The following is a 144,179-nucleotide window of genomic DNA, read 5'->3' as shown; positions in this document are numbered from 1 at the left end:
TGTAAACCAGCGGAGGCTACCTGGGCTGTCTAAAGAAATGACACTAAATCACTGCATACCGCAGTATAACATCCCATGTTTAATTCTTTTCCCTGAATGTCTCTTCATGATAGCAGACTGGATAGGATATAGAGGTAAAGGTCATGCTGCCCTAAAGAGAGCATGTGGCTCTGACCCCTCTGTCTCTCAAGCATGACTTTCATTATGTCTATGTACCGTGTATTAATGTCTCCACATCTGTTCGGTTTCAGGTTTCCTGTTTTATACAGTGTAAATGTAGGCATACAGAGACACACACACAACCATCAGTCAGTCCATGCACATATACACGTTCACATTACCCAAATCCCCATTGTTGTACATCTCACTGTCTCTTAATGTAATATTTAGCAGCTGCTAAGCTCCTTTAGTTTAGCATTTCCCTCTGTAATTTCCATATGATGGAGCACTTCTGTACACTGTCTGATCAGCTCAGCATGCTGTTTCTTCACATGGACACTGCTAGATGTGATAATTTAACAGTATTTTTCAAAATAACTTTCTTTTAACTTTAGAAGCTGCTCAGAGACTTCATAAATATTTTATTATTTTATTTCATTCAAACCATTTTGCCTAGTTGGTGTTTCGCTGAATTTATTAATCTATTCTCCAGAAAAAAATACAAATAAAATCATTTTCTAAAACAGATATTTTGTCCAGCTGTTTCATGTGAAATTACAGCTGTCCCTGAGTCCTGTTCGATGTCTTTAAAATGTCAAGTGCCAAACGTTTGACTGACTAAGACACATTCACCGTGTTTTCCCCTGTATGTTTAAACAGTTCTTTATGGTGAGTTCTTCACCCCCTTGACACATCCTTGGCTGCTGGTTGGTCGGTGTGTATAACTGATGAATTTGTCCCGGTAGATAGCTGTCCAGGGCTGTGCAACAACAACGGCAGGTGCATTCTGGACCAGAACGGATGGCATTGCCTCTGCCAGTCGGGATGGAGAGGGGTGGGGTGTGATGTCGCTATGGAAACCCTTTGCTCTGATGGCAAGGACAATGAGGGAGGTGAGAAAATGTTGCGAAGTTGAGTGCTAAATAATTGTTTTACTATGATGGTGCTCCCACTTACACACATCTGTACTTGAAATGTCTAAATAACTTTTAAAGCATCTGAATATTTCGTCTGAAGTCCCTTGTTGTTATTTTAGATGGCTTGGTGGACTGCATGGACCCAGACTGCTGCATTCACAGCACCTGTCAGGGTCAGACATACTGCCGCGGTGCTCCAGATCCCAGCACAATGCAACACCACAGCTCACCTACTCCAGACGCTCAGGGCTTCTATCAGCGCGTCAGCTTTCTGGTAGCTCCAGGGGGCACCCATACCATAACAGGGGAAAACACGTTCAACCACAGGTTAGGAGCTCTTGAACTGCTGAAGAACGCTCAGCAAGGTTTGGTGAACTAAACTGATAAATATGTGGCTTGAAGGGATACTTCACCCAAAAATGGATATTACCACAAAGAGGTTTTTTTATTCGCACCCCGATGTTGGTGCAAATAATCGTAGGGATTAAATACTTGAAACATATTTTCAAAATATCTTCTTTTGTTTTCCAAAAGAGATTTGGAATGACGTGAGGGTGAGTTAATGTTGACAGAATTATCATTTGTGGCTGAACTATCTCTTTAATATTTCTATACTAGGCTGGTAAGCTGCATTTTATAGTTGTTGTTTTTTTGGGATAAGCTACTTTTTAATAATGTTATAACATATTTTATGATGTCACAAAATGGCTAGTTTAGATGATTTAGAAAATGAACGTTATTTAAAAATGACTTTGACCATCAAATTGTTTTATATATAATTTATAATACAAAGCTTTTCACTGTGACACATGGCTTGTTATCCCGGAATTTTTTATTCCGATAATTAATTTATCAGTGCTATAACATATTAAAATGTATATGCATAGAAAGTCCTTCTGGCTGTGCAAGTAATTGTGATGCCGTTTGATGTGTTTCACAATATTTCCCACAATCTTAAAGTGTTTTTTGTAACGTTTTGGGGTTGTAGATCTAACAGCATGAGGAAATAGAGCAAGACTCTCACACTCATATGGAATAAACAATAGGCTTTTTCTTTTTGATAGGAATTCAGAACTTCAGTTTCCCTTTTGAAGACTCCATGTTGTCCTATCTAATTTCTGCTGCTTTTATATTGCAGATAGAAAAGCCATCAACCGTTGGTATGATTTGTATGAAAAGCTAACACACCGTGTACTTTAAGAAATGATTACTTTTTCCAGTGAAAAAATTGAGCGCCTCACCTTTGCACCTCTTCAATTTGGACTCTTGAGCGAATATGTTCAATGCCTTTTGGTGTTTTCGGGCAAAGTTAACAATATGAACATTGCTGCTTGTCTTTGTTGCCTTAGAGTAGGACCAGTTAACCCTCTGGGGTCTGAGGTATTTTCTGGGCCCTGGAGGTGTTCTGACATGCTCTGACATTTGTGCTTATTTCTGTTATTTGTGACATTTTAATGGCTAAAATCTGATTACACTGTATTCAGCACAAACTCTGCTACAATAATATGTCAGCAGCATGTAAAAGTTTGTAGTTTTGAGATAATGACGTTTATGTGTGGTTTGTGAAAAAAAATAATAATAATTGTCACTGAAATAAGGTCATGAAACCCATGCTGATTATTTCTTCACAAGACTTTTGAAAATTGTATCACGTAGCCTAGAATATTTGCTCGAAAACTATGTGAAAATCATCCTGACAACTCATTCAGATAAAACAACATATCGATTTTAAATTTGTAAGACATGTTTTGTGTAAGAAAGCTTTATGTGAGGAGGCGTGAACACATCATGAATAATAATGTCTTTCACACCTGAGAAAGACAAAGACCCTCCCCTAATGGCCCTATCAGATGCTATCAGCCCTATCATTCTGAGCAACCTTGCACAAAGAATGAGGAGATTTAAAAAAGAATGGCTTTTTGATTGTTTGGATTTATTTACAACATAACATAATCCAAAGATACACAGCAAAGGACAAAAAAGCACATTATTTAACACACTGATCTAAAGACAGAGACTTGAACAGTCACACACCTTTGTGCCATTCATGAAACAGTACATACCTGTCATTTCCAAGGTGTTTGATTTTTCATTTACCATGTTCATGTACTCATGTGAATGTTGAAGTCAGCAGGACTCATCAGTGGGGCATCTGGTCCCTGTATAAAAAATAAAAATAAACACCTGTGAACATGCTGATATCAAGAGAAACTATAGGGCTGCACGATTTTGGGAATACATTTTAGATTTTTCTGGTTAAAATTGCGATTTAAAATGTACAAAATACACACACACACACACATATATATATATAATGAACACCAGGTTTGTTGTGCCTTGTAGGCATATACGTGTAGTGCTGCATAAAATAATATTAACAATAGCCTATAGCAGGCGGCCTATACATCGTTAAAAAGGAACATATCAGTAACACTACACTAGAGAAAAATATATTGATTATTATATGTTACTTCAAATGTTTCCATTCGTTATGACGTTATGAAATGAGATTGGAGTAAAAACATGAAGCCTAATGCACAGCGCGACTGATTCAAACTTAAAAGCGCGTGCAGAGAACATTTATTGAAGCGATCAAGCCGCTCCAAACTATGAAACATTATTGTTACCATCTACGTTTGAGCAGATATCCACAAACAAAGTATTTAACAGTAAACACGGGTCTAAACATTATAATAATCACCATATTAGAGTAAACACTCATACTAGCCTACTTTTATCATGCTGTGTTTTATTATCGAAAAACATCCTCGTGTCGTACATTTAGCATTGAAAGGTTGCCTATAGTTCACATTTCAACATGTTTCTGTCTATATATACATATACATGTACGACATAGGCTTCATGTTTTTACTCAAATCTCATTTCATAACGTACATTTTAGTCTGGCACCAGTTTAACTAGTAACGTTAGCTACAATGTAAAGTTTATACAACAATAACATGCTTACTATTAGGAGTGGAAATGTCTTACCTTAAAAATCTTCTCATCTTCAAATCGCATTCTTCTAATTCTTCTGAGGTAAATCCAAGGTAAACAGCACAGCACAAACACAGTCTAGACGAAAAGCAGAGAAGTGCATTACTGTAGTCTCAAAAATGGAGACTTCAAGCTTTGTAAAGACACATGTTTCATGCCACAGTGACAAGCATTCGCTGAGTTACAGATAATTTTCAGAATGATCTTCACATTGAGAGAGATGGGAGAACGCGCATCATGTTTATTTTCTTTACTTTACGAGAAACACAACATTTTGTTTTTATTATTAGTGTACACAAATAAAAGAAGACATTTAACAGTTTTGAATGATGTATAACACTTGCCTGTATGACAAAAAAAAGCTAGGGGGTTAAGAAAAACTTGTTAGAATCTCTTAAGAATATTTGGCTGATGAAGCTTTTGATTATGCCTTGATGAGGAAACTTCTCATCCCGCCCATCTGCCCTGAAGTTCCTTTTGTTCACACACTGAGAAATTATCGCACAATTAGTCTAAAGATGCGAGATTGCAGGTCAGACACTAAATGGTGCTTGGTAAAATAATTTGTGCTGTAATTACATATATTAAGATTATCAAAACAGACTGGCAGAGGACGGTCAGGTGCAGTGGATAGAGACATTTTATAGTTGATCTGGACATTTAAGATATAAAATCTAAAAATGTTATATATAAAATATAAAAAAATGTAATGCTGCTTTTTTTTAAATAAGCAGTCTGCTGACCTTGAAAATCAATGCGATGGTTAAACTACCTTTGCTTTCTTTTAGAACCACATTTATGTCTTTTTGGGCGTGTGTTTGTGTTTATTTAACAGCCTGGTGTCCGTAGTGCGTGGACAGGTGGTGACCAGTGACGGCACTCCACTGATTGGGGTGAATGTGTCCCTTCTTCATTACCCCCAGCAGGGTTATACCATCACCAGACAGGATGGCATGTACGTACAAATATGTTGTACTCAGACACAGACAAGCACATACGTATACACACATAATTATGCTAATACCTATCCTTAAGATAGTCAGTGAGAAACCAGTTTGCATAGTCTTATGCAAATTCCTATTTACATTTCACTGCTTCCCACACAAGTCAAATTAGGTCAAATCATCACAAACAGACAATGTCACTTACAGGCAACACATTACAACTTGATCTAATGTCATGTTATGACCCAGCAAGGTTTAATTTACAGATCACATTATCATATATTTTTTGTAAACACAAAATAGAATATAATACACATCTCCACAAATGTTATATATATACATTCTACTAAGTACTAAAGATGCTTGCCATGAAGGGGTTGAATAATTTTTAGTATGCAGAAGTCATTAAAAGTTGCACTTTCAGTTGAATTTGGGGACACCACTTGAAACATTTGTTGTGTTGAGCTATTTCAATTACTTTTGCTTAACTTGTTCATTGCAAACAGCTGAAAGTCTGTAAATTTTGCCATTAAACCTGCTTTGCAATGGGGGTTGAATAATTTTGATTACAACTCTATGTATATATGTATATACAGTGCAATGCATAAGTTAATACACTCATGCTAAAGTTGACTAAAAAGAGGAATAAAAAATCATATTTTGGAAATTGAACTTAATGCCTTAATTTAAAAAATTAGGAAAAATCCAACCTTTTAGGACACCAATTTTCTTTGTGAATGAATAATGTATCGTAAATAAATAAATGTTCTTCCTTAAAATACATGGTGCATAAGTGTGTACACCCCTATGTTAAATTCCCATAGAGGCAGGCAGATTTTTATTTTTAAGTATTTTTTATTTATTAATTTTTAGGATACTATGCATCCTGATAAAGTTCCCTTGGCCTTTGGAATTAAAATAGCCCCACATCATCACATAGCATTCACCATACCTAGAGATTGGCATGGGGTACTTTCCATAAGATCATCTCTCAATGCAAATCAAACTAGCTTTTAGGCTAACTGAAATAAAACCATGCCAATCTCTAGGTATGGTGAAGGCTATGTGATGATGTGGGGCTATTTTAATTCCAAAGGCCAAGGGAACTTTATCAGGATGCATAGTATCCTAAAAATTAATTTAAAAAAAATACTTAAAAATAAAAATCTGCCTGCCTCTATGGGAATTTAACATAGGGGTGTACACACTTATGCACCATGTATTTTAAGGAAGAACATTTATTTATTTACGATACATTATTCATTCACAAAGAAAATTGGTGTCCTAAAAGGTTGGATTTTTCCTAATTTTTTAAATTAAGGCATTAAGTTCAATTTCCAAAATATGATTTTTTATTCCTCTTTTTAGTCAACTTTAGCATGGGTGTATTAACTTATGCATTGCACTGTATATATATGTATAATATGCTATGTGTAATATTTGTACATCCATATATTATATATAGCCTAATTCAGATTACACTTTATTTTGATGGTCCACCTTAGACATTCTACTAACTATAATTATTTAATTTTGCAACTATATGTCAACTAACTCTCATTAGAGTATTAGTAGTCAGTATTAGACTGTTAGGACTAGGTGTTAGGGTTCAGGGGCCCTATGTATAAAGCCACTCAGAGTAACATTTTAGTCTTAAGTGTGTAAAAATTCTAAGAATGACAATTTTACTCTTTTTTTCCTAGATTTAAGAATAAGTGTGATTCATAAAGGTTCCTTAGTGTCAAGACTAGGTCTCAGCTCCTAAATTATTTAAGAGTGCTGGAGAGGTATCCTAACCTAGTTAGTTAAAAATGTATTAATTTAAATATATATTAATGTATTATGTATATGTATATTATGTTATGTATATTATAATATGATGACAGGGAGTTAAATAAACGATACAGGCTTGATCGTAAAGGTATTCTTTAAGTAACTGAATATGTAAGAAATGTAATAACCTCTTCCACTCTACAAATCAATGCTCTGACTGCAGTAATGAAAGTAATAATGACATTTTTTGGCGACTGGAAAAATGCAGCAGTGCACTGGTGATGACTTTGGCCCTTCAGTCCACAGCAAGCAGGGTCTTAAATAGCACTATTGTGGCACTGACCACACCAAACATTAGTGGCCAAAAGTGATGTGTGAATTTTGTTTTGTTCTTTTATGAAGAGCCAAACAAGCCAAAATTAATTCTTCTACTCTCACACACATACATTCTCCTTTCACATGCATACATTTTACTCTTATGCAAATGTATTCAAAGTATACATTTAATATTATAAATAATAAATGTATGTAAGAAGAAAATGTATGTGTGTCTGATAAAATATGTGTATGTAAGAGAATAATGTATATGTGTGAGAGAGAGTATAGTGGAAACGGAAGGCGTATAATGGAACGGAAGGCAGGTCTGGCGCGATCGGGGTCACCGGGCTGCGGTCAAGCCAGCCGCGGTTTGAAAATACACGGTCAAGCCAGCCACCCAAAAAATGGGTGTGCGCCTATTACTATGATTACGGTTAATTCAGAAACAGCAGCGAGAGAACTTTTTATCTTAGGTGAATGTCCGCGGCCGCACTGTCGGATGTCGTGTGGGAGATCGCGACTTGACAATGTTTAAAAGAGATTAATTTTCAGTGCACTCAATGTTTTTGTAAAGAGAGTTTACAGTTATAAAGTTAAACAGCATCGTCAACTTGACAGCCGACAGTGGCACAGAAAACACTTGTTTATTAATAAACAATTAAAATGTCTCCTTGCTATATTTGACATATTCATAATCATTACTTTTGCCGGTTCTTTGTGACAGCTTGTAGGTGCTTTATTGGCAGCGCCACCCTTACATGTTACATGAACGTGTCACCACCGCATCAGCACCAAAAACATGGAGATTTTTTAAGACAATAATCACACAACCTATTCGATATTCTATAATTAAATACTCAGTGATTCATCCCAACCAAATATTGAAATCTGCGATACCAGTCTGGTAAGATTGCACAATTAACCAACTTTATTATAGGCTACTAAATCGCTCTATTTCAAATGGTTATAAGGCTATTTCTATGTTGACAAGCGTGTGCGTTGTTCAAGACTCAATATAGAGACCATGGTTTTCCTACTAACAGAACTGCTTGCTAAAATACATATTAAATATTAATGTTTATCATATAGGAGTCACAAATCGCAGGTTTCCTCCACAGTCAGGTGAACTGATTGACACTATTGTCCGTGAGTCGCTCGCAATCATGAGCTTTATGTTTTGTGTCTAAATGATCGCACGGTCGTGAGTCACATTTTATTTCATTTCACATTTTCACATTTCAGATCACATTTCATGTCAAAATGATTGCATTATTATTATTATTATTATTTTGTCAGCTTGATCGTGGGATTATGATGAATATTCATGTTTTAACCAAGAGGGAAAATGTTGTTCTTTTTATCGCTACAGCCCTAATAATAAGCCAAGCTCAGTCTGTTGTTAATGAAATCGAAAGAAATTAATGTTCGTCAAACAGGTCTATTGCCACTTATGACCGGATTTGATTGAAACTGTCGGGCAGTGTTGTTGATCTGTATTGTTGAAAACTTAATGCGTAATGGAGATTCCAAAGCGCTCTTCTATGGTCAGAACCAAGGAGAGCGATCGCGGATAGGTCTATCCTATGCACCGAAACTTTTTACAATGCAACTAAATATTTAAAGAGCATCAAGCTATTAAAATCTCTATTATGTAAGCACAGATAATATAACAGTATATTAGTCAGTCATTTTTATTAGGTTAAACAGTGATTTGATAACGTTTTTAATTTAAGGCCCACCCACAATTGGTTTGGCCCATCCAAAACTGGAATCCTGGTCAGATAAATGTGTAATGTGAGTTTATTGAAAGAGCGTTTCACTTTTTGACATGAAGAAGTCACACTGCCAGCTATTTCAACACTGTGAAACAAAAAAACTAATTTATTATTGTCTTTGTTGAATTTGCAGATTGTACAGTGTGTGACAGAAATAAAAATGATATGTGCCACCAGAAAAACAGCCTCTTCTGTGTGTGCAACAGGACATAACTGTTCACAGACCTGATTCTTTGTGTGGATTCATAAGCAGTCCCCACTACATTTAGACAACCATATAAGCATACCAAAAAAAAAATATATATATATGTGAAAGGAGAATGTATGTGTGCGTGAGAGTAGAAATGTATGTATGTGAAAGGAGAATGTATGTGTGTGTGCGTATAGAAATGTATGTATGTGAAAGGAGAATGTAGGTGTATGTGAGAGTAGAAATGTATGTATGTGATGTGTATATATTGGTTGAATTCTAATGTAGAATGCGGTCTGTTATTTCTTGATAACAGACCGCTGCTAAGTATAACACACCGTTGCCATGCATAGCAGAGCGTTGACATGGACACGCAGGATTCTAACCGTAGAGACTGAACAGACTATTTTCTTTAGCGGAAGCAATACAATCGTTTTTAAATCAATAAACTCCTTTTTAAATCAATATTTTGTGTCAAATTATTGATTTATTTAGGTAGGTAGCCATATAATAAGCGGGATAATGTAGAGCGAGGCGGTTGTTATAGCAAATACAACCCCTTCAGGCTGATTCAAGATCACTCCGCTTCGCGTCGGGGTCCTGATCAGCCTGTCGGGGTTGTATTCGCTATAACAACCGCCTCGCTCTACATTATCCCTTACATATATATATATATTAAACTTAGTGAAGGTTATCTGAAACTATTATATATCAAACTATTTGGCAAAAAAGGCAAAATACAGCTACAGGTTTAGAAAAATAAAAAAGCTCACAGGAAAAAAAAACACATACATACAAATACACTGTACACCATTGTGGCAATAGCGATAGCTAGCCTTGGGTGCTGAACCTTTTCTTCATAAATGCAATACATTGTTTGATTTATAGATTTTAAACTACGATAAAATGCCGAAAATAAATCTTTAATAAATAAATAATGTCCGATTACCTGTGGCAGTTGTTTTCATGAGTTCACACTTACAAATGATCGAATAGAGTAAAATAATATAATAAGCGTATTTGGCGTGCTGTCCAAGGGGATAGAAGGCTCTGAGCTTGTAATTTAGCCCCGAGTTATACCCCGTATCCCCAGCTGAGAGTGAGGAACGGGGTGGCGGATGGATGCAGAAAACTGTCGAGGTACTAGGCGAGTCAGCTCTCGGCTATGTATATATACCTCCTTTCAAGCTGATTAGATAGACTGTTTGAACGTCTGCCCCCCGAACTTTGTTTATAAAACATTATTCGTCACTTGAATTCTGCTTGAATCTTGAATCTTGAATCTCTCGAGATGCAGACATGTAAGAGGCTGACAATTAGCTTAACATATACTAGTTTAATAGTGACATTTAGCCTACATTTTAAAACCTTTATTTGAATTCTAAAATATTTATATGATTAAATCACTGACAGAGACCCCTCCCCTATCAACCAATCACTGTGGGCATAGTTAATAAGCATGCTGACATCATCCATAGCAACGAGGTCAACCCCGTCCTTACTCTTAGTTTAAGACTTTTCTCTATTCCTAAGTAAAAGCTGGTCTCAGCAGCTTTGTGAATATGTTTTAAGAGAAAACTCTTAACTAAGAACTTTTATTGCCAGTAACTCTTAGAGACAGATTTACTAAACAGGGCAAATTAGCGTGAGAGCGCAATTCCTAAACAGCGCAGATGGGAGTGTAAAGTTCTATAAGTGATCTACTGACGACGCGCAAATTAAAGAACACAGACGCAGTCAGATCATTTCCATAATGACCAACGCAATCTACCAGTTAGCATCTGGTTTAAGATGTGCTTTTTTTGGGCGGAAAATAATGGTGCATAGACCATTACCTTGACAAGCGCAAACCTTAGGAAATGACCTTGTTTGATTTATTTAAATACTCTCCTCCCATAAATTTTGTGCCTGAAAGGGAAACTCCTACAAATGCATATGCAATAAGGTCAGCCGTAGAAAAAACTGTGTCCACACCTTTTCAGCGCTAATTTTTCACTGCGTGTCTTAAATCCTGACAGTCGTTTTTTAACGCCAAAAGAGGGTTTGTGCTGGCGCAAGCTGTCAGTAAATCTTGCCCTTAGTGGTAAGATACAGCACTAGGTTAGTAGAATAAGTTGACATGTAATTGCAAAGTTACTTATAGTCAGTAGAATGTCTATCAAAATAAAGTGTTAACAAATATTAAGCAGACAGTCTACTGATACTCTTTTGAGAGTTAGTTGGCATGTACTTGCAAAGTTACTTATAATCAACAGAATGTCTAAAGTGGACCACCAAAATAATGTGTTACCATAATTTAAATGATTATGCAATTTAAGTAATAATTGTTTTTAAAATGAACACTTATTACAAACAAAAAAACGAATTACACATTAAACAATCTGGCAGTGATGATACTGTTTTAATCATGAAACAGTGATCAGTGGAGGATTTAAGACTGATTTAAAGACTGAGTGCAAAAATTTGATCTGCACACACATACATTAAAAATATGAAAAATTTCACATTCAAACCCCATTTTAACTCTAGTTATACAACATTAATGCAGTCAGCAGAGTTTAACTTTAAGTTCTGTGCTGATCTGACCTTCTTGTACCTTTATAATAATCCCTTTAGTCATTATCCATCATTATCAAGAATCACACAGATCAGCAGTTAATGCGAGTCTTCTACTCAGGGGTCACATGTTTGGGAGTGTGCATGTGTATGTGTGGCGACCGTATGCCTTTAACTGAGGCATGACCATAATGCATTAAAAACGTAATTTTCGTTTCAATAGAGTTTAATGAAAGAATGAAAAATACTCAAGGGATGGGTCTACATCTCTAAAGAAGGAAGGCCGATGTTGGGGATTATCTGATATATATCCAGATCCCTCCTAAAAACCTGCACACAGGGGAATGGGCTTCAGATAATCATGCTTGTTCAGTGCTGGTGTCTGCTCTTGGTTAGCAAGCGTGTCCAAGGGGAAACAGAGGGAAAGAAACAGCTTTAAAGGCTGATGGTCTGGAACAGTGGCCCAGCCATGCCCAGACTGAAAAAAGGGACAGGAGCAGTTAGTGAGAATTTCAAGGCAGTGGCACTTCAAGAATGTGTATGTTTGTGTGTATGTGCGTAAAGTCACCGCACCGTTCATCTCTCCCCTTCCGGGCAGAGAAGACAGCAGCTCATATAGAGCATGACTTCAAAGAGACGCCCCTTCATTTCCAAATCTGCGCCTACCTCCTCGTTACACCATGCTAATTAAAAAAGGGCCTGCGCTAACTGCTACCTCCAGATCTCTCATCCAAATCCCTGAAACGTAAAAAGTTACATCACGTCTTCCCTTATCAACTAATAGAACATCTTAAATGTGCTAGTGAACTACTGATAAAAGACAGTGAAGTACATGTCGTTTAGCTGTTATTTTCATTGGATGTTTGAATCAGATTCTAGCAGAGGATATGGAATGTGGAAGACATCACTAACTAAGCACTGTGATGGAGCTAACAAACCATGAAATTTGGAGAAAACACGTGCGCTTGTCAATGTGATAACAGGAAATTATGAATCTCACTTAGCCTTCATATGCCCTCTGCTCCCACACAAACAATGTGAGTTTATGGCACGATATGAATCTGAATGACAAGAATCTTGGTCAAAGATTTTTTCCGGGAATCTTTGATAAATAAAAAGTTTAAAAGAACAGCATTCATTTGATATGAAAAGCTTTTGTAACAACATAAATGTATTTACTGTCACTTTTGAACAATTTAAAAGTCTGTGCTGAATAAGTATGCATTCTTTCAAAAACATTTTTACTCACACCCAGCTTTTGAATAGTAGTGTGACATAACTTAAGTTGCTTTTGATACATTTCTCATACTGTACATACAACATAGAAGTACCATGTATTAAATTGCAATGATTATCATGGTACCATGATAATAATGACATGTACCATTGGAATAGTATATTTTTGGACTGTAGCAATACCATCACTGATACCATGATACCACTGTAGCAATGTTTTGAAAGAGTAATGTAATTGTCTATCATACATGAGCTGTTGTGAAAATTGTATTTTTACCCAACTGCAGGTTTGATTTATTGGTGAACGGAGGGACAGCAATGACGTTATGTTTCCAGCGTGCTCCGTACTCCTTTGTGTATCGCACGGTGTGGTTGTCATGGAGAGTTTTCCATGTGATGGACACGCTGGTGATGAGAAAAGAGGAAAGAGACACGCCAACCTGTGAATTTAGTGGCCTTGACAGACCCTCGCCCCGAATCACCACTTCACCACTCTCCACCTTCTACCGCTCCAGTCCCGAGGCCAGCCCCATCATTCCTGAGACACAGGTGACTCATACTGCATCACATCTTGGAGTAAAATGAGTCCATTTTACCAATTTTTTTCCAGAAAATCTAAATAAATTTGACTATGCCCATCTGATCTGTATGATTTAATGACATTTTATGTACAGAACATACTGTATGGTCAGGAAAACAAGACATTCTTATGCATGTATTGCTTCTGAATTAATTATGACAGTGGTGTACTATATTATGTTCCTGTGACATAAATAATTTACATTACATGCTTGTAACATAAGTCACTTTTAAGGCCAGAAGTGGAAGTCAGCAGGGATCAGACGTAATTAAAACACGTAATTGTGTGTAAATTCACGGTAAATTACTATTTTATATAACTCATTCTGAAGATGTTCATATGATGCTGCTTGAAAATGGCATTGGTCATCTTTTTAACCAGTTATAAAGACTCTTTTTAACTATTGACTTCTGGGTTGCCATACACTAATGTTCAAAGGTTTGGGAAATGTATATTTTAAAATATAATTTATTCCTGTGATTGCAAAGCTAAATTGTCAGCAGGCATTACTTGATTCTTTAGTTAAATATGATATAGTGATTTGGTGCTCAATTAACATTGTGCTTCTTAATATTTATGAGGATTCTTTAATGAATAGAAATAACAGCATTTATTTTAAATAAAAACACTTTTGTAACATTATAAATGTATTTACTGTTACTTTGGAACAATTTAATGCATCATTGGAAAATTAAAGTATATATATTTTTTTCCAATAAATAAATAAATAAAATGAATGAATAAATAAATCTTACTGACCCCAAACTTTTGAACGGTAGTGTATATCCACCCCCGAGTGAAGAATGAATTCATAGTGTTTAATACATTTGCAAAGCAGTGCATTTTGTTACAAATAATTGTAATACAAATTAAAATAATCCACAAGGAAATTTACAGAACAAGCAATTAACTTCCTCCCTCATGCACGTTTTTAATCACAGGTTCTTCATGAGCAGACGGCCATTCCTGGTAGTGATTTAGACTTGATTTACTTGAGTTCACGTGCTTCAGCCTACAAACCTGTTCTGAAGGTCATCTTGACCCAGTCCAGCGTGCCCTTCGGCTTGGCTCGGATCCACCTCATGGTGGCTGTGGAGGGCAGAATGTTTCAGAAGCAGTTCCCAGCTTCACCCCGGCTCTCTTACAGCTTTATCTGGGACAAGACTGATGCGTACAGCCAGAGAGTCTACGGACTCGCAGAGGCTGTAGGTAGGTAGCAGAACAATGGGAGGAAACAGATCTATATAAAGCCCTCTGTGTATGAATATATTATTAACTTGGACTGATTTAAACCAAGATACAATTAATCTTTTTTTCACCCAGATAATTCTTTGGAAAGATGAGTAAAAACTCTCTAAAAACTGGTAGTACAAGCCAAACTGATTAGGTGAAGGTGACTTATTATGATACAGACCAAAAGGTTGAACTTAATATTCTCTGAACCTTAAACTAAAGGGATTTAGAACAGAGAATCAGGACAATAATATGGTTTCATTTTAATACAGCACAAAATGTGATTTAAACCTTGCTGAAAATACACATAGTTCAAAAGCCAATCTCATTTTGTTAAATTGGTTGCATGTGCTTAATCTTTATCTGAACCATCTTTTTGCTAAACTGACTCTAGGTTGTGTTCTAACAATAAATCAAATCTACAAGCAGCTGCATTTTTCTAGTCCATCTTTATATTGCTGACTCCTCTTTGCATGTATAATTAGTCTGCAAAGGAAGCACACTGAGAAACACCAGCTTTTAGAAGGTCACAGGTCCATTTGGAAAATGTTGCTATGACTGGACTCATTGTAATCATGCCATTTGCTGAAATATTTCTTCCTTAACAATGTTGTAACTGCTCTGAAATAGTAACTGCAACAGTTTCTAATTATGCATGAACAGTAAATTGTCAATACCGCATATACTGTGCCAGTATTACATACTTGAATGTGAGCACCCTATAGAATTAAAAATGCATTAAAATATATAAATATGCTTAAAATATTTGGTTGTAAAATTGTTTAAAATATTATTTTTAAATGATTAAATTAGGTGTAGAAAAACATTTAGAGATAATGGATGCCTTTTGCCCTGTTTTTTCCCCCCTATACTGTAGTATCTGTGGGCTTCGAGTATGAATCATGTCTGAATGTGATCCTGTGGGAAAAGCGGACAGCCACACTGCAAGGATATGAGCTGGAGGCCGCCAACATGGGTGGCTGGACCCTGGATAAGCATCACATCTTGGATGTGCCAAACGGTAGGAATCGCTTATTAACCCCCATTGGAACCACCTCATGGGAAATGTCCCCTCACCAACTCAGGGGTCAGTGCCTCTACCTGGACTCATTGTAATAAATATTCATCTTAACATGAAATATGGTTCATTGCCTAATTTGCACATAATAAAGCAGAGTTTGAAAGGGCTAATCGCTCACGGTGATGACAGATTAAATCGGAATCATTAACACAGCGTGCCAAGTCAGAGCTGTGCTCTCCAACATTATGGGGGACATGATTTGGCTGAATGAACTTTATCCAGTTTTCAGGCGCAGAATGCATACTTATAGCTTAATTCAATAAAAGTGCCATTAAAACACAAGCGTGAATATGGAAATGTGGCATTATTCCACCAGACATTCCCTGTTCCTTTGTCTCCATAATGAAACAGTGTGACAGGGAAACCCATTCTGTCAGCTTAAATCTCCACATTCTCACAGATAATGGCATCTTTTTATTCTTGGTAAATGACGGTGTGTGCACAGTTTGAACCGGATCCAGCAGTCGAATTTAATGGTGCATTTTGAGAAAGAAGTCAGCTCTGCAGTGCATCCTGATGCCTTAAACGAAAACACAAGATTAGACTGACACTTTTCAGGTGCGGTTATTTCTCTAGAGTTAGTTAGTGTGACACCATCTGATTGTACCTTGCCTGAACCAAAGAATTTAAGCCTCTTTTTGATTGCTGGCTAAATGCCCAGTTGGGCTTGGGATTTCCACACCCTTTAATCTGATGACCTGCCAAACAAATGGTCATGGCCGTCTGCTCAACCCGTATTTGTGCACCTCTAGACAGTTTATCTAGTTTAAGCACTATTCCTACCAATAAGGCTTCAATTCTCATTTTACACCTCGAGCGCCAGAGTAGATTAAACCAATTGCAGATTTTTTTAGGATATAGAGGTGGCTTATATCATTATCTTATTTTAGATTAGACCATTATTATGGAAATGCTTTGGTGTTGCCATTTTATCATGTCTTAGTTAATACTGATTATCATCAGTTAATAGTGCATTTAATTTATTAGCCAAATCCAGCAGGATGCATCACATCACTTTATTCTTATTGTTTGTTTTTTTATTTAATGCATGTAGATGAAATCATGACATTTTTACATGTTTTTATGTTAAATATTTGGGGATTTTTATACTGCTTAGATTGCTTGCTGGTGAAGTTCATAGACTTTGAATTGAAGATTAACTGCATTGTTTTTGCTGTTTTTGTGAACTAAATCTGTCAAAAAACCTCACAGACACAGTTGAAAGCGATGGAACAAAAAGCCCAGGAACTGCATATTCTGATAGAAAGCACTGAGGCAGAGAGCCTCTGTCCTAGAGCCCTCAGCTCTGTTAAATATAAATCCATAACGTGATCTTCTGTTCTTCTTTGTCTCATAACTAAATAATGGCAGGTTTGCGGTTAGGTGAGTTTCACACTGGGTTACTAAATATGTATCTACTTGCTCATAATCTTCTTAGTCATTGAATTACAGATTTAGAATGGCTCTTAAAAGGGCTTAAGACAAAAATCTGGCTCACCCTGGTTAATCTGAGTTCTATAAATTAAATGAAAGCTTTGCGCATTAGGACATGTCACCTTTACCATCTTTTACGATTAGTGCTTTTCTGTATATCAGAAGCGATCCATGAGAAGTGATGGAGATGGGAAAATTTTTGTCCTGAATAACATGTCACAAATGTAATCAATTTGCCAAAGGGAGATCTTCTCTTTGACAGTCCCATTTGTCTCACTGATTGATAATGCAGAGCCTCTCATATCTATGGCTTACAGGTCTGATCAGCAGTCAACGGCCTTGCAAACTGTGTGCCTGATCTTATACTATGTGTTTGAGCATGAGCTACATCCCATTGCTGAACTTTTCCTCATAACACAACCAAACTCTGAGATTTTAAATATGAATCATAGTGGTTCAAAAGTCTGAGACTTTTGCATTTGTATTTGCATTGCTTCTATTTTGTATTTTTCTACTTTAATGCCAACAAAATATTATAAATTGTATTATCAGCATAAATTTTGAACTGAAACATTTAGTTTAATTTCAGAATAGTATCTGGTTTGTCATTTCGCTTTAATGGCAGCAGCTCTCAAGCAGCATGAACTCCACATGTTTGTGTAAAATCTGATGATTATGTTCTCCAGCATGATTTGAGAATGATGAAAGCAAGAACATCTGACCAACCATCTGTGCAAAGGAGTTCACATGATCAATGCTACTAAGTTGCTTATGTGCTTAGTAACTTGTGATGTAACAAAATGATGGCGGATATTCAGTGATTCTTCTTTTACTGACGATAAGTTCAGTGTTGTCTTTTTTGGACCCCACTGTTAGACATTTTACTAACTTTACTAAATTTTACTAAGTAACTTTGCATGTCATTAGAGCATTAGTAGACTGTTGTCAATCGTTAACCTTTTTGGTGAATTTTTCCGATAGAAAAGCCTGAAGCGTTTTTACAAATGCGGCAGAACACCTAGATGATTTGATATTCAGCTTGTTTGCTTGACATTTACCAAATAGTTTTATTTATCCCATTGCTATTTGATCAGCATATTTGCTCAGTGAATAATCAATAAACATAAGAATTGCATTACTGTGGATGACATTGCATTACTTCATAGACACTGACATGTAGCTGAGACTGGCCACATTTTTTTTTTTACTGTTTTTTAACTAAAGGTCTAGCCATAAAGTCACAAGTTAATTAGGCCACAATTTACAACATCTATGCTGCATGGTAATGAGTAACACTACTGAAAATCATGCACTTTAAATGTAATTATTTTTTGACGCTGCTTGTAATTAGTGGTTCTTGCAACTCTTGCAGCACAGTTTGTGTTATGGATATCTTAAATTGTGTGGCTTGCTGAATACATTTGTGCAATTACTTTTCTAAGCAATTGGTTTTATTGTTCCTGGATAATGATGAAAAGAAAAACAAAAAAAACCTTTGCTGAATGATGAAGCCAAGCCAATGGAATGAGTATTGGACTTTGTCCATAGAAACCACCCAGAACACCTTAACAATTGCATAACAATGTCCTGAAAACCACTCACAATGCATTCATAGTGATGTTGATTATCCAAAGCAATTTTCATGTTGTTCTTGTTGCATAGGTTTTAGTCAAATATTTGTAGATATAGTTCATTATTTTCTTTCGTGTATTTGAACAGTGAGATTAATGAGTTAATGAGATTAGGGCAATGCAATGCCACAGTCGTAGAGTTTGAATAAGTGAAAAGTGTCATTGGTTTGTCTTGCTGTCAAGGTCAGCGTCTTTGTTGAGTCACACTTAAAAGCAGATACCCAGACCAATTCATCTTACTTAATGGTACATTGTAGACCTCTGAATGAGAACAGCAGCTTCTATTGGGCCGGACATTTTCGAGATCCCCTCTGACTATGTTTTCATTCCAGTCCTCCTCTCAATCAATTAATCAATGGCATGGCCTAATCAAGCAGGAACAAATTGCTATGCACCCTGCTTAGCTGCACATGGGAAGACATTAGCCATGATTTGCATGCAGTTCAGATTCGCAGAGGGTTTTGGGTCATTTAAGCACTCTGTGAAACAGCTGATATCAGCCAATGACAGTTTACCACGTTTGCAGCTGAAGTGGCAGTCATCACACTACAGAGGAATGCCCGATGAGACTTGGCACAGGATGCACTTGATTTGTCTCCTCAGTGACAGGTGACTAGGGGTGTGCAAATCCACATATTTTAAAAATCATTTTGTTGGTCTGTATAATTGGGCTGTTTTCAGGTTCACATGAACCCGATCAGACACATTTCTTGGGCAATGTACATAGGACACTTTCTTTTGTTCAAAAACAATTTTACAGAGTACAACTGAATGGAACAGAATTATGTGGTTTTGATATGTTTTTTAGCTTGACGTGCCATTTTAAAAACACAGTGCTTGTGTCAGGATGCTCAAAAACAGATGCGATGCAATAGCAAAATATGTCTGTCTGAATGTTTGTTTTTTAATGGCTGATGCTTTAAAATGGGATGTAGCTGAAGATGGAACTTTTTCCAGAAGGTTTTACTAACAAGCTTTTGTTTGTTTGTTAAAAAAATCGAAATATCATTACTAAAATATCAACATATTATCTTCTACTTCCATTTCGCAGAAATACATTAGATCACTCAGTCGTGTACCTGAGACGCTCTGGCACTGATATATCTGTTACACAATATAAATAGAATATAACAAGATCTAAAGTCGGAGGAACATTTATACTTTGTTATATAGATCCCCATATCGTCCAACCCTAAAACTGCTAAAAGGCATTATAGACATAACAGTATGACTGCTTTGAAACAGTGTGTATTGTAAAAAGTGTTACACATAAACATTTTTAAAAGCACATCGTTCTGAAAGTATGCTAGATAAATCACACCTGCTAAAAATAACAAAACTACCTAGAAAATAAAATCATAATAAACAAGTCAACTGATCAGTTGTTGGACCAACTAATCGACCACCATGTTATCCATTATCTGTGCTTCCATGATCAGACAGACATTCAGAAAAGCATCTCTGGTCAGCTTCTGACGCTTAGGTTTGTCTTGTTCACACTCACACTAAAAACCACATTAAAACAAGGTTGGAGAGCTGTAGTCTTGACAAAATGTTTATACAGTTCAGATTCCTATCATTTGGATGAAACACTGCATCTGAACCAATTACAAAGCAGCGGCGATGGTGTGCAGCCACTGAGGTAGCTAGTTACTGAGCTTGAAATGCGATGGCCAGCCAATTGGAGCATAGTTCATTGCAGTGTTATTGATGTGATTAATAGGCCAAAGTAAGTGTTGGAAGTCTAACATGTTGCTCACTATGAATAATTTATGGCCCTGGGCATGGCACTTCTCTTTGAAGTTCCTCTTTGAAGCCAACCCCAAAAAGAAACAAGTTAAATTTTCACAGGACTAAAATATTTATCTGTAATGACCCAAGCTCCTCGCTCAGTCTTGGACTGAAAGTGGTGTTAAAGTGATTGAAACGATCAAAGGTTTTAGAAGCTGAGATCTGTAGAGACTGGAAAATAAAGCACACATCTGTGTAGATAATCACCTCTCAGGTGATCGAAATGTCTCTGGTTCGTACATTTAATGCCTGAGGATTGAGGACTATGCTTTATTTGGACATTGCAAATTTGAGACAGATTATCTTCGATAGCAAAAAAACAGCACAAAATTCTTGTAAAAAAAAAAGGGAGGAATACTGTGAGACAAATACATTTATATTGCTTAAATAGTGAAGACAATATGACTATTTTAAGTAGATTATTTTATTTGAAAATGTAGAAAATTTCTTATGTAGAATGTATAAATATTCTTTTAAAATATTTTCAATAACAGTGAACTGACACAAATTATAGCACAGCTCATGTAATATTTCATGCAAATACAATATGTTTATCCTTCGGCTCATTTTTGGACAATGATTTAAAGCTGAATGTATTGTGTTCTAAATATCGTTGAAGGAAAAATAATACAAAACCAAAATAACAAAGACTGACATCAAATAAAAATGGCATTCTGCTTAAAACTAGACTCTTCAGGAAGTGCTCAATTTATTTCCAAATTTGAAGTCTAATCATCCATATTAATGAAACTGTTCATTATGGTAGCTCTGATGCCTTTAGCAGCTTAATTCTTTTTGGAGCTTCCTCATCAAAGTGCTACTTCAATGTCCACATTAATGGAGTTCCTAACGGAAGTTCGGGAAGATCACAGTGCTAAGTGCCCCCTTTTCATAGTGATGTCCAGGGTAGGAACTTTCATCTTTAGTTGAGTTATATGCTCAGGCCTTTCCATTAGAGCCAGAAAAAAACTGCTTACCCTTTTTCATTCCCTCTTATAGATTATATGAGCATGTGAGGCTGTGAAGTCAGATATGAATAGCATTTCTCTGCTTGTTGCTCTCTGCAATTGCCTTTTTTTTTTATATTATAATAATTTTTTATGAAGTTCAGATATATGTGATTGTGAAAATCAATAGAAATATTTTTGTTAAAAGACTGATGTGATATGAAAGTAATAAGCAAACCGTTTTATTTTCTAATGAAATATTTAAAACAAATATTTTTATAATAAAAAGAATATTGATTTTTGTTTTTCTTCCACTTTCTCTGGTGTCTCAGGGATTCTGTACAAGGGAAGTGGTGAGAATATCTTCCTCTCCCAGCTTCCTCCTGTTATCAGCACCATAATGGGGAATGGCAGGCGCAGAAGCATCTCCTGTCCGAGCTGTAATGGGCAGGCGGAGGGAAACAAACTGCTGGCTCCTGTTGCTCTTGCATGGGGCATCGATGGTAGCCTGTATGTTGGCGACTTCAATTACATCAGACGGATCTATCCGTCAGGCAATGTCACCAGTGTCATGGAGCTCAGGTGAGTGAGCACAACTGAATGTGTGATTTAGTAGCACGGCAGCATGGAAAGCTTGCAGAGTACTTGAGACATTTTGTGACAAATCACAGAATCCTGAGAGGCAGCGTCTAGAGATTATCTCTCAACAAAGCATTTAATAGCATAACTATTTTTAGTTTAAAAACATAGTCCTCATAAAATGGAGAGTTTGCTTAATAGCGGCAGTAATTCTCACAGCAGGTGATTTGAAGCCCGACAGTAATTGTCATGAAAGTTATTGGTGAATGCTGTGGATTTGTAAGCAGTGCTTTGATAGCTGTAGCAGCACTGGTTGAAAGGGGTTGAATTTAGAGATGTTTAGATTTTAGACTGCTGTGCATTACACTGTTTAGAAAGGTAAACTCTGATCAACTCCTGTTCACCACACATTCTCAGTTTGAGGGTGATTTGTCTTACCCAGGATCTGAATCCTTTTTTTATTTAATTTCAGATCTACATATTTTTTGAAATACTCAGTATTTTTAGAATAGACAAGTAGAATTTTAGATTAGTGGAAGGATCTAAGGATTAGAATTGTTATTGTTAACTAAAGCTTAAACTAAAATTATTAAAATAGTTTTAATTAACTGAAGCAAAGCTGAAATCTAAATGTTTTAAAAACGTAAAAAAATAGAAATGTTGCCTTGGCAGCTACCTGAAATAATTAAATAAAGTTAAAATACAAAAATGACTAGAACAAAAACTGAAATAAAAATAAATTAATGCTAAAAAGGATAAAACTTTTTTTTACCTTGTCCAAGGAAGAAAGACACCACCAGCCCTGCATACCCTAGTTAAAACTTGTAACTAGATGTAGTACATACATATAAATACATACCTAAATATCACTAAAAACATAATTTAAGGATACTTCCAACCCTGGAAACATGAATAAATGATTAAAACAATAATTTAACAAATTTAAATGTGTGTACAGCTCTGTTTTTTTAAAACCAGCACTTAACCATCATTGTAAAATATGTTATATCATGTACTCCTTTGATTTCAATTGGCAACATGTTCCAGAGTTGGAAGCCCTTTACAGAAAAGCTCTTTGCCCTTGTGTAGTTCTACAAAAATCAATTCTACAATTTCCACCTACTGTACTCCTAGTGGTTCTACTATTACCATCCTATTACCTTGGTTACCAGTGGTGCCTTATGATGCAAACATTTAAAAATCTGTTTTATATATGACAATTTTATAAAATTAAGCATATTTTGTTTTTTAAATATGACAGTGATGCTATCAATTTTTAGAGACTGATTATACTACACCTTAATTTTTTTTTATTACAGAGTCATTTGTTTGAGTCTAGACTGTAATACAGTAAGACATACGAGACAAAAAAAGTTACAAAACAAAAAAGTTACCATAAAATAACAAAAGCACATTACAGAATTACTACATTTGAAACTTAAATGAAAATGAAAATTGACCATATCTAAAAAAAAAAAATAGAAAAATAATAAGCTCAAAATATTATAATATTTTGAATAGTTAAAAATAATGCACAATATTAATTAAATAAATAATAATAAATCTAAATAAATACTATAATTATATTTAAATAATATTAAAATATTTAAGAATTGTTAAGGGTTCAATTTAAAGGTATCCTCAATTGGATTGTGAAGAATAAATACAGTGGTCACCAGTGGGTTCCTGAATTAGATGGACAAGGGGGTGATGTGAACTAAATAGAATAAGTGTATACTATTTTACCTAAACTTGTCTCACTATATTTTCTTACTTTATCTTTCCCTTCTTTTTTCAAACTAACCAAAGAAATAAGGATTTCAGGCACAGGTAAGTTACATTACAATTCATGGTCACAGTTGTTGTTGATGTGAATAGAGGGCCGATCCTCAAAGCACATGGCCGGCCACAGGTGTCGCACGTAAACTGGCTAGATGTTGTTATTTTTAAAGGACATTTATGTGTTACAAAATTTTAGATGGGATAGAACCCTTTGGGACACATTGTTATTGAAATATCTTCAAATGGATTTATAAGTCCAAAGGGTGTATATAGAAAACTAACCTAGTTTAGTTACCAATCCCAGAAGATGTCAAGGCATATTTTATGAGAGATGCACATCACCTTTTTCTGACTGTCAAAAAGATTTACTCGAGCCATGCAAGAGGACTTGAATTATGATGCAGTGGCCAACACTCTAGGCCTTTAGCTGAAAGAAGATTTTCACATTTGGATTTTACACAGGCCAGTGCCTGTGAGTGTGAATTGGTTTCCAAACAGTCCAAGACATTGATCGAATAGAGCGCACTCAGTGTGCAAGAGAAGCATTGAAAAGCTTTTGATAAAACGTGAAAAAATGTGTTTGATCCCAGAGGAAAATGTCACTGAGCTCCACACCATCATCTACAAAGTCCCGACTTGACTGGTCATTTAACCACTAATGGCATGTCTGGAGGGGCCACACTACCTCATTCAGTGAGGTGCAGACTGATTGGGAGGCAGAATTAATGAATGCAAATAAGCATAGCTTTCTGAAAAGCCATCAGTTGTTGACAGTCATTAAGATATGCATATCATCACCGTATTGCAGAGAACCTTTCCCCGCAAGGGAACGAGAATGATTGAAATGATCTGGCAGTCCTGAAGTCGTCATCACAGCCTCCACAAATATGTTCCAGTCACATCACATTTACTTCCCTTTCACACATTCTTTTTTCTTCTTCCCATCTGTCAGGAGCTCACACCCTTTTGATAGATGCGGAAAAACATGCTGCGATTCTTTCAATGTCTGTAATGATATTAATATTCTAATCAGTCTCTCATTTCATCTGCCATCTCCAATTGCAATGTCAGACCAATAATTTATTGTCGCACTGCCTCAGCTTGACAGCAGATTAATGTTTTAACTAATAATGCTACTGTTTATATCTTTCTCCCCAAGTAACAATCCCGCTCACCGCTACTACCTGACCACGGATCCGGTGACGGGCCGGCTGTATGTGTCCGACACCAACTCCAGGCGCATCTACAGCCCGCAGACACTCCTGGCCAGCTCAGAACTCCAGCAGAACGTGGAGGTGGTGGCGGGAACAGGAGACCACTGTCTGCCTTTTGACGAAGCTCAGTGTGGAGATGGAGGTCCAGCCACCGAAGCTCTCCTCACGGGACCCAAAGGTATTGTTAGAGGATCATTAAAACTGATCATCAAAAGGGTCATGCATTTATTTCACAAAAGGAGTCAAATAAGAAGGGTTCTTCAAACTGCTCAAATGCTTGAGATGAATCTTCTGAGGCATACAACACACTTTGATTGACATGAAAGATCATCCCAAAGCTCTGTGAGCTTTTAACAGTGTATTATGCACTGAGGTTTTTGATTGGCGCCTCAGCGAGGGAAATGGGAACTGACAGCCTCAGGATAGGTACTAAATTATTTGACTGAGCCAGACACAACAGATTGATGAAGCTGTTTTGAACGTTTTGTGACTTCACCGACATAAATTTAAAGGGTCACACTTGCCTGGAGAATATAGACAACCTATTTCATATAATCTCATCAGGCAGAAAAAGAGATGTTTTCATTGTTTTGCAATAAAATGTCATTCACACATGAATGCACATATGGCATGATGGATACATTAGGTATCATATTTCCTGTGTAGACGGGGAACGTAATGCGTTGAATTGATGGGATGTGTGCAGAGATCTACATTCTGGATGTTATAACTAAGCATTAATGCATGCATGCCTTTTCCTCGGTTGGGACTGAGATTTTTGCCATAATGTCAGTTCACTTCACTGTGTTTTTGCCAGACACACACACTCTTTGTGCTATCACTCAGCTAAGCACGAATTTACCAAGCAGCAGTTACTATAGCAACCCACACTTTTATAATTTGGGCTTAAAAGTGGGTTTGATGCTTTCCCACTCCATGCTTTTGTCAAATACCTTGAGTTGACTTACAGACCGACTGAGACGGAGTGAGGGAGAGCGAGCAGAAATGCTGGAGGGAGGGAGGGAGAGAGAGATGTTCTAATACATCCTATTCCACTTTCTCCTTAAGAAATAATTCAGCAGTGGGAGGCAAGATGTGAATAATTGAGGGCGATGCTTTCTGCAGTGACCTGAATAATGGGAAGCCAAACACGACACATGTACCCGCTGCCTGGATCAGGCAAGCAAAGAGCACAGCTGTGTGACCTGCACATTTCGTTCCTTCCTCTCATCTCTCCAGGGATTGCCGTTGACAAGAACGGACTGATCTACTTTGTGGATGGGACCGTCATCCGGAAGGTGGATCCAAACGGCATCATCTCCACCCTGCTGGGGTCCAATGACCTTGCCTCTGCTCGACCTCTGAGCTGTGACTCAGTTATGGACATCCACCAGGTGAAAAGTTACAATTCTTAAATCAAGATGCTAAAGCCATTTATCAGACCGTCAGTGACCTAAATGAGTTTTGGTCTTGGTTAATGTCGTTTGTTTATTTTTCATACAGTGTGATTTAGGAAACAATGAAGTGATCGGCTGTTATGTTTTTGTTTTGTTTTAATACTCAAATACACATAATACTAGGGCAAAGATATACACAAAATTGGTTAAAATTAAATATTTCTTATTTTTTACTCAAATTTAAAAAGAAAACATTAACATGTAACAATTATTACATTTATTATTATAGGTTAATATTAATTTAGAAATATAATATTGTGATATTATATTCATGTTTATTAACATTAAAAATGAATTCATTAAAAAATATTTAATTTATTATTCTTGGTTGATATTCATTTCTAAAGTATATTATTGTTCATGTTTGTTTAAAATTAAATAAAATAAAAAAAGTTATTATTCAAGATTAATATTAATTTATAAATACACTATTGTTTATAGTTCATTCATGTTAAAATGTAACAGAATAATAAATTAAATCATTTTAATTATTTAATGTTAATATTATTTCATAAATATACTAGTTCATGTTTGTTCATAATACATTAACTAATGTTTATAAAACTTGAAATGTTAATGTATTAAAATATCATTATGTAGAAAATGCAATTAATCTATATTCATAAATGCCGTAAAAAATAGTGTTCACTGTTGTTTCTCATAATCTATTTCATTAATGTTAACATATGCATCCTTATTGAAAATATCTATCGATAGTTCTGGGAAAATACCATATTTGTTAATAAGTCTAGCAAGTAGTATTAAATATCACATTTTTACTAATATCTGTCTATCATAAAAAGGAAGGAATACATTTAAGTGAAGTTATATAAAGTATAATATCTACATATCATCTTGAACAGTGCATTTTTTTTCTCATTCATCTGCCTTTTAGGTGTCTTTAGAATGGCCGACAGATCTGACTGTTAGTCCGATGGATAACTCATTGTTTGTGCTGGATGGCAGTGTGGTTTTGCGGATCACTGAGGAAGGGCAGGTCAGCGTGGCAGCAGGCAGACCCCTCCACTGCCCCATGCCTTCTACAGACATCTTGGTGACAGAAACACAGCGAGCCACGCACACCCATCTGGAATCCCCAAGCGCCATTGCCGTCTCCTTCAATGGAGTGCTGCACATCGCTGAGACAGACGAGAGGAAGATGAGCCGCATACGCAGCGTGGCAGCAGATGGCGAGATCACTCACCGGGTGGGGGCGCCTTCAGACTGCGACTGCAAGACCGACGTCAACTGTGATTGTTACCTAACAGGAGACGGCTTCGCTAAAGATGCTCGGCTAAATGGGCCGTCTTCCCTCGTGGCAGCTCCGGATGGAACCCTGTTCGTGGCCGACCTGGGTAACATTCGAATTCGCGTGATTGGAAAAAACAAGCCTGCACTTAACAGCATGGGCCTGTATGAAGTGGCATCATCTGCGAAGCAGGAAGTGTACATGTTTGACATTAATGGCACACACCAGCATACGGCCAACCTGATCACTGGAGACTTCAAATATAACTTCAGCTACAGCAATGAGGGAGATCTGACCTCAGTGGCCGACAGTCATGGGAACACGCTACGGATTCGCAGAGATGCCAGCCGCCTTCCTGTCCGCATCGTTGCACCTGACAACCAGGTTATTTGGCTAACTGTAGGCTCGAGTGGTGGGCTGAAGACCCTTGGCACACAGGGGCGTGAACAGGTGCTGCTAACTTACCATGGCAACAGTGGTCTCCTGGCAACCAAGAGCACTGCCAATGGATGGACAACATTCTATGAGTAAGAATGTTTGAGCATTTCTACTTGTTGCTCGTGCTTGCCAGGACAAATATCTCTATACATATTGCTCAACATCAGCCTGTAACTTACTTAACCAGTTGAAATAACTTCTATAATTAATCAGACTTTTGCCTGGTGAGTAATGAAATAGGAAAAAACAGAGACTTACATTTGAAATAGTACCTAAACAAGGGGTCGGCAACTCCAGTCCTGGAGGGCCACTGTCCTGCAGAGTTTAGCTCCTCCAACCCAAATCAAACACACCTGAACAAGCTAATCAAGGTCTTCAGGATTACAAGAAGGCTACAAGCAGTTGAGTTTTTATCAAGCTTGGAGCTAAACTCTGCAGGACAATGGCCATCCAGGACCGAAGTTGCCCATCTCTGACCTAAACCATTTCTAGGGACCACTATCCACCTTATTCCACAGCTATTTCCCATGAATCTGCAAGATTTCTGATTTAATAGCTGCTATAGGTAAACATATACAAGAATAACAAAGTGCAGTAAACCGTAAAACGAATTGTGCTACAATGTTTATGAAAATGAATTAAAATAATATGATAACAAATACCGTTTTGCAACATTAGACAGCATGATGGACTGATTTTGTATAAAGTAACTGAATAATTCAAATGCCTTTGTGCTTATTCATAAGGGTTACATTAAATTCAGCACCTTAATATCACTCTCTTTCAGCTATGACACAGAGGGACGACTGACCAATGTAACCTTTCCTACTGGAGTGGTGACCAGTCTGGCCTATGACATGGATACTGTTTCTACAGTAGAAAGAGAAAGTTTTGAACGAGATGAAGCTGCAACCATAACGACAAACCAGTCAGCAATTCAGACCGTCCTCACATTACACCAAGGTAACCCTTGTGTAAACAGACAAATCAAATAGATGCACTTGCATTCTCATAGGATTTTTAAAATGTTCTAGCTTTTCTGCTAATTTATGTTGCCTTTTTGCAGATCAGCTGAAGAACAACTATGTGATTGGTTATGACCACTCCTTGTGGATTCTGTATGCTAATGGAATGAACACTCACTACCAGACCGAACCACATATTCTGGCTGGCGCATCCTCCCCTACACTGGCACGGAGAAATATGACCCTACCTGATGACAGCGGGCAAAACTTGGTGGAGTGGCGTTTTCGTAAAGAGCAGACGAGGACTAAGGTCACAGTGTTTGGACGCAAGTTACGAGTATGTACTGAAGTCCAATTACAGACGAGAAAGAACAAGTCAAATTCTTGTTGAAAATAACCACAAGACCATTTCATTCTTAAATCTATTAGCCTTTCTTTAACACAAAGCACTTGACATCTGTCTTCTGACCTCATTCATAATAGGCAATTTAAAAATCACGCAAGATTTCTTGCTATGTTTTTTTATTAAATGTGAATTTTTGCAAATTAAATCAATTAAATAAATGTGGCATGAAGATTGCACCCAGCTGATCTAAGAGTACAAAAATTACATTTTACAAATGACATCAAAGAGTACATTGTTACAGTGGTTAAATAAACCTGTTCTAAAATTTATGTTGACTACATTGGAAGATGATTTAATAGTTTGAAAGTGAAATCGAATCACTTAGTTTTATTAAGTTAAACTATTAATCATGAGACTCATGTTCACACAAAGAATCAAGTCAAAATTTCTGTTGGACACCAAGGCAACTGACAGATAAAAAAAAAAATCAGCCAATTTTCTAGTCAATTTTCTGCCATTTTACTGTTGCCCATACCAATTTTGTGTCTCTTCTCCGCTTGCACTTCAAGGTAAATGGACGGAACATTTTGTCTGTTGATTATGACCGAGCGCTGAGGATTGAAAAGATCTATGATGATCACCGTAAATTCCTTCTGAAGATTGGTTATGACACTGCAGGTCAGCCCACTCTCTGGATGCCAAGTAGCAAGCTGCTTCCTGTCAACCTCACTCGCAATAGCAACGGGCAGTTGAGTGCCATACACTGGGGCTCTGTCTCAGAGAGGGTAGAGTATGATGGACAAGGCCGTCTGCTTTCTAGGACATTTCCTGATGGGAAGACCTGGAGCTACACTTATCTGGAGAAGGTAAAGGCCAGCGGAAATTGCTTTTAGTGATGTATGTGATATACAGTAGACATCAAGAGTTTTTTTGTCAGTTGACTCTGTCACGTGTACACTGCTTATCAATATATACACACACATGTAGGGTGCATTTATTTGATTAAAAATACAATAAAAACAGTACAATTATCACATCAAAGCAGCATACAATAACAACAAACTTTTGGAAACCGAAACATGATACCACATTATCCACATTTCCGACCCGTATCCACATTTTCAAAGATGGAGCATCCATACTCTTCCAATGCTATGGATTCTCCTGGATTGAAGAAGTTCAAAGTCCAGAAGTGTAGTCTTCTAGTATCGATGTTTGTATAAAGTCCATTAAATAAATTGTTATAAAGAACACAGAGTTTAACATTCAAAGGGACTTTAGAGTTAAACATATATCTAACAGACATTTTATAACCTCCTTCCAGTTTTGGTTTTGGACAAGTTTGGGGTTTTTGGACATTACAAAAAGAAAGTGATATACTGTACCTTTCTTGTTTAAATATTTAGTACACACATCTGGAATATTAGCAGACATATGATGAAGTTTGACAGTTATGTACGTTGACATATGTTCTCATTAGCAACTTACATTGAAGTTATTTAAACCTTGTGTTTATTGTGTTTATTGTGTTGGTGCTTTTAGACAAGTATCATTCAACTCTTTCTCGTGGATGTCTTCTTGTATATCGTCGCTGTCTGGCGGAATCCTCATATCTCCAAAACCATTATTTTTCAGGAAATTAAAAAAACTGCATATTTTTTTAATTATTAAACATTGTATCGTTAAAGTTGGTATTATAACTTATATTGCTATCATATACTGTTGTATACCAACATTAACACAACATTTCCCCAAAATCATGTTTAATCGGAGATACGAGATTTATGACTTGGGAGCAGGGAGATACGAGGTTACGCTGTCATTGATTAGAATGGTACGGACACAGACGTCGCTGCTGCCAGCAGTGTTCATCAAAGTCTGCGGTCACGAAGAGCCTTTTGACAAGAGATAAGGCTTTAAGAGCTATTCATATCTAATGATTGTGGTTACATACATCTTCCTAAACTCTATTTTAAAGGTTTAAGAGCTATACGTGAAGCAGAACAAAAAACGATGAGGTAACTAGGCTGTCTAATAGGCGGAAATTTGCCTAATCTGCACGCAAATTTACCGTGGCTCACAGGCTTCCTTCTGCACCAAAGCATTACAGCAATCGATTTTTAAAAAAATCTGAAAAAAACTGACAGAGTTATGCAATGATAGGCTTACTGGCGCCAGTAACGTTAGACAGACCCTTTTTCTCCCATAAATAAAACCTGCTACTTGGGGTATTTTACATGCACAGTGCCAACTTCGAGTCAGTAAAATAATAATAAAAACAATAATTTAATGCTGGTATCCAAAACATTTATTTCAATTCAAGTATTATATTAGATACATTTTAACCCTCTGAGGTCTGAGCTGTTTTCTGGGCCCTGGAGGTGTTCTGACATGCTCTGACATTTCTGGTTATATCTGTTACTTGTGACATTTTCATGGCTAAAGTCTAATTACACTGTATTCAGCACAAACTCTGCTACAATAATATATCAACAGCATGTATGTAAAAGTTTGTAGTTTTGAGATAATGACATTTATGCGTGGTTTTTGAAAATACAAAAAAAAATTCTCACTGAAATAAGGCCATGAAACCCATACTGATTATTTCTTCACAAGACTTTTGAAAATTGTATGACGTAGCCTAGAATATTTGCTGCAAAACTATGTGAAAATCACCCTGACTGCTCATTCAGATAAGACAATATATTGATTTAAAATTTTTACGACGTGTTTTGCGTGAAAAAGCCTTATGCGAGAGCTCATTAATATGTAAGCTTTTCTCACCTGAGAAAGACAAAGAACCTCCCCTAACGGCCCTATTAGGAGCTATCAGGCACCTATCATTCTGAGCAACCTTGCACAATACTGTAAATGAGGAGATTTAAAAAAGAATGGCTTTTAAATTGTTTGGATTTATTTACAACACAACATAATCCAAAGATACACAACAAATGCCAAAAAAGCACTTCAAAGACAGAGACCTTTGTGCCATTCCTAAAAACACTGTACATACCTTTCATTTCCAAGATTTTCACTTTACCATGTTCACGTACTGAGACTCATGTGAATGTTGAAGTCCTCAGTGGCATCTGGGACCTGAAAAAAAAAGTGAACATACTGATATCAAGAGAAAGGCCTGCACGATTTTGGATTTTGGAATATTAGATTTTTCTGGTTAAAATTGCTTTTTAAAATTCCTTTTTAAAATTCACAGAATACACACACACACACACACACGTTTCCAACGATATATAATAAAATGAACACCAGGTTTGTTGTGCCTTGTAGGCATAAGGTATATGCGCAGTGCGGATAAAATAATAATAACAATAAATAACCTATAGCAGCCTATAAATCTTTTTTCAGTATTTCAGTAACAACTAAGCTAGAGAAAAATATATTGATTATCATGTTACTTCAAATGTTTCCATCCGTTATGATGATATGAAATGAGATAATAATAAAAACATGAAGCCGTTTGGTGCGTTTTGCTTTCATCCAAAATATGATACATTCAAACGCGATCGCTTGCAAAATATGATACATTCAAACGCGATCACGCTCAAATATAAAACATTATGGTTACCATAAACATATCTATGTTTGAGCAGATATCCACAAACACAGTAAACACGGGTCTAAATATTATAATATTCCCCATATATCTAGCAACAGTTCAACTGCAACGTGACATTTATGCAACAATAACAAACTAGGCTATGTAAGAATTTCTTACCTTATCTTTCTTGTCTTCAGATCGCGTTCTTCTTCTTCTGAGGTAGCCTAAATCCAATGTAAGCTCAGGCACGTCTTTCAAACTCGACGAAATGTGAAGTGAAGTGTTTTGTTGTTGAGGTAACGAGCGCGTTCGCGTTCCATGTGGAGATTTGCATGTGAATATCTTTTGCGCGAGTAGGCGTGGCCAAATTAACTGTAATGAGCAAGCGTTTGAGAAGCTGGACATCTTGTTGGTTTTATACAAATTACGTAAACAGAGAATATTTGTTTTCGTTTTGAATCCGATTATTTAAAAGTACACACTTAAATGTTTATAAAGGTATATGGCTCATAAATGTGTGACAAGTATTCGCTGAGTTTTGTTTCAGTTTATAGACGTGCTCAAGAAAAAAAAGTTCACCGCGACAGAGAGGCAGAACGCACACCCTGTTTATTTTCTTTATTTTACAAAAGCACAATGTTTTGATTTGATTGTAAGTGGACACATACAAAAGGAGAAATATCACAGATTCTTTTTTTATATTTCTTTTTTCTGTATGACCATAAATGATGGAGTAATTTAAGTTTATAGTGCTACAATGTGGAGAAAATCCGGCAAAACGCGCCCGCGCGTTTGCCGACCTCAGAGGGTTAAAACAATGCACACGTATAATAAGCCTAGTAATAATAAGCCTATAATACGTAGACATTTAAAATACATCAATAACTGATATCATAGTTTAACACAGATAAAATCAGAGTTAAGGCTTGCTTTACGTGTTGCTCGACGAGGATTTCTTATCGTTGCGACGTTCAATCCTGAGGAGACAAAATGCCGGATTATGCCGCGTAAACTCCCGCCGCAGAGTGAAGAAGAGGTGGAGTTACGAGGATTCTCAGACAGTTGAAGTGTCCAATGGAGTTACGAGATTTGCTCTCAAGCTATTTTCAACACTTTAGATTGGTTAAAAATTTGTAAAAATAACAGAACCACGTGGGGACTGACCAATAGCATCGATTTGTGAAAAAATATGAAATTGACCAAATTTGAACATACGAGGTTTCCGCCCGACAGCGACGATATCCATTTTCCAAGCATTTAATTTATCTATTGTTGATTCAGTTCTATATTAAACCATTATGTTATAACATAGAGCTCTTTTCAATTTTTTTATTTCAACATGGAATTATTTCTGTGTTAGCAAAGCTGAATTTTCAGCAGCCATTACTCCATTCTTTAGTGTCACATGATCCTTCAGAAATTCTGGTAGGCTGATTTGGTGCTCAGAAACATTTATTTTTAATATCAGTTTTCGAAACAGTTTTTTTGTGGAAATATATTTATATGAAATATTATTTTTCAGAGAATTGGAGATATGTCCAAGATTCTTTTTTCCTTATAATAAAAATAGACCTTCAAGATATATTATATGATGAGCACAAGACATGCTTGAACCTCTTTGTCTCTTTTTTTTTGTGGAAGTTGATATTTAGCTAAATGTAATTTTGTTTTCCACAAAAAGGAAAGAAAAAACATATGGGTATAAAGTGATATGAAGGCCAGTAAATGATTTTAATTTTGGATCCCAGTAAGATCAAACTAATGTGAAGATTAACCTAAGAATTAGTTGTTTTTAATTCATCTTGATTTATGCAAGGTATGTTTTCTTCTCGTTCTAGTCCACGGTCCTGATACTGGCGAGTCAGCGGCAGTACGTCTTTGAATTTGACCCACAGGGAGGCCTTTCTGCAGTCACTATGCCCAGTGTGGCACGCTACGCTATGGAGACCATACGCTCTGTGTCTTACTACCGCAACCTTTACCATATGCCTGAGAGTAATGCTTCTGTCGCCGTGGACTACAGTGAGGATGGGAGGCTCCTGAGAGTGGTGCAGCTGGGCACAGGGCGGAGAGTCCTTTACCGGTATCGCTGGCACAACAAACTCTCAGAAGTTCTGTACGACAGCACTCGTGTCAGCTTCACCTACGATGAGACGGCAGGTGTGCTGAAGACGGTCAATCTGCAGCGTGAGGGCTTTATATGCACCATTAGATACAGGCAGCTCGGCCCCCTGGTAGACCGCCAGATCTACCGCTTCAGCGAGGACGGGATGGTAAACGCTCGCTTCGACTACGCTTACGACAGTAGTCTGCGTGTGACGAGTGTTCAGGGGGTTATCAATGAGACCCCGCTGCCCATTGACCTCTATCAGTATGATGACATCTCAGGGAAGGTGGAGCAGTTCGGCAAGTTTGGTGTCATCTATTACGACATCAACCAGATCATCTCCACCTCTGTCATGACTTACACCAAACACTTTGATGGGCACGGTCGGGTCCGAGAAATTCAGTATGAACTCTTCCGTTCTCTGCTCTTCTGGATCACAGTCCAGTATGACGATATGAGCCGAGTCACCAAGCGGGAGATTAAGATTGGCCCGTCCTCCAATGCCACCAAGTATAGCTATGAATATGACGTGGACGGGCAGCTGCAGACCGTCTACCTCAATGAGAAAATGACATGGCGCTACAGCTATGACTTAAATGGGAACATACACCTACTGAGTCCAGCAAACAGCGCACGAATCATGCCTCTACGATATGACCTACGAGACCGTATAACTCGTCTTGGGGACCTGCAGTACGAGTTGGACGAAGATGGGTTTCTCTGCCAGAGAGGTCCTGAGATCTTCCAATACAACTCCAATGGCCACCTAGAACGTGTCTACAGTAAATCCACCGGGTGGTCTGTCCAGTATCGTTACGATGGTTTGGGAAGAAGAGTCTCCACAAAGTCCAGCATGGGACAGCATCTACAGTTCTTCTATGCTGATCTGAGCTACCCTAGCAGGATAACACATGTCTACAACCATTCAAGCTCACAGATTACCTCTTTATACTATGACCTGCAAGGACACTTGTTTGCAATGGAGATCAGCAATGGAGCAGAGTTCTACATCGCCTGTGATAACATAGGATCACCGCTGGCTGTCTTTGGCAGTGATGGCATCCTCCTCAAGCAGGTTCATTATACGGCCTACGGCGAGGTCTACTCAGACTCCAATCCTGACATGCAGCTGGTGATCGGGTTTCATGGAGGACTTTATGACCCTCTAACAAAACTGCTTCATTTCGGAGTGAGGGATTATGACATCATGTCGGGTCGCTGGACTTCGCCTGACTTCATGCTGTGGGAGAAAATCAGCAAGAACCCAGGACCTTTCAATCTCTACATGTTCCGAAACAACAACCCAATAAGTAAAGTGCAGAAAGTTAGAGACTACTTAACAGGTATGGCATGGATTCACTGCATCTACTGTATCCGCACCTTAAAATAACTTCTGCAAGTAATATATCTGCTATATATTGCACATTCCCCTCCCCCCAAATTTTAACTAGATTTTAAATTTATTCATTGATATTTTTCTACAGATGTAAACAGCTGGCTGGTCACATTTGGGTTCCATCTCCACAACAGTATTCCTGGTTTCCCCATTCCCATTTCTGAGATGACACAAGCCTCATACGAACTGGCCAAAAGTCAAGTGTGGGATGACCTGACAGTAAGTTTGTTTTAGATGGATATCTTCACATACGTTATATTATATTATATTATATTATATTATATTATATTATATTATATTATATTATATTATATTTAGTTTTTGTACCATTATTATATTGAAATAATGGTGGAATTTGATAAATTAATAATAATTTATGAATATTTTATAATAATAAAAACAAACAAAAAACATTTTTGGAATGGAACTAGAGCTACACGTTTCTCTAAAATGTTTATCATCTTCTTTTGTAGGCCAGCTTTGCAGTCCAACAGCATGTCATCCGACAAGCTGAAGCATTTTTAACATTTGGGGATCTGCCACAGGTTGAATTCAGCCATAGCCAAAGGGCTGATAAACCCTGGCTGTGGTTTGCCTCAAGCGATTCATTGATAGGTCGTGGGATCATGTTGGCCCTTTACAAGGGCATTGTGATAACTCGTGCACTAAGCCTGGCTAATGAGGATTGCGTCAAGGTTGCCAACATCCTCAATGGCGCCCTTTACTTGAAAGACTTGCACTTTATTGTGGATGGCAGAGACATGCACTTCTTTGTTAAAATGAATTCTCCTGAAGCAGACCTGGCAGCGCTGCGGCTGACTAGCGGACGGAAAGAACTTGAGAATGCAGTGAACGTAACCGTGTCACAGTCCACAGCTGTGTTAGGTGGCCGCACCCGACGGTTCGCAGATGTGGAGTTTCAGAGAGGGGCTCTCTCCCTGCACGTGCGCTACGGGGCATCTCTGGATGAGGAACGAGTGCGTGTTTTAGAGATGGCCCGACAGAGGGCCCTCGCCGTCACATGGGCACGTGAGCAGCAGCGGGTACGAAACGGAGAGGAAGGATCCCGACTATGGACCGAGGGAGAGAAGAGGCAGCTTCTCAGCAGCGGACGGGTGCAAGGCTACGATGGATACTATGTGCTGTCAGTAGAACAGTATCCTGAGCTAGCCGACAGTGTGAACAACATTCAGTTCCTCAGACAAAATGAGATTGGCAAAAGGTAGTGAACAGACCATAATTAGCCACAACCACTACTACTCCTAGTCTAGTAAGAAGAGTACAACCTAGGGGGGGGGGAGGAGCATTAAAACAACGCTGTGCGTTGTGAATCATTGTGTTTTCTCAAAACCTATTAAAGGCCTTAACAAGGTTACAGTTCTGGAGCACAATGAAATTATGAACTTAATAGCATCAAGAGACAGGCCAGATTCTGTTGATATCTTTATTTAACTATTTATTGATTATTCATTTTTACAGGCACTATTCAAATATATCCCTAAAGAGAAAAATGACATACCTTTTGAAAAATGAAAATGTTTACATATGCATATCACTGTACCACTGCAAAAATACCACATTTGATGTCAGGTGGTTTATTGTAGCCAGCTATACACTGTAATATTTTTTATATTTATTCAGATTTGTCCCTCTTTCCTGTGCATTTCATGAAAATCATAATAGGAAAAAAATGCTTTTGTTGGAAATCATGTAATTTGCAATGAAAACTCTCCTAAATATGATTTTAGGTGTTTTTTGGGTTGTTTTTTATTTATGTCTGGTTCTACTTTGTTACAAAAACATGTTATTTTATATTGACCGTTTGATTTGCAGTTATTTTACGTCTTACGTTAACTGAATAAACTGTACATGAAACAAATAAAATGGCAGCACAGCACAGAAAATATGTAAATGTCTGTATTTATGTAAATGAGTGTTTATCTGCATATTTTTCAAATTAAAAGCAATTATTTGCTCATTTGGTTACAGGTCCCAAGGGAAATATTTATGAAAATGATTTGTACTTAAAAGAAAATAAATGATAAAATTACTTATTTTTGACCATTTTTACTTCTTTAAACACAGATCAAATTAAAATCAGGTTTATCAAGAACATGATACACCTTGGCCTAGTTTCATGGACATATAAACCTAGGTCTAACCTTTGTAAAAGTTTTTGTCCACTAGCTCTAAATTGCTGTTTACTGCTGAACTAATTGCACTGTGGCACTCTGAAGTTAGAATTCATTTTAATTAAAGGCAAGACTGCGTGAGTCATAAGTAAAACTCACTTTCATCTGCTTTAGAAATAGTGGGTAGATTAATGGTAATCCCTAAATATTATCTTAAATGTATAATTGCTTTCTGTGTAAAATCTGATGAGTGATCAAAGGCAGAGGAGTCGGGACCACAGAGCATGAACATTTGCTTGCTGTGTCACTGAGACATGTACACCCTCTATCATGTGATTTCTTTAAAAGTGGACCACACTGGTGCATCATAAAACATATCTATGATGTGGTAATTGCAGTATTTGACCACTGCTAAATCTGAGATTATAAAAAAAGATGCTTTCTCATTGAGGTGTCTGATAGCATGCACAGGTAAACATGAAACACACTGCATCTAATAAGTGATGATCACTACATTGACATTACAGTGTCCTCTCGCAGATATCATTTTAAAATCAACGTATTCCTTGGTCAGCTGCACATGATCATGATTTATTCAAGCTCTCAGATTAATAATGTTGATGATCAGGCAAAGTGGAAGCGTCAGTTTATTCAGGCAGGAAAGATTTGCTATGCTGATTTAGGACCTATTTGTGCATGCATGGTTCATAATCAACTAGTTATAAATGTATGTATTTGAGGTTCAGAGGAATGTGTGATAAGACAAAGTCTGAACATTTTACAAATTAAATATATAGTTAGAGCACATTCAATAATATAAATAAAAAAAAGATACTTTTCAATTTCAGCTTAAAAAAAGCAAGCAAAATGATCTCTGACCTTTGAACCAGACTAGCTCTGCTTATCTAAAGAGAGATCTAGTGCTAAACTAATTTATTTCTACATGCTATAGATGGTGTTAGTTTCTTGCAATATCACACAGATATTAGTGTGCAGAGTTACAGCTTTGTAATTATAATTTTTCATTTTTTTTTAACTGGGTTTTGCTAAATAGAATGTCCACACTGAATATTCCAACAATAAGTGCACTACATTACATGCATGACATACACTTATTTAACTGAAAAAAAGTGTGGAATTTTAGACACCATCATCTATGGCAATATATCTGTCTACGCATCTGAGCAATTTAAACCGCACTTGTTGGGTCTTGTTTCAAACAGTACAAATGAGCTAAGAGGACTTCCCTCAGGTTGTGTTCGGATTTTGACCCGGAGAAGGCCTCATTTATCTGAGAGTAGGTATCTAATTTTTTGAGTAAAAAAAGCATAATTTATGAATAATATTGGAAATATTAAATAAAATCTGGGAAAAAAAATTCACTGTTGATCACACTAGGCTACTTTAATGTTTCACAAGGAAATTTGTTTTGAAAAAGTTTTATTTTGTACAAAATGGCACAAAGTTATACTTGTGGTGTTCCCGGTCAAAAATGACTTCAAAATCAAAAATGATTACAGTAATCGTAGGCCTCATTTATCTGAGAGTATGGCATCTCATTTCGGTCAAAAATTGCCGGCCATTGAAAGTGAAGGGGAGAGACTGAAAATAAGAGACAAATGTAGTTTTCAGGAGCATGTTCATTATGTTCATGTAAACATATGCATGTGTGCTTGCAAACATCGAGCCCTTGGACCTGTGCATGTGTGGATACATGCATACACACGCTACCCAAACACACACACACATTAAAAAACACAAACTATTTTGAGTATTACACACATTCATTTTCACAGAGAGAAACTTGATCTTACCCTGAACTGCATCTAATATCCATTCATCCATCTAACATTCTCTCTCTCACACACACACACACACACACACACACACACACACACACACACACACACACACACGCTCGAACTGGATTTAGTCCGCAGTGACCCTGTTTCAAAAGAATCTTTCATGTTCTTTGTTTCATCACAGTTTTCAGACAAAATATTATGACATTTTGTTTTGGGACTAAAATGTACAAATATAGATGTTACATATAAATGCTTCATAGTGTCTTGCTTGTCATTCATTTTGTAGCAGCACAATGGCGAAGAAGCTCTCTGTGCATCATCTAAATTGTCTAAATTCAAGCACTATTTCATGGCCAAGTATTCATTTAAATAAATGGACAATAGCCAATAGGCTGTATAATGTACAGTCAGTTGATCATTACAGCAAAATAAACCCAGACATGAAGACATTGCTAGGAATAGCCTAGTATACAACAGAAACATGCTTTATTTGCATGATTTAGCAGAAATAGTAAGAGTATCCTAGTATGCAATTCCAAATTTAGCAATTATCCCTTACATCTCATACATTATATATATATATATTCGTTTTCTTTCACTTTTTCTTTTAATGTAAGCATCTGAACCCCATTCATGACTGTGAACAACTACAAATATAAATACAGTATGAACTTTATCAATTATATTGCAAGAGGGTAAAGTAGAACATGAGATTACATAACACAGCTGTACTTTTTTTTTTTAAGTGAAGCGTTACGTAAATCCCCTTTTGAGCTGGAGCTTTCTGCGGGTCCCACGACAGTCTGCAAAATATATTCTACTGGAAAGCTAGAGTGGCACGTGACACCCCCATTCTCAAACAAATTAATTGAAGCTAGGATGAAGGCCCATTTAATGGAATGCATACATGATTTTAATAATAAGCATTGGTTATATTTAAGAGACACAGTGGATTTCCTTTAGGAAATTACAATCATATTTACTACGCAAGAGTGAGCGAGGCAAGGTCAGATGATGTCACCAACACCACTGTGTTGTTTTAGTGCAGTGCATGCTAATGATATGCAAATGCACTGAGGAAAAACCTTCCCTGGTTTCACCCGTATTAGCCATGGTCTGTTTTCTGGTTAAATCCGAGATGCACCATGCTGTTCAGCCCCGACTCCTCATTAACACTCCTCAAACACAACATTTATGCACAATCAAGTCCCAGCAAACATATACTTCCTAATGGGTTGGTTCATTTTACTCTGAGACATTTTAGCTGATTCGCACACAGTTTTACTAAATCCCTAAAATAACACTGGTTTATGAAGGTCACTCTCAACAGCCATTTTTGTTGTTTATGCCTCAAGTGGCAGATTTGATGGATTAGCCAACTCTTCTCAAAAGGTGTGAAGACAGTGACGCCCAATCCTTGTCACGGACCGCTCAATATCAGCAAACTCTGGAGCCCGAGCGAGCAGTGTGTTTACAAGGACACAAGACAAAGACAAGCCTGCTGTCTGTCTCACACACACACACACACACAACAGATCCCCTGACTGTCATTCCAAACCCTCTAACCTTTCACAATCTGTTCTGGCTAGCAGAGTTCACCTATCACCCACAGTTCAGCTAAAAAACATGTATATTTACACACATAGGCAGATCATCAAAGACTCTATAAAGAGTTTAAATATATATCAGACTCTCTCAAATATGAGCTTTTCCAAGATAACGCAGGCATACATGACTCCACTATGAAATAATTTATGAGAACAAATCAAATGTCACATGACTCGCATTTCATGTTGAATGGCATTGTTCGAAACTTCATTTTTGCATCCATTACACACAGAATTCGATCTTCAGAAATCCAAAAGCATCACAGAAGCACAATGGAGAGTGTGAGCAGATGATTTTAACAGTGTTTATTTAACAGGACTGACATCCATTCCAGTAAGATAAAAAAAAAAAAAAAAAAATAGATATCAAAAATAATTATTCAGTGTCTTTTGGCAAAACATTTTGTTCTGGCTGAATTCCATGAACAAAAATCAGCAGCCCAAAGAACACAAGGAAATTTTTAACTAAAATAACACAGCAAAAACAACTGGACCAACTTGTATACATTTCAAACATTATTAAAGACAAGTAAACAGTCAGTAATAAAATAAGAACAAATAAACAAATTAGCAATGGCACAAATAAACACAACTGTTCAAGTACCAGAGGTGTAAAGTCCAGGTTCAGAAAGTAAAAGTCCTCCTCAGTATTTTGTTTCAATCAACTGGATTTGCTAATTAGCACCGTTTTTCAGCCAGGAGATAGAACTAATTAGTTAAATCAGCTGGCCGAGTTCATGGGTGGAATAAACATATGGCAGGACTTTTGCTTTCTGACCCCTGGACTTTACACCACTGTCAAGTACAGAAATTGAAATTAAATGTAAAATAACTGCATAGTTTTCTTTTTATAGATAAAATATAGAACAATCCTTATTAAAGTTACAAACGTTATTCAGTCAAGATCAATGAGTGATTTTCTTTTTCTTTTGTTCTCTGATTAACCTTTATGACAGACCATATTAGGCTGCTGTCACTTTAAGACCTTACGCATGGATCCAATATACTGTTACACATGCATTTTCTTTCTCAACAACTGGGGTATGTAAAAACAAATATTGCATTACAATAAGTGTAATTGTGATTGTCAAAACATTTGGTAACTAAATAGAATTTTATGAAGTTTAGTGACAACATGTTACAATGTTTGTACAATGACTGGTAGGATACAGTTTTTATTATTGCTTGACAAAAATTTCAAGATTCTAATTCCATTATTGTGATTTAATTCCGATTTTGATTCAATATTGACTAATTTGGATACATGTTTATTTTAAATTTTATTTAAAAAAATAATCTCACCTAATGCTGTAAACATAGAGGGCCCAATCTGGTATTATTAAAGGTTAAAAATAACAAATTAAATTAAATTAAATATAATGCAGTTTTTGTTATAATAACAATTATTTAATGACATAAGTAAATATATAATAAATATGTAATATAGTGCTCAGCAAAATATCTCTAGCTATTTTTTCTATTCAATTAACATGCTATGGTCATTAAATGGCTTTCGTGAGGTAAATGTAACGTTATGTGACATAATTGTTCTCCTGCTGTTATATTGACCGCTTTCCATGGTTGAAAAACACTAATAGGCTCTATGCACGATCGCTTCCGCGTTTTGTCTCAGCCCGCCCAGTTACATCCGGTGCTGTGTCAGAAGCCATTTTTGCATTAGGTGGAGATAATGGCAAATGACACTCGTTGTTTACAAGAACTTCCAGCGGTTAACGTGAATTATGTTAACAATATTGTGAGGCAGTTAACTGTCACACATATGAGTAAGAAAGAGAAGTTCTTTAAATTATAAATTTCGAGCTACATCAACAACTTTGACGGTGAGTATTCTCTCATATCGCGTGAAATCCGACTAGCGAATCAGTTTCTAAAATCGTTGTCTCCGTTTCTGAGAAAATGAATTTTATTAAAGTTTTGCCGCTATACACTTCGCTATACATTTTATACAATAAACTTTATTAAACTCATCAGTATATCTGTTTGATCATCATTCGGACCTGGTCCGAGACAGCAGACTTGTAGAAGCCGGCTGAGATCCTACCGGAAATACGTCAACAGCGTTCGTGCATAGAGCCTATTGGTCGATATTATGAAACGTTATACAGCGATCTGTCACGTCACATTTACAAGCGCCAAACGTATTTTTGTCTGAATTTCGTAATAAAATTGACGGAAACTAAGAGCTGAGAATTAGTTTAATATTAAAAGTACCTCTTTGCTCCGCAATTTTTCTGTGCGTGAGAAAATGGATGTGTGGCGTGAGAGCGTGTGAAAAGTCTCAATTGCGTGAGTCTCACGCTCAATGTGTGAGAGTTGGCAGCCCTGTACTGTGTTTACTCAGCTCTTATGGTGATTTTCTGAAGTAAAACTGACGCTTCATCTTTTGTGTGATGTACAATAAACTTGATTAAACTCATCAGTGTTGGATCATCATTCGGACCTGGTCGAAACAGCAGACTTGTAGGCTATTAATAAATAATGGATACATACAAGCAGATGACAAATACGTTATAATAACCGTAATTAAACTACTAAACTATACCTGTTCCATCTCTATACAGCACTCTGACTCTGTAGGCATTACTGTCCGACTCGAAATGAACACCGTTACTGAGAGTTTCTGATATTATCATCATTTTATTATCATTGTCCTGAAAATTATCATGAAGCTCCGCCCCCTGGGTCGTCCAGCAGCAGCTTATTTGCATTTAAAGGGCACACACTAAAACAGCGCGTTTTTCTGAGCCCCAAAAAATGACAATTTAAACATGCTGTAAAAAATTATCTGTTGGGTATTTTGAGCTGAAACTTCATATACACACTCTGGGGACATCAGAGACTTATTTTACATCTTGTGAAAAGGGGTATAATACGGGACCTTTAACATATTTTGTTTGTATTTGTTCGTTCAAGAGCGAGAAGACGAGCGCACTATATGACAGGCGGCTCTCTACATACGCTTTGCATATGTGCGCACAGAAAACAGCGCGCGAGTGCCGAATTAAGTTCTCTTTTGCGTCTTCTTGCAATTGAAATAGTTTGAAATCACATTAAAATGCACACACAGGAATCGATAAGCAGAATCACAATTTTAATTTTATTGCAAGTATCCGATTCCTGACCTTTACTAGGCTATATCTGATTCCAGAAATGAAATCTTTTTTTGATTCACCACCCTGTTGATATATTGTTAAAAAAAAAAATATATATATATATATATATATATATATATATATATATATATATATATATATTTTGTATATATATAAATAGTAGATGAAAAAAAAAAAAAAAAAATAGAAATGTTATCTTGGTAACTAAATGAAATTAAATAATAATAATGATCATAATAATAATAAAATGACAAAAAGACATGTACTAAAACTGAAACTAAAATATAAAATACAAAAAAAACATTGTAAAACTATGTAAAAGGGCTGTTCAGTGGCAAAACAATAGAACAAGGTGTAATTCAGTCTTTCTTAATGTAAAAATAGGTAAAAATAGGAATGTTTTAGAAGTTCTTCTGCCCAAGTCAATCTGAACCCTTTGACATGATCCCACATTCGTTCAAGTTATGTATAAATGCCCTGCTCATAATGTTATCAAGTCAAAGTTCTGTTTCAATTCACCTGTTTCAGTTCGATTTCACCTAAGATAAGAACAAGACAAAGTACAACATGTCCGCCGGGGTGAACATGGCCAGAAGGGAGGTGGGATGGATCTAGAGATGATTGGTCAGTCAGCATGTGGGGAAAAGTTATAAAATGCAAGACCATCCTTGAGAACTGACAGTTAAAAGTTGAGTAAAAGAAAGCAGTCCAGCTTGACATATTATAATTTCAGCCATGAGTGGATGTCCATATTTTCAAAAGAAATTTGTGTATGTATTTTCAGCTTTGAGCATTTTTAGATAACTGAGATTAATCCCAAAGACACATACCATCACTGCCATATCTGAAATCAGTTAGAACACAAACCTATGCTGAATGTTGTACACTAATGTTTCTGTGTTTTATGTTAATGTGTTTGATGGAAATACAGGTCAGCTAGTAAGCAGCATCTGAAAGAAGATGAGAATGATGATTCTCAGTCTGGAATTAACAAGGCCAGCAAAGGAGGTCTTATCTATGGTGACTATCTGCAGGTAAACGGCATATTAACTCATGCATATTAATGACATTTTCATATATTTTAATAAGCATAAAGCATAGCTTCTCCTAAAATAGTTCATGATTAATTGCTGAGCAGTCCTCGAATCTAAAGAGTATTATAATGGGCTGTGTGATCAGAACACCATGGGATTCTTTCTAGGTTTCCAAATGAATGCTGGAAATTGCATGCATCTCAGATTTTAATGGCAAACAGTGATGTAGTTTGTTCATTATGTTCTATTTTAAATAGACACACCGAGTTTGGTTATTACAGACTTTTTTTGGCTTGCTTTTCATGAAACAAAATGTTCTCTCATCCCCAGCTGGATAAAATAGTGACATCTCAGATGCTTCAAAGTGAGCTGAAGGGAAACAAGATCCATGACGAACATCTGTTCATCGTCACACATCAAGGTGAGCCACACAAAAGCTAAACAGCCTTTGGGCAAATCAGTCTTAGCCTCTCTCCAATGAACACGACAGAAAAAAAAGCTAATTTCCTTGTTTATAACGCTCAATGTTGACAAGTTTCACTGCGACCAAAAATAGGCGAGACTAAATCAAAAGCTCAAAGCTGAATGTAACCCACATCATGTGAACAATCGTCGACAATCCAGAATCCACCACACTAGTGAATCCAGAGTTACACGACTACACATAATCCATACTGTACATACATAATCCATAAATACATGCTTTTTTCATACAGTGTGTCATAAAGGTTCATTAGAGAAGCCCAGAGACCAATGACATTTTACCTTGAAGAGTAATGACTTTTCATATGCAACCTGAAGAAATGATTAACCTGTTCCTTCTGTTGCAGCATATGAACTGTGGTTTAAACAAATTCTGTGGGAGCTGGACTCAGTGAGAGAAATCTTCATCAGTGGACATGTGAGTAGCCCAAATACAAAAAAGATTTGTGTTAGTGGGTCATGAACAGCGACAGATATCAGATTTAGCTCCATTTTTCTCCAAACTTGAATGGACCTGCTTTTAATGAATGTAATAAGATTAACATTTAATAAGTCACCTAAAAAAGTGTGTTATAGAGCATTTTTAATGAGAATATTACATCTAATGAAGGTTCAGGCTGACAGGGAACAAAGGAGAGATTAGCAAGAGATGATGAATGATTTTCATAAACATCTGGAAAAAAACACACTAACTCAGCTCAATAGCTCAGACAAAATCAGGGCAAATATTTGAATATTATTATCTGATATTTTGTGCTATACTGGATACAAAAACATTCAAAAGTTTGGGGTTGGTAAGATTTTTTTTTAAATGTTTTTTTCAAAGGGTCTCTTCTGCTCACCAAGGCTGCATTTATTTGCTAAAAAAAAAAAAAAAAAAAAAAATACAGTAAAATTCTATTTGAATATATTTTAAAGTGTTACTTACTCATATGATGACAAAGCATCATTGCTCCAGTCTTCAGTGTCACACGATCCTTCAGAAATCATTCTAATATGCTGATTTAGTGCTCAAGAATAATTTCTTATAATATATATTGGAAACTGTAATACTTTATTTTATTTTATTTTCAGATCAGCATTCATTTATTTGGAATAGAAATCTCTAAAACATTCTAAATGCCTTTCCTGTTGCTTTTGATCAATTTAATGTGTCCTTGCTGAATAAAAATGTATTAATGGTAAACCGGTCGTACAAAAGTTTTTTTTTTTTTTTATACCCCAAGCTGTTTTGATGCTATATATGCTATGCAGGGTTTTATAAGGATTTTTGGGATACTTGTCAAAGCGGCGCATATGCATGCTTGCTTCTAATGGAAAATTCAGTTCATTTATTGTTTGTGGGCTTTTGGACAATGATAAACAGCCCGAGCCTTCAGTTTTATGATCTATGTAGTTCAGTTGAAAGAAAGAATGTGCACTGCAGCATGAGGCTGCCACCTTCAGTCTAGTTTAAGATACTTCTCTAGTTAAATGTCCCGTTTCAGGGACTTTTTGAAGATTCATGAAAGTGAATCCGCTATTTCCTCAGGTACGTGACGAGCGAAACATGCTCAAAGTCAACACTCGTGTCCAAAGAGTTGTGATGATATTCAGACTGTTGCTCGACCAGTTCTCTGTTCTGGAAACCATGACTGCCTTAGACTTCTATGACTTCAGGTAAGGTTTATATAGTTCTCATTATGACAATGAAAAGCAATTACTGAAAACAAGTTTTACATTTCCTAGATAACAGCATTGGTTGTGCAAAATTGCTGTTGGAAATGTACTAACACTCAAGAGACTGGATATAGCTAACTCAGTAAATAAGCATTAGATGGCACTAATTTGTTAAATCAAAGTCAATGGCAGTTTAGCTTAATTGTATTTAGCTGGATTGATCTGCGTGTTTTTGTGCACAGGGAATATCTCGCGCCGGCTTCGGGCTTCCAGAGTCTGCAGTTTCGACTGCTGGAAAACAAGATTGGGGTCCCACAAAACCAGAGGGTCCCCTACAACAGAAGGCATTACCGGGATAATTTCCGTGACCAGGAAAATGAGCTGCTCCTCCACTCAGAGCAGGAGCCCACGCTTCTTCAGTTAGTGGAGGTAAACCTGAGAGAAATCACATTATAAGAGAAGTCATGAATACTGTATTAATCAATGTAATCTGGGAAATTCAACACAAGAGCTGTAACTTACTGGACTTCTTTGCGGGTTATTGGTATTCAGAGAGGAATAGGTTACATGGACAATTTATTTATCAAGTCAGGATTAATCTGGCGGACAGCTACCTGGCGTTTAACATTTCTCATAAGCAATCAATACTTTTCAGCAATGGCTGGAGAGAACGCCAGGTTTGGAGGAAGATGGTTTCAATTTTTGGGGGAAACTGGAAGCCAAAATTTTCGAGGGGCTCAGCAGAGAGACAGAAAATATAGAGGTTTGTGGAGGATCCCTGGATAATTCTGTGCAGCTCTCAAAACTAAGCTTTAAGTGATAACTCATGTTTCTTCTTAATAGCAAAAACCAGCCTCGGAGATGAAAGAGGAGATGATGGCCGAGCTCATTAAGCAGAGAGACACTTTCTTATCGCTCTTTGATGAGAGAAGACATGTTCACTTACTAAGCACCGGTCAGCAAACCTCTCGTGTATACAATGTCAATGTCAAGTGCCACATCCACTAGCTGTCACAGTTGGATATGTTGTTCTGTTTGTGCAGGTCAGAGAAGACTGTCCTATAAAGCACTGCAGGGAGCCCTGATGATATACTTCTACAGGTACGTCCAAGATGACCTGCTAATTTACTAAAAATATGCTGTTCTATCCAAAAAGAGATCGATTCAACTTCAAAATAAATGTTATGCTGTATACACAATCATTCAAGACTTTTTTTAAAATGTTTTTAAAGAAGTCCCTTATGCTCACCAAGACTGCATTTATTTGATCAAAAATACAGTAAAACAGAATTACAATTTAAAATAACAATTGTATATATTTGAAAATGTAATTTTTTTCTTATGTATGTCAAAGCTGAATTTCCAGCATCATTACTCCAGTCTTGTGTCACATGATCCTTCAGAAATCATTCTAATATGCTGTGATGCTCAAGAAACATGTCAGATTATCGTAAATGTTACAAATAGAGAGATAGTATCCAATGGCACTTCAAAGAATACCATGGTTCATTAGCTTGATGAAGAACAAAAATCTCATTTATTTTCGAACTCATTTGTAACTCAACTTCTCACCGTCTGTTCTCAGGGAAGAGCCTCGATTTCAGGTTCCTTTCCAACTCCTGACTTCTTTGATGGACATCGACACCCTCATGACAAAATGGAGATGTATGTGACACCACTGCTTCAAAACTGCAAATAAATCTGACCTTAAACACCCTGTAGGGCAAAGCCTCTTAGAAGTGTCAACACTGAACAAAAGGTTTTCTTCTGCATATCAATAATGCATTCGTTTTTTACCTCCTGCATAATTTATACCTGAATTTCCCCCTAGACAACCACGTGTGTATGGTGCACAGGATGATTGGCAGTAAAGGCGGCACAGGTGGCTCTTCAGGCTATCAGTATCTGCGCTCCACTGTCAGGTAGGCCAAATAATCTGGGACAAATCCAGATGAAGCACTCTGCATCTGCTGGAATTATCCATGCGAAAAATAATGCTAAATGAAATGTGAATTGGATTGTCATCTCCTGGACACAAACCACTCAAACACAAGTACAGTATGTATTGATATGTCTTATTCATGAACCTGACTATGTTTTGCCAGTGATCGGTACAAGGTGTTTGTGGATCTGTTTAACTTGGCCACCTTCCTGGTTCCGAGGGAGTGGGTACCCAAGCTGGACCCGAGTGAGCACAGCTTCCTGTACACCGCTGAATGCTGTGACAGCTCCTACTGCAGCAGCGATGACTCAGACTAAACAGATGGAGGATGAGGGAAGGATGAACAGTGTTTATAGAGTACAGAAGAAAAAAAAAAAAACCTTCAAACCTCACAAGTCTCCCATCACCAACATTTGTCACTAAAGTCTTTTTAAATGGTAGAATGAGAGGCTACAAAGCTGTTCTGATTTTACAGATGTTCAAAAAGGGAATTCTAAAAAAAATCAGCGACACTGTTATTGCACTTGTTTATATACTGTCAATATAATGTAATATTCTAACATATGTGTAGTTAACCAATTTATATTTTGTAAATAAAGAGCATACATATACAGATATTATGATACTTCTTGTTTATTTGGAAAAAATAGACAATGTTTTATGTCAAAATGTGTACTTGAATAGTATACAAGTTTATTTAATATCCTAAAATGCAACCTCAATTGATAAACACAATAAAAAGTCAACTTTGGTTAACACTCTATTGTAGTTTCCCTGTAACACATCTTACATTTATTTACTATAGTAATAGTAACAGCAAATTATGCATAATTATCAGTACTTATTTGTATAATTACACTGTAACAAGGACACCTTATTAAAGTGTAACCCAAGTTTATAGTTACAAATGTGTATATAAATTCTGAGCATCTAGTACATAATGTACTGTAGTTACAAGGACTTAATTAGTATTCACAAAATATAATACAAATGTTCACATTTTTCTTAGATGAGTTCACTCGTGTCCAACATCAGTGCAATGTCACAATATAGTAAGCGTTCAGTTCAGTTGTGCACTTATACTTACTAGCAGTGTTTTCTGAAGATTAAAACATTCTTAAAAGACAGTGTGTGTTTCGTAACTAAAAGGATTTCCGGCTCTGACTCTGATTATTTTGGGCTACAGTGACTGGGCTTAAGAATATGATGTATTAGCTCAAATAGCAGCGTGCTTGCTCTGCATTCGCGAGGTAATAGGATTTGTTACGTGAGAATTTTTACAGTTCTCTTCAGCTACACAGGAGGATTTCTGTCCTGAGGGTGATATTTTAAAATGTCGATCTGCCACGGTCTTATCACGGAGGTACAAAAGATTATTGACAATTACACAAAAACAGCAGCAACATTGTCAGCAATTCCTGGAAAAAAGAAACAAAGAGTGGCTGTTGATTCTCATCTGACATTGCGTAAAGTCAATCAAAGGAATTGACAAACAAGATCACAATCGAAAAATAAGGTAACACTTTATTTTACAGTGTCTTTACATACGTTACATGTACTTACCATAGTAATAACAGTAAATTATGCATAATTACGTGCAACTAACCCTCAACCAAACACTAATCCTACCCTAACCCTATAGTAAGTACATGTAGTTGCTTAATATTACTCAGTATTTAAATATATAATTACACTGTAAAAATGACACCTTAAAATAAAGTGTAACCAAAAATAATCTCACTACATCATTTACAAATGATCTGATCTGAATTAAAACTAGGAATTTATGATTGTATTTTTTCACTGCAGACAGTATTGAGTGTTTGCCAACGTCCAACACTTCATGAATATTTATGAATGCACACAATGTCTCTCTGCAGCAGGATGCATTGTGTTTATCACTTGTTTGGGAAACTGTCAACAAAGAAAAAAAGCATTAAAATTGGGTCATACACAAACCTACCACACATGTTGTTCCCTATTTTGATGTAAACATATCCATTATCGCCCCATGAGGTCCCCCAGGAATTGCGTACTATCCAATATGGCACTTCCCCTGTGATAAAATATGAAGACATATCAGAGATAATACACCTGAGATGGGAAATGATTAATTACAAAAAAGACATAATACATAGCATACACTTATATAATGGTATGGAAACAAAACAGGAGTTTTTTTATTTATATCCAAACTAATCCAAAAAGCAACTGATTAACTGCAATAACGCTCATGTATTGTTTGCAGTCACGGTACTTTAAGTACACTTTTGTGCGGAGCTCATAAAGTGACACGGTGATGGGGGAAAAATATGAGATAGGAAGAAAAATTTTATGTTGCAAATATTTTGCAAAAGAACGGAAGAGTTTTGCAAGCGAACGCAAACTTTCTCAGGGGAACGCAAATGGTTTAAAATAACATTTTTCATCCCATCTCATATTTTTCCATATCACCGGGTCTCTTTAGTGGGCTTCATACATTCGTACGGTCAATATAATGTACTGTAATGTTATAACATACAGTACAGGTCAAAAGTTTGGAAACATTACTATTTTTAATGTTTTTGAAAGAAGTTTCTTCTGCTCATCAAGCCTGCATTTATTTGATCAAAAATACAGAAAAAAAAATGTAATATTGTGATATATTATTACAATTTAAAATAATTGGTTTTCAATTTATTATACTTGAAATTATCATTTATTTCTGTGATGCAAAGCTGAATTTTCAGGATGATTACTCCAGTCTATCACATGATCCTTTAGAAATCATTCTAATATGATGATTCATTATCAAAGTTGGAAACAGTTCTGCTGCTTAATATTTTTTCATAACCTGTGATACTTTTTTAGGATACTTTGATGAATATAAAGTAAAAAAAAAGAAAGAAAAAAAAGAAGCAAATTGTTTAAAAATAGAAATCTTTTGTAACAACAATATACACTACTGGTCAGTAATTTGGGGTCAGTCATTTTTTTTCTTTCTTTTTTTGAAATAAATCAATACTTTTATTCAGCAAGGATGTGTTAAATTGATAAAAAGTGATAGTAAAGAAGATTTATATTATTAGAAAATATTTTTTTTTATTTTGAATAAATGCAGTTCTTTTTAACCTTTTATTCATCAAATATATTAGGCAGCAGAACCGTTTCCAACACTCATAATAAATCAGAATATTAGAATGATTTCTAAAGGATCATGTGATAGACTGGATGTCACATGTGACACTGAAGACTGGAGTAATGATGCTGAAAATTCAGCTTTGCATTACAGGAATAAATTATTTTTTAAAGTATATTCAAATATAAAACTTATTTTAAGTTGTAATAATATTTCACAATATTACTGTTTTTTTCTGTATTTTTGATCAAATAAACGCAGCCTTGATAAGCATTAGAGACTTCTTTCAAAAATATAAAAAAAAACGTAATGTTTCCAAACTTTTGACCTGTACTGTATGTGCTTATATTTGTAAATAAGATTATACACAAAGTATACACATATACAGATATAAAGATGTGTTTATTTAAAAATTAGACCCTGTTTTATGTGTAAATGTGTACTTAATATGCATCTATTTATTTTTAGTATGTCAGATTATTATTATATCCAAACTAATCCAAAAAGCATCTCACTAGTATTACAGATTTGACAAACTGATTAATTACAATAACGCTCATGTATTGTTTGCAGTTTTAAGCTAATTCTCTAATTTACATTGCAAGTACTTAATTCAAACTAGTAAACAAACAGGAGAAAACAAATCAAAGGAATGTATAAATGCTGCGGACAGCTTGCTGAATAAACCGCAGACACATCAGGCAGTTTTCCGGGATGTTGGCACACAGCCAGTATTTGCCAGAGTCGGCTCAACTGTGTGCCCTTGACAGGACGTAATCCGTGAAGGCCAGCGATCTGAACCTTTGTTTGCTCTGAGGCACAAGTAAAGAGAGTTTAACTGTCTGTGTGAGTGTGTGTGTACCTGTGGTATCATAACCGGTGATTAGTACGGCGTGGTTGGCATCGTGGCTGGAGCAGTGGTGCTGAATGATGCCGCCCAGGTAATCCTGCCAGCTGATGGCATCCACAATGGCCACTAGAGGCCCGGACTCCACCAGGACACTCATCATCACCTCCTCATGTACACTAGAGCAACATATCAATCCCAGTGTATACAGTCCTTAGGTTTACTTAGTTACATTGCACAACATGGGTAATGATAAATCCATCCATCCAAATTGTACAGCATTTATTTAAAACAGATTTTTTTTAGTCTTTACTGTTATTTTTGATCAATTTAATGCATTCATGAGATTTCCCTGCAGGCTGTGACAGAAATGGAAACCATGCAACCAGTAAAACAGTTGGTTGACCCAGTTGGTTAGGACAGAAATCATGCCATGCCACAGAAAGAACACAATGCAAGACATAGTGACAGTTGACACCGAAACACAGGTCAGAAGTGCTGCGTTTGGTTTTTGACCAGCCGTATGTGAGCTTAGTGAGTGTACAGTCAGTGACCCCGAGTGGCAAACAGAGTTGACAAGAACAGATGAGTAAACATAAAACATTGGCCCACATCCCAACAAACTTCAACCTTAAATGATTTAATTGTACACGAGGTCTACACTGCACTTAATGCACTGGCACAGCTGACTGTTGATGTAAAGCTCAAGGTATCTGCATGCTTCATCTATTACCTGAAGTCATAAGCGGAGTAATTCCTCACTATCACTCCATCGTGAGAACGAGGAAAGTACTGGCAGCTTCCAGCTACGGCTTTGAAGGGATACTCCGCCTGATTCACTAACTTCAATTTGGTCTGAAATAAAACAGACATACAAAACAGGATATTAGATGTGCCAATTATGGAACTTCTGGGAGCATAACAGACGTCTTTAATTAGCAGCTTGTTGTGGACGATACCGACAACTTTACTTTGAGTTTTAACCCTCTCAGAACTGGAGCGGCTAGCTAATTAATTAAAACCCTTATTAAAATCCTAATTAAAATGCTTGTTACAAAAAAACAAAACAAAACAGATGTCATTTAAAAGCTTAGAACACGGACTTCACAATACATTTTTGCACTTTTACCAACTTAATTACTGCTTTTAATCAGCTGTAAAATGATGTGTTTTGTTTGCTAAATTTAGGGAATATGATCCAAATGATAATATAACTACTAAAACGTTTGGATAGCCTTGTTACACACAAAGTTCAGGGCAATAACTTTTTTAAATGATTTTGAAAGAAGTCTCTTATGCTCACCAAGGCTGAATTTATTAGATGAATGTAGATGAATATTATTACAATTTAAATGAACTGCTTTAATATATTTTAAAATTTAATTTTCAGCAGCGTCTTGAGTTTCACATGATCATTCAGAAATCATTTTAATATTTAGGAAGATCTGGTGCTCGAGAAACGTTTCTTATTATCATTCATGTTGAAAACAAATGCTTAATATTTTGGTGGAAATGATTCCTATTTTCCAGGGTTCTTTGTTGAATAGGAAGTGGAAAAGATCTATTTTGATCAATTTAATGCATCCTTGCTAAATAAAACCATTCATTTCTTTCTTTCATCTTACTGACCTCAAAGCTTTGAACAATAGTGTATACATACTCCTCGCATAAGAAAATATGCCAAAACAAACTATTGGTTAAAGCCAGGAGTGTCTAGTCCTGCAGCCCAACACATGCCTGGAAGACTTTGATTAGCTGGTTGAGGTGTGTTTAATTAGGACTGGACTGGAGCTGAACTCTGCAGGAGACTGGCCCGCAAGGAGCAGGATCCGACACCATTGGTCAAAGCAATTCAAATGAATGGTAGTTGAATACACTATTATGACCAATTTAGCCAGCACCTGTATGAGCCAGTACAGAGCTTCATTAGGGGATCCACCGTTACAGCCATGGTTGTCATAAGAACAGTCTATAACCTGCTGCACACTGAGCTGCTGGAGTTTTCCACCATCTTTAGCTGACACGGATTCAATGGCCTCCACCACACTGAAGGCCCAGCAACCTCCACACTGCAAGAAAGAGCAAAAAGAAATGCAGAGTAAACATATCTATTACACACTGTAACAAAAAAGTCATATGTTCTGAGTCTGAGTATATGCATAAGTGAAAGTTCAGATCTAAAGCCTAATCTTGAAGTCGGCACGGAACAGAAGTTGCGATTATCTCTTCCTCCCTGTTGTGACGTATCGTATGTCCAAGTGGAAAAGCTTCTTAAATGAAAAAAAATATAGGGCGGGACTTGATATTGTCCATGTGTAATTGATCGGATGGTTGTGGTTTGCTATTGTTGTGATCTCATGTGAGTGACAGGTTGATCATGCCAGTAAACACATCATCAGAGAATAGAAGAGATGCCATTGCATAAGGGAGGGGAAGTTACTTTAATTAAAGATTATAAGGGCATGAATTAAAAATATAATAATAATGATGCGCACAGATAAATAATTTATAATAAATACTGCAATATTCCCTAAAAAATAAAAATCATCAATTTGGATTTCATGGTGACTTTAACATCTAAACCCTACCGACTCCTGGTTTCGTACTGGTCCGACAACTCCATGGTCCCTCCAATCAAACCTGGGTGGATAATTCGTCTTAATTTGAAATCCAGCCCTAGATGGGTCAAACTTTGGAGCCGTCTCAGCCCGAGCTGTGAGATATCGCTCTGACAATCAAATGAGGCAGGTCAGTTGCCATTATATAAAAAGTGAATTCATCTGTAAGCATCCTTATCCATACTCACCTTTGAATTGTTTCGGAGAGAAGTCAGAGAACTGGTTGATGCCGTAACGAGCAGAACGGTTTGATTTCTTCAACTGTGAGTTCAGAAAGGCTTGTCTCTTGAGGGAACTCTACAATGTGACAAAACAAGACATCACCAAAGGTGTCTTGTGCAACAGGTAAGATCTGAATCACATGAGGAAATATATCACATGACAGAAACGAATGGAATTACTGGAATTGCCTATATATATATATATATATATATATATATATATATATATATATATATATATATATTCATATACTATAAAACTCAAATTCTAGTATTGAGACATGGTCAGTAACTGTAGATTGACTTTATAATTCCAATATTTAAATACATTAGAATCATCTCTAGTTATACTACAGGGCCGTTGAATGCTTGAATCTGATTGGTTGACGAACGTTCTAAGGTGTGCATTATTTTCAGGGAAACGCACAGCTAAAGTAGTTCCAGGCAGGTCTTGACCGCATTACAGTTCCAAATCACTTCGCGTAGTCAACCGTAATAACGGAAAATAGGATACAATTCATAACAAGAAAAAACATTTAGCCCCATGCGCTTGATCTGCAATTTTCAATGTCTAGCTTCACAATCAATGGAAACATGCAGTTTAATTTTAATAAATAAAGTATATAGTCCTATATAATCAATAGAAAATTAAACTGAATATAGGCTAAATAAATGGATAGTCCTGCAGCACGGATTTTTATTGCAGATAATTTAACAAATAAATAATTATTGATTGGCCTACTTGTTAAAAGGGCTTTGTGTTTCATTTATTTGGCTAGTCTACTGTCATCTGTCAATAATAGAAACAAAAGAATGAACGAATTAATTAAAACGAATTGAATTAATAAATAAAAAATAATAATGACGCACATGCGGTCTCATTATTGCACATCTCTCTCTAATAACTGCATTAATAACTGCATAAAGCCGGGGACACACTTTAAGGCCGGTTATGAATGTAATTTGATACTTATGACTGATCATGCCCAAACGCGTGTTCAGCGCGTTCAGTCTGTGTTCAGAGTCGGTGTTTAAAATCTGCTGCGATGAAAACAGTCAGAGAATGTGTCAGCTAGTCGTGTGTCCCCAGCATTAGTCTGCTATCAGTGGCTCAAACCTCCGTTACTAACTCTAAAATGACGTTTTGGAATTAGCAACGGAGGCATGGGATTAGATGCGTAAGAAATTAGTCCTACATACAAGAGCGTTTTAATGACAAAAACTTTACAAACGTCTTGAAATACATAATCTGAACAATGTTTCGAGGTGTGGTAACTGTAGTATAAGCGGAATAATTGACTTCAGGCCGTTGAATTATTAGAAAAATAATGCACACCCGAGGTGAACGGCCACTCCGCTTCGCGTCGTGACCGCATTACCACCTCGGGTGTGCATTATTTTTCTAATAATTCAACGGCCTGTCGTCAATTATTCCTTACTTATTGGCTGCCTTCAAAAACGAGTAAGCTGCCTAACGTTACCTAGACAGCATTTCTGGGCATCCAAGGCGCATTAAGCTGTATTTGTGAGAGTCCTTATCTCATGATGCCTAAAAATACTGTCTAGTTAGGCAGCTCACTAGGTTATGAGACACATCCATTGTCTCTTAATCCTAGGCAGCGATTGTCGATGAATGAGTTCTTATGATACGGATTTAATGCTGTCGTTTTAATGTGACATATTAATTTTAGTCCACTAAGTATACCTGGAAATTAATCAGTCTCTGACTGTGATCGAGTTCGTTGTTTTCATTTTCTTGCTGAAAAGTCATCAGTCGTTCTTCGTCCGTCAGATATTTCCTACTTAGTTCGACGCTGATGGATCCCGTGAGCAGTTCATGGTAAATTATCAAAACAACACATATTAAAGTAAACGCCATTTAAACGGAACCATAAGCAAACGTTTAGCAAAGCCTGCAGTACTCTTTAGCAACTTTCATTTCTGCTGTAGATAATTTCCTGCAGCAGAAGCAGAGCAGAGCGCTCTATCGCCCTCTAGCGGCTGATGAAAACATTACCTGAGAGCGACCTCTTACAAATGGTTGCGGACTTGCGGGACACAGACAGGCTCTTGAAATGCAAAACGGAACCAAAGCACCGAAGGAATCACAGACGAAAAGGTTAAAGACACTAAACTCTCAAATGCATTGTATTACATGAATTTAATCCAATAGCGTTTATGAAGCGTCTAATTATACGCCATTCAAAAAAAAAAAAAATTGTCTTAATGCTTTCCATGAAATTAAAAGGTCACACACTTAATGATGCCCATGTAACTCAGTTATTATAAAAGTAAGTACTATGTGATGGCATCATTAATGATATATTCTCCTGAAGTAATTATTTTTTGAAGCTGCCTGTAATTAGGCCTATATTAAAGTGATTTAGTAGCATGCAACATATATATTTTTTAAAAATTCTACCACTGCTATAAATAATATTTCATCTTAAGTGTTCCTAAATAAAAATGTACTTCACTCTTCTTTCTCTTTTGTTCCGGGTATTTAAACTCCAAAGAGGCTGATGCCCTTTCTGATTGCATGACAGGACTCACAATCCAGACTTGGCTCAAATAGCACCAGTTTAAGCTCATTTATCCATCCATCCATCCATGACAGTGTTCTTATTGTTAACTAAAAATAAAACAAGCTTTTCATTATGAAGCTGAAATATAATGAAAAATAAGTATTAGATGAAAATGTTTGCCTTGCCAACTAACTGAAAAAAAAAAAAAAGTTGAAGTACTAAAATGAATAAATCTTAAACTGGATTAAAAAGAGCCGAATATAAATATTTAAAATATAATAAAATGACAAAAGCGTATTAAATTACTACAACTGAAACTAAACTATTAAAATGAAAACTGGAAATAAATATAAAAGCAAATACAAAAAAATTATAAATACTATAATAGTGTATAAACAATACTAAACTAACACTGATCCATGTTGTATTTATTTTAAACCTCACTCAAAGAAAGACAGCAGTATAGGCAATTATGACAAGTTTAATGCTGAGGCAGTATGTAACATAGTAGCCCATTATTATGACCCACATAAAGCAGAGCCGTTTCTCACTGAGTGTCTCAGAGTAGAGCTTCTGCCCTGTCCTGACTGCAACTATATGACATAAAACAAATCTGAAGCAGAATCAACATGAAGATTTGTGCGAAACCCAGCATGGTCACAATGCCATCCCCCGAAAACGAGAACACAAAATAGACAGACACTCTTGTGCACGGACAAGATCCGATCCAGGAAAGACTAATTGAGAGAGAGAGAGAGAGATACTGTATGAATTCTAATATGCAAATTCTGGGTTACACTTTATTTTAAGGTGTCGTTGTTACAGTGTAATTATATATTTAAGTACTGAGTAATATTAAGCAACTACATGTACTTACTATAGAGTTAGGCTAGGATTAGGGTTTGGTTGAGGGTTAGTTGCATGTAATTATGCGTACTTTACTGTTATTACTATGGTAAGTACATGTAACATATGTAACAAGGACACTGTAAAATAAAGTGTTACCAAATACTGTATATATTAGGTCCCCTTGCTTGGAACTGATTAGTATTCACTGAAGGTATTCCATAGGATTTTCTTTAAATACATGTTTCAAACATTTTCATTCTATGTACACAGAAATACTGTATATTTCTACGAGGAAGTAACGGTGATTTGTCGAGGAGTTTCGAGTGCTACAGGCCAGCACTAAATGTGAAGCTGCAGCATTTGAGCATATGAAGGACAAGTTGGTTTGCATCTGAGACACTGTTTAGCTACAAAGATGCAAAGCATTGAGATGCAAAGCAGAAAGCTCTTCTATAAAGGCTCAGTTTCCAAGCCTGCTTTCACGACTGTCCTCAAGAGAGTTTTCCCCATCTGGAACAATAATAAGCATTGGAACGTAAAAACAGTCAGCAAATTACATACATGAGACAACAACAGAGACAACATTTGGGGCTACCAGAGAAATGAACAAAAAGGTACTTCCCATAGCCGTCTGTGAAAAGATGTCATTTGAAATAGTCTTTCAAAAAGTAAGAGAGAAAAATGAAGTGTAAAAGTGTGAGGCTGATGATGGTGCAATAGTCCAATCACATCCGCTTGAGGCGAGCGATCATTCTACAGTGGTAGAGTTTATCGCCAGAGTCAGTGTGCTCACCGTCAATACTCCATTTCACACTCATAAAGGTTGATCCCCATAGTCTGGGGTCGGGGAGAGGACGATGGAGGAATGGACTTGAGGTGGAGGAGATGCGTGTTCTCAGGATTTGTTGTCGTCGTACATGTCCAGTGACGCCTGGATGTCTGGAAGCTCCATTTCATAATCTACACTGCGCGGAGACACAGAACTACGGTTGAAGAAATGACCACCTGCAAACAGACAAACAACAAAAATGATGGGGTTTAATCGTAGTTTTTGTGTACAACAGGGGGATGGAAATGAGAGAGATGAAAGAAGGAATGATTCTGCTGAAAGTTCATAAAATATTCAGGATTCTGCTCCTGCAGACTGAAAATACTTATTTACCTTCCCGCATAAAGGTTGTGCTCAAATCTGACATTTCACCTCAGCACAAAATCAATGTCGGTCCGTTACGTGTAATCAACACTTATTATGTCCTTGACACCGGACCAATTACCATCAGCCTTCTCAGTGGAAGTCAGTTCTTTATGGAAGAGTTTGTGATTATACAGTTCCTTGATTTAAGCGGATTTTATGGGCATGTATATTATATAATATAGGTCTACATTTTATTTATATTATGTCCAGTAGACTAGACTGCAATGAACTGTTAACACAAATGTGTGTATGCGCTGTTCCATTCAATTGTGCATTATTAAACCGTATTCAATTATACACAGTATGAGTATAAAAATAATGCAACAGTAGATAGGTAAATAAAAACCTTACTGATTTACTTAAAATAACACTGCAATGTCTGAAAATGCACTGGATATTTTATCTTTAAAAACGGTGTCAAAGGTACATTGTCATTTTTATGTCGAAAATTGCCAATTCAATACACCATCAATCCTTCTTTCAAAAACAGGTTTTTGTCTTACCCTGATTCACTATGGATGCAGTTCTTTTTTTACCGCTAGAGGGCCAACTTGTATTCAAAGCAACTGCAGACTTAAAGACAGGGGCCTAATAATGTATAGATTTACAACAACAAAGCAAAATATGCTTAACTCCAGCAAGTAATCCTTCATTAGCTTGTTCAAATGCTTTTAGGTTTCCAACTAAAGGACTGGAGCCGAATAGGACAGGACTCGAGCCCTGACCGTGAGTTGCACAATCTCTATCCTCATGCATTAAAGGTTAGGCTTATACAAAACACAACCTGTCCTCATAGATATGTTACAGTATTTTAGTGCTCTTAGCTTGACGTTCTGTAAGGAAGTGCTGAAATAAACTTTACAGCTAGAATATGCTGCAGCAAATCAATACTGTATGTCTAATAGACATGTGACATTACGAAGAAGGTTGCTCGTCTGCAAGTCAAAATTTGATTCAGGAGTCTCACCATGGTAAACTGAGGGAGACAGAAGCATCAAAACAGTATCAAGGAATAAAACTAGTACTAGTAACTACTAACTTACTGGACAATTCAGTACAACAAAGCTGTTTGCACAAAGCAATTTTAATATACACACAAATGTCTTTAAACAAATTTGTTTACATGACAAAGATTAACCAAAGTATTTGAAAAACACACAAAAAAAACACACATTTAAAACACATTTAACATTTCTAAGCATTTAACATATTTCTATTCATTTAACATTTAACGATATTAGTCTAAAATAAAAAACAAAAAGAGCTTATTAAATGAAGCAATAGCGTAAAACAGAAGTTAATCAGCAATATAATCCAGTGAAAACCTATGAACATCCTCACATCTACAGAGGTGAAAGTTAGCTCTATTAACGTGGACTTGAAGTGCAGTCAGCAACTTTGCTTTTCAGGATGCATTTCTATTTTAGAATTCAGGACTCCAGAAAACATCTTCATTCCAACTTAAGGCTGTAAAAGATAAATATACATAGTAAAACAAAACATAGCAAACTCATTATGCTTAGGAAATATATAACATTTACCTAAATAAATTGATTCTAAAATAATGATTTGATTAGCCTGCATAACACTATGACAGTATTTACTCAGAGAAGTGTAGTACACTGATGTCACAAATCTTGATGGACAGTAGGTACATTTGCTCTTTGTTAATATATTTAGGGATGCTATGACATTCTGAAAGTCTTGAAAAAGATCTACAATACTCACTTATCGGTGGGGGCGCTGGCAGTGGCTCTGATGATCATGTAACAAAGTGTGAGAGCAGAGAGGACGCCGAAGCTGGCAACAATAAACCACTCTTCTGTTAACAGAGTAAAAGGGGGGAGGGGTCATTTTCTGTTGAGGGCGGAGCCAGGGTATCATCTCGACAGAGAGCCGAAGAGAACAGGAAACTGGAGACAGGTGGAGGCGTGAAGAAAAGAGGAACACTTCTCTAATCCATGGAACAAGAGAGGAAGCCATGGGCAAGCGATGATCCGAACACAACAGATAAAAACGAGAGCGAAACAGAACGTAGCACATTCAGAGCACATGACGCTTAGTGCTGGTTTAGCCAGACATTTACAAAGCAGCAAAGATCTGTTAGGAAGACCATGACATTAGAGGATGCAGCTAAGTATTCCACACGGAAGCTGTTTTTTGTTGTTGTTTTTTTTAAGGACAATTTAAATGAAGGGATTTTTTTTTTTAGATCAGTGTAATTCTGTAAACAATTAGAATTTACATTCAAAATAATCTGTAAAACAGAGACCACTACAATTTTAGAAAGGAACCAAAAAAAAATGTGTATGAATAAATTGCAGAGCTCTTCAGGCGCTACACCTGCTTGGGGTTCTATTACATAATTAATCACTACAATTCAAATAGAGGCCAACAGGAGGGGTTAAAATTGCTGAACACAATATTTTAAAGACACAGCACCAGGACAAATGGTTGGAAAATAATAAATGATCCTACAAACCCATAATTACCCCACATCTGTTTCTGCAGTTTTGTGAGCATTTACTTATTTTACTTTCTATGCACTTTTCTTTTCTTAAGATTAGTTTCATTGCACTCAACATGTGTGTTGTTATTGCTCTGAATAACCTGCTTAAAAACGCTGGCACAATCTATACACGAAAATAATATCAGAGAAATATATATTATATATATATATTTAAAGACAATACTTAAATTTAACTTTTGATGAATGTCTAAGGTTATTACTAGAGGTGGATGGTATAGCGCAACAATAAAACTGTTTGAAATTGTCAATCAATATGAATTTAAGGCAAAAGGATCTATCTTTCTGTTAAAACGTTCAACCATTTTACAAATGTGTGTATTGTGACATATATAAATATCAACTAAAATGTTAAAGGGGTACTTCACAGCTAGCAAAATGAGCTTTCAATAAAACGTGGCTGCCTGTACAGAAGAAAGATTGAAATCAGCTCTACCTGACTAGAGAAAAGAGAAAAAAGGCTGTTGTCTTCCCTTCTTCCAAATAGGTAGGAAAACATCAACACCCATAATGCACTGGGCATGATGCCGTCCAATGCCACTCCCACCAGTCTGCGGTGAATACGCTTACCAGAGTCAAATACCGCCTTGCTTTAGAAGGAAATACTTCTTAGCAAACTTTTAGCCATAATGGTGTTGACTTTTTGTTTCTGGATGCAAGAATTTAGAGAGTAAATGTTTTGAGGGAGGGAGTTACCTTTGGATCATGCGCCTTGTAGGCAGTGGCTAAAGGCTGCAAAGAATCATGAATACGGAAAAGCTGAAAAACCTGTGTTTGTAGACAACTGGATGACCACGAACAGTTTTAGGCCAAATGGATGGGGAAAAACTGAAAGAAACTGCCGTTCTGTCAGCTCCGCCCAAACCCCCGATGCAAAACGCTGTCACGTATAGAGGCGAGAAACCTGTTGCCATAGTTTTCAATTAAACGAGCAAATGAGTAAACATTGTTCACTTACATATATTATCGCCTCTGTAAAAATACAAAGTGGGTTGAAAATCGGCAAAGTCACACTTTACGAATATGTAAGCAATAATGTACAGCCAGTTATTATAAAAAAAGTGATTTATTTTATGATAACTGGCTGAACGTAAATTATCTCACTCATTATAAAATGATATGTAAGTTTCACATTCATTTTATAGGTGATAGGAGAGACCACAGAGTGCTATGACAAACACGCAGTGACGTGAGAAGTCCAATACAAAAGATGCATTGCAGTGAAAGGGCAGGACACACTGTGGTGGAGCAGAGACACCTGCTGACATCACAGAGCTCAGCCTCAGCAGCAGGTGGAGGGATGCAGTCAGCGCACTGAAGGAAGGAAAGATAACCCCCCGATGGGGAGGAAATGAAGGACAACGTGGGAGGGAGGTGAGGAAATAAAGGTGACAGAGAGATACTTAAAGGGGAAGTGTATGACCTTTTTCACCGTTACAATACTAAAATAATAACCCAGTCTGTTGTACCATTTCTCTTTTCATCCATTCCACACCCACTCACTCTATCATTATTATCTCTTTCTCTCCCACTTTCTGTATTTCACAAGTCTGTTCGAAAACAACCATTATTTTTGAAATTCAGATTGGTGATGCAGAAATGACACACTTCACCTTTAAAGAACATCCAGAAATGACTAATTAAGACAGAATAAGCCTTGCTCTTACTAGTGACAGCGATGTTGATCTCTCCAGAGCGAGGAATGAGCTCTTCGTCGGAGGGAAGCTGGGAGGAACTGGAGTGGCGTAGAGGCTCTAGGCTGATGCTGGTCTCAGAGGACAGGTCCATCAGCGCCGTCCTCTGGCTGGAAGTCTGACTGCGGGACATTCGGTCCATGTCAAAAGCCATGTTGTCCACGCAGGGCAGGTTGGGCTGCAAGGGTCAAATTATATTACCAAATCACACCCCAAGATAAAAAAAAGATGATGTAAAAAAGGTAAGATTTACAGCATTGAATATCAGCCATGGCATGAAAAATTGCATGAAATGACTAAAGTAGCCACCAGAGGGAGCTACTGGATCATAAATCCTCTGCAAAATCAAGATTACAGCAAAAATTACATTATGATGTGTAAAGTTGTGTATTGTGTCATTTTTTACAGTAATATCTTTACATTCTCAGTTTTGTAATAATTCTGGCAATCCATCCCAAACAAACTACAGGACTTGATGTTATTTTCAATAGGATAAATCATAATAAAATCATAACAAATCAAATAAGAGCCTTATAAAAGTCATAACCTGCTGCCCTCTGAGATCAATGTGTCTGTTGTGTACACTTAGTAGCACATTTTGTGGAAAATTGTTCCCAGAAGCTATAATGTTACAAAACCTGTTTTTTTGTTTTTTTTACGAGGAGATGTCTTCGGAAGTGTGTGTGTGTGTGTGTGTGCTCACCATAACCCCCAGAGCTTTAAGGATGTTGAGTTTACACATGGGACAGGTGCAGTGCTCATTTAGCCAGGGATCCACACACATTTTATGGAAGACATGCCTAAAGAAGAGATTAAAACATTTTGATAGCCATAAATAAAGCACATCTGCATGTTTTAATCATCTGTTGAATTTGTATATATTTCAAGAGTAATACATATGGTTGCAACAACATGAATATGCATGAATAAAATCTTTCTAATCTCTCTATTGCTATTATTATAATAATTCGTTTAATTTATTTAGCGCTTTTCTGGGTAATATAAATGTGTATAAATGTGTATTTTCTGGTAATATAACTATGGCTGCGCCAGAACGCCTACAGTACCACACACCAGCTTATTGGTGGAGAGGAGACAGAGTGATGAAGCCAGTCAGTATATATGGAGATGATTAGGAGGCCATGAAGATGGACAGAGACCACTGGGCAAATTTGGGTTTTTGAATGACCACAGAGAGTCAGGACATCGGTTTAACGTCTCATCCGAAGGACGGTGCTCTTTGACATTATAGTGTCCCCGTCACTATACTGGGGCGTTAGGACCCACACAAACCCCAGGGTGAGCACAAACCCCTACTGGCCTCACTAAAACCTCTTCCAGCAGCAACCTAGTTTTCCCATGAGGTCTCCCATCCAGGTACTATCCAGGCTCAGCCCTGCTTAGCTTCAGTGGGCGACCAGTCTTTGGCTACAGGGTGATATGGCTGCTGGATTATAACAATGCAAGACCATGAAATGCAGCATCAAGCCTTTGATATCACCATAATTCTTTGCAGCAACGATTTGAAACTGCTCTAAGAACACTAGTGCAAGAAGGACATTACACGTAAAAGCACATTACACATTTATATTACTAGAGGAGAGAGTGAGAGGCAGATTAAAAGCAATAAGCTGGTGGACTTCAAAGCAGCAACATGAGCTTTCACAGAGAGCTGTTGAGTCTCTTCTCCTCCTCTTCCTCATATCCGGCTGCTGCACAATCTGAGCTGTGTTTACTCCAGGAAAGACCCTGGGCTCTCGACAGCGGAAACCCTCTTCATGAGGGAGATTCTCGGCACAAGCCAGCCATTGAATCTCGTGCTAGAGACAAGGCTGTTATTGTGGCTCAAAAGATTGTAGGAATCTTTCTGACTGCATCATAGAGCTGGGCAAATTATATCTAAAATGATGCTTAAAAGGTCTTACATTTTTAATCATTGTCATTTATATGCACACATACAACAATGCATAGTAATTAACAGCATTGTTTACCTATGTATATTTATACATTTTAATGATAAATGCACACAGATTTTTGAAACAAAACACATTAAATACATGTATAATACAAATTCATTTTATAAATATATAAAAGTTTGGGGTCAGTGCAAAAATATTAAGCAGCACAACTGTTTTAAACACTGATAATAGTAATAAATGTTTCTTGAGCACCAAATCATTGTATTAGAATGATTTCTGAAGGATCGCGGGACACTGAAGACTGGAGTAATGATGCTGAAAATTAGGCTTTGCCATCACAGGAATAAATGACATTTTAAAATGCATTCAAATAGAAAACAGTATAGTCCCAACCGGAATAAAGGCAGGTTCCTCAGCCACAAGTTGTTTCGAAAAAGAATTCCGAACAGAACTACTGGGCAGGAGAGATAGTGGAATACAGCAGCAGCAATACATTTGAGAGGGGTTATCTAAGGATATCAAATAATGCTAAGTACGTCTTACATACTGCGACTAACAGGTGCTGAGAGGACCCATGCTTCTGAAATTATCCTGCAACAAAGTTACGTGCAAACAAACTCCAACAAAGCTTTATTTTCTTGGATGGAGAACATGCAAACAAGAGTCAAATTAATTATTAATGAGGGTGCTTACAACACAAATTATACTAAAGAGATGCATGCCATCAAACTACGGCAGACCAGCTCTATATGTCTGGGCCCAATCTTTATGTACTGTATTCTTTTACAGTTACCATATCACATGCATGTTTATACCATTTACATGCATATGCAGTCAGACAGATCCATGAAGTCAAGGGCACACCCCTAAGAAAGTTACAGAGAAACAGCGAAGCTAATGCACAGGGACGTAAATTGAACGGCCTAGGCTAGGTCAAGTGTACTGCCATTACTTGTGCTTTGAGTTATTGATTGTGGTTGGAGATGCTTATGCTTAAGAGAGCAGAGACACTCACATTAAGAAGGAATAAGATAAGATGGTAACTTATGCTCAGAAGTCTCTTATGCTCACCAAGGCTGCAATTATTTGATCAAAAATAACATTGTTTGTATGTTTCTATGATGGTACAGCTAAATTTTCAGTATCAGTACTCCAGTCTCCAGAATTCTTTGATGTACATTTTTAGAATATATTTGAATTATATTTGAATATAATTCTTTTGTAATATTATAATGTTTTTACAGTAAGAATGGTGGGAGTCCCATGAAATCAAATATGAGTTTCTGTTTTCTTTCCTGTGTTGACATATTTAGTATAGAAATAGGAAGTTAGGGGCAGGACATTTATTTCATTTTTTTTTTATAGCCAATAGGCTTTTGTTTATATATTTTGCCATGTTTTGGGAGTGTGTTAGCTTATACATGACCTGAAAGCCATCAGAAATGGACTAAAAGTTTGATTTCATTGAGTCTTCAATGCTTGTAAGGCCTACATGGTCATCCAACCCTTCCTCATTATGACTAAGAGTCTGAGACTGGTTTGTAGCTGGATGTCAGCAGCTGTCTGAGGCAGTACAGGCTGCAGCTCATGAGTGTGTTATTTGATCTGACTGGAGTGAAGCAGTGATTCAGCCGTAAGCAGAGAACAATGCAATTAACCCAGCTCTGGATTAGCGTTTCATTGCTGCTGTGCAGTTGTAGAGACAGAAAGTGGGAGAGAAAGAGATAATAATGATAGAGTGAGTGGGTGTGGAATGGATGAAAAGAGAAATGGTACGACAGATTTCATAGAGAGATGACTGATACTGTACTTAAAAGGATAGTTTCTTTACTAGTGGTTCCAAACATGTATGACTGACTTTGACAAAATGAAATATGAGCTAAATGTCCAATTTATTTAATAAAACAGAGAGCACAAAGTCATTTAGGTCTGGCCCAACATCAGGGAGAGTAAATTACAACTAATGGTCTCCTTAAAAGGAAGCACCTCAATTACTAAAACAGTGGCAACAACAATATGTCTGCCAAAAAGAGGAAGAAATAAAAAAACAGCAATAGTGAGAAAACTAGTGATTTACTGCATGTTGCAGTTATAATGTGTGAACGTGTACAGCATGTGTGTTTGCTGTGAGGTGATCCACAAAATTTGCAGTCAGACTTCCAGCTGTGTGACCAGGTCATACTAGGCAGATGGTGTCTGAAACTGTAGGAAAGGGCATACTTGTGTATTTGTGTGTGCATACTGCATGTCGCATCCCTTTAATACAGTGTGCATGAATAATGTGTATCTGTTTGTAAGTATAAATGGGTGTCTGTGTTTGTGTGTTGGATGCCTAGAGGTCACTGGAAGCTGAGCTGCTAAAAATAAGCAGAGTGGGTCTGACAGGGGCAGTGTGATTCACAGCCACAGCAGTGCCATATTTCCTCAACAAAATCACATCTCACAACAGCAAGTGACCCCTGATCTCCCTTTCTCTCTCCCTCTCTCTCCAAATGTCATTTGACCATTATTCAAAGTCTGGGGTCAAAACCAAATTGCACTGGGCAATGCAAAGAGATTTTTTCAGCAGACAACATAAGCTAAGTTGTTAAGAAGACAGAAATATCTTCATCTACACCATAACAAGGAAAGTTTCCTGAGCAAATTCAGAATGCAAATGATTATAAATGCAATTATTACTACTATTATTACTACTACTATATTATTATTATCCATTAACAAAAAAAGAAAAGAAAAGAAAGAAAAATCGTGTACCTAGACTTTTGTGGAGATTATAATGCCCTTATTACACAAAACAAAACTAAACACACACACACACACACACACACTTACTTGCAAGGTAGGATGCGGACCACATCGTTCAGCTGATAACCTTCGATGCACACCGCACAATGATTAAAATCTGGTTCTGTTTCCTGAAAAACATGAACAAGCCAAATAATAAAGATGAGCTTTTTCATAAGTCAAACTTTAGCTAAAAATGAAATTGTCAACATTAGGACACTCCTGTAAGATACATTAGGGCAGCTTTAAGATCATTTGCCAGTCAAACAAGAAAGAGGGCAAATGTCAAAAGGCAGATCGGATGAAAATGATCAGAAGATAAAATGCAATAAATGACCATGTGATATGACACATTCTAAACTTATCAATTATGAATATCTTTCATTTTTAAAATAGTTATGTGGGCTGCATTTTTGACCAATGCTACTTAGCACAACAACACAGAAATAAAAACCAAGCGACCATCGCAATGTCCTGCTGCTCGTCACTTGGTGGATGTGATCAGCTAAGGACAAAAAAGAAGAAAAATGTTTTTTTCCCCTGTATTCAATATGACTATACAACAACAACAACCATTTTAAAATGATACTTTTATTGTATTATTATTTAAATTATAAAAATTAAACAAATAATTAAGAAATATAACATACAGAAACAACTCTTAATATATCTCCCTTTAGGAGTTATAGGATCCTTCCTACTATTTATACTTAAGCATCACTAGCCCATTATTATTAAATATGCATGCTGGCCTTATGACATGCATTTATGAGAAATGGGTATAAAGTGTGAAAATCATTTTAACTCTTGGCAATATGCTTTGAGTACCTGCATTTCACTCTATATTGATCTGATCTCTTGACCTCCTCCTTGCCTCGTCCTTGCGTTCATCTCACCCAGCTATTCTCAAGCTCACCATTTAAGGTTTAGATAATACTTTCATACAGTAGAGAGTGAAACTAAACTAAATTATTCAAACAGATTCAATTAAAAAAAGTCCAACTACAGCAATCTGTACAGTTACAATAGCAAAATATATATAATATATATTAAGTACAATCTGAGTGCAATACTGTATACAACAGGGCATACTGCACATAATAATCTCTTTCTTAACTTCTGGAAGTCCAATCAAACAATAAGTCAAGGCACAAAAAAAGAGCAGTCACTGGTTGTTTGTCACTCGCTGAATGAATGATGAAGTGGTTGTGTGCTGTACATTTTGGCAAATGAAGTAGGCCATCTGGGTATTCCATGAACACCGTAGATTTGCATACCCTGCATCGTACACATACTGCATACTCCGGCATATGAGGTTTGATAGCACGCCATTCTGAACATTTCGACTGTATTTTGTGTCAAATAATTTCCTAACACAGATCCCAAAAATACAGGAATATAAATAGAGTAAAATCAGAAAGTAGTGTGGAAATCATTTCATTAGTGTAGTTCTAGAAACTCATGTCAACTTCCAGAGAAAACTATAGGAAGCTGTAACAGTGTATCCATCTAGTTATTGCAGGATGAGTTAGCAGGACATCGTTCAGCAGATTTAGTAGACAGAATGTGTCAAAGATGCTGTATTTCTCTGGCTCCGCTTTCAGCCCATCTGTCATTTGACTGACCTGTGAGTAGACATGTGCCGGTATTCGGTAATGCGATAAATCGCGGTAATGAATATGCACGATATTGTTATCGCGGGCACTTCAAAATACCGTGAAAAATAATAGATCCGAATTTAGATTTTTAAAACGCGCATTATAGCTTATTTTCCATCAACCGCTTAAACAAACACTGCGTATATGCTGCGCGAAACACTTGCGCACTCTGATGTAAACAATCGCCACGTGTATAAGCATGCGGCCGGTGCGCACTTCTAGTCTAATGTAAACAGTCCTCACATGGAGAAGCAGCATGGTGGAAGGAGGAACGCCGCCGCCGATCTATCCGGATCCATCCCGCTTCTAAAAGCAGAGCTGCCAACTCGACGCATTCAGCGCGAGACTCTTCACACGCTCACGCCACACATCCGTTTTCTCACGCAGAGAAAAATCGCGGAGCAAAGAGGACACGAAGACCGTCAAACAAGACAGAGCAGGTTACTTTTGATATGAAACAGGAGAACAATTGTGTCACAGAACGTTACATTTAAACCATTTAATGACCAGCAGCATGTTAGATGACTAAAACAAATAGATAAAGAGGAGTATTTTGCTGAATATTTGCGCTGCACTTTTTTGCATATTTTTTTATATTTTTACTTGTGTCATTACATAATTGTTATTATAATGAAAACCACATTATATTTGATTTAATTAGTTATTTGTAACCTTTAATAATACCAGCTGATAGGGCTCTATATGGTTACATAGCATTATGTGAGATTTTTTTTTTTTCATGAAAAAAAACAAAACATGTGGGCTATCTACTGTAGCCTTCTTAATATTTATCCAAAATTAGTCAATATTGAATCAAGATTTAAATCAAATCCCAAGTATTGAATTGAAATCATTAAATTTGTGTAAAGCAATACAAACAGTAGCCTACCAGTCATTGTACCATGTAATCATTGTAACATGTTGTCACTAAACTTAATAAAATTCAGTTTAGTTACCAAATGTTTTGACAATCACAATTACACCTTGTGATGCAAGTTTTATTTATTTTTTTTACATCCCCCAATCCATCTGTTTCTCATGTGCAATTAAAATATTGTGATAATACCATATACCGTGATAAAAGATCACTCAATTAATCGCAGCATGAAAATGTGATACCGGCACATGCCTACCTGTGAGGCGATCTTGACATCACTGAGGAAACATTGCCTACTTGTAGGAGTGACTAGTGATCTGCATTTCTACAAATGGAATTAAAAAAATTAAATACTAAGCTTCAGGTTTTTATAACTCTTAAGTATCAATTAAGAAAAGCAGATTATGACAAAATGATCTAGTATAGAGATGTGTATCTGCTTATTATTGTATTTTATTTTAGCGATGAACAGTGTTGTTATCATTAACTAAAACAAAAACTATAAAAACTGTTTTCATTAATTGAAAAAAATCAACTTCGCAACTGTTTTTAACTGATCAGGATCGGCGATCCTAAGCGTTGTACATCAGCGGTCACACAGGTGTCATGCAGTCGGGGTCAGGAAATGCATGTTTGAGCTTCTGTCTGACAGACTGGCATTCTGACACCGTGACCTTCGTGCTTTCTAATCTTATCTCCACTTTTTTTCTTTTTGTTGCAATTGTTCTGCTTATTGTACATATAAAATACAAGACGTTTATATCAGTAGTCCCATATTCATAATAAGACGTCCTGATCAAGTTTTTTTTTAATTAAAACTGAAAGAAAAATAAATTAAACCTAAACATTCTAATATCCTAAACTAAACTATAACCTAAGTATCCTAAACCTAAACTAAATAACTAATAAAAATGACAAAAGCAAATAACAAAATTATTAAAAGTTAAACTAAAAATATCAAAATAAGAGCTAATTCAAAATATTCATGAATACTACAATAGTATATAAATAATACTATATTATCATCTAATAATAATTGTATTATTTATCAGTATATCATTTAATTAATTCCATTATTTTTTAGGCAATTAACAGCTCTAGTGTATTGTGCTACAATAACTGCTTGTATGGTATTCTTACTCTATAATCACAAATTCCTGTAAGACTTAGTATTATGTAGTACACCAAACAGCAGTAACATTTTCAAATACTATTTAGATATTATCATCATAGTATAAATATACCTCTAGTAGCAAGCAACGCATCACTCAGCCAGCTAACTCGACCTCCCTGGGCATGGAGCCATTTAGAAAGTGACAAAAATCCTCCTAGGTTTTATATCACACTCTGTCTTGTTCTTCCTGGAAGCACCTTCTCTACTCTAGATGCTATTTCTGTCACCTGGCAGTGTCCTGTCTACTCTGCATGGTCAAGGTCATGTTGTGGTGAGTGGTGTTCGGTTTCTAATGGGCCCCTCTTAGCGCGAGAGTCATCGACTGTGGTCCTGCCGGTCCCTGCAGAGGGACTTGGCCAATACTCAGAGGCCGACAGGCTTCGGCCAAAAGCAGTGAAGCTGTAAAGATGCTTCATCACTGGAAAATGTGTCATAACTGATCGAAAATGTGTATGTGATCAAAAAGGAAAAAGTAGAGAGAGAGAGGTAGAGGAAGACAGACAGACAGACGTTCTCTCACTCAATCTCTACTGAGCATGACCTCTCAGATGAAAGGTTTCAATTTCTTGCAGCACTTCTCCAAGGCCACTGATGTTTTATTCATAGCTGATGTGAGCTGACCTTGACTGGGCTATGATATGCACTGACTGGCACGGCTCCACCCCTTCTCCAAACCGAACAGCTGTGAAGTCTCACGACCCTGACTCGCTCACCTGACAGTCATTCACCTTTACACAGGTCAATGTCTCTCTTTGGACTGTGGTACAATCAGCAACATTACTTGCTGAGATGAACCTAACCTGTCTACCACCAATATTAAACAGCCAATTATTGATTAATTAAGAGCAATCAGTCATAAATATAAAAGAACCAATACTATAAACCAAAGGTTTATGACGCATTCTATTATGTAAGCAATGATGCATTTACTGTGCTTTAGTTTTTGTTATCCCTAGTCACATTATTACAAAAAAGCAGTGCTGTTTGTTTGGATGTAAACTGAAACATGGATTTCAACAGTTTAACCTGTTCTGAGTTTGCCTTTTCTGAAGTAATAATAGTGATCATATGCATCCAGCAATTTCCAGGCGTCGTGTTCTGTTTATGCTCTTCAGACGTCTGCTTTTAAACAGCATGCACTCTGGACTGTAATGTATGGGTTGTTGCTAGACCGCAAGACTGGTGGGAGAAACTTGGATTTAGTAACTACTTGTATTTTTCAGAAATTAATTTAGTTCTCGAATGCAGCTGTAAATAACCAAGATGTGTGCGTAATGAATGTGAATAAGCACTCGGAAGAAGAGTGACAACCATATTTAGCTGCAGTGTCCAGTGAGTCCTTTTTATGGAGTATGGAGATGCATTATGAATGGAGAATTACACAAACCGTTCCATAACAGGAAACGGTTCCATAACAGGCATGGACATGAGCCTGAGAAAAATAAACAAGCAATGACATCAAAAGACCTCACCTTGTCCCCTCTTTTTACTGTCCTGGTAGTCAGCTTGCTAATGGCCTTCTTGGCAGCGTCTCCCAACCGTCGCTATAGTAACAAAGGACGAGAGGAGAGAGTAAGTCACATCATTTTAGATTTGCAGCTTAATTTAATGAAACAGGAAATTAAAATGACTAAAAAGAGTTGGGGAATAAAAGACTCAAGAACAGCAGAATTTTTTTTTTACAGATTTTGATAAACAAGGTAGGGGTAAATAATAATGAGGAGAAAGCATTAGCGATATTAATTGTCATAAAAGCAACATATCTGAGTGTCTATCAGGATCGTATTAAGCAAGGCAGAGTTAGCGAAAGGCATGCCAGAGACGGCCATAAATAAAAGACTAAGTGCAGTCTGTGATGGGCAGTTCATTGTCTGTGTGTGTTTATAAGTGTATGTTCTGAGATGTCCTCGGTCTTCATTCTGCCAATTTATTGCCAAATAAACAGCTCAGTGATTTACTGCCGACAGTTTACAGAAAATGCCAAAGGACCAATTGGGGCCCAAAGGATTAGCGCTAACTAAACTGTTTGTGTGTGCTATATTTGCAAGGGCCTCAAAATGTTCTCACAAATACAGACACAAACAAACCTCTTAAAATTGACTCAAGAGGATGGTCTTCACAAGTACGGTTCATAAAATGGCCAAATTATGTTTTAATTAAAGTTTAAAAATGCCAAAGGGGTTAGGGTCAGTCTGCACTAATTATAATTAGCTTAATTAAAGAACAACAAATCAATGGAAGGTACAAGCAATTACATTTATGCCAAATTCAAAACATTAAAATGACCTGCTAATCAGCTAAATACATTTACACTACCTTTCAAAAGTTTGGGGTCATTAAACATTTTTCAGATATTTTTGAAAGAAGTCTCTTTTGCTCACCAAAGATGCATTTATTTTATATTGTGAAATATTATTACAAATATTATTAAAATAACCATTTTCTATTTGAATATATCTTAAAATGTAATGATGGCAAAGCTGAATTTTCACATGAAGTGTCACATGATCCTTCAGAATTCATTCTAATATGCTGATTAGGGCGAAAGGAATATTTCTTCTTACAAGCAATGTTGGAAACAGTTGTTCTGTTTAATATTTTGTTTTTAGTTTTAATTCTACAATTCTTAGATGAATAGAAGGTTAAGCATTTATTTGAAATAGAAATGTTTTTTAACATTATACATGTATTTTACTGTCACTTTTAGTCAATGCATAGCATTCATGCTGAATAAAAGTATTAATTTATTTAAAAAAAATGTTTCTGCCCCCAGAACAGCAGTGTACTGTAAATGTACATCAAAATGCTAATAACTATCATAAGTCAGTTATTTTTTTTTATTTTTATTTTTTTTTACATCATATCATTAACAGATGCATTTACAAGACATTTGCACAGTGAATAAGCCAAAATCAGGTGTGCAGAGCAAAACCAGGGTACTGGGAATAAACCTACATATGCCGTTCAGATTTTGCTGAAACTTCCCTTTTCCCTATATAATCAATCCCGTTTAAGTAACCATACACATTGTCAAGTTATTAAGCATAATCTGCACAAGGTCTTGCATATAAATGCACTGTTTTTACTTAACTCCTCTACAGTAGAAAAAATACATTTTATATTGTAATGTGTATTGTGTACAGATCTCTTTGCATTTATTGTAATTGTGTCTACTATTTCAAATCTAGCTGGTGACTAAGAGATTCAGATTTGACATATTTCAACTTTATAAAAAAAATGAATACCAGCAGCTGTTATTACCACCTTATTATAGCCTGTTTATGTCAGTAGTAAATTCAGAGGTCTGATAAAAGCGAAAGGGCAGCGAGACATAAATACTACAGTAGAGAAATGAGGTCTATGAGTCTGTTTGTGTGGAACCAGTTGCTGAAGAGGCAGAGTGTCACCGCACACGCACACGCACACGCACACGCACACGCTCACGCACACGCACATTAAGATTTCATGAGCTAGGAAGGATGGGCCATTTACTACTATCTTTGAGCACACGGTAAGTTCTTGAAGGTCAGATAAGCCTGTTAAATATCAGGGAGGTCTTTGAAAGAAAAATCTGGCAAGGTTTTAGCTGCAAGCTTGAGGGTGAGACTGGGTTTGTGTGTGTTTTCTTCAAAATAACTGTGTGTTGTTTAAGACCTGACTGCGGTCCCTTGCGCTGGTGTCTCTGATCTTCTGGATGAAGTAGAATATTAGCCAAGCAGACGAGATGATCATCAGTACAATGAAAGAGATGGACACGAACACCAAGGAGCCACGGTTGATGTTCTTAGGCAGCCCTCGTGACCCCACCATCACGGAGACCAACACAGTCTGGTTCTTCTCCAGGAATCCCAGAATGTCCTTTCCAAAGGACTCAGTGATCATCACTGCCACTATGTCTCCAGTGCCTTTGGAGAAAGAACTTATATAAGAACATTTTGTGATGGGGTACTACTACTGAAGATACAAATATACAGGGCTCCATACAAACATTTTACAAAAAAGATACACAATCCATACCAGGTTGCACCAGATGTATTTATTATCATTTTGTTATCTGTTCAGAGCATATCAATCTCACAGATATGCACTGATCTTGTCCAATTCAGTGTTATGCTCCTAAGTCTGACCTATTAAACATTCACACAAAATGGCACAGTAATCATGCCACCAGAAAATGAGGACAAACAAACACTTCGTCCACCCCCCCCCCCCACCCCCACCCCCACCCCCCACAAACACACATAATTAGACCGATCTGGAGCTTAGGCCATGCCACAGACACTGATATAATTCAGGCCCTCAGGCTTAGCAATAATAAGGTTAGAACAGTACAGATGGAAACCTATTGCAGACCTGCCCTAGTCAGTGATCAAATCTCACCATATTCTGCACTTGAACTGCCCTATAACAAATGCGATGACAAATAGCATCACATAATTATTATGATGATAGAATATGTTTAGGCAAATGTGACAAGACAGTATGTTACTTTTTGACCGTAGCAAAATATGATTAACCCCTGATGCCACAAACTTGAAATACAAACTATTCTGAGAGATAGAGAGATTTGTGAGATAGACAGACTGTTTTTGAAGTAAAAGTTTCTTGATGAACCACTGAGATGCCATAATGTTACATTAAACCGACTTTTTCCAATGACGAGTCTCAATTCCTCAAGGGTCTACAAGGCACAGATCTACTTTCAGTTTTGTAGCAGCAGATAGAATGGCAGGGCTGTGAAAGAATCACAACGGACACAGGTTTTTACAAAATCCTGTGAAAGGAACCACATGGAGCTGTTGTTTCTTAAAGCATTACGATGAAAGCATAGTGAAACAAATCTCATAATTCCTAAAAGCTTGGCAGAGCTTGACAACTTTATTACTGCGAAATATGAGAATGTACAGTATCTCACAGAAGTGAGTACACCCCTCACATTTTAGCAAACATTTTAGTATATCTACTCAAGGGACAATACTATAGAAATGAAACTTGGATATATTTTAGAGTATACTCTATAGTCAATGTGCTGCTATAGCAGTATACTGTCCTCAGAAAATAACTCAACATACAGCCATTATTGTCAAAATAGCTGGCAACAAAAGTGAGTACACCCTAAGTGATAATATCTGTACCTCGTTTAACCATGCAAAGCCACATGTCCTATTCATCATGTTCATGTTTTTGTCTGCTTGACAGGACCATACGAATTGTTGTTTCTTGTATTAGAGCAGTTCAAATTTGTGCTTTGAGTACAATTCTCTCATACTGACCACTGGATGTTCAACATGGCACCTCATGGCAAATAACTCTCTAAGGATTTGAGAATTAGAATGGTTGCTCTCCACAAAGATGGCCTAGGCTATAAGAAGATTGGTAACACCCTGAAACTGAGTTACAGTACAGGCCAGGGTCATACAAAGGTTTTCCAAGATGGCTTTCACTCCCTTGAGAAGATATACTAAAATGTTTGCTGAAATGTGAGGGGTGTACTCACTTTCGTGAGATACTGTATAAAAATATTTGATTTCTGGGTCACTTATTAAATGCAAGCAAATTTGAAATATTGACCTTATACAAACGATGCATTTGGACAATGGGTCTCATTCACTAATAATTGCATGGATTATTTTTGTATTTGTATGCACAGGAGAACTTACTCACATTACTCCGCCTAATTCATAACACGTTCGTACGCACATGAATTTGTTCTCATCATCGTTCTGATGTTAGTGAATTTGGAGTATTCTCATTGAGCGGCCGTGTGCACAAGGTTAGTTATTTGCACAAAACTCGCCCAAACCATCTCTAAAAGGGCTTTCCGCACACGCTTTCATTACAGCCTTTCATAACTATCGTCAAACTTGCAGCTGTTTGCAGACGTGTTCTCGCCCAATCCTCGAACAATGCCAAGAGTGCCATACTTGCCATACTACAATATAATTACAGTCGGTGATGGTGAACGAATACGTTTATCCAGTACAAAGTACCCACCCATGTCAACTGCGAGCCCAACTTGTGCTATTTATTTATGGGGGAAAAAAAGTATCAGAGTCAGGACTGATCAAAAAACAAAAAAGTTACTGAGTGACTGATTTGAAAAGTTAGTAATAAAATGAACAACAAAGTAACACATTTTAGAAAAAGTCACAGGTCTATTATTTTGCATTTACACTCCAAGACTTAATGCACAGATCATTTGACATACATCATCATATTTGTTTCATCCATTGCTATGGTTATCACTGTCAATTGGATTCAATAACGCTTAAATATGGTTGTCAATCCAGAAACTTTGCAATGTGTAGCAGCATGAAAAACATATATTATATACAGAAAGAAGGCAAAGATGGTTGCCATTACAATCACCGAAGCTGTCTAATACTTCAGTTCAGCGTGATATAGGCCTACACAGAGCTGCACTCTTGCAAAAACTCAATGAAGCTGTGAAGCTGTCTAAGCTGTGCAATGAATTATTTACTGACACCGTGTTTATACTTTGTTGGCTATAATGAAAGGATTCGCGAGCATGCAGATTCTGACTAACAAACACATCTGATCGGCCAGAGTTCACATGCTCAACAGATATGTCTGTGATTGGTTACAAAACTCAACACTGCAAAAACACATCGTAAATAGAAACCTTTGAGGCTCTTCACAGAGCAATTACACAAAGACACATGGGAGAGTGTTAAAGCAGATTGCTATCATCGGGTATCGGTACTGCAGAACGGCAGATATTGTCACAATAAATGATCAAATAAATCTTTGGCCAGACAAAAATTCCTTTTGGCGTCCGTCAAAACATTTTGAATGCAGGAAAAAACCCTGCAAAGGGGATCATTAAAAAAAAAAAAAAAATACTAATGCTGTCATTAAAACAAATACTAATACATTCTGAAATCAAAATGTTTCAGTTAAACTTTTCACAAATAAAACATTATTATTAAATTAGAAATGAAAGCAAACCAGAAGCATTTTTACTAGTGGACGGACTTTTGGACTGACTTTTCAGAAAATCTAGAATAAAACCGTTGTTTCATCATAAACATTTGGAACAACAATCATTTTAATCCGCTATTCCTAAATTGTATAATACACATTTTAGTATTATATTAGCCACCCTGCTTTATACTTATTAGGATTGGTATTGGACTTTGTAAATAGTTCCATATGTGTCCAATAACAAACAATGCTTAATACTACTAAATACCTAAAATAAATACTCTGAAAATAATAAATGTTCACTAAATCCAGTTTATTAAGAGTTCTAGTTGATGAATATTTAACTGTAGAAAAGGCCAAAGGGTGAACAGGCATGCATTTGCTATGGAAGCAATCAAAGGTACATTATCCCTTGTGTATAAAAAAACAGCTGCATCTTACAGCCAAATCCTGAATGTCTTAAAAGTGTGAGAAAGGAGTCTGGATGTCAGAGAATGTCCGTGTGAATGTGGGTGCTTGTGTGTGACGTGCGTTTTCTTGCATAAACAAATGTTTACTTGTGCAGTCTACCTGTTGGTGTGATTTTGTATAGATTTTCGAACGCATTGGTGTATGTGAGTTCTTGTATGTGTGTGTGTAAGCATGTGAGAATGAGACGTGACTGGCATGCTGCCTGGCTCAGAAGGCAGTTTGTCAGCAGTAAAGATGATGTCTACGGCAGGACAGGGACAATTTGCTCTAGTAGTGACTGATTTAGAAGCTCAGATCCACTTCAAGGCCATTTTTCTCCATAAATGGCATAAAAAACAACAGATGTATATCATTATACATAACTCACTTCTACAGGCACAGTCTGTTAGACATGGTACTCACAGTTTTATCAAACTAAATATGATAAGCTATAATAATAATAATAATATCATTATCAGATATGATCCCCATAGAGATCTCAATAAAATCAGCCAAAGTTATAATTAACTAAATGTTAATTACTTGTCCTTCATGCATGTAGAAACATTAACTTCTTAAATTAAAAAGGAGAGAAAAAAGTGTGAATGGCCTTACATTGTAATGTGCTGTTTATTCATTATCGACTGTTCCTGCTGTAAAGGTTAAGGCATGCGAATATTGATCTTTGTTAAAAGGGAAACTCCTTCAAAGGTGGTCTTAAGCCCTGCACAGCTCTGACAGTAAAGGTGAGGTGATGTGATCCTTCAAACCACAGTGACCCAAAAGAGGATGTGGCATTATGAATTTTGATGCACTCTCTGCATGTGAGTTTTTTAAATATTGGTTTTAGCTCATGTCACAGTCTTTTTAAACAGTACTTGAACAGAACAGGTGAACTTGAACAGATAAAAAACAGTTCCCAAGCTCCCTGGGAACTTGAACAGATATTTAAAGGTGATATTTAAAGGTTCTTTAATATTATGCTTCTGTACCAACAATGCTCAGAGGAATTAAATAATAATTATTTACAATAACATGGAACTTGCCAGTAAATGCAGAGTAGAGTTAACGCGAGTTACGCATGCACTTTTATATCTTGGACATGAACACATTCACACTTTAGCTTCACACTTCAATCTACATTACTGAAACTAAAACAAATGTATGTCAAAACAGTCCCTGGTTATTCTTCTGTAAAACATCATTACAGAACCTGATATAATACATATGACTTACTATAACTAAATCCTAAGTTACTTGCTCTTAAAAAGAGTGTGTCAGTTTGCTTGCATCTTTCGTGTTGAAAACACTTCTCCACCCACACACACATGCACAAACCCCAAACTTCCTGTAGGTACACAAGATATGTTTATCTAAATGCAGTGACCTGAATGTGTGACTGAAACCTAGATATAAATATATATCGTCTTACAAATCAGATGCACAATTTGTAATGTAGTGCAAGAACAATGAACTCTCTAAGTCGATGCATTGTGATTCTTTTTCAAATATCCACACAAAACTTTACACATTTATATAATATTATTGTATTTATTCATATTTTAAATTAGCTTTTAGCTTTATGTTTTTAGTTTTAATTATATTGTTATGTGCTTGTCATTTTTAGTAATTTAGTAGTTATTAGTTATTTTTAGTATTTTTCAGTGCTCTGATGTGGCATTTCATTCACATTTTTCAAAAGCCAAAGATCTTAACGCTGAATTGGCAGCAAGTTAGTCACCTTAATGATTTAAATTACCTTAGATTTGCTTCCCTACACTGTTGCTGAAAAATTGAGATGCACAGAGAACCCTTGCACAATTGTCTCAGTCATGACTTTATATGAATCCAAATTTAAATGAATCGTAAGGTACCTCAAGATTCTATCCTTTACAGCTTGTATAAAGATGTTTGAATCCCATATGTGGCAGGGGAAAAGGACCTTCTGAATAAATCATGCAGTCCTGCTATATTTAAACATCTCATCGATCCCATTCTGATAGCGCTGCCGTGACTCACCATCTCTCCCCTTTCTCCTGTTCCTACGTCGGCCCACCCCTTCATACGTCCAAAGACGCTGCTTAGAAGTTTTAGGTTGATTCCTATGTTCTCTGTGCATCCAGAGCTGTTGCATATATGCCAAGCTAGAAGTGTGTGTGTGTGTGTGTGTGTGTGTGTGGAGAGAGTGCACCTGCAGAATAGTGACTGCTCTGGCAGATAGATTCCAGTACGCACAATCCTTCATTGTGTCCGAATGTCCTCGAAAACCAAACAAACAGTCCCTGTCACTGTCTCACAGCAGGTTTACAGCCCAAAGACAAATTATGAAATTCCTACACACACAAACAACACTTTCCAAACTCAACAAACGGATGATAACGTTCTAGCCAGCAGACTTGAAAATATTACAATCAGCATTTGTCCTGAATGCTCGTGCTCCTCAAGGCTACTGTTTTGGCTACAACTGAGAGTCATCCACAAATTTGTTTGTGACATAAAAAATAGCAAATCCATGAATTAACAAAGAAAAAAAAATGCTTATTTACCAATAAAGTTGTGTTATGACCTAACAACAATATTGGGGTTATTAATTTAATTATGTGCATGAACAACATAAAATTAATAATTTCCCTATATGCATGTAAAATATAGTATTTATGTTTTTCTTTTTGTCCTTTCTGTTACTACAGGTCACACACCTCGACAACCCACACTTACAGAGAGCAGGCAGCACAGAATGAGTGAGAAAACGTTCACACAGGATGTGTTATTGCATTCAAAAACAGCTAAACGAAGCACCACATAAATGGAACAGAACACATGGGGTTTGAAATGAGTTTTTTAAATCATCTTAAAAACGGTGGGAGACATTTTAAAAATAGTCACGATGCAACCACCACAGACGTCAGTAGACAGTCAGCATGTGCACGGATAAAAAAATAAAAATATTTTTTTTAAAAACAAAACTGAATAAGTCTACCTCAAACAGACTAACAAAATGAACAACACAGAATTAAAAAAAATCTACACATTTTGAATAGATAACATAATAAAAGCACTACTAATGACATCACTGTTAGAATTTGCAATACTTAAAATAAAATATTTTTTTTTAACTGCATACAGTATTACAATAGCTAGATTTGATCTACTGGATTGGACTATAATAGGACTACAATACATTTAAAAAACAGGATTAAAGTCACATGCAAGTATTATAAACACTTGCATAATTGATAATAAACAATCCATAATGTATTATGCGTAGCTTGGTGTAGTTGTATCATGTCCGGTTAGCATCTGTGTGGTCTGTTTAGTAAACACTTAATGGAATGGAATGGAATGGGCACTGAACTTACTGTGTCAGCTATTGCTTTCACCAAAATGCTCTTTTAAAAAAAAAAGAAAAAAAAAGAAGAAAAATAAATAAATAAAAATAAAAATGCATTATTGCTGAGCACAGCAACTTTTCCCCCCAGACTGTCTGCTGTCCACTGCACAGAACTTTTGTGTGAGTGACAGCTACACACACACACAGAGAGAGAGAGAGAGAGAGAGAGAGAGAGAGAGAGAGAGAGAGAGAGAGAGAGAGAGAGAGAGAGAGAGAGTGTTTTAATGAGTTACTTTGACTTGTTTCATCTTACAGTTATCTTTACTGTGCAAATTTTGGAGCTGCAGAATAAAGCTGCAGAATAAAACACACACAAATACACACGCAGAGTACACACTTAGCCTCTCCTTCTCTCTCCCATTTAGTCCTTGGACAATTTTTCCAGATAATGTATTTCACTGCATTTAAACATGCTGCAAGCATTACAAAGACCTTAATCTAACTGGTCAGAAGCGTCTGTAAATCCACCATGCCCTGTCAAGAAATAACAATTACAACTTCCTGTATTTCTAACTGAGAAAAAAAATGCAGGCAAATATAAATATCCATTTACATATCCTTCTGAACAATGTCTGCATGTTAACCGGCATGTAGTGTCAAAATTATTATAACAGGAAGAAGCTTTGAGTTCTGTCAGAATAAACAGTTGAGTCAGCTGACTGAAGAAGTGACAGACGTCTGCCTAACATCAAAGTAACATGGCTGTGTTTGTCTTAATGAGAATACATCGATTATGGAGCTCACCTTCATGAGCCATCGTGACGGTGTCCTCTTTGGTGCTGTTATTGTAGATAATGACGGCCGAGGCATTGAAAGCAGCTGCCTTCAGGATCTTCTCCTTGAAGGTGCACTTCCCTCTCTGCATAATGGCCACCCAGTGTGTGGTCTTCGGAGGCACTACAAACCGGGTGTGCGGACAGCAGCCTTGCAAATCCACCGCTAAAAAGAAATTAAGAAAGTTAGAGGGACAGCCTTGATTACTGTCTTCATTTAAACTTTGTACAGTACATATGCTCCAGCAAAAGTTATTGTTTTGAGTTTGTCATTTTTCTAAACTAAAAGTCTTTTTTTTCCATTTTCTTTTTATTACATTTCAATTTTTCACATCAAAAAATGGGTTTCACTAATCATGAATTTCCACTGGTGTTGCCTATTGAAATTTGGATGGCATCCCAACACTTGCTGTACATCCTTGGGCAAAAATATATATACTACAACAGTACAGTTCAAAAGTTTGGGTTCAGTAAGATTAAAAATAAATAAAAATAATTTTATTCAGCAAACGCAGAAAAAGACATTTATAATGTTACAAAAAATGTATATTTCATATACAGTGCTGGTCAGAATTAATGGCACCCCTGGTAAAAATAAATCTGCATTTTTTATCCTTTTGATCTTTCATTCAAAAAAAAATTCAAAAATAATGTGTAAATCACATTATAAAAGAAATGCTTTTCTCCAAAACACGCTGGCCATAATTATTGGCTCCCTGTTATTAAATACTTTTTGCAACCTCCTTTTGCCAAGATAACAGATTTTTCTTCTATATGCCTGATGAGTTTGGAGAATAACTGACAAGAGATCATTCCTTCATACAGAATCTCTCCAGATCCTTCAGATTCACAAGTTCATGTTGGTGCTTCTTCTCTTCAGTTCAGCCCACTCATTTTCTATAGGGTTCAGTTTAGGGGACTGGGATGGTCATGGCAGAAGCTTCATTTTGTGCTCAGTTACCCATTTTTGTGTTGATTTTGATGTTTGTTTTGGACCGTTGTCCTGATGGAAGATCCAACCACGGCCCATTATAAGATTTCTAGCAGAGGCAGACAGGTTTTGATTTTTTATCTGTTGGTATTTGCTAGAATCCATAATACCATGTATCTGAACAAGATGTCCAGGACCTCCAGCAAAAAAATAGGCCCACAACATATAAGATCCAGCAGTATATTTAACCGTAGGCATGGGGTATTTTTATCCCTGTTTGCACCAAACACATCTGGTGGGTTTGCTGCCAAAAAGCCCCTTTTTTTTTGTTTCATCTGACCATAGAATCCGGTCCCTTTTGAAGTTCCAGTAATGTCTGACAACTGAATATGCTGTAGTTTATTTTTGGAGGAGCGAGGAGGATTTTTCTTGAAACCCTCCTAAACAACATGTGGTTGTGTTGATAATTTTTTTTTAGGCTTTCTGACCCCCAGGACTCAAGTAATCTCTGCAATTCTCCATCTGTGATCCTTGGAGAGTCTTTGGCCACTCAAACTTTCCTCCTCACCGTGCATTAAGACAATATAGACACACATCCTCTTCCTGGCAGATTCGTAACATCTTTAGTTGATTGGAACTTCTTAATTATTGCCCTGATGGTCAAAATGGGGATTTTCAATTCTTTAGCTATTTTCTTACAGCCACTTTCTATTTTGTGATGGTCAACAATCTTTTGCTGCACATCAGAACTATATTCTTTGGTTTTACTCATTGTGATGGATGATTAAAGAAATTTGTCCTTTGTGTTTCCTCATATTTAAACTCCTGTGAACAAGAAGTCATAGCTAGACAATGTCATGTTCCTAGTCACCCTGGTGTGCTAAAAAAATTTAAATATTAATGGGAATATACTTCAGAGATATTTTACACATAAAAAATTCTAGGGGTGCCAATAATTGTGGCCGACGTGTTTTGGAGAAAAACATTTATTTCATAATGTGATTTCCTCCCCACTTTCAATTCTTTTACTTCAATGAAAGGTTAGATTTTTGCGGATTTTTTTTAATGAAAGATCAAAAGGACAAACAATGCAGATTTATTTTTTACAGCCATTTTTGATCATATTTACCAGGGGTGCCCTTAATTCTGACCACCACTGTAAATGTTGTTCTTTTCAAATACTAATCACAGATTCCACAAAAATATTAAGCATCACAACTGACTGACAATAAGAAATGAGCATCACATCAGCATATTATAATGATTTCTGAAGCATCATGTGACACTGAACATTGCTGAAAATGCTATATATTTTAAAATGTATTAAGGAATACATATTAAGGAAAAACAGATACTTTCATAATATTACTGTTTTACTGTATTTTTTATAAAATAAATCAATCAGGGTGAGAATAAGAGGCTTCTTTAAAAACATTTAAAAAAAATCTTACAAACCTAAAACTTTTGAAGGGTTGTGTAACACAACACATCTAAATAAACAAATACAGTTTGTATTACCAATACAGTTTGTAGTACCAATAATATCTGACTTGCAAAAACTCCTAAAGGAATGTAAAGAAATAAACATTTTAAATCCTAAAGATATCAACAAAGAATCAACTACAAATCCAATTGGATGAACTAAAATGTCAGTAGGATGTGCTTATTATATGCAGCCTCACTTTGCATAACTAATGAAACACACACTCACCACCATGACATCTGTGGACTGAAAGCATGCCACCACTGAACTCATTAGTAATGTAATAGAGTATGCAGGGGCCGCCTGCCAGCCTTCTTATGTGATTGCTCCATTGACACTGGAGGTTATGGAGGCACTCTTATGAGTTGGGCTATGCAAACTAATGCCCTGTCACTTCCAAACACTGACTCATATGTAGAAGCAGCCTGGCCCGCTCTCGAGGAGAGCTGGAACCCCCACAGGGAAGCAGAGCAGGTCACGATAATTGATTGTCTTTAAAAGGTAATACGAAGGCTTTTGCTTGTTTCAGCACAAAGCCCACCTCCCCAGCAAAACCCACCATCCTTCCCTCAAGGCATTCTAGCAAGACTTCTGCACTAAACACAAAAAATGCAAGAAGAGAGGTTGTAGAAAGAAATCTCTTTACCATTTAGATCACACACACACACACGGGCACGCTCAAAGACAAAGAAGATGAAGCAAAATCAAATATTCATCAGTTTTCAGCATCAGCACTGGTATAATGTTGGTGTTTGGGAGTGTGTGTGTTTACTGGGTGGAGAAGCAACCAACGAGGAGTCCAGAAGCTAATAATGTTGGTCCACAAACTAATATTGTAGGCCCTATCACCATAATATTAGCATCAGCATGAATGATTCATGCAATTGACCTGAGATACTGAGTAGAGCTGAGATAGAGTTGCAATATGAATCCAAACATCACCTGATATTAAACCATAAAAACAGCCTGATGGTGCATCATAGATGGACTGAGAGAAAATAACAAATGCTCACAGGTGGAAATTAATTCACAGAGCTTTATTTCTACAAAATAACCATTAACTGAAAATGTTTAAATAATTAATGTGCTGTAATTGCTAGTACTGAAAGTCCCTTAAGGTCAAGGTTGGTGGTGCATAGTGCATCTTTGACTTTGCAGCGTTATCAGCTCTGAGAGGGCATATTTGGGTTCGTAAGGAAAGCTGGTGAAATCTGGTCTTCTATTTGAACTTTCTAAGGTTATATAATGAGAAACTCCATGACATCCCAAAAACTTAGTGATAAAGCAAGAACACGTGAAACAATCAGGACAGTTTAGTTCAACTTTGACATGGAAATATTCAAACTGTGAACATTGACCTGTGAAGTCCATTTCTCTTCTTGTGGAATAAAAAAAAAACACTTTCCATGGTACAAATTAGGGCATGAACCTCGTTTTGAGACTGGTCAGTGAAAAATATTTAACCTTTAGAAAATGCTGATCGTCAATCTCAGGAGGTCAAAGAAAAGTATCTTCATTTTATATTCATTTTTAATGAAGTTTGTAATTTTTGCAAGTTGCAACCCTGTTTTGCAACCCCTGGACCAAAATGTTGGATTTGTCTAAATTGAAAACCCTAATTTGCATGATTGTTATTTTCTAACGATAACCATTTAAATAAACATCAAAATACCCAAAATTAAATTGATACAATTGATAAAATGGAGTATACCCATGGTTAACCGGTTTAACCAATAAATTAGCCTTAATTAAGCAGTCACTCAGTTGGGGCTAGCTAACTTAGGACCACACAATGGTTTATAGTTACTTGTAATTCCCATAAAATAAATAAACTAAAAAATTGAACATTTTTGCCTTTCAATAACTGTAACAAGGTGGAAAGGTAGAGCTTAATAAAGGCAGTCAATCACATGTTAATAATGTAGGTAGGACTCACCAAACTATTACTATTTTTGATATTACATTGTTAATTAAATTTTTTATTACATAAAAGAATAACAGTTAATTATGACATATGATTATTGGATACAGTCGAAAAGATTAAGACCACTGATGTGAGACAGACAAAAATCCTGTTTAAACTGTATCCAATTTGTTTAAAATGACAAAACTCTCCATCTGTCAGAGAACCATGTGAGAAATTCATCAGTGTCAATGCCATACGTTTGGCTGGTCATCATATGGTAATTCAGCAACTCCCACAGAACACAACACACCCAAATACAATCCAATACAGCATTTATATTTTTATCATATCTTTTTCTCCTTTCCCTTTTCTTCAAAAGGGAGTCATCTGCAGGAAGGAAAATGTGATGTAATTTGTGACTTATCCTTTAGATTAATTCATGATCTATTTAGGGCAAAAGTGCAGGAATGTGCACACAAATGTAAATGTAATCTTAATAAGATGTCATGCTGAAGAATTTAGATGGATTAAATTCCATGTCATATGTCATCTAAAGCAGTGAGAATTCCTTGTTAAAGTGCTCTTTTCAGTCTTGCTGTACTTAATACACAACCGGAAATTGTTTGAATTTAATGACTCAGTGTGTTAGATCTCCCAATAGGTTCAGGCTCAACAAGACGCTACCATCTTAGTAAAAGCGGGTAAAATCAAGTTTTGTTTGATCTTTTAGAAAAGAGAAATGAACAATGCAGTTTTCGTTTTAAATTAAATCATTGCATCATCATCATTTAAATGGACTAAATGCAAAAGACTGCAAAGAAGACAAATGCAAATCAAGAAAACATTCAAGTATGTTCTCACATGTTCACTCTGCTCTCTAGTAAATTGGAGAGAATTACAAATGCAGAACATGAGTCAAAAGTTAATACAGTCATCCAAATGCGATCCTGTTATGAAGCTTTGTTGGTATACATCGGAAATCACCATGTAGCTGAAAAATAAACCCATGCAGTTTATAATAAAGAAATGAATATTATTACCAACATCAGAACACAACACACTTCTAATATTATGATGAAATATTATCAGCCGTTCTGGACATAATAATGCCCAACATTTCCAGAGCCAATAACATTGGTTCAGAGGCTGATCAAGCAATCTGACACTAGGTCATTTCTACCAATCATTAGCTGAAAAGAACAGATTGTCAGCAACATCGGGATCTTGTCCAATAGCTAGGCAGAGCATAATGTTTTTCACAAATTAAATGCAGTGCTGGAGAACATGTGCATCCTAGAAATCGATGTCTCTATTAATTCTAATCAGACAATGTGGAGCATGAGAGTTGACCAGTGTGAGTTTTAAAATCAAATTGATCCTGTGTATCTGGGGCATGTCTGTCATCACCAAGCAGAGGGGACATATCAGCCTTAATTATTATTGGGTGAATATTTATAAAGCTATATTAGATATAATTAAGTCAACAACTCAGCCATAAAATAAAGAGAATAATTATCAAAAATGCCCTTGATCTGCACTGCCTTATTTTTAAGAATAAAATTAACATGAAGTTATTTGTCATCTAAACCAGGGGTCTTCAACAAAGGATTTGCCTTTAATTCTTTTCCAAATATAAATTAAAATATGAATTGAACAAAAATAAAATGTTAACTTAGCCTTAACTTAGTTTAACTAAAGGTCAGAGTTTCATTATTTCACTGCTCCACCAACAATAAAATGTACTAAGTAAAAATAAAATGTAATGCAGGTATACAACTCTGTACAGCACTAATATTAAATACGATTAAATATGTGAATTAATAGCTAGATATAATTTGTAAAACTGGAATACTCTACATAACATCAACGTTTATTTCCTGTAAAAGGTGTATAATCCACCTTTGCCAGAATGATATTAAAAGACTCTGAAAACTGATACTTATAATCTACAAGTCGCAACAAGAAAGAAAATAGTTTCAAACATAAAATAAAATGCAAGTATATGCAGACCACATCTGCCTTCTTTTCAAGACTACACTCATTTGTATCTTTGTTTTTGCACCTCTAACATTCTCGGCACAACCACGACAGGCATGTGCAAGCTTAGGAATGCTAGATACCATCAGCAGAAGCAACAAAATCCTTCCATCAGACCACCTGCACTACAACCAGATAAACGTCACAAATAAGCCATATCTCAGTGAGGTATCTCTCATCTCTCCCTGTGGGAGTAAGAGAGATGCGACTTGGTTTGTGCAAACCTGAACAGCTGGCAAACGGTTATTGTGCTGGATCTGAAACTGAGTGTGATATTTGCCTCACACTAAGAACAATTTTTCAGGTTAATCAACAACGAGTACTTTTAATCACTTCAACATTACATAAAGCACAATTCAAATTCCAGGAAAAGCTTTCAGACAGACGCAGAGTCATTCATCCACAGCAGAACTCCACAATAGAAAGCGCTGTTAGACTAATATGTAGGTCAATCCTGACAGAAGTGCACATGACAAAGTCACATCACATCTACTGTATTTTGTTCTGGCTATCTAAGTGCTAAGAGGTAAAGACATGTTAGTGAGAGGGAGAAAAAAAAGGGAAGATACTTCTTCAAATATATTAAACTCACAATTTCTAAAGAGTGAAATCACATTAGATAGAATATATCACAGTGAAGCGAACAAGGGGTGAAAACAAAACTGCCAATTAGGACATATTATACAGGGTGGGCCATTTATATGGATACACCGTAATAACATGGGAATGGTTGGTGATATTAAAGTCCTGTTTGTGGCACATTAGTATATGTGAGGGGGCAAACTCCTCAAGATGGGTGGTGTGTACTAATATATACTAATGTGCCACAAACAGGACTTTAATATCACCAACCATTCCCATGTTATTACGGTGTATCCATATAAATGGCCCACCCTGTATTATTAGGGCTGTGTTGAAACATACATTTCTCAATTTTAATTGACACTCATTTTGATAAACCAATATCGATTCTTGAATCCCAAGAATCAATCTTTTAGTCTAAGCTGCTTTCATTTAATGCGTGAATAAAATTTCAAAACTGCACAATTTTAAAATTTTAAATGCATAAACTGAAAGGCTTCCTTGTATAGTTTACAGCAGAGAGAGTTGTTTTTCATTGAGAGAAATTGACATGCACTGTACCTGACATGTACTGTACCTAGTGCTGTAGCGGTGCGTCGATGACGTCGACGTCAAAATTACGTCGACGTCATATTTTTTGCGTCGACGCTTCTTTATTATTATTATTTATTTTATTTTTTTACCATTCCCGGAGGTACAGCTCGCCACACACACACCGACCGCCGTGTTATTCTGTCATGTTTTCTCCCTTTCTTTCCAAACCGCGACAAACGCCAGTCTCCTTTCTCTGCAGAATGTGATAAATCCGCTCAACCAATCACAGCGCACCATTCCACGCATTGTAAACAGTAACGGCGGCGCTTTGAATACACCCGGCATCCTAGTTTTCCTTATCTACTTTGCACTTTTTGATCAACAAACAAACAAAAAATGAATACATTTGACGGCATTGATGAACCTGTGGTGGATTCTGCCGTAGGGAAGAAACTTAAGCTATCGAAATCTAATCATTTACGTGAGGAGATTAACAAGATGAGGCACGCAGGAGGAAGAGAAATGCCGACTGTTGCTTGTTCTCACACGACAGCGTCAAACTTATGTCGAATGCTGACACGTGAACCCCAGGGGATCTTTAAAAAACTTTCAATTCTTGTACTCAGTCAACGAAAACCGAGCAGGACCAAGCCATTTTACAGCTGATCGCCGTCAAAAAATTTCAGAAGGTATTTCTTAGCGATGGCTGATTGAATGTAGCCTATGTTTAGTCCAGTACGTGCTAAATATTAAGATTAGTATTGACCGAGTTCAGAGGCTGTCATGTGGATCAACTTACTTTGTTGTGTATGTTCAACAGTTTCAATATGAAAAATAACTTTTATATTGATTCAATGGATTAATTGCATTTAAAAAAAAAAACGTGTCATGAATTTATTGCATTTTGGGGGAAAAATAATCTGTTTTTATAATAAATCTTTGAAAATCAAAATCTGGATTTGAATTATTTGTTGTTATAACCTAAAGATGCTATGTGAAAGTTTGAAACAGAAAATAGTGGTTTTCATCTTGGCACTTTCTTGGTAAAGAAAATTTTTTTTTTACTCAGATTAATCCAAATGGATTTAACACGTTTATACTATATTATTCAGAAGTAAACATTGTAACGTTAGCTGACAGTGTGTTTATGTCAGAATGTTTATTTTTTAAACCACAACCTTCTAAGTGCTTCTTTTACTGATATATTTAACAATATCTTTTGCATTTCTCATCCAAACAACGTCAAACTTGGCACTGCACTTACTCGTGCCCAGACAGCTGTCGAGTTTGAAATCCATAACAGACAGGATAATTAATTCAAATTAGTCATTAGATTAGTCGACTAATCGATAAAATAATCGCCCGACTAATCGTTTAATAAATAATCGTTTACACCAGCCCTACGCTAATCGAATCGCAAGCTTGTGAATCGAAATGGAATCAAATCATGAAATTTGCGTCAATGCTATATATTATAAATACTCTAATATTATAAATCTATAATAATATATATTTTTTTTATGTTACAAAAAAACACACGTTTTCTTCAAAATATTGTTTCAATTATTAAAGCCAGCTCCATAATAACATCCTCTAATGTTTTGTGGTTTAGACAGGTTTGTCTCACTCTAAACGCACAGACAGACAGACAGACATAAGTGCTGCTTTGTGAATGATAAGCTAGAAACACTCAAGGGACAAAAACAAGGAAGTAAAATATGTGCAACCTGTGCCTTCTCCAAGAGTCTTTCCTAGAACTTGCAAAAGCAAATAACCTGTGATTCAGAGCTGAAATTGGGTGAAAATGTTTCAAGTTCAGCACAGCCAATCACTAACATCATTGAGGCCTTCAAGGGATGATTTAAAGTGCTTCTTTAAAACACACAATCTAAAATGTTATTTCAGAGTTCAGACATTTTCAGAAGAGGCACAAAGCCCATTAGGTATTTGTGTGAATATAAACCAAGTTTACAGTAAATCTTTACAAACTACATTCAGACACGACACTAATTTGATTCTCAGCAGCCCGTCTCCTAACATCGTGTTCATCTCAAATAAGAATACATTACAAACTCACATGCACCCACACATGCACCCACACAGAGGAAAATCATGGGTATTAAGAAAAACAGGCAGGCAATTTGCTTCCTTAACCCTACTGACCATCTCCAACCTCACTTCATATGACAACAACACCACTGCAATCAATGTCCCAACATTACTCCAGCTCACATTTCCTGCCTGGATCAATTAGAAGCATATGGCACATGGTTCCTGTCTGTTCTTTCATCTGTTTCTTTTTACAAATGGATTTTCCTGTTCTTCCTTGGGTAGTAGCAAATCAATTGACTGTTTACACATCACATGATACTTAAGGAACCTCTCATAAGTAACCTGCAAGTGTTAACTTTCAGAGCTATTTCTACCAGATTGAACCCATAAAAACATGACTTTGTGACCAGTTACTTTAGGGGGTTAAAATTTTAGGTTACCATTTTTTCATGCACTTACATTTGGCTTTAAGTAGGACAACAGGGAATAAATTAACATTTTTTGACAACACATGCTGAAACACTTCAACCAAATCTTATAAATGTATGAAAACTGCAGCATTAATATTTTTATTAATATCCAATATCTGTGACTGGTAGAATTTCTATGGAATACCACTCAAACCTCTATCTTTCTCCTATTACAGCCTCTTCAGCATGAAAAAAAATATATATTAAAAAGGTAAAATAAAAACCATATGAGAATGAAACAAGTACAGAAAGTAGCTAAATATTTAAACTAAATATTTAAATTAACTCAACTTAATCAATTAGCCTACTTGATAAAGATGGACCATTGAGTTACTTACCCATTGGCCACCTTGTCATGTGCAGGACCAGAAGTGAATCTAATTAGCCCTTATGTTAGGGTCATTTGTTACCATTTGGGCTTGTTCAAGCGTCATAAATCGCTTCACACTTGGAATCATGCTACAGGATGTTTATCACTACAAATATTCATCACCTCCCACTGGCCACAGTCTTGATTGAGGCTGCTATCTCTTTGGCTTGATGGTTAATGTCTGATTGGGGGCTTTGCTGGACTGACATTTATTGGACGCCAAGTTACCTCTGCATATTGGCAGGTGATTTTCTGTCTCACTACCCATTAGCTGAGTGTGGTTTGTTTTGTTGCCAGACCCCTAATGATGGCAGCAGCTGGTGGAGAAACTGAGAGAATGGAGTGAAAGAGCCACAAAACCCTTCTGTCTTTTTCTCATTTTCTCCCTTTCAATAGGAAGACCTAAAAGCAAGAGAATCTTTTTGTGCTCACCACCTTGTTTAGACTGACGAGCCACTGGTAAGCTCTCTGAGAAGCAGGAGGAGAGATAAACAGAGGTCAGGCGAATACACTGAGGTCTCCTGAGGAAATATAATCTTGAAGCAGTCAAACAGGAAGCAATGAGCTGCTTGTTTTTTCTGTGTGAGACAGGCTCACTGAGGCATTAAGTGACTTAGTAGATTTTCAAAAGCAAAAAACTGCACAATCTGTTCGGACAGACCATAATTCTTAAATGTAGGGCTAGTATTGTTTTTAATTGCAGCATGAACAAATTGGAACAATCACATTTATAGCAGTTTGTATATAAATATTAAACATGCATGAATCATGATGTGCATTCATGATGTGATTTAAGAGTAATTGTGGTCATTCTGCTCAACCAATGACAAGATAGTGACAGAAAAGAAAAGAAAAATGCAATTAAAAGTACAAAATTACTTTTTTTTTTAAAACAAAGGTGCAAATACATTGGAGTATGCTTGATGTAACATGAGTGGTGCCAGTCAGATGGTGCGTGTGCACATGCACACTCTCAGCCTCACTCAAACGTCACAGCATTAGACTGTCAAACCCATTTGAAGAGCTCATCGGAGTTATACCGGAGTATACCAGAGTTTATGCTGCAATAACGGTAATGAGACATCTTCTCACGAATGCTCTACTGATTTGGGACTCTTACACAAATACACATGCATACATACAAATTTAATGTCAGCTTGACCCAGAAAATTTGACTTTTCTTTCCTATTGTGATGTATATTAGAGTGAAAAGAAAAAGTAGGGCGAGACTTTATTCATGGTCAGTTTAATCAGTGTTATTTAACATTGCTGTCACTCCAAAAGACTAGGCTATGTGACAAGCTTTAAATCCATACCCACCACCCTTCCTCGTTAAATGTATGCAGCTGAGAGCAGTAACATCCCCAAACATTCCTTTCTTTGAGAGAATATTCTTGGTCAGCTGATCTGTAGTACTGAACCACTCAGGAATAATTATGCTAGAGTGAAATCACAAATGCAGCCATCCTCAGAGAGAGAGAGAGAGAGAGAGAGAGAGAGAGAGAGAATCCTGACTATAGATGTCATTTTCCAAAAATTCCCATACTCGATCGTTTAAATTATGGTCAGTCAATCAATCGTTAATCTTAACCTCTTAAACCCGAAAGCGGGGGTGCTACTACTGTATGTTATCACGTTACTTTACAACCACTTGCTAAACCAACACAAAATGGGTGTCGTTTCAGCTTAGAAGCTTAGCTTTACAGTAGTGTTGCACGGTGTATCGATACTTCAAAAGTATCGCGATACTCGGAAATGAAAAACGTCACGATACCTAAATTTATCAGTATCGATACTAAAAAAAAAAACTAAAAAAAAAACGCCTCCCTATGGACGTCTGTGTTTTTTTCCCGACGCACGCAGCAAAGAACCTGCCGCTGTCAGTGTCATGTGACAAAACACTACAGCGAGATGGCTGCATGTGCGAGCACAAGTGGTCCACGACTCGTAGAAAAAGATGACGCGAGGAGTGACATATGGAAGTACGTTGCCTACCTTGCTCTGTTGCACGGTGCACCGATACTTCAAAAGTAAATCGGAAATTAAAAACGTCACGATTCCTTAATTTATTAGTATCGATACTTCTAAGAATGACCGCGTTCAAGATTTGTAAGGCCGGTGACACACTGGCTGTGTGTCGTGTCCGTTTTTATTTCGGCTCCCATGTTAACTGCCTGCGTGACACACGCGTCTGGGCGCAGCTCGAGACGCGCGGAAAACGTGTGCATGCTAGAAATAGAACCGACGCCTATTTTTCACGCGACACGCAAGCATGTTGGAAGCGTTTCCAGGCAAAATATGTCATTTGTCATGTCATGTCATTTTGACACGAATACATATTAATAAATGACATTTTGATGTTTGAAAGTTTTGACAATATATGATCGATTTTCAAATATTGCACCTCTCAATACAGAACGAATTATTCTGTAGCCTATTTTGCCGTCAACACTGCCGGCGTTGTCTTTGCTGCTATTTATGTTTAACATGAAGTATAGGCCTTCCACAACTCTCTCCCACGTCAAATATATCACCAATGAGGCTTATCATATGTTACCAATATTAAACATTGTTTAATATAATCGCTGTTCATATTTTTATTCAAAGTTCAGAATCAAGATAAAGCTCTTATGTTTCTTATGATAAATGAGATAATGCTGCTAAATTTATCATTTTTTTTTACCTTGAATGTCATGCTCTAATGTATTTTTTTATATTTTGATATTTCATATTTTGTTCAAATGTTTAATATATCTGCTGTTCATATGTTCATTTATTAGTGTGTTATATGATTAGAATGTTGTCCCGGTTTTAAAATAAAGCACAGCAATGATATTTGAGAGTGTTTCTCCCTTTTCAGGAAAAGTATCGAAAAAGTATCGAAATCGCAATACTTGACTTGGTATCGGTATCGAAACAATAATTTTGGTATCGTGACAACACTACTTCACAGTGAATATGACCATCACTTAACAAGTCCTCTTAACTTTGCTGAAATATTAGGGGTGGTTTTGTTTTTTGTTTTTGTTTTAGAACGCTGTGTCATGCGCGAGAAGCTGCAAAAGACGTGAGACGTGAGTGCAACGGTATTGCACGTCCGTCTAGTAGCGCAGTGGAATGGAAAAACATGTTCTGTGTGAACGGCCCCTAGAAGTGCTCTATTTTCATAGCATAAAAAAAAAAACTGCTTTACGTGAAAATGCGATCTGTAAAATCATCATACAGATAGATAGACTGTCATAAATCGTTGAAAAGGTCTCAACTAGCAGAATACAACAAGCATGTTTGTTTCAGTTAGAGACTAAACTACACCAAGTATTTGTATGAAAAAGCACTGCTGATGGACGTGTAAAAAGTATACCCATGATGCTGTTGCACAACCTTTTTATTTGTAACTTTGTGAAACATTAGTAAACCATAGTAGATCTCATATCTTTATTGAGAGCCGGTGGTCTCAAATGAGCCCAAACACAACATAAGAATGCGTAGATGACATGCTGTTTGGCTAAATCTATAGGACTTCCGGGATCCGATCGTGTTACAATCGGACACTGTTTACTTTTACAGCTGGAGTGCACTGCACTTGGATTGATTTGATCGCTCAGGTTAACGTCTTGATTTACAGTGCTTCATATAATAGCAGCGGACAGCTGAAACAGCGCTGGAAGATCAGCACTTAGCAACCAGGATCTTCTGTATTGTTCCGAATACAAGACAACCCTGATTATAAGAAGATTTTTTGGCTGCTTGATGAGAGTTGTTTGATGACTCCACCGCGTTTATCAGTCCTGGGGGGCACACTCGTTTTAAACATATGTGGCGCTCCCTGTTGTCGCGGGTGTATTATTGACATGTAAAAGTAAGACGACCCAATTTTTTCAGATGCATTTCAAAGAAGAAAAAAAAACACTGTCTTATATTCGGAACAATAAGGTACTTGACTACTTGTTTATTCTATGTACTTTTATTGTGGCGTTTACACATGCAAGTACTTCATGTTCATTAAAATCACTTGTTTGGAGGGTTTTTTGGACTCTTCCCTTGATTAATTATCTTGAAGACATTAATAAATTTAGAATATGTAACCACGGCACGCTGTACTGCTGCACGCTTTCTGCGCATGAGCCGCACACACCTCAACACTAAAGCCGCCTTTCCACTGCACGCGACAAACAACAGCCGTTGGACCGGAAGTCTTTCATTTCCAATGGAGAGTAGTACAGGAGCTGTGTGGAGTTCCAATCATATGCATATGCGGAAATTTCGGATGTGTTGAAATATTTTAACTTCTGCAGCTAGACCGTATGCGACCAGCTGACCGGATGTGATGTATTCTAATCAATGTGCGAAGTGCGAAGCTAGAATTACAAATATTTTAACACTTTAACGTAATTCTGTAAACACTATTTCTGCAAAATGGCGGTTATTAATAATTATGGCAGAAATAGTTACCAAGAGTTATCAGTTAGTTAGTTATCAAATCAATATTTATGTTGATTAGCTTTATAAAATCTACTATGTTTTTATTCTAGATGTATTGAGGGTCATTGTTTTGTGTGGATATATTCATACATGCATCATTAAAATCATTCATTTTACCATGGTGAATAAGTCTAGGGTACGGTTGCTTCACGACCAATTTCAAAGTTCCGCCCAACTGCCGCTCAGGGGGCGAAACGTCACAATCATATGCGAATGTCGTGTGCAGTGGAAAGGCAGCTTAAGCACTCTAATGATGACCCTGCTTAATCAACCATCGTTTTATCGATTAAATTATGATCGACAATGAGTTGACTGTCGATTAATCGTTACAATCCCTAATCCTGACCTGACAGTGATTAGAGTAACAGAGGAAGTGGGTGTTACTGTTTTATGTCAGTACTCTGCTCTCTTTATACACAATCTTCTACTAAGAATCATTACCTTGCCTCAAATCCAATTGAGATGGCAATAAAAGAAGCAGAACAGCTTGTGGAAGTTTAGCTTTAGTTTGGATTTACTGTGCAAACTTGATTGAAAATGATAGAATGTCTCCTTTGGCTATTGTCTTTCTTCTCTCATTGCAAACAGGGGAATGGATGTGCTAATGTCCTTGAGAACATAATTCACATTAAATAGTAGAGATGCACCGATTACAATTTTCTGGGCCGATTCCGATTTCCGATTTTTCATTAAGTTTGACCTGCCGAAACCGATTTTAGCCGATTCCGATTTCATTTTTTCTAACCACTTTACAGCACACACAAATATTTATTTTATATCTTTTCTGTAATAGAACATTTTACAATTTGCATATACATATTGTTTTGAACAGATAAACGCTATAGAACAGAACTATATAAATTACTCCAGGTGTGGGTAATTCACACACATCTAAAGTGCAGTGTTATGGAAGAACCATTTCCTTTTCACATTCAATATCCAATAATTTTTTTATATATGTATTTAGCAAACTAAACGTCTGTATGAAAACAGGGAATGGCAATAAAATAATATATAAATAAAAAATAAAAATAAATATAGCCTTGCAGTATAAAGATATTTCTCAAAGCACACACACACAGGCCTATTGCAATCACTTGTACAAACTGAATAATAAAAAGTTTAAATGGGTAAATTTTCTATAAATATTAGTCTTCGTTTTCTTTTCTGACATAGCCTACTCCAGTTCTTGTTAAAACAGCAAATTCTGTGCATTTTGGGCACTTTTTTTGTGAAACCCTATTTAGGCTATTTTGTCCATCGAAAGTGTGCTTTCCCTTTAATTGAGCGTGAGCAGTGCAGCAAATAGACTCGGCGCCGAAACACGCGCTTCACTGCTCGTGACGCTCCTGCTTGACGCTCACGCGCTGCTCCTGCTCCCGTTGTGAATGCACTCATTGATTAACATGCACGCCGAAAAAAAATACGCGCTTGCGGTCTGAACGGACGTAATTCACGAGGTTTTTACATGTGTGTTCCGTGTGCACGTGTGATGGTGATGATGCGCGATGTTAATCATGCGGCGCCCGAGTGCATTTGACCGGCATAAAATCGGCATTTGTCAGACTGACTGGCCAGTAGCCGGTCACGGCCGATCACGTGAAAATCGGCCAATTCCGGTCACCAGCCGATCAATCGGTGCATCTCTATTAAATAGAACCTGGTGTCCCTTTTCCAGCTCCTGACTAGATCAGGATTAATGACCTCCACTGGGTTCACTGGAATAATGACCAGCAGGTCAGACAACTGCTTTGGGTAAATTCAACACAAATTCAACTAACAGCATGCAAGCTGAAAATTGGTACAATGAGGGATGGACACGAGACTTAGAAAATTGCCCTGCTGAAGTCATCAAAAACAAGGCTTGAAAACAGAACTTAAAATATGTGATCAGCAGTAAAGATCCCTTGACTGCAACGGTTGCCATTGACATAGCCTATTCATCTTCTTTAGTCTTACCACAATGGCTAAACCAAGTCAAAGTGCCCTGCACCTCAATAAGCATTCTAATGGTGCTATATTGATTAATAATTGATTTACAGAGAATCTCAGTCTCAAGGATTTCTGGTGATTTCTGAGCATCCTGTAACCTGAACAAGCACAGTATAAGAGGACAACTGGGTTAGAGAGAGAGAGAGAGAGAGAGAGAGAGAGAGAGAGAGAGAGAGAGAGAGAAAGAGAGAGAGAGAGAGAGAGAGAAATATACATCCGAACAGCGGAAGACGACACCAGCCAGCCTAAGAATGATTATAGATACTGCACTTCCCTAAGCCATTTAATACATACAGGAAGATCTAGCAAAAACTAAATGATTCAGCAAAATTTTGAATAACAAGTGTGAAGGAGATGAATTTACCTAAAATATGTCAGCTGAAAAACAAATGGGAGATTGTTGATAAAGACAATCCACAGACAGCAGCCATGGCACTGCAAAAAGCAACTTTGGGGTTACAAGTATGCATGATACTGTGATTAAAGCATTTGTGCAACACCGGTTGGCGTCAAAGCAGGGCACCTAACATATGCTCTGAGACACAAGAGCTGCTAATTTAGTGCAGATGAAACAAAGCAAGTCACACTTGTGTCCCTTATCCCCTACGTCACTGAATTTCAGAACAGAGCACAAAGCGGTGCAGGGCCTCTTCCGGGGAGGTTATGTTTATCGTATGAAGGGTGTACAGTTCTGTTTACGGAGTCATCATTGCAGGAGAATCAGCCAAAACAGGGCACCTGAATATCTCAGAGTGCTATACTGCTACATAGGTAGCTGAAAGGGTAACAATCTCAATCACGTGTAGGTGTAGCAAAAAAGTATTATAATAATTTATATTATAATTAATTATTGTATTATAAATTATACTTCACATGATTGTCATTGTCATTTCCTCTATACTGTGTGCAGTGTGCACAACAGAGTAACATAATGTTGAATATTTACTACTTCATATATATATATATATATATATATATATATATATATATATATATATATATATCCAACATCATGTTACTCTGTTGTGCACACTGCACACAGTAGCCTATAGAAGATACATGACAATCATGTGAAGTTGACAAATATCACAGGAAGCTTCTGATCTGCAAGTCCACAATGACTTCCAAAATAGTTCTCTTTCATAAAGCATAATTGATTTGAACATATTTGAAAAGGTGACGCATTAAAGCAAACCACGAACAAATGCGTACAATATCAAACCACTTTGCTTTAAGATGCTTCCCCCCCAAAAGGATTATTATTTAGGAGACAGTTATTGATGATAACCTTGATAAGTGAAGAGATAGAGCATCTGTTCTGGTGGAATATTTTTGAACACCTGTTTAAAATATCAATGCACATACATACACACACTCACCCCCATTAACAGCAGCAGGTGCGATCACGATCCCCTTCGCCTCTGTTTTAGGCGAATTCTGCCCGTACCGCCCGTCATTCTTCGTCACCAAATGTTGAGGATTGCCTTTATGGTCCAAAACGGTGGCGTTGACTGTGGCGCTATAATAATCCTCCTTGTTCACCATAGTTTTGTCGGCACCGATAGACTGCGTACACCTGGGCGAGACGAAGGCAAGGAGGAAGGCGAGAAGGCAGCTGCTGCATGACGCCGGCGCGGCCAATCTCTTCAGCATCTTCGGCAATGTCTTCACCGATCAACGCAACCCGACTCTGCGATTCTTTCAACGGTCAGCGCTCTGTCTCTAGAGCCCTCATGTAAACATACTGTCCTCCTCTCAAGACACAACGTCCATATGGTGAGCCATGCGTGGCTTCCCCTGACAGAAAGAAAGGGTAACGTTAGATAGATTAGTCGACGTTACTGACTTTGCAATGACAACAAAACGCGTAGATTTAATTAGAAAGGTTTGAGTCCATATAATAAACACAGTTTGCTTTTATTAAAAGCCGTTAAGTAGCCTCGTCTACAGGCCCTATAACTAGTAAATTGGCATTTAACGACTGTTAAAGGGCAACAAATGTGTCTCTTCTGGTGCCAGGACTGCTTTGTTCGTGCAACCAGCCCTGACAGGGACAGCTATGAAGCAAAAACTCCTTTCCTCACGCGCTGAGATTTTCATTCAGTAAAAAGGGTTATGGCGAGATATCTTACCTGCTCGTTCGCTTCCACCTGTATTATTTTCAGTCAAACACTCTCTTTGTTGTAATATTTCACAGAGCCGTGGCTCGTTCGGCCATAGGCAGACCAATGTGTTGCTGTTCTGCTTTTTTCCTGGTCGCGAACACTGAGTCGTACGCATATGCGCATGCGCGAAGCAGCGTGTCTCTCGCACGGTGAGATCAGATCAGTGGGAGGGAAGGACGGGGCCACATCATCACCATCATCTCAAAATGCGTATGCTGGGCCTTAATCACTCATTTAATACAAGTGGCAGCATTCGAGGCCGTACTTTTTTAATTTTACAGGTCTAGAGTTTACAAAGAGTTATGTATTTTATGTTTTGTACATTTTTTACATTGCATGACCAGAACTGTTTTATTTCAGTTTGCTCATCTGAAAGATGCTGTTTATGTAAGCATGTAAGCAAGGATGAATGTAAAGCATAATAAGCTACATTACCGATGATGTAATAATACAGAGGCAACTTCCATATTTGATAGCATCAGGTATACATATATAATGTAACTTATAGGCAACTTTTTTTTTACAGTATATATATATATATATATATATATACTGTATATATATTCCAATCTTCAGTGTCACATGATTCTTCAGAAATCATTCTAATATGCTGATTTGCTGCAAGAAACAATTATTATTTTTATCAATGTTGAAAACAGTTATTTACATTTTCATTTCAGGATTCTTTGATGAATAGAAAGTTCAAAAGAACAGCATTTTTCTGAAATTGAAATCTTTTGTAACATTAAACACTACCGTTCAAAAGCTTGGGATCAGTAAGAATTTTTATTTTATTTTTTTGGGGAAAGAAATAAAATAAATCAATACTTTTATTCATCAAGGATAAGTTAAATTGATCAAAAGTTACAATAAAGACATATATAATGTTACAAAAGATTATATTTCAAATAAATGCTGTTTTGAACTTTCTATTAAAGAATCCTGAAAAAAATCTTTTCTTTTCTTTTCTTTTCTTTTCTTTTCTTTTCTTTTCTTTTCTTTTCTTTTCTTTTCTTTTCTTCAATGCACAAACAGCAGGAGATACATGAATCCATCATTATTTTCCTCTTTATTGTCCTATGTTCACCTTTAAACAATTACCTTTATTTGCCCACTATATATAGGCTATGTACACAATTTCTTGTAGCTTAGATCGGTTTTTAGCCGAACCATTGAATATAATGATCACTCATCAGATCTCTGGCTCTCTCTAGTGGAGGACATATAATCCTACATTACAATAAATCATAAAAACAAACTTTTTTTATTTGTTATTATTTTCCTCTTTGTTGTTCAGTGTCATTTCATCAGGTCCAATGCAGGCATGCTTTTAAATCAAACAGCATATTTCCTACAGAATTCCCCCTGAAATGTGAACTTAAAAAATATTTATTTTTATCTTTAATGTTTCCATTAACAAGGAATGTATTCTTCCTGCATATACAGATTACGTTATGTATTAGCCATACATTAAGATTTTTTGGTTACACTTTATTTTACGGTGTCATTGTTACAGTGTTATTATATTTTTAAGTACTGAGTAATATTAATTAAGTGCATGTACATAGGGTTAGGGTAGGATTAGGATTTGGTTGAGGGTTAGTTGCATGTAATTATGCATAATTAACTGTTAATACTATTGTAAGTACATGTAACAAGGACACTGTAAAATAAAGTGTTACCGATTTTTTCTACTTTATAGCCTAGCTATGAAGTTGGTGAAAATGAAAATTATGTTTCTTCAGCATCAGAGAATGCATGGTTCAGCATTTTTATTCATTATCCCAGTACATTTCTCTACCTATTCTTAAATAAAAATGTTTTACTCTATTTTGCATTATCATTCCAACTTGAGAACAATGCCAGGTTGCTGTAAGACTGTGAAAGTGAACACAGCTGATGTACAGACATGATACATGACATGCTCGTTATGATGACATGGTTGATACGATGGAAAACTGAAACTAACAGTTGAGTTGCATAGGAATAAACAAGGCACTTGAATTATTATAAGGGAAAAAAAAGAATACACTTAGTGTCATGTCTAATTATCATTCATATGCATGTAATTCTTTCCAATCTCCTTTTCATATTTCTTCAGTTTCACAAGATTCAACTTCTCAAGATCTCAAATGAGCCTAAGGGTTAAAGAGGGTGGAAACGAACTAGGACTGAACAACTGTTCTGTGTATTATTATTATTATTATTATTATTATTGTGAATTGTCTCAACTATAATGATGTTAATCTTGCAGGTGAAGAGTGCAATCGTTGCGCCCTCTAGAGCTCACTGTCTACATCTACACTCTTAAATAAAGGTTATTTAGTGGTATGGAGGGAATCATGCATAGGCCTACACATGAACAGAAAATTACTGTTATTATTAAAACTAATACTTCAAGTGAAGTGATAGTGAAGGCAAATCTTTAGCCATTAAAAAGTCATTAAAAAAAATGATGAATTAACGACTTTGAATGCACAATCTTTTTACCATTATTTAATGCAATAATCTTTCTTATTGTTATTAATGGCATGCAGTTATTATAAAATTAACCTTTAGTTTTAATAGAACAAACTGTTATTATCTTCCCTCTCTCTCTTTCTCTTTTAAAGGATCTAAGAAAGGTAAATGTATGTTGTGGGTAAGGCCTTCTTCTTTTTTACCAACAACCCCCATTATTTCCATAGCATACTATTTCATTTCCTCCCAGTACGATCCTATCTCTTCCTGTTTATTACAGTGGTGCTGTCATAGGTAAGACATTTCAGAATTGTTATACTGTTTCACTTTTTGTCCACTAAATGGCTTAACAAATGCAGGCATCTCTAGGCTTCTTTACATCACTAAAACTATCACCATGAAACCATTTGGTTTTAAATGCTGAACATATGAAATTTATTTATTTATTTTTTTGTAATCATTATGAAATCCGTTTTTTTTTTCTCAAACAACCTATACTATTCCTATATGAGTTAGAGCAGGAGGGAAACATGTAACAGGAGATCACATATGTTTACCATCTTCAGAAACAGAGAGAGGAACGACTGAGAGAAACTCATTGATTGGTCTAAACTCAAGAGGAGGCGGGCTGAGATCCCCCAAGACAGCAAAACTATTAAAACAACTTTCTTTTTTTTTCAACAGTGACAAACGCTGAAAAAAAATGAAAAAAGAACCGGTAAAGAGAGCGGACTGAACCGGTATATACAAGCTAAAAAACCTTTTAATAGAACTCGAGAACAAACAGATAGTCTCTTTCAGCCTTAAAAAATACTTCAAACTTTTAAGACACGTTTTTCAGCACAATGCCATTTTTTGTAATTTCTCGATTGCTTTTTCTCCATCTCCTTCTCATTGTGCTTCACATCTCTCCATCTTTAGAGGTGAAAAGCTCCAACAGAAGTTTTCCCAGTAAGTCTTTTCTAATTATATTATTAACTTTAAGATTAACATTGTGTTTTGATTGTCTGTGACTTGGTGTGTTGACCTTTCTGTCAAAAATATAGGCTAACAGAAAAGATTATGTAGTTTAAGCTTAAAGATTATTAAAGCGTCATTATTACTGAAATTTTGTCCTGATTTTCACAAAAGATAATTTAGGTCAACACAGCATAAAATGTGGGCTGGGTGTAATGTGTGGTGAAACATGCACAGACATGAGATTCAGTCACATTTAGTCATAAAAACACATCTAGATTTTATCATATTATTGCATCACCGGTGCAGTAGGCTGCTTCAGATTAAACTGAATAATAAATAAAACTTGAGGGAACAGTTCACATATCAATTCTGTCATCATTTACTCACTCTCAAGTTGATCTAAACCTGTATGAGTTTATTTGTTCTGTTGAACACAAAAGAAGATATTCTGAAGAGTGTTAGTAGTAATCAGTTTCTGGTCCCCATTGACTTCCATAGCTGTTTAGTTTCCCACATTCTTTAAACTATCTTCTTTTGTGTTCAATAGAACAAAGAAACTCATATAGGTTTAGAAACAACTTGAGGGTGAGTAAATGATGACATAATTTAGATTTTCTGGGTGAACTATCCTTTTAAACAGGGTGCAGGGACCAATAATGTATATTTGACTGGACTGCACATAGCATTCACTTAGTAGTTATGCTTGTGATTGCTTTCTGAGTTGACCTATTGTGATTAAATGAGTATGTATTTTCTGTTATTCTGTTTCTCAGTGGGGAGGAACCTTGTTGTGTTTAATGATACACTTCTAGACCAGCATAAGGAGCAGATCCAGAGCTACAGGACTGAACTAGTGGTTCCTCTTCTCTGCCTCTTCGCCTTTTTCATCGGCTTTCCCACAAACACATTAGCCCTCTGGTTGCTGGTCATGCGAACCAAAAAGCTCCCTTCCACCATTTTGCTGATCAACCTCACCACCTGTGATCTTCTGCTACTGCTGGTGCTCCCCTTTCGTATTGTCTACCACTTCCTAGGCAACAACTGGACATTTGGAGAACCGTTCTGTCGAATTGTAATTGCGCTCTTCTATGGAAACATGTACGGCTCAGTGGTATGTCTGGCACTGATCGCTGTGGATCGCTATGTAGCTCTCGTTCACCCTTTCGGTGCCAAGACACTTCGTAGTAACAAGAACTCAATCTATATGAGTGTTTTTGTTTGGATAGTAGTTGCAGCTGCTGCTGTGCCCTTGTTAGCCTCAAAACAGTCTTATAACATAAAGAATCTTTCAATAACAACCTGCCATGATGCACTGCCTTTAGAAGAGCAGGAAAAGTACTTCCTGCCGTACTTTGCTACTCTCTTCTCCCTCTGCTTTCTGCTTCCACTGTTGGTTGTGCTGTTCTGCTATTCTGCAGTGTTACACACCCTTATGGCTGAAGGCGAGCGTTTTGCCCATGCAATTAGAGTAACTGTGCTGATGTTGACGGTTTTTATTGTTTTCTTATTGCCTAGCAACGTTCTCTTGCTGTTGCATTACTCCAAATCGGACTTCGCCAATAATGACCTTTATGTTCCATACCTGATCACTTTGTCTCTCAGCACCTTCAACAGCTGCATCGATCCTTTCATCTTTTATTATGTGTCTAAGGATTTCAGAAATAGGTTAAAGGAGGCTCTAAGGTGTTCTGGGTCTGATTCGGAGTCCTCCTCAGAATCCAGGACAAAGATGACCTTACTATCAAAGATGAGCAGGACTGAATGATCCTTAAATGGAGAAAAAGCTTGATCGTGAGGTTAGCATTACAGTTATGGAAATCAGAAGATACTAGGCTAAATAACTTAGGGTGTATTGAATGACTAATACTATATAGAGCGTCTGTCTATCTGTCCATCCATCTGTCAGTCTGTGAAAGTAACTTAAGATTAGTTTGAATTGCACAGGAAAAACTGGAATGGGGAGATATTAATTCCATTTCCCTTTTCTTTCCTTTAGACATTAGAGACAAATGGATGTATTTCAAAACATTTCAAGGTTCTTGCATGAAGGCACACTGCATGTTTGCATCTAAAATTTGTAAATGCTCTTTGTAGAGATATTTAAGACAACTCAACAGTCTCCGTGGCCTGATGGATGGATTATTAATGTTGGAAAACTCAGTTTCATACTGTCTTAAAAAAATCAGGGGACAGTGTGAATTAAAGTTTCTGCCAATGTCTGCTTGAAAGATTCACCAAAATTGGGTTAGAATTGTACATATTGAAAATGTTTAATCTATTATATTATAAACTGTGAACTAAAAACTGAATACATTTAATGGATTTAAACAGTGGAAGGCAAAATGTAATGAACATTTCAACCATGAATTCTACAGTACAGAAGACAGTACAATTGTGCTGTATAGTATAAACCATTGAATTGCAAATGCCTTTTATAAGCCTGTTTTCTGCTATAGAAGCATGCATAAGAAATAATAGTTTCTTTGTGTATATGAATGTCTGTATGTAGGAACAGAACCACATCGCAACCATATCTAGCTCTTATGTCATGAACTGCTGATTTTTATTTATTTATGACATTAACTATGGATTAACATTAACAATCAAAAATGTATATTTAAATGTATTTGAACAGCATATCTATTGTTTTATAACACAAAACCTGACAAATCTGTTCTTGTGAAATGTTTTAATTTGTTTTGCTTTGAGAAAGTACTCCTCCCTCCAATTACCTTTATATGTCAACATTAAAATGACAATAAATGCTCTGATGACACAATATTTCATGATTATGTTGCCTTTCTTACCTTCATTGATATGCTCCTTCTGAACTTACATTATGTACTCCATTTAGTGGACAATACTGATATCAAGAGACATTTAAACACCTTGATATGACTGAGAATTAATTGAAAATTGAAAAACTACAGTATATCACACATTATATATGTTTGATTGCAGTATTTGAATGTACAATGATCAAAAATATTTTTTTATTGAATAGTGATGGAGCAAAACTATGAAAAGAAATTGTAAAATTAGTCTATTTTTTATTACAAATCATGTAAACATAAATGCAGATAATGGGGTCTTTCACCCCACACTTGAGGTAAAAGTCCCTTGGAAAGCTATAGGCATATAGTGTAGATATTGCATGTCCAGACACAATAGAATGATATAGCACGAGTAAGGAATGTTATGTATGCTTCTAAAAAAGTCTACCTCTCTGAAAGAGTAAACCTTTGGTATAGATATAGACCGGCAAATCAAAGGTTCAAAGTTTTATTTGCCATTTGTAGAGCACAAAAAGAATTGTACACATACATAGGAATTGTACTGCATCACCCTTAGAGTCAATATATATATACACACATATATATATATATATATATATATATATATATATACACATACATACACACACACACATACATATACATATACATACACACATACATATACATATATATCTATATATATATATACATATACATATATATACATACAAACACACATACATATACACATATATAAATAAAGTAATGAATAAATAAACACAGTGCACCAGTGCTTGCTAGCCATATATACCATATATACCCTATTTCTATGAGTTAGCCATTAGTCTCACCACTGCTGGATAAAAGCTGTTATAGAAGCGTGTTTTATGTGTAATGATACTGTCTGCTCTTATATGTCTCAGGCTGTAGGTTTTGTGTCTGGGCTTCAAAAGTGAGTGAGCTGGGTGATGAATGTCACCAAGTATGGACTTAGCTTTCTTCTTACAGCGCTCTGTGTACAGTTCAGTCATGGGTGTGAGGTTTGTCCCAATGATTCTCTCTGCCGTCTTTATAACTCTTTGGAGAGACTTCTTCTCTGCCCGTGTTGCATTTCCAAACCACACGGTAATGCCATATGTCAAGACAGTCTCTATAAGTCCTCTGTAGGCATGAGTAAGAGGGCACATCCCAAGCCCAGCCTTCTTCAAAAGCCTGATAAAATACAGTCGTTTTTGAGCTTTCTTCACTGTGGTGACAGTGTTTGTAGTCCAGCTCAAGTTAGATGTTAAATGCAGGCCCAGGAATTTGTGGCTGTCGGCCCTCTCCACCACAGTTCCCTTGATGGTGAGTGGCTGCAGAGGAGGGCTTTTCTTCCTAAAGTCTATAACAAGCTCTCTGGTCTTGTCTACATTGAGGAACAGGTCATTTTCCTCTCCATAGACCATGATGTCATTGGCCAGTTCCCTATACCCTGTCTCATCTCCCCCCTTAATAAGGCCCAAGATGGTCGTGTCATCTGCATATTTAATGACGAGTGAGCTGTCCTGAGTGGAGACGCAGTCATGTGTGTATAATGTAAAGAGCTTAGGGCTGAGGCAACAGCCTTGGGGAGTGCCTGTGCTGACTGTGAGATTTCCTGATATTATCCCTCCCATCTTTACCACCTGCAGTCTGTTTAGAAGAAAGTCTAAAATCCAATTGCAGGTAGTGGCCGGCAATCCGAGGTCTATTAACTTTACAATGAGTTTTGCAGGACGGATGGTATTAAAGGCGGAGCTATAGTCTAGAAACAGCATCCTAACATATGTTCTGTTATAGTCCAGATGTAGAAGTGTGTGGTGTAAAGCAAAGGCTACTGCATCGTCCACTGATCTGTTTGGACGGTAGGCAAACTGAAATGGATCTGCAGTGTCTGGGATGAAAGAATTTATATGTGTCAGAACCAACTTTTCTAGGCACTTCATGGCAACTGGTGTTAGGGCCACAGGCCTAAAGTCATTTAGGGTTGAAGCGTCAGATTTCTTAGGAACTGGTATCACAAAACAGGACTTGAACAGACGTGGAACTACCGCTTGTGACAGGGACTGGTTGAAAATGTCTGTATACACACCTGCTAGTTGTTCAGCACAGGACTTCAGGACTCTGGGCGACACTCCGTCAGGTCCCACAGCCTTGCGGGGGTTAACCTGCTTCAGAGCCTTCAGCACCTGTGTGTGTGTCACCTGTAGAGCGATGTCCTCAGCACTATGGGGGAGTTTGGAGGGTGTGTCCGAGTTCATCCTGTCGAATCTGCAGTAAAAGTTGTTGAGGCAGTCCGGCAGGGTGGCGTCTCTGACCTCGGTGATGTTAGTGTTTCTATTGTAGTTTGTGATAGACTGGATTTCCTTCCACATAATGTGTGTGTTGTTCTGTAGATGGAGGCTTTCAAGTTTTAGGGAGCGTGCCCTTTTTGCTGCTTTGATGGACTTTCGCAGTTCGTATTTGGCCCTTTTATACTCCTCTTTGTTACCAGACTTGAAAGCCACCCGTCTTTCCTTGATCTTTTTCCGTACGTCAGCATTAAACCACGACTTTTGGTTTGGAAAAATATGGACAGTACGTACAGGAACACATAAGGAGGTACACCAGCTAATATAGTCACTGACAGTCTCTGTATAATCATGAATATTGTCTGTGGCCTCCTTGAAGATGCTCATATCCGTGGCCTCCAGACACCCCTGAAGGCTGGCCATAGCACTGTCAGTCCAAGCATGAACAGTACGAGTGGTGGCAGGGATAGCCTTTAACCTGTTTATGTATATGGACTTAAGTAGAATAGCAATGTGATCAGACTTCCCAAAATGAGGTTTGGGTTCTGCTGCGTATGCATTTTTTAAGTTACAGTAGCAGTGATCCAGTGTTTTATTACCTCTAGTAGGAAACGTCACATATTGATACAGTTTTGGAATGACTTTACGAAGATTACAACGATTAAAATCTCCTAAGATTATAAAAGCAGCTTCAGGATACTCATTTTCATGTTTACTGACCATGTTGTGTAAAATGTTTAGTGCAAACTCCTCCTTAGCAGAGGGGGGGATGTACACAACACTTACAATGATGCAGTGTAGCTCCCTGGGTAGATAAAACGGCCTACACTTCAAGGTTAGAAATTCCACGTCTTCGGAGCAGTGCTGAGAGATGACCTTGTTATCCGTACACCAGGACTGGTTTACTAGAACGGCAGTTCCTCCTCCGCGGCTCTTTCCACAGTCTGCAGCGCGCCTGTCAGCTCTGAAGATGGTGTAACCCTCCGGTGTTAGAGGTTCATCAGGGATTTCCTCCCCCAGCCACGTCTCACAGAAACATAATAGGGAACAGTTTCTCAGGTACCGCTCAGCTGATAATCTTGCGTGCAGTTCATCCATTTTATTTCCCAATGACTGGACGTTTGCAAACAGAATTACAGGGAGTGTTAGCCTCCCTTTGCTAACAAGCCATCTGAGCTTTCGCTCGGTTCCTCCCCGTCTCCCTCGCTTGCGCTTCGGTCTGTTGAAGCCAATATAGGCTCTCGCTTGAGTCTGGCTCCCGGAATAGACTTGCTGCACGTTGTTTTGGCGTAACAGTTCCGGGTGTAAATCCAGCGCTGTGTGATCGAGTGTTCCCCAATGGCTTTGCTCTTGTAAAGAAAACAACGTGTCCCGATCGTACCAGACACTAGGTCTTACTGTTGCCTTTACGTGATGTGTGAATAACAGTAAAAATAACAAAAGTAACACCAACAACCAGTTAATTCTAAGGGCTACGCGACGTCGCACACAGGGGAGCGCCATCTTGGATCTGCAAATACTGTAGGCAAATACAAGAGTGTACATTATTATATACTGTACATAAACACACACAGATGAGCATGTATGTCTGGTTTGTAAGACCACAGTTAATGTGTCCTTTGATTTCATTCTTCCTCATGTCTTTGTGTTTGAACCATCTTTCTACTGCTCGCTTTGTCCTGTCACTGTTGAAAGCAGCAGAAACAAAAAAGGAGAAACATGAAATATCTTGCCAAAACAAAACTGACAGTTGAACTGATTCTGTGCTGTGGTTTATTTGCAATCAGACTGCAATAATTCAATGGCACCTTGTTCAACTTCATTAGCTCCTTCTACAAAGGCTGATACATTACAGCCTTTAGACACGCTCCACCAACTCTTAGTTGAGGTCAGGGTAGTGTGTAAGATGGGCATAGTCCAAAAGCTCACTGGTGTGGTCCTTGAAGCGATTCCCCTGGTTGAGGAGGAGGAGGCGAACGGCTGGTATATTGATTTTTTATCTCTTCTAGGTCCAGTATTCTATCACGTGCAGGCAACACGAAGGCAAGGAACAGGTGAGGTGGATAAATAATGGCCATTGAAACTTTTTTGGTCAAAAACAAAGAAGGCAATTCAACATAAGAACAGTCAGAAGAAAACCAATGCAACAGATTTACCAAAGCAAAGATAACACAGCATATTTAAATAAAATGTGGGCTGGGTGTAATGTGTGGTGAAACATGCACAGACATGAGATTCAATCACATTTAGTCATAATAACACATCTAGATTTTATCATATTATTGCATCACCGGTGCAGTAGGCTGCTTCAGATTAAACTGAATAATAAATAAAACTTGAGGGAACAGTTCACATATCAATTCTGTCATCATTTACTCACTCTCAAGTTGATCTAAACCTGTATGAGTTTATTTGTTCTGTTAAACACAAAAGAAGATATTCTGAAGAGTGTTAGTAGTAATCAGTTTCTGGTCCCCATTGACTTCCATAGCTGTTTAGTTTCCCACATTCTTTAAACTATCTTCTTTTGTGTTCAGTAGAACAAAGAAACTCATGCAGGTTTAGAAACAACTTGAGGGTGAGTAAATGATGACATAAGATTTTCTGGGTGAACTATCCTTTTAAACAGGGTGCAGGGACCAATAATGTATATTTGACTGGACTGCACATAGCATTCACTTAGTAGTTATGCTTGTGATTGCTTTCTGAGTTGACCTATTGTGATTAAATGAGTATGTTTAAGGAGCAGATCCAGAGCTACAGGACTGAACTAGTGGTTCCTCTTCTCTGCCTCTTCGCCTTTTTCATCGGCTTTCCCACAAACACATTAGCCCTCTGGTTGCTGGTCCTGCGAACCAAAAAGCTCCCTTCCACCATTCTGCTGATCAACCTCACCACCTGTGATCTTCTGCTACTGCTGGTGCTAGGGCTGGGGCGGTTACCGCATTACCGCAATACCGCGGTCACATGATGCCTACCGCGGGTCTGAGCTCGTCACCGTCATCACCGCAAAAAAAAAAAAAAAAAAGCATTGGCCTGCACATGTGTGCACGTTGTGTCTAATTACATTGATTCTAATGACATGGATTGTGTCTAATGACATTGTCTTACATAAGTTTTGTTTAGAAAACCTTGAATCCATCAAAAGATGGAGCACATCCGACCTTTCGCGAGTTGGGGAGCGCAATGTTCCATGACACATAATAACATTCCATTTGTATTGACTATTAGGCATGGGCGTCGGAAGAAAAAAAAAAGTGGGTGGGTCCTCCCCCAGAAAAATGTTACTGGAGTAGCTAAATACCATTTCATGTAGGCTATTCTGGTGCCTTTTAATTAAAACAAGTAAACTAAACTCCACTTCACGTCGGGCGGTTCTTTGCCTCCACGTCGTGCATTAAATGCACAGCTATCCGTGGATTATCCCGCTAATACCATGGTAATTTGCCAGCAATGACAATTTAAAGCTGTTATTGATGTTTGCAACGCAATATTTGACTGAAGGGTACAACGGGCGGTTACTTTCGTCAGTTGCAGCTCGTTGAGAAATATAATGTGAAATGGACTTGAATTTATTAGGGAATTCCCTAATAATTGGATTTAACTGATGGCGGCTCTGAAAAGCGAACTGTGCAAAAGGCCATGGTCATTTTATATTTATGTTGTTATTATAGTTTTACATTGTTCCATTCAAGTGTTGAGTTTGACGAGTGGGCGGGGTTTGAATCGGAAGTCTCGCGAGTTCTGTGAGAATGACGCGAGATCTCACACACGCGGCAATAGAGGAAAGAAAGAAGAGATGTGGTGCGCGACGAGCTGTTATTGTGAGCAAACGAGACGAGTTAAGGTGCATCAGAAAGCCATAAAGTTATAGATCGATAATATAGCTGGTGAGCAGTATGGTATTTCATATGTGATGGGCAGCTGATGTTGTGTGATCGCTCCTGAGGTTGTTGGATTTCTGTGGTGAATAATCGCACGTGCGTCATTGCAAACTGTAAGTGATTATCTTATATTTATTTTGTTTAATAATCATTGTTTGATATTCTGTTTAATGCATCAATAAGATCTTTATGCAGTTATAAAAGAACAGCTGCTATATTATACATGTATCACAAGTTTGTGATGTCTCTCAAGTTCAATCACGTGAAGTGATATTGACGCAGCATTTTTATTGTAAGAGTTGTAACAGAAACTAATTGAGTTTGTTTGTTTTATTATAGAACCACACATGTTTATCTACATTTGTCCAGCTGACCAAATCACACAAACCCATCACACAAACACACACTGAACATCACAGCACACGAAGCTACAGGCCCTTTTGAGCATCATCATATTAACCCTATCAGGACCAGACTGCATCGCGTCTGAGGACCGACGTTTCTGCACCCTTCTTCCTTTAAGTGGACTTCCTCTGGAATACTTGGGACTTCTTGAAACTGAGTACACTTACTTATTTCCACCACTTAGTTGCTCTCTCTTAATATAATTGTATCTTTTGAATATAACCACATTGTTTTTATTGTTTGTTTATTTTACGTAGGCCTACACTGTTTTATTGTGACATTTACCTTTCTGTTGACATTGTGAGAAAATGTATCAATCAATACAGTGAGTGAATTTGATCTTTGACTCTGGTTTCTTTACTCCTCTCCTAGTTACTGGACATTAATTGTGTATTAATACTCTAAGGTGATTTAGAACCGTAATAGCAATCAGTGCATTCTACAGCCTTCAATACATTTTATGGTCCTTCGAGCCGGATCTATAACCACCTTAGCGATGATGTCCAGAACTAGTGAGGAAGCTATAGAGCCAGAGGTTGTACGTCCTCGTAGAGAAACAAGACGACCAACACATTTGCGTGATTATGAGGTTAGTTATCCTCAGAAACAGTTAGCATTTGCAGATGAGCAGTCTGATATGCTTAGTTTTATGCGTGAAATGAGGGAGGAAAACAGGCGAATGAGGCAGGACATGCAACGCATATCTGATATGATTGTTAACTCTCCTGTGTTAGCTTCCCAGGTTTCATTATCTGAGCAACGGCTTACGAATGAAGGAGCTGTGGTGTCATCTACACCAAAGTCTACTAGTATGCAGGAGTCATTTCAGGGTGATGGAAACTCTGGCCAGACAGAACATACTCCTTTGGTGCCACATAGAGATGAATCCCTCCTTACAGTTCGCAGTTGTGAGCGAGATCTCATTGAGGAGCTTACAGACAGTCTAAAGAGAACAGGCAGGCTTAGTGATAGTCCGTCTAATTCAGGTATGTCGACCCCTTCTTATAATGATCCACATAGTAGTAAGAATGACTTGCCACGGTATGATCACCATTATGATGCTAATGTTCCTCTGCGCCCACCTCGTTCATCTGATATCCGTCAGCAATGTGCAGATGATCCACCTATGTTGCGGTCCAGTATGCGGTCTCATGATGTTTATTATCAACCAACAACGGACCCTTATCATTGCCGCTTAAGTGACAGAGAGCGTCTGTATAACGATGCCCCTATGGATCGTCTTGATCATTCTCCAATCGATTGGAGGCAAGAGTACAGTCAAGATAATGGACAGTTACGTGCATCTCACCATTCTCTTGGACATTCTGGGATTCATCGTCCGGTGCATCCACCACCAATGCAATATCGAGGGCCAACTCCTACAATCCCTCATTTCGTTCGGGATGATCCTCGAGAATTTGCTCGTCTTAAGCTTGCGTTAAACAACGTTCTTCCTGAAGATGCTTCTGAGTCTTTAAGTTCCAAATACTTATGGACCACCTTAAGCTGGAAGATGCTTTACTTGTCGCCGACTCGTATAGTCACAGTCGCACTCCATTCAGTGACACTATGAGAGCGCTCACTGATATGTATGGGCAGCCACATCAATTGGCACTGCAAAGGATCACTAATTTGATGGATGGGCCCAATATCAGGAGCGGGGATGTGAAGTCTTTCAAGGCATTTGCCCTTCGTGTCCGAGCACTGGTTGGAATGTTAAATCAGCTAGGTAGCACAGGTTGGACTGAACTGAAATGTGGCTCTCATGTTTCTCGTCTCTTAGCCAAGTTGCCATACGACTTAAGAGCTAACTTCAAGAGATTCATTAACCCCATTCAGACACCTATTCCAACGCTGATTGATTTCGCAGACTGGCTGGAATATGAGGTTCATGTGCAGGTAGAAGGAACACAGTATGGCTCCTACCCTGAGCAAGTGAAACACAGTGTTCACAAAGACAAGCGAACTGGCTTTGTGCCCCGTAAGCTGACTACTGTTCTACATGGAAGAGAAAGACTCCCAAAGACTGAATACATGGACTCAGAAAGACCACAGGAGAAGCCGAAAAAGTATTGTCCGTTCTGTGATACAATTCAGCACTACATGAATCAGTGCTCCAACTTCAAACTCTTAACTAAGGAGCAGATTGAGAGTTGGATTAGAACGGGACGTAGATGTTGGCGTTGTGGACGAGGGCATTCTTCATCTAAATGCACGTTAAAGGCGAAGTGCAAGCGGTGTGAACGGAGGCATCTGGATGTTCTTCATGAAGTCAATGCTAACGCCGATGGGATGAGTAAAGGTAATAACCCGACATCGGAGAAAAGCCTAGTAAGCCCTGCTTCTCAGACCCTGTACTTGGATCGGCCTACGAGTGGCAGGCAAGTGCTACTGAAATTAAGTCGAGTAATCATTCGGAATGTTGATAAGTCATTAGAAACCTATGCTGTGCTATACGACGGATCTGAGCGTACTATCTTGTTGAATGAAGCTGCTCGACGTCTAGACCTTCAAGGTGAAATTGAAGATTTGGCTCTGCGCACAGTGAGACAGGATGTTCATACCATTCATGGCAGATCTGTATCTTTCTCCATAGCACCTGTTTCACACCCTGACAAATCCTACCCGGTCAAGGGTGCTTTTACCGCAAAAGAGCTAGCCCTGGTTCAACATACTTACCCCATCTCTGACTTGCAAAGAAGATATCGCCATCTCCGTGACTTACCTTTGCATGACATCCACGAAGCGCAGCCCTTGGTACTTATCGGCTCGGATTATCCTCACTTGATAACCCCTGTGGAGCCAGTGAGATTGGGTCCTCCTGGAGGTCCAGCGGCGGTTCATACGATGCTTGGCTGGACATTGCAAGGTCCCTCAAGTCTTATTAAGCCTGACTTGCAGCCTCAAGAATGTTTATTCATTTCTTGTGTTTCTCCTGAAGCTGAGCTATTCCGTCAAGTTGAAAAACTTTGGCAGCTGGATACCCTTCCTTATCAGTCTGATAAAGTAGTCAGTCGATCACGACAGGATGCAGAAGCTATCCGCCTCCTAGAAGAGAAAACCATCAGGATTGATGTGAATGGTGTCAAAAGGTACGCCACTCCTCTACTCTGGAAAGAGTCGCCTCCACCTCTGAATGCACCCAAAGAGGCAGTCATGGCCCTGTTACGCAGCACAGAGCGGAAACTAGCTAGAGAGCCTAGTATGGCTGCGTCTTACGAATCAGAGATTCAGAAACTGTTGCAAGCAGGTTATGTCACCCCATTGACATCTGCAGAATGTGATCCGAGTTCCAAGGCGTGGTACATACCACATCATATGGTTCATCACAATGCGAAGAACCGTATTGTCTTCAATTGTTCTTTTGAGTATCAGGGTCAGTCTCTCAATGACCATCTTTTCCCTGGTCCGACTTTAAGTGGCAGCTTGTTGGGCGTTCTCCTCCGCTTTCGAGAACATTCTGTGGCCATCTGCAGTGACGTGAAGGGTATGTTCCATCAGATCCGTCTCCTTGACGAAGATAAACCCTTCCTCCGCTTTTTGTGGCGTCATGGGAAAACATCTGAACCAGCCATCGTGTATCAGTGGCAAGTTCTGCCATTTGGCACTGCATGTAGCCCTTGTTGTGCTACCTACGCACTTCAGTCCCATGCAAAGGTGGATCTCGAAGCTACTGATGAAGTACGTCAAACGGTGGAGCGTAGCTTTTATGTTGACAATTGTCTCAAGAGTGTCTCTACTGAAGCTCAAGCTCTACAGCTGGTAAACCGATTGCAATGTCATCTTATGGATAGTGGATTCGAATTGAGGCAATGGGCCAGTAACATCCCTGAGGTTATTCACCACCTTCCTGCTGAGTTAAAGTCAAAGAGTGGTGAAATTCAGCTCAGTCAAGAAATGGCCAATCCGCAGGAGAATGCTCTTGGATTGATATGGCAATGTAGACCAGACACATTGGTATACAAACCTTACCAGAGGGAGGATGGTGAAATTACAATGCGGAGCATCTATCGCACTTTAGCCAAGCTGTACGACCCCCTTGGATATCTCATTCCGTATACCACAAGAGCCAAGATTGTCGTGCAGTCATTGTGGGATAAGAAACGAGAATGGGATGATCCCAATCTACCATCCGGCCTACTAGACGTTTGGCATCAGTGGGAGAGCGAGCTTCCACAATTGTCTCAGATCCACCTGCCAAGATGCTATAGTTCCAGTCTTCAGTATCCTGTCAAGAGCCGCAGTGTTCATATGTTTTGTGATGCGTCTGAAAATGCGTACGGCTCTGTAGCCTACTTGTGTTCTGAAGATGATCAGGGCAACACGCAGGTTGCCTTCATGGCGGCAAGGTCACGAGTCGCTCCGAGGAAACAGATCTCCATTGCTCGTTTAGAGCTTTGCGCTGCATTGACAGGAGCGGAGCTAGGAGACGTCCTGAAGAAAGAGCTAACTCTAGATATCTCCAGATTCGTCTATTGGTCTGACTCGACTACAGTTCTTGCTTGGCTACAGTCTGATTCGTGCAGATACCGAGTGTTCGTAGGAGTCCGAGTCACAGAAATTCAAGAGTTGTCTGACCCTGGAGCTTGGCGTTATGTCGATTCTGCAGCCAATCCTGCGGATGATATTACGCGAGGGTTGTCATTGGCTCAGCTAGCTGAAGAAACGCGATGGAAACAAGGACCAGCTTTCTTGATGCAGTCTAGCAGCTATTGGCCTAAGGCACCAGAAAGAAAGGCCCCCGAAGAAGTTCAGGAACTTAAGAAATCTGTGTTTTGCGGTTCGTTGACTGAACATAAGTTGCAAGTTGAACCTGATCCCAGTCAATTTAATAGCTATACTGAGTTACTAGAGGCTACAGCGCGAGTTCTTCATGGGGTGGCTGGCAACACAGATTCACTGAGTGCAGATGCATTTCAGAAGGCAGAATTGTCTATCCTTAGACAATGTCAGATTCAAGACTTTCCTGACGAATTTGCTTTACTTAAGGGAGGGAAAGACATTTCTGTGCATAGCCGACTTCTTAAGCTTGCTCCTGAGTATGACAAAGAGCTAGACTTGATTAGAGTAGGAGGAAGACTTCGTAGGTGTCATGGATTGAGTGATGCAGTTCTACACCCTATCGTTCTGTCACAGAATCATCCCGTGGTGAAGCTTCTAATCAAGCATTACGATGAACAATTGCACCACCCGGGAGCTGGCAGAGTGTATGCCGAACTGCGGCGCAAGTTTTGGATTTTGCGGGGGAGAGAGGCTATTCGAAGACATCAGCACCACTGTCTTGAGTGTAACAAGTGGAGAGGCAAGCCAATGATTCCTAGAATGTCAGACTTACCCCCATCAAGTCTGCGATTGTGTAAACCTCCTTTTTACTCCACCGGAGTAGATTGTTTTGGACCACTGATGGTTAAAGTGGGCCGGCGCACTGAGAAAAGGTGGGGTATCGTATACAAGTGCCTCACTACTCGAGCCGTACATCTTGACCTATTGGATCACATGGATGGGGATTCATTCCTGCTGTCACTCAGGCGTTTCATTGCCCGAAGAGGAAACACTATGAGCTTCTCTCGGATCAGGGAACAACTTTCCGAGGTGGATGTAAAGAGCTGGAGGACACCTTCTCTCAGATTCAGCCCAGTATCAGAGACCAGTTGGCCAAAGAACAAATCAGATTCCGGTTCAATCCACCAAGTGCACCTCATTTCGGCGGCTCGTGGGAGAGAGAAGTGAGGTCTGTAAAAACAGCCTTGAGAACCACCTTAGGCGCACAGACAGTTACCGAGGAGGTATTAAGAACCATTCTGATCGAGGTTGAGAGCATCCTTAATTCTAGACCCTTGGGTTATGTCTCTAGCGACATCGCAGATCCAGACCCAGTGACGCCAAATTCCTTGCTGATGGGGCGGCCTGACTCCTCCTTGCCTCAAGTTGTCTATTCAGACCCAGAATTACTCAGTAGGAAAAGATGGAGACATAGTCAGGTTCCGAGTGATCATTTTTGGAAGCATTTTATTCATGACTTTTTACCCACATTGCAGTCAAGGCAGAAATGGCACAGAGAGAAAGAGAATATTGCAGTTGGTACTGTAGTACTCATCGTTGACGAGCAGATTCCAAGAGCGCTCTGGAGAGTTGGTATTGTCTCTTCTGTCATTCCTAGTTCAGATGGGAGAGTCAGAACAGCAGTGGTCAAAGTGAAAGATCAAACGTACACAAGACCAGTAGCTAAGTTGATTGAATTGCCAATATTACCCCCAGACTCAGAGAGTTCCTCATAGACCCTACTAATGGCAAATTTGCGTACCAAATTTGGGGGCGGCTGTGCAAAAGGGCATGGTCATTTTATATTTATGTTGTTATTATAGTTTTACATTGTTCCATTCAAGTGTTGAGTTTGACGAGTGGGCGGGGTTTGAATCGGAAGTCTCGCGAGTTCTGTGAGAATGACGCGAGATCTCACACACGCGGCAATAGAGGAAAGAAAGAAGAGATGTGGTGCGCGACGAGTTGTTATTGTGAGCAAACGAGACGAGTTAAGGTGCATCAGAAAGCCATAAAGTTATAGATCGATAATATAGCTGGTGAGCAGTATGGTATTTCATATGTGATGGGCAGCTGATGTTGTGTGATCGCTCCTGAGGTTGTTGGATTTCTGTGGTGAATACTCGCACGTGCGTCATTGCAAACTGTAAGTGATTATCTTATATTTATTTTGTTTAATAATCATTGTTTGATATTCTGTTTAATGCATCAATAAGATCTTTATGCAGTTATATTGATAGTGTTGATTTAAAGCGGTTTACCGCTATACCGCGGGAATTTCTTGCTTTTCAACCGCGGTAAGAAAAAATCCATACCGTCCCAGCCCTAGCTGGTGCTCCCCTTTCGTATTGTCTACCACTTCCTAGGCAACAACTGGACATTTGGAGAACCGTTCTGTCGAATTGTAATTGCGCTCTTCTATGGAAACATGTACGGCTCAGTGGTATGTCTGGCACTGATCGCTGTGGATCGCTATGTAGCTCTCGTTCACCCTTTCGGTGCCAAGACACTTCGTAGTAACAAGAACTCAATCTATATGAGTGTTTTTGTTTGGATAGTAGTTGCAGCTGCTGCTGTGCCCTTGTTAGCCTCAAAACAGTCTTATAACATAAAGAATCTTTCAATAACAACCTGCCATGATGCACTGCCTTTAGAAGAGCAGGAAAAGTACTTCCTGCCGTACTTTGCTACTCTCTTCTCCCTCTGCTTTCTGCTTCCACTGTTGGTTGTGCTGTTCTGCTATTCTGCAGTGTTACACACCCTTATGGCTGAAGGCGAGCGTTTTGCCCATGCAATTAGAGTAACTGTGCTGATGTTGACGGTTTTTATTGTTTGCTTATTGCCTAGCAACGTTCTCTTGCTGTTGCATTACTCCAAATCGGACTTCGCCAATAATGACCTTTATGTTCCATACCTGATCACTTTGTCTCTCAGCACCTTCAACAGCTGCATCGATCCTTTCATCTTTTATTATGTGTCTAAGGATTTCAGAAATAGGTTAAAGGAGGCTCTAAGGTGTTCTGGGTCTGATTCTGAGTCCTCCTCAGAATCCAGGACAAAGATGACCTTACTATCAAAGATGAGCAGGACTGAATGATCCTTAAATGGAGAAAAAGCTTGATCGTGAGGTTAGCATTACAGTTATGTAAATCAGAAGATACTAGGCTAAATAACTTAAAAATAATTCTAGGGTGTATTGAATGACTAATACTATATAGAGCGTCTGTCTATCTGTCCATCCATCTGTCAGTCTGTGAAAGTAACTTAAGATTAGTTTAAATTGCACAGGAAAAACTGGAATGGGGAGATATTAATTCCATTTCCTTCTTTCTTTCCTTTAGACATTAGAGACAAATGGATGTATTTCAAAATATTTCAAGGTTCTTGCATGAAGGCACACTGCATGTTTGCATCTAAAATTTGTAAATGCTCTTTGTAGAGATATTTAAGACAACTCAACAGTCTCCGTGACCTGATGGATGGATTATTAATGTTGGAAAACTCAGTTTCATACTGTCTTAAAAAAAATCAGGGGACAGTGTGAATTAAAGTTTCTGCCAATGTCTGCTTGAAAGATTCACCAAAATTGGGTTAGAATTGTACACATTGAAAATGTTCTATTATATTATAAACTGTGAACTAAAAACTGAATACATTTAATGGATTTAAACAGTGGAAGGCAAAATGTAATGAACATTTCAACCATGAATTCTACAGTACAGCAGACAGTACAATTGTGCTGTATAGTATAAACCATTGAATTGCAAATGCCTTTTATAAGCCTGTTTTCTGCTATAGAAGCATGCATAAGAAATAAGTTTATTTGTGTATATGAATGTCTGTATGTAGGAACAGAACCACATCGCAACCATATCTAGCTCTTATGTCATGAACTGCTGATTTTTAATTATTTATGACATTAACTATGATTAACATTAACAACCAAAAATGTATATTTAAATGTATTTGAACAGCATATCTATTGTTTTATAACACAAAACCTGACAAATCTGTTCTTGTGAAATGTTTTAATTTGTTTTGCTTTGAGAAAGTACTCCAATTACCTTTATATGTCAACATTAAAATGACAATAAATGCTCTGATGACACAATATTTCATGATTATGTTGCCTTTCTTACCTTCATTGATATGCTCCTTCTGAACTTACATTATGTACTCCATTTAGTGGACAATACTGATATCATGAGACATTTAAACACCTTGATATGACTGAGAATTAATTGAAAATTGAAAAACTACAGTATATCACACATTATATATGTTTGATTACAGTATTTGAATGTACAATGATCAAAAATATTTTTTTTATTGAATAGTGATGGAGCAAAACTATGAAAAGAAATTGTAAAATTAGACTATTTTTTTATTACAAATCATGTAAACATAAATGCATAATGGGGTCTTTCACCCCACACTTGAGGTAAAAGTCCCTTGGAAAGCTATAGGCATATAGTGTAGATATTGTATGTCCAGACACAATAGAATGATATAGCACGAGTAAGGAATGTTATGTATGCTTCTAAAAAAGTCTACCTCTCTGAAAGAGTAAACCTTTGGTATAGATATAGACCGGCAAATACTGTAGGCAAATACAAGAGTGTACATTATTATATACTGTACATAAACACACACAGATGAGCATGTATGTCTGGTTTGTAAGACCACAGTTAATGTGTCCTTTGATTTCATTCTTCCTCATGTCTTTGTGTTTGAACCATCTTTCTACTGTATGCTCGCTTTGTCCTGTCACTGTTGAAAGCAGCAGAAACAAAAAAGGAGAAACATGAAATATCTTGCCAAAACAAAACTGACAGTTGAACTGATCCTGTGCTGTGGTTTATTTGCAATCAGACTGCAATAATTCAATGGCACCTTGTTCAACTTCATTAGCTCCTTCTACAAAGGCTGATACATTACAGCCTTTAGACACGCTCCACCAACTCTTAGTTGAGGTCAGGGTAGTGTGTAAGATGGGCATAGTCCAAAAGCTCACTGGTGTGGTCCTTGAAGCGATTCCCCTGGTTGAGGAGGAGGAGGCGAACGGCTGGTATATTGATTATTTATCTCTTCTAGGTCCAGTATTCTATCACGTGCAGGCAACACAAAGGCAAGGAACAGGTGAGGTGGATAAATAATAGCCATTGAAATTTTTTGGTCAAAAACAAAGAAGGCAATTCAACATAAGAACAGTCAGAAGAAAACCAATGCAACAGATTTACCAAAGCAAAGATAACACAGCATATTTAAATAAAATGTGGGCTGGGTGTAATGTGTGGTGAAACATGCACAGACATGAGATTCAATCACATTTAGTCATAATAACACATCTAGATTTTATCATATTATTGCATCACCGGTGCAGTAGGCTGCTTCAGATTAAACTGAATAATAAATAAAACTTGAGGGAACAGTTCACATATCAATTCTGTCATCATTTACTCACTCTCAAGTTGATCTAAACCTGTATGAGTTTATTTGTTCTGTTGAACACAAAAGAAGATATTCTGAAGAGTGTTAGTAGTAATCAGTTTCTGGTCCCCATTGACTTCCATAGCTGTTTAGTTTCCCACATTCTTTAAACTATCTTCTTTTGTGTTCAGTAGAACAAAGAAACTCATGCAGGTTTAGAAACAACTTGAGGGCGAGTAAATTATGACATAATTTAGATTTTCTGGGTGAACTATCCTTTTAAACAGGGTGCAGGGACCAATAATGTATATTTGACTGGACTGCACATAGCATTCACTTAGTAGTTATGCTTGTGATTGCTTTCTGAGTTGACCTATTGTGATTAAATGAGTATGTATAAGGAGCAGATCCAGAGCTACAGGACTGAACTAGTGGTTCCTCTTCTCTGCCTCTTCGCCTTTTTCATCGGCTTTCCCACAAACACATTAGCCCTCTGGTTGCTGGTCATGCGAACCAAAAAGCTCCCTTCCACCATTCTGCTGATCAACCTCACCACCTGTGATCTTCTGCTACTGCTGGTGCTCCCCTTTCGTATTGTCTACCACTTCCTAGGCAACAACTGGACATTTGGAGAACCATTCTGTCGAATTGTAATTGCGCTCTTCTATGGAAACATGTACGGCTCAGTGGTATGTCTGGCACTGATCGCTGTGGATCGCTATGTAGCTCTCGTTCACCCTTTCGGTGCCAAGACACTTCGTAGTAACAAGAACTCAATCTATATGAGTGTTTTTGTTTGGATAGTAGTTGCAGCTGCTGCTGTGCCCTTGTTAGCCTCAAAACAGTCTTATAACATAAAGAATCTTTCAATAACAACCTGCCATGATGCACTGCCTTTAGAAGAGCAGGAAAAGTACTTCCTGCCGTACTTTGCTACTCTCTTCTCCCTCTGCTTTCTGCTTCCACTGTTGGTTGTGCTGTTCTGCTATTCTGCAGTGTTACACACCCTTATGGCTGAAGGCGAGCGTTTTGCCCATGCAATTAGAGTAACTGTGCTGATGTTGACGGTTTTTATTGTTTGCTTATTGCCGAGCAACGTTCTCTTGCTGTTGCATTACTCCAAATCGGACTTCGCCAATAATGACCTTTATGTTCCATACCTGATCACTTTGTCTCTCAGCACCTTCAACAGCTGCATCGATCCTTTCATCTTGTATTATGTGTCTAAGGATTTCAGAAATAGGTTAAAGGAGGCTCTAAGGTGTTCTGGGTCTGATTCGGAGTCCTCTTCAGAATCCAGGACAAAGATGACCTTACTATCAAAGATGAGCAGGACTGAATGATCCTTAAATGGAGAAAAAGCTTGATCGTGAGGTTAGCATTACAGTTATGGAAATCAGAAGATACTAGGCTAAATAACTTAGGGTGTATTGAATGACTAATACTATATAGAGCGTCTGTCTATCTGTCCATCCATCTGTCAGTCTGTGAAAGTAACTTAAGATTAGTTTAAATTGCACAGGAAAAACTGGAATGGGGAGATATTAATTCCATTTCCTTCTTTCTTTCCTTTAGACATTAAAGACAAATGGATGTATTTCAAAATATTTCAAGGTTCTTGCATGAAGGCACACTGCATGTTTGCATCTAAAATTTGTAAATGCTCTTTGTAGAGATATTTAAGACAACTCAACAGTCTCCGTGGCCTGATGGATGGATTATTAATGTTGGAAAACTCAGTTTCATACTGTCTTAAAAAAAATCAGGGGACAGTGTGAATTAAAGTTTCTGCCAATGTCTGCTTGAAAGATTCACCAAAATTGGGTTAGAATTGTACACATTGAAAATGTTCTATTATATTATAAACTGTGAACTAAAAACTGAATACATTTAATGGATTTAAACAGTGGAAGGCAAAATGTAATGAACATTTCAACCATGAATTCTACAGTACAGAAGACAGTACAATTGTGCTGTATAGTATAAACCATTGAATTGCAAATGCCTTTTATAAGCCTGTTTTCTGCTATAGAAGCATGCATAAGAAATAATAGTTTCTTTGTGTATATGAATGTCTGTATGTAGGAACAGAACCACATCGCAACCATATCTAGCTCTTATGTCATGAACTGCTGATTTTTATTTATTTATGACATTAACTATGATTAACATTAACAACCAAAAATGTATATTTAAATGTATTTGAACAGCATATCTATTGTTTTATAACACAAAACCTGACAAATCTGTTCTTGTGAAATGTTTTAATTTGTTTTGCTTTGAGAAAGTACTCCTCCCTCCAATTACCTTTATATGTCAACATTAAAATGACAATAAATGCTCTGATGACACAATATTTCATAATTATGTTGCCTTTCTTACCTTCATTGATATGCTCCTTCTGAACTTACATTATGTACTCCATTTAGTGGACAATACTGATATCATGAGACATTTAAACACCTTGATATGACTGAGAATTAATTGAAAATTGAAAAACTACAGTATATCACACATTATATATGTTTGATTACAGTATTTGAATGTACAATGATCAAAAATACTTTTTTATTGAATAGTGATGGAGCAAAACTATGAAAAGAAATTGTAAAATTAGTCTATTTTTTTTATTACAAATCATGTAAACATAAATGCAGATAATGGGGTCTTTCACCCCACACTTGAGGTAAAAGTCCCTTGGAAAGCTATAGGCATATAGTGTAGATATTGTATGTCCAGACACAATAGAATGATATAGCACGAGTAAGGAATGTTATGTATGCCTCTAAAAAAGTCTACCTCTCTGAAAGAGTAAACCTTTGGTATAGATATAGACCGGCAAATACTGTAGGCAAATACAAGAGTGTACATTATTATATACTGTACATAAACACACACAGATGAGCATGTATGTCTGGTTTGTAAGACCACAGTTAATGTGTCCTTTGATTTCATTCTTCCTCATGTCTTTGTGTTTGAACCATCTTTCTACTTTATGCTCGCTTTGTCCTGTCACTGTTGAAAGCAGCAGAAACAAAAAAGGAGAAACATGAAATATCTTGCCAAAACAAAACTGACAGTTGAACTGATTCTGTGCTGTGGTTTATTTGCAATCAGACTGCAATAATTCAATGGCACCTTGTTCAACTTCATTAGCTCCTTCTACAAAGGCTGATACATTACAGCCTTTAGACACGCTCCACCAACTCTTAGTTGAGGTCAGGGTAGTGTGTAAGATGGGCATAGTCCAAAAGCTCACTGGTGTGGTCCTTGAAGCGATTCCCCTGGTTGAGGAGGAGGAGGCGAACGGCTGGTATATTGATTATTTATCTCTTCTAGGTCCAGTATTCTATCACGTGCAGGCAACACGAAGGCAAGGAACAGGTGAGGTGGATACATAATAGCCATTGAAACTTTTTTGGTCAAAAACAAAGAAGGCAATTCAACATAAGAACAGTCAGAAGAAAACCAATGCAACAGATTTACCAAAGCAAAGATAATAATGGACAATAACTAAACAGAGGGCTTGAATACACTGAGAAAATAAACTGAACAAGAAACAGGCCCACAATGCAATCAGTAACCATGACATCAAATCATGAATGAGAACTCAGGCCAACATGAACAGGGAAAACCACACTAAAACACAATGAAACTAAACGTAACCCTAACATACAGTTGGCCAATATTTCAACTATGTAATGAGATAAACTCCTTTCTGTGGCGTCTTCGTTTCAACACTAAAATAACGCCATAAAATACTAGCTTACAAATGCATAAGGAATAAATATAAATATTTATTATTTATATTTATTGTCTTCCGATTCCGTATCAGACTCTGGTTCCAACATATATGGCTGAATTTTACCGGTTTTGATAGACTTCTGTAGTCTGTACTGAATTCAGTATGCGGTCAGCCAGCTTCTTGCTTGAATTTCACCGGCTGCAACATCGGATGTTTACAAAACAATTTCTCACATGTAATGGTGGGGATGTGGAAAAGTATTTTAATATGCAAAACTGTTACCCAATCATATCACTGGGCATTTATTTCCAAGTCTTGAATGTGGCACGGCCATCAGAGTGTTTCAAAGCGAGGGTCAAAAACAAGATAGAAAATATTCTATTACTTCTAAATTAGGATGTTATTTATGTTATATTCAGTTCATGACCCCTTTAAACATCGATAAAGTCTCAGTATGTACTACATGTGTTCATATACTATAAGTTAGTGGTGAGGTCTAGATTCTGACTGGTGAACATCCTAATGTATAACCATCTCTTTAAACACTTTTAGAATGCATTTGAGCTTTTATCATTTTCATCATCATATTTGCACTGTGGTTGCACAATGTTGGTTCTGAAAAACCAAGCAGAAAAATATTCCATGAGAAAAACTAAAATGGTCATGTGATTTTATGTTTTGCACTGGCTTATTTTCACTGCAACATACATTTATATTTAAAATGGGCTAGTCTTTTGTTCCCATTTTGGCTGTTATGCAATTTTATTGTGTTTGTAACGTGCAAGCGTGTTGAAAGCAAAATTTCCTCATGAGTCATGACCCCAGTCAAAATATAAAAACTCACAGTTAAATGAGCCAAACAGACTGAGGACGACAGCAGAGAAGAAAGCATCTGAAAACAAACGCTTATAGGATCATGAGACTCTACATCCTTTTCAGTTTTCTGCTTTTGGCTGGTGAGAAATTACAATTTAACTTAAATCATCATTGCTAGCAATTTTTATTCTAAAACTTGTAAATGAGCAAAATAAGAAAACACCAAGTCTAATGCACAAATGAAGCATAATTACTTCTGACAATTTTTATGTTCTAAAATTTAAATTTATTTTAATTACATTTAAATCAAAATGAAATATTGGTAAAAAAATGATTCCACTTATTCTCGCAAACAAGAATGAGCAACCTATTAAGATTCTGGTTTTACTGTTAACATTTTTTTAATTTGAAGTTTACTGATGTTTTGTTGTTTAATGTGAAAAGAGTAAACATGCAAATTAACATGCAAAGTAAACCTTGCAAAAACAATCCAAAATACAGTAATTATGCAAAATAAAGTCTTAATGTCTGTCTCTTTTTCAGTGATTTGCAGCTCTCCTGTTGATGCTAGTCAAGGTATGAAATGTAAATGAAGAAAAACACAAACAGACACATATAAAGACAGACAGGAAGCATAAAATAACACAAAAACTTTTCATTTCACAGTGACATTTGGCCCCCTCTGCAGTGGTAACCCAAGTAACAGTAAAAGAAGATGTGATAGACATGGCTGTGGAAACTATGGGGCCAAACGGTAAATTCTGTTTTTTTATCATGTTGCTGTATATAAAGCTCTATTTCACAAGCAGTTTTTTTCTGACTTTTATTTCCTCATCGCTCTTTCCAGAAGTCATTGATGACACATTTAGTAGTGACACATTTTTGGTGGAGGGTGTGTCAACATATTGATCATTCCTTTGTTTTGAGTGTTTTACCACACAAGTTTGACACAACCCAAAAACTCAACTTTACACAAGATGTTAATTCTGTACCACAGGCATCATACTTAAAAAAAGAAGAAAATCCAGCATAATTTGCCCTCATGTTGTTTACAACCAATATGACCTTCTGTCTTTCATAGGAAACATAAGAAACAGACTGACCAGACTGCTTTTTTCCATGCGGTGGAAATTAATGTGTACTAATATTATCATTCACTGATCAGTTGTCACAAGACACAGTAAAACGAATAAAGTTTGATGTCACTGATGTCAGATCTTGATTTGTTGCATAATGTTTGAATGTACATTAAGATTTTAAAGCTATGAGGGTAGTTTTTTTTTTTTTAAATCAACTTTCTATTTCATTTTGGTCACAGGGAGTAAATTATGTTCTTATTATGTGTGTTTGTGCTGCAGTAAGCATGGGAAACATATGGGTCTTGACATTGTGTGTGCTGATGGAGCCACAGTTTATGCTCCATTTGATGTGAAGCTGGATGGGAAATCTAGGCCATACGGAAATAACAATGCTATCGATGATGGCATTAAATTGAGTGGAGAAGGTGTGTACCTTATGTTAAATATGTTAAATATTCTAAAGCATGAATAGCAATGTAGCACACATTTATTTCATAGAATAGGTCATATCTATATTGAAAATCAATATTAGTATATTAGTAAATATAGGACATGTGGAGTAAGATTTTGTACATCAAAAGCATGATCTCACTGTAATCTCACGTCTGTTTGGCAGGTCTCTGCTTCAAGCTGTTCTACGTTAAGCCGGACCGTTACACCGGGACCCTGAAGAAAGGGCAGAAGATCGGAAGTCTGCTCCCAATGCAGAGAGTTTATTCTGGCATCACTTCCCATGTTCACGTTCAAATGTGTGACAAATCAGATCCCACCAAGTACTTCTGATGCTGATGGAGTTGATGACCACATGCAACGGCAATCATCAAACCACTTCAAAATATTGTGCCATTTATATCAGCTTCTTACCTTATTTCTTTATGCTGGTGCCCAGCACTTTGTTAATCTAACAATAAAGTTTTGAAGACTATTATGTTCTCAGTGTTACATGTCTAAAAGGCAGGGTAGGCGATTTGTTCCAGATTTTTTGTTTTTGTTATGCTGGTTAAAAGTCTCTTCACATCCTGATAGCAATCAATAAGTTAAGTGGTCTTAAGTATTTATATGCATAAATAAGACTTAGGACCATATAATTGGACGGTAAATTGCAACGGGATGACTAAATGATGCTAGAATTTTATTTTTGAATTTTCAGAATTTTAGGGTAAACTACACTTTAATTACACAATTAGCTGAAGTCCATTTTGCACAGTTTGTCATTGCAGAAAACCACAGAGATGTACAGAAAAGCGTGTGCAGCATTTGCTATTTGAGCATGTGTCAAATTGAGTGCAGGATGTGGCCAAAATGTCATTGTTCATTGTCACATCTAGTCATCAAGTCAAGCAAATATATTTTAATGTAATTTTTCTTATAACCACCCATCATATAAATTACCTGTGATTCAGTTAAGTACATGTAACACATGTACATAATCATATAGTATTTATTTCAGGTATGTTTTCTGTTTGAATTTAACAGTAGGCCATTGAATCTCAGTACGCTTGATAGTACTGACTGAGGTGAATTTGGCCTGCTTTCTTTTAAGTTTCCATTTTCCCCATGCATTATCCCAGTCTATGATTTATCCCAGTGTCCTGATATGCTGCTGAATAATCTGAATAAACTTACCAATGTCACTCATATTCACATTATTTACATTCTGCATTATAAGAATATTTTAATATTTAATATTTTTAAAGAGGTTCTTGTTGTACTATTTGATTTATTATTTTACAATATAGAATTGTAAATTTACAGTGCTACAAAATATTATTTTTGCAAAGAGTTTATTTTAAAATGTATGCTTTTGCAATATTACATAAGTAGAAAAAAATACAATATAAAATAAAAATGGTAACAATACCTATTACAAATTAATATATTTGAATAGTGTAATTTTGAGTTTTTTTTGAGCTGATCAGACTGCAACGTCTCACATTTCAACTTATCCATTAGCTTCTAGTGGTACATTACAGCCTTTAGACATTCTCCAAAAACTTTTACTGCAACGTATAATGACATTCCTAATAAAACTGTATTTGGTCCACTTGGTTTCCCACATTCAGTGATTCAGAAGTGTTGTGATTTTATAATTTATTAAATTAAGAAGAACACAAAGGCAGTCTTCATTTGCTTTTTGCATACACTCATTACTACACTGGAATTTCCCCACTAGCATGCATACTGTCAAGGGTTTTATATTTTCTTTAAACATTGATAAAGACTCAGAGTGGGGAAGCCTATTAAATAGACTTCGATTGGTGTACATGATAATGTATAACCATTTACTGACACCAGATTATCTCTTTAAACTCTGTTTCTGTACGGCACGTGTTGTTCGGTTCCCAGCACTTCTGTCTAGCTTGGTTTTCGGTTCAGTGCTGTGGTTTATACATTCATGGTCCATGCTTCATCTTTCACTGTGAGTATGCTTTAATGTTGTTGTGTTACAGTATGTGTAGCACGTAGTTCGTGTTTACCATCGGCCGAATGCTTTCATGTTGTCATGTTTTGTGTGGACACACAGTCTGTGAGAGCTAGTTAGCAAGTTTTGTGTGAACACGTGACTTTAGTTATGTTTGTATGCATGTGCCACATGTTTTCCCGTCTATTATCTCAACCCTGCCCATCTTGTTATCTGTTTAGTGGGTTATTTTCCCCACATAGGGCCTGTTCCATAAAGAGTGCTGGGAAAAGTGGGGATTAAAGTCCAACACCTGACATGAATTAACCTAAATAATATGTCTGGCCTGAAGCAGTTCCATAAAGGTTATTTGAAGTTCACAAAATCTATAATTTGAACCAGGTTGAGTCATTATAGTTGTGTGTGCACACTATCCTAAAGCATTCTTATTTTACATAATTTTATAAAAATACAAATAAGCTTTCCAGATCTTTAGGGTTTTAACAATGTTTTTCATGCTTGTTCAATGAACCATAAACAATTATTGCACATGCAGATGTGGCCAGAGCAATAAACTGCAATGTTCGTAATGTAAGACAGCTGATCGTCTTTGCAGTGCCAAATCACGTGTAGATATATGTCAAGTCACCTTTATTTATAGTGCTTTATACAATACAGATTGTTTCAAAGCAGCTATAAATGTGAATAACGTGCATATGAGGAACATTGGGAAGTTTATTCAGATTATTCAGCAGCATATCAGGACACTGGGATAAATCATAGACTGGGATAATGCATGGGGAAAATGGAAATTTAAAAGAAAAGTCTGTGTAGGGGAATTATGGTTTAGCCACATAAAGAGACCAATATGCTCAATGAAGACCAGGGCCTGTTTCAGAAAGGAGGTTAAGTGAAAACTCTGAGTATGTTAACCCTGAAATGAGGGAAACTGGGTTCTTCCAATGTTTCCTCATTTAAACCGATTTCTACACCACTGATTTCACAAATCCTGTGAATCTCTTATTTGATGGCTCTCACGAGTTTGTGCACAGGAAACAACACAAAAATTCTAAGAAAGAACGTGAGAGCGAGGCTCACTTTCCTTCCCGCTCTGCATAGAGCGGCCTTACTGATGTGCTCTGCATCCCCGATGTTATATAGAACAATGCACAATGAATGAATGTACTGCACTGCAAATAATGCTTACTTCTTAGCATTTTTGTCTTGTTGTTTCCAGTCAAAATATCTAAAGATTCTTAAATCAAGATGCATTTTCTACATAAGAAAAAATAACATAAGGTATTTAGTCTAAGAAAAATAATCTTGCAGTTTGCATTAAGATTATTTTTGTAGCTTGAATGAATGAATTAAGTATTTAAACATCACTTATGCTTTAAAAGGGGGGAGGAGACTTAAAGAGTGTTAAAAACCTGCTCCCAGACAGGTTAGGTTCCCAGAGTAAGTTACCATGGTAATAAGTTACCTCTCTTTCAGAAACGGGCTTGACTTACCCTGCTTTTTCGGGTTTGACATACCTCCCATTCTGAAACAGAAAACTATGTAGTTATTCAACCCGAACCTCCATAGCAAACTGTTTTTTTTTGTTTTGTAAACAGCACCCAGAGACTACAGTGCATTTATTTTGGCTTTGCCATTACTTTGGCTTTGCCAAATTATGGTGGACAGACTTTTCCCGAATGTTATTGAGAACACTGTGATAATGATTTTTCTCTACTTTGGGAAAATGTTTTGTTTGGAATTGTTCATTGGAAAAAAGAAAGCAATTACACAAAAATAAAATATTCTTACTTAAACTTCTTTTTTGTTAGCAAAATTTTATATACATAAATGTACATTTTCTGGTCAGAAACCACTTTTCTATGTTTTGCTTACTGAAGTACAACATTACTTTGGGACGATCTCTGACTCGTGTAACAAGAAGGCTTTAAAAGCAATTAAAATATGTAGCCTAAATCTTTTAATTGATATGTAATCTTTCCTGATTACCCTAGTTATATACCACCCATGTCTTGTGTCTTTTTTTTCCTTTCGTTTATTTGTTCTACATTGTGGCTGTTTCCTTCTTTGTTTATATAAAGTTCTCAATATAAAAAAAATAAAATTAAATAAAACACAAATGACTAGTAAAGGCAGTTCAGAGTCGATTCTTTCTTTTGGGAGACAATAACTTTATTTATCGTGCACTTTGCAGAACGTTTACATTCACAAACAGATATATTACACAGTGTAAGAAAGGGAATATTCAAAAACCACAATGGGGCACTTTAAAGCTTAACCTGATTGAATCATGTTTTTATAGCCTACTTAATTTTTAGTTGCTGCCACGTGTTTTTTTGGTTTTTTTTTGCCCTTGGGTTACCATGAAAATGAATATTAGTTTAATAACTTACCGCTTGCCAGTTTTTACCTCTGATATTTTAACAGTGATTAAGAATTAAACTTGCGTATTGACTCGGAAGTATGCAGACGACTTTTTGTCGGGTGTTGTTGCCATTTGTGAAACGTAATTTCAGGGCTCCATTGATCATGGCTTTTTCATAGTCGTGGTGTATGCGAGTCAATTGAAATAACTCAAATCAGCTGTTCTGAAAACTAAAACTCAGAGTTTCCCATGTCAGGGTGAATCAACTCAGAGTTCAAGTTTTAACTCAGTAGGTTGAACCTCCTTATTGAAACGGGCCCCAGGAGTCAAAGTTGAAGTTCAATCAGTTGACAGAGAGTTTCCACACTTAAGATGATCCAGCCTCAAACTAACTTGAAACAGTAATACTTATAGTCATGTGGATAAGTGGGTTTATTTGATCAGACCCCAGGTTACATTGGTCAAATGTTCTTGTGTAGTCATGCTGCGGAGCATGGCTCGTATTTACGAGTTATGTTTTTGTGTTATGTGGAGCATGCGACACGTGTTTATCATCGGCCTTGTGCTTCTTTATTGTCATGTTTTTTGCAGTCTGTGAGATCTCTGGCTGTTATCACATTCTCCCATCTATTGTCTCAACCCTGCCCTTCTTATCTGATTATTATTCATTCTTACTATCTGATTGTTATCTGATTATTGGTTCATTTGCCCTACTTTCTCTCCATTTATACCCTTTCATTCCCTATATATTCTCCATGTTCTCAGTCTGTTGCCAGTTCGTCGTTGTGACTCGTCCTGTGTGAACCTCTTTAGGTCATCCCATAATTTCAAGTCCTGTCCTGCTGTGTCCAGGCCGCTCTCGCCAGTCCCAGGTGAATCCTGCATTTTCTCCTCGGGTATAGTTTTTGTTTGTTTTTTGTTTTATTTCATCAATTACAAAAGCAAATAATACTTTGCATTTGAGTCCTCTCTACCCACAAACCTGACACAAACAGACTGAGGACGACAGCAAAGAAGAAAGCATCTGAAAACAAACGCTTATAGGATCATGAGACTCTACATCCTTTTCAGTTTTCTGCTTTTGGAGGGTGAGAAATTGCAATTTAACTTAAAGCATCACTGCCTGCATTTTTATTCAAAAACTTAACTTGAAAATGCTGCTTATGAGTAAGAAAGCTATTGCACATGATAGAAGTCTATTGCACAAATGAAGCATCATTCATTTTGAAAAATGTTTATATTTTAAAATGTACAATTAATCTGTTTAAGGCTAAATTAAATACAGGTTTAAAAGAAAAATAAATATTCATGTTTCACATATTATAGTAAACGAAAATGAGTATTAAGATGAAGTTTTATTGTTACCATTTTTAAATAATTCACTGATGTTTTGTGGTGTCATCAAAACATTGTGAAAAGAGAAAACATTGCAAAAACATTCCAAAAAAAGGAAATACAGTAATTATGCAAATTCAAGTTTTAATGTGTGTCTCTTTTTCAGTGATTTGCAGCTCTTCTGTTGATGCTCAAGGTATGAAATGTTAATGAAGAAAAAGACAAACATACAGAGAAATATAAAGACAGACAGGAAGCATAAAGTAACACAGAGATGAGTTTAAGAAAATTATGTTTCTATTTCACAGTGAAATTTGGCCGCCTCTGCAGTAGTAGCCCAAGTAACAGAATAAGAGGATGTGATAGACATGGCTGTGGACATTTTGGAGCCAAACGGTAAATTCTGCTTTTGATCATGTTTCTTCTGATTGTCTGTATATAAATCTCTGTTTCACAAGCAAATTTTGTAACGGCACATGCAACGGCAATCATCAAACCACTTCAAAATCTTCTGCCATCTCTGAAAAGTAATACAGGGACCTGTTACTAATTCAATTCTAAGTTAAAATGATAATTTATTGATTCAATTAAAACTTTTAAGTTGTAAACATTTTTTTTTTTAGTTCTGTTGGACATAATAATGTTGATCTATGCCTTAATATTGTGTGTACTTTAAACTCAAATTTCTGCGTTAATTGATTTACTGTTCATTTTTTTGTTGTTGTTGAGCCAACACATTTTTTTAGAGTATATCAGCTTTATTTCTTAATGCTGGTGCCCAAGCACTTTGCGATCTAACAATAAAGATTTAAAGACTATTATGTTCTCAGTGTTACATGTCTTAAATAGTGCCATCATAGCATATAAATCATCCTTTTTTTAGACTTTTCAAAGAAATACAAAACATTGTCTGCTAATTGCACTGAAGTTATAGACACTGATAATTAGTAAGTGAAGTAAAAACAATCAAACGAAATACAAATCTCTAGAGTGGCTGTGTGCTCTAATAAATATTCATGTTTAGTTTGAGCCGACCTGCTTTATTTTTTATGTTGTTTTGTGTAGTGCTTTGACCTCTATTCTCGGCTCTTTGTAGCAACCATTAATTACACATTTAGCTGTAGCAAAGCCCCTTTCAAGAAAAGTCTGTTCACTCAGTGACCAGATTTGCAACGCCTCCGGGCAGCTATTTCAGGCATCCAAGACCTTGTAGCTACCTTAAGCTGACTGTTTTTTTACACAGTTATAGTTTATTGTATTGTTATTTTCGTTTGTGTATTTTTTTATATTTTATATTTCACATAAATACAGTCTATTAATATTTAATATTTGTTTATATGCAATTTACTGCCCAAGCATACATACAGACCTATAGAATGGTGCGTAAACAAATCTATAAGGAAAACTGTCAACAATCTGCTCCATATACGATTCCAGTGATCAAGGGCTTAAAGCTACAATATGTTATTTTTTTAGCCGCTAGGGGTCGCTAACCTCTTACAATAACAAAGGCGTATAGGTAAGCAAATTTTGTTTTATCTGACTTTTATCTCCTCATAGCTCTTCCCAGAAGTCATTGACGCACATTTAGCAAATAACACATTTGTAATGGAGGTGTGCTGTGACATATTGATATCATTCTTTTGTTTTGAGTGTGTTACCACACAAATTTGACAACCCAACACTACAAAATATCTTTATTCTGCATCAAACACTCTTAGAAAAAAAGATAAATGGAGTTCTATATAGAAAGGTTCTTTATTCAATTTGAAAAAATCCTTTATGGCAAATGGGTTCTATAAATTAGACACCATTTCTAATACAATAAAACAAATAAAATTCATTATCATTTACTCACCCTCATGTTGTTAACATGCTGTATGATCTTTCTATTTTTGATACTGATCAGACTGCTTTTTTCCATTCAATGGAAAATTTGGAAATGAATGTGTACTGATACTATTATTCACTACAATTGTCACACGACAAACAATAACAAAAAAAGTTTGATGTAACTGATGTCAGATCTTGATTTATTGCATCATGTTTAAATGCATATTAAGATTTGAGAGCTAGGGAAAGAAAAATAACTTTCTACTTAATTTTGGCCACATTATGTGTGTTTGTGTTGCAGTGGGAATGGGAAACATTTGGGTCTTGACATTGCATGTGCTGATGGAGCCATAGTTTATGCTCCATTTGATGTGAAGCTGAATGGCAGATCTAGGCCATACGGAAATAACAATGCTATCGATAATGGCATTAACTTGAGCGGGCAAGGTGTGTACCTAATGTTAAATATTCTAAAGCATGAATAGCAACGTTGCAAAATTTTCTTTTAGAGACATGTTTGTGGAAAAAACAGTGCTTTCTTGATAAAATACTACAACTACTACTACTACTACTACTAATAATATAGGAATAAGATTTCGTACAATAAATGCATAATCTTATATCTCCCACATCATCTGTTTGGCAGGTCTGTGCTTCAAGCTGTTCTACCTAAAGCCGGACCGTTACACCGGGACCCTGAAGAAAGGGGAGAGGATCGGACGTATGCTCCCAATGCAGAGCGTTTATCGTGGCATCACTTCCCATGTTCATGTTCAAATGTGTAACAAATCAAATCCCACCAAGTACTTCTGATGCCGATGGAGTTGATGACCACATGCAACGGCAATCATCAAACCACTTCAAAATATTGTGCCATCTCTGAAAAGTAATACAGGGACCTGTTACTAATTCAATTCTAAGTTAAAATGATAATTTATTGATTTAATTAAAACTTTTAAGTTGTAAACATTTTTTTTTTTGAGTTCTGTTGGACAATAATGTTGATCTATGCCTTAATATTGTGTGTACTTTAAACTCAAATTTCTGCGTTAATTGATTTACTGTTCATTTTTTGTTGTTGTTGAGCCAGCACATTTTTTTAGAGTATATCAGCTTTATTTCTTAATGCTGGTGCCCACTACTGCCAAGCACTTTGCGATCTAACAATAAAGATTTAAAGACTATTATGTTCTCAGTGTTACATGTCTTAAATAGTGCCATCATAGCATATAAATCATCCTTTTTTTTAGACTTTTCAAAGAAATACAAAACATTGTCTGCTAATTGCACTGAAGTTATAGACACTGATAATTAGTAAGTGAAGTAAAAACAATCAAACGACATACAAATCTCTAGAGTGGCTGTGTGCTCTAATAAATATTCATGTTTAGTTTGAGCCGACCTGCTTTATTTTTTATGTTGTTTTGTGTAGTGCTTTGACCTCTATTCTCGGCTCTTTGTAGCAACCATTAATTACACATTTAGCTGTAGCAAAGCCCCTTTCAAGAAAAGTCTGTTCACTCAGTGACCAGATTTGCAACGCCTCCGGGCAGCTATTTCAGGCATCCAAGACCAAGTCCTATCTATTTAAATGGGGAATCCTGAAATCTCAAAAAACTGCTTGCCGAATTCACAATTAATGAAAATATTTCAAATCAGCCACAAAGAAAGAGAAAAAATGTCCTGCTCACGCTCACCCATAAAATGGCAGTAAATAGTGACCAGCATTAAGCTTTTTTAAAAAGTCGGAAAAGTATCACAGAATGATCCCATGCTATACACGTGTTGTATATTCTAAGTGTTCCGGGGGTATACGATATGAAATTTAACACATTATTTAAAGAAAATCCTGACCTTGGCCGTTTGTCTTGCAGTGCACGGCACACAAGTTTTGAGAAATCAATATTAACAAAAACAGGACACAAAATACAATATATGTACCTTCTTCTCTGAGGTGATTATATCTCTTGTGTTTGTCATAACAAAAAGTTATCAATTGTCATTCTGACTATCATCAGACAAACAGAGTTCCAGTCCGGAGATATTTAACTCAGTGAAGAAAGTACACTGATCCATTTTTTGGGGATTCCTAGGCATTATATTTTGTGTTGTGTTTTTGTTCATCTTGATTATTCTGGGTGAGACGGAGTGAACTGCGGAGCTAACAGAGTCACATGAACGAGCACTTTGTGTAGCCATGCACCGAAGACCAACGCCCAAGGTCAGGATTTTCAGTAAATAATACATTAAATTTCATATTGTATACCCCCAGAACACTTGGAATATACAACACGTGTCGCATGGGATCATTCTGTGATATTTTTGCATCTTTTTTAAAAAGCTTGATGCTGGTTGCTATTAGCAAGCAATAGCTGTCATTTCACCCATTTCAGCCTTCATCTAGCCAAAATAACCTTGAATTTGGTACATGTCGTTTTTGCCTAAATAAATTGCAAGATGTACTGTATGATATTCCAGCATGTAAGCCAAGTCAACAGTGATTACAATGTGTTTGGTTTAATTTCTTTGACATGCTATCTAATTGATGACTAGTCTATTCTTGGGCTATGGTTAGACTTCTATTAATAAGACTTATTAGACTTCTATTTTTAAACACTCCCTTTGTGGCCCATAAAAGAAAGAGGGCTATATGTCATTAGAACATCAGGGTGAGTAATTTATAACTCCACTTCCCTAAGCACTTCCCCTCGGGGGAATCCCCACCGCTATTTTGAAGCACATTCAACTTCAAGTGGATGATGGAAGTTTATTTTGGCTGACCCTCGAACCCTCGATTTTGA

At 37.1% G+C, this 144,179-nt stretch overlaps 9 protein-coding genes across 17 annotated transcripts in view; 7 read left to right on the top strand and 2 right to left on the bottom strand.

Moving 5' to 3' along the window:
- LOC311095208 (teneurin-3) overlaps window positions 1–38,699 on the top strand; it is a 143,681-nt gene extending 104,982 nt beyond the window's left edge. For 2 of the 5 annotated variants that reach the window (XM_084133619.1, XM_084133623.1), the window contains 18 exons: window positions 114–134; window positions 906–1,052; window positions 1,196–1,403; window positions 4,909–5,028; window positions 13,153–13,414; window positions 14,387–14,654; window positions 15,556–15,699; window positions 21,895–22,144; window positions 23,951–23,971; window positions 25,083–25,315; window positions 26,377–26,531; window positions 27,490–28,370; window positions 29,069–29,244; window positions 29,348–29,583; window positions 30,162–30,458; window positions 34,990–36,601; window positions 36,743–36,873; window positions 37,128–38,699. In XM_084133619.1, the coding sequence (XP_083989745.1) occupies window positions 114–134; window positions 906–1,052; window positions 1,196–1,403; window positions 4,909–5,028; window positions 13,153–13,414; window positions 14,387–14,654; window positions 15,556–15,699; window positions 21,895–22,144; window positions 23,951–23,971; window positions 25,083–25,315; window positions 26,377–26,531; window positions 27,490–28,370; window positions 29,069–29,244; window positions 29,348–29,583; window positions 30,162–30,458; window positions 34,990–36,601; window positions 36,743–36,873; window positions 37,128–37,880 (5,915 nt within the window). In that variant the 3' untranslated portion in view covers window positions 37,881–38,699. The remainder of the gene's footprint in view (window positions 1–113; window positions 135–905; window positions 1,053–1,195; window positions 1,404–4,908; window positions 5,029–13,152; window positions 13,415–14,386; window positions 14,655–15,555; window positions 15,700–21,894; window positions 22,145–23,950; window positions 23,972–25,082; window positions 25,316–26,376; window positions 26,532–27,489; window positions 28,371–29,068; window positions 29,245–29,347; window positions 29,584–30,161; window positions 30,459–34,989; window positions 36,602–36,742; window positions 36,874–37,127) is intronic. The other 3 variants (XM_084133620.1, XM_084133622.1, XM_084133621.1) reach the window with 3 other exon arrangements.
- A 7,300-nt stretch (window positions 38,700–45,999) lies between these two features.
- On the top strand, window positions 46,000–51,067 carry tdo2a (tryptophan 2,3-dioxygenase a). Its single transcript, XM_084133625.1, has 12 exons — window positions 46,000–46,102; window positions 46,264–46,366; window positions 46,697–46,787; window positions 47,197–47,267; window positions 48,381–48,508; window positions 48,751–48,937; window positions 49,164–49,271; window positions 49,352–49,463; window positions 49,552–49,609; window positions 50,094–50,173; window positions 50,340–50,430; window positions 50,614–51,067. Exons 1-12 carry the CDS (start codon window positions 46,068–46,070, stop codon window positions 50,765–50,767), a joined length of 1,218 nt encoding a protein of 405 aa, XP_083989751.1. The 5' UTR covers window positions 46,000–46,067; the 3' UTR covers window positions 50,768–51,067.
- On the bottom strand, window positions 51,068–60,083 carry ctso (cathepsin O). Its single transcript, XM_084133626.1, has 8 exons — window positions 58,960–60,083; window positions 57,222–57,330; window positions 57,004–57,143; window positions 56,317–56,484; window positions 55,149–55,270; window positions 54,431–54,594; window positions 52,414–52,506; window positions 51,068–51,868 (listed from the first exon to the last, which is right to left on the bottom strand). The coding sequence occupies exons 1-8, from the start codon at window positions 59,131–59,133 to the stop codon at window positions 51,834–51,836; spliced, it is 1,005 nt and encodes a 334-aa protein (XP_083989752.1). The 5' UTR covers window positions 59,134–60,083; the 3' UTR covers window positions 51,068–51,833.
- Window positions 60,084–60,244: 161 nt separating this feature from the next.
- Window positions 60,245–105,136, bottom strand: rnf130 (ring finger protein 130). Of its 2 annotated transcripts, XM_084133617.1 has the most exons (10): window positions 104,987–105,136; window positions 104,234–104,651; window positions 85,987–86,181; window positions 78,111–78,361; window positions 75,929–76,000; window positions 70,796–70,878; window positions 66,748–66,844; window positions 66,018–66,222; window positions 63,552–63,645; window positions 62,890–63,290 (listed from the first exon to the last, which is right to left on the bottom strand). In XM_084133617.1, exons 2-10 carry the CDS (start codon window positions 104,505–104,507, stop codon window positions 63,275–63,277), a joined length of 1,287 nt encoding a protein of 428 aa, XP_083989743.1. In that variant the 5' UTR covers window positions 104,508–104,651; window positions 104,987–105,136; the 3' UTR covers window positions 62,890–63,274. The 2 variants fall into 2 exon arrangements, with proteins under 2 accessions (XP_083989744.1, XP_083989743.1); XM_084133618.1 differs by lacking the exons at window positions 62,890–63,290; window positions 63,552–63,645 and adding an exon at window positions 60,245–61,633.
- Window positions 105,137–108,161: 3,025 nt separating this feature from the next.
- LOC311094615 (proteinase-activated receptor 4-like) lies at window positions 108,162–111,220 on the top strand. Of its 4 annotated transcripts, XM_084132689.1 has the most exons (4): window positions 108,162–108,219; window positions 108,401–108,430; window positions 109,213–110,235; window positions 110,436–111,220. In XM_084132689.1, coding segments are annotated over exons 2-3 (993 nt in total). In that variant the 5' UTR covers window positions 108,162–108,219; window positions 108,401–108,429; the 3' UTR covers window positions 110,205–110,235; window positions 110,436–111,220. The 4 variants fall into 4 exon arrangements, with proteins under 4 accessions (XP_083988815.1, XP_083988814.1, XP_083988813.1 ...); XM_084132688.1 differs by having other exon boundaries at window positions 109,213–111,220; XM_084132687.1 differs by having other exon boundaries at window positions 108,162–108,430.
- A 5,039-nt stretch (window positions 111,221–116,259) lies between these two features.
- LOC311094838 (proteinase-activated receptor 4-like) lies at window positions 116,260–126,459 on the top strand (the record flags this gene model as incomplete). Its single annotated transcript, XM_084133012.1, has 2 exons — window positions 116,260–116,445; window positions 124,686–126,459. The coding sequence occupies 2 exons, from the start codon at window positions 116,260–116,262 to the stop codon at window positions 125,451–125,453; spliced, it is 954 nt and encodes a 317-aa protein (XP_083989138.1). The 3' UTR covers window positions 125,454–126,459.
- Window positions 126,460–127,343: 884 nt separating this feature from the next.
- LOC311094574 (proteinase-activated receptor 4-like) lies at window positions 127,344–130,142 on the top strand. Its single transcript, XM_084132623.1, has 2 exons — window positions 127,344–129,160; window positions 129,362–130,142. The coding sequence occupies exon 1, from the start codon at window positions 128,173–128,175 to the stop codon at window positions 129,127–129,129; it is 957 nt and encodes a 318-aa protein (XP_083988749.1). The 5' UTR covers window positions 127,344–128,172; the 3' UTR covers window positions 129,130–129,160; window positions 129,362–130,142.
- Window positions 130,143–132,352: 2,210 nt separating this feature from the next.
- On the top strand, window positions 132,353–134,351 carry LOC311094482 (leukocyte cell-derived chemotaxin-2-like). Its single transcript, XM_084132458.1, has 5 exons — window positions 132,353–132,487; window positions 132,891–132,923; window positions 133,014–133,101; window positions 133,706–133,851; window positions 134,043–134,351. Exons 1-5 carry the CDS (start codon window positions 132,448–132,450, stop codon window positions 134,207–134,209), a joined length of 474 nt encoding a protein of 157 aa, XP_083988584.1. The 5' UTR covers window positions 132,353–132,447; the 3' UTR covers window positions 134,210–134,351.
- Window positions 134,352–139,219: 4,868 nt separating this feature from the next.
- LOC311095078 (leukocyte cell-derived chemotaxin-2-like) lies at window positions 139,220–142,521 on the top strand. Its single transcript, XM_084133412.1, has 5 exons — window positions 139,220–139,298; window positions 139,712–139,741; window positions 139,854–139,941; window positions 141,680–141,825; window positions 142,025–142,521. The coding sequence occupies exons 1-5, from the start codon at window positions 139,259–139,261 to the stop codon at window positions 142,189–142,191; spliced, it is 471 nt and encodes a 156-aa protein (XP_083989538.1). The 5' UTR covers window positions 139,220–139,258; the 3' UTR covers window positions 142,192–142,521.
- The last annotated feature ends 1,658 nt before the right edge of the window (window positions 142,522–144,179 follow it).

Source organism: Abramis brama (genome assembly GCF_963993115.1).
Source record: "Abramis brama genome assembly, chromosome: 13".
In the NCBI taxonomy this organism is placed as follows: Eukaryota; Metazoa; Chordata; class Actinopteri; order Cypriniformes; family Leuciscidae; genus Abramis; species Abramis brama.
Note: the sequence above shows the minus strand (reverse complement) of the source record. Positions and strands in the feature narration are given on the sequence as shown.

Excerpts from the sequence above, each read along its gene's own strand:
- tdo2a (XM_084133625.1), top strand. The coding sequence starts at position 46,068 with ATGAGTGGATGTCCATATTTTCAAAAGAAATTTGT. Across the intron at positions 48,509-48,750 it reads TTAGACTTCTATGACTTCAG|GGAATATCTCGCGCCGGCTT; the intron begins GTAAGGTTTATA and ends TTTTGTGCACAG. Across the intron at positions 49,610-50,093 it reads CTGATGATATACTTCTACAG|GGAAGAGCCTCGATTTCAGG; the intron begins GTACGTCCAAGA and ends GTCTGTTCTCAG.
- rnf130 (XM_084133618.1), bottom strand. The coding sequence starts at position 104,507 with ATGCTGAAGAGATTGGCCGCGCCGGCGTCATGCAGCAGCTGCCTTCTC. Across the intron at positions 76,001-78,110 it reads GCGCAAGGGACCGCAGTCAG|CGACGGTTGGGAGACGCTGC; the intron begins GTCTTAAACAAC and ends TTGTTACTATAG. Across the intron at positions 70,879-75,928 it reads CAGTAAAAAGAGGGGACAAG|GAAACAGAACCAGATTTTAA; the intron begins GTGAGGTCTTTT and ends CATGTTTTTCAG.
- ctso (XM_084133626.1), bottom strand. The coding sequence starts at position 59,133 with ATGGCGTTTACTTTAATATGTGTTGTTTTGATAATTTACCATGAACTG. Across the intron at positions 57,144-57,221 it reads CTCTCCGAAACAATTCAAAG|AGCGATATCTCACAGCTCGG; the intron begins GTGAGTATGGAT and ends TTTGATTGTCAG. Across the intron at positions 54,595-55,148 it reads TACTCCGCTTATGACTTCAG|TGTACATGAGGAGGTGATGA; the intron begins GTAATAGATGAA and ends ATGTTGCTCTAG.
- LOC311094615 (XM_084132687.1), top strand. The coding sequence starts at position 108,325 with ATGCCATTTTTTGTAATTTCTCGATTGCTTTTTCTCCATCTCCTTCTC. Across the intron at positions 108,431-109,212 it reads CTCCAACAGAAGTTTTCCCA|TGGGGAGGAACCTTGTTGTG; the intron begins GTAAGTCTTTTC and ends TCTGTTTCTCAG.
- LOC311095078 (XM_084133412.1), top strand. The coding sequence starts at position 139,259 with ATGAGACTCTACATCCTTTTCAGTTTTCTGCTTTTGGAGG. Across the intron at positions 139,942-141,679 it reads GGACATTTTGGAGCCAAACG|TGGGAATGGGAAACATTTGG; the intron begins GTAAATTCTGCT and ends TTTGTGTTGCAG. Across the intron at positions 141,826-142,024 it reads CATTAACTTGAGCGGGCAAG|GTCTGTGCTTCAAGCTGTTC; the intron begins GTGTGTACCTAA and ends TCTGTTTGGCAG.
- LOC311094574 (XM_084132623.1), top strand. The coding sequence starts at position 128,173 with ATGAGTATGTATAAGGAGCAGATCCAGAGCTACAGGACTGAACTAGTG.
- LOC311094482 (XM_084132458.1), top strand. The coding sequence starts at position 132,448 with ATGAGACTCTACATCCTTTTCAGTTTTCTGCTTTTGGCTG. Across the intron at positions 132,924-133,013 it reads TCCTGTTGATGCTAGTCAAG|TGACATTTGGCCCCCTCTGC; the intron begins GTATGAAATGTA and ends TTCATTTCACAG. Across the intron at positions 133,102-133,705 it reads GGAAACTATGGGGCCAAACG|TAAGCATGGGAAACATATGG; the intron begins GTAAATTCTGTT and ends TTTGTGCTGCAG.